General features: G+C 47.3%; 5 protein-coding genes across 6 annotated transcripts in view; all 5 read right to left on the bottom strand.

The window, feature by feature from the left end:
• Nucleotides 1–15259, bottom strand: part of LOC308475084 (uncharacterized protein) — a 65765-nt gene extending 50506 nt beyond the window's left edge. Inside the window, exons 1-2 of the mRNA XM_081001916.1 lie at nt 14499–15259; nt 10862–10943 (exon numbers count right to left, since the gene is read on the bottom strand). Coding sequence (XP_080858042.1) covers nt 10862–10943; nt 14499–14915 — 499 coding nt within the window. The 5' untranslated portion in view covers nt 14916–15259. The remainder of the gene's footprint in view (nt 1–10861; nt 10944–14498) is intronic.
• LOC308475214 (uncharacterized protein) lies at nt 964–10573 on the bottom strand. Of its 2 annotated transcripts, none has more exons than XM_081002224.1 (2): nt 10490–10573; nt 964–2629 (listed from the first exon to the last, which is right to left on the bottom strand). In XM_081002224.1, exon 2 carries the CDS (start codon nt 2469–2471, stop codon nt 1293–1295), a length of 1179 nt encoding a protein of 392 aa, XP_080858350.1. In that variant the 5' UTR covers nt 2472–2629; nt 10490–10573; the 3' UTR covers nt 964–1292. The 2 variants fall into 2 exon arrangements, with proteins under 2 accessions (XP_080858350.1, XP_080858349.1); XM_081002223.1 differs by lacking the exon at nt 10490–10573 and adding an exon at nt 4299–4632.
• A 10632-nt stretch (nt 15260–25891) lies between the features above and the next one.
• On the bottom strand, nt 25892–102399 carry LOC308476308 (uncharacterized protein; the record flags this gene model as incomplete). Its single annotated transcript, XM_081003848.1, has 6 exons — nt 101751–102399; nt 98800–98881; nt 98429–98511; nt 37755–37881; nt 26368–27108; nt 25892–25914 (listed from the first exon to the last, which is right to left on the bottom strand). The coding sequence occupies exons 1-6, from the start codon at nt 102150–102152 to the stop codon at nt 25892–25894; spliced, it is 1458 nt and encodes a 485-aa protein (XP_080859974.1). The 5' UTR covers nt 102153–102399.
• Nucleotides 74611–76844, bottom strand: LOC308475242 (uncharacterized protein). The gene is made up of 2 exons (XM_081002271.1): nt 76534–76844; nt 74611–76077 (listed from the first exon to the last, which is right to left on the bottom strand). The coding sequence occupies exons 1-2, from the start codon at nt 76565–76567 to the stop codon at nt 74936–74938; spliced, it is 1176 nt and encodes a 391-aa protein (XP_080858397.1). The 5' UTR covers nt 76568–76844; the 3' UTR covers nt 74611–74935.
• A 15798-nt stretch (nt 102400–118197) lies between the features above and the next one.
• LOC308475112 (uncharacterized protein) lies at nt 118198–133443 on the bottom strand. Its single transcript, XM_081002030.1, has 5 exons — nt 132701–133443; nt 128586–128667; nt 128213–128295; nt 120627–120753; nt 118198–120163 (listed from the first exon to the last, which is right to left on the bottom strand). Exons 1-5 carry the CDS (start codon nt 133100–133102, stop codon nt 118575–118577), a joined length of 2283 nt encoding a protein of 760 aa, XP_080858156.1. The 5' UTR covers nt 133103–133443; the 3' UTR covers nt 118198–118574.
• Nucleotides 133444–142688: the final 9245 nt, after the last annotated feature.

The following is a 142688-nucleotide window of genomic DNA, read 5'->3' as shown; positions in this document are numbered from 1 at the left end:
TGGAGCCCGGGGCCCAGTCTTTTGGAAAGGATTCCACTGGGTCACTTATTGCTCAGCAATAAATATCACTTTCTTTTTCTCCACTGCTGCGTCTGTCAATTCTGGGACACAATTTGAGTGGCTCACTGGTACCTTAAAAATCCTGGCAACAAGGGGAATTATTTTACTTAGTAAGGCATGGGGAGGGGTGCTGAGAGTGAGTTGTAGATTGTTGGGTAATGGGGAGTGTCTTTTGATGTCACCTGGACTGGTGTTGGGTGGGGATCTCTGTGGAGGTGTGAGGCTGGGGGGAATATTGATCGTGTTAGCTGTATTGATGGTTTGGGGGGAGAGGAAAAGGAGGAGGGGGTCACCAGTCCATCGGGTTGAGGTGATTTCTGGTTGCTTCATTCTGCCTTCTGCCACATTGGCCTCCGCTCCCCATTTGGTGTCCTCCGCAAATGTGATGGGCATCCCCTCAGTTCCTTCATCCAAGTCGTTCATAAAGACGTTGAACAACAACGGGCCCAGGACAGAACCCTACAGCACCCCTCTTGTCACTTTCCCCCAGGATGATGAGGAACCATGGAGGAGGACAATTTGGGTTCGGTTACTCAAATCCACCTAACAGTTTCCTCATTCAGCCCCCATTTTAGAAGCTTAAAGGCAAAAATATTATGGGGGACTTCGTCAAAAGCCTTACTGAAATCAAGATGCATTATTTCCACAGCTGTTCCCTGATCAACAAAGTTTGTAACACCATCCAGAGAAAGGGGAGGAGAGATTTCTCTGGCTTTTCTTGTTTTTGAGAAAGCCATGCTTTTATCTTGTATGTTTATGTTGTGAAATCTTCAGATGAAAGGCACATAAATATTAAAAATGATAAAAAATAAGGATATTGACAGGCTGAAACATGTGCAAAGGAAGGTGATTTATGTATTTATTTAATTTGTCTACCACCCAACTTGAATAAAATATTGGTGCCAACTTGAATAAAATATTGGAGGAAGGGGCCAGGTAAGGCCTGCCTTGCACAATCAATCACATGATGCATAAAGGGCATTGGAATGGCAATGCCTATCAACTGGGGGGGTGGCCCCCTCAAATATACTATTGGGGGGCAAAAACCCCTCAGCCTCTAAGTGTTGGCTCCTGTTCCCACATGTCTCAGGACAGTTACAATACAAAAGCACAACATAAAAACACAAAATACACATCAGTAACTCAACTCCCCACCACATTTTAAAAGGGCCTTAGATGTCAATCAGCCAAAGGCCTGGTTAAAAAGGTGCGGATTTGCCTGGCTCCTAAAGCTATAGAATGAAGGGTTTCTCCCCTGTATGAATTCTCTGATGGGAAGTGAGATGGGAGCTCTGACTGAAGCTCTTTCCACATTCCCCACACTGATAGGGTTTCTCCCTTGTATGAATTCTTTGATGGGAAGTGAGATTGGAGCTCTGACGGAAGCTCTTCCCACATTCCATGCACTGGTAGGGTTTCTCCCCTGTATGAAGTGTCTGATGCTTAGTGAGATCAGAGCTCACCCAGAAGCTCTTTTCACATTCCCCACACTGATATGGTTTCTCTCCTGTACGAATTCTCTGATGGGAAGTGAGATTGGAGCTTGTAATGAATTTCTTTCCACATTCCCCACACTGATAGGGTTTCTCCCCTGTATGAATTCTCTGATGGGAAGTGAGACTGGAGCTTGTAATGAATTTCTTTCCACATTCCCCACACTGATAGGGTTTCTCTCCTGTATGAATTCTCTGATGGGAAGTGAGACTGGAGCTTGTAATGAATTTCTTTCCACATTCCCCACACTGATAGGGTTTCTCCCCTGTATGAATTCTCTGATGGGAAGTGAGATCCGAGCTCTTCCTGAAGCTCTTTCCACATTCCCCACACTGATAGGGTTTCTCCCCTGTATGAATTCTCTGATGGGAAGTGAGATCCGAGCTCTTCCTGAAGCTCTTTCCACATTCCCCACACTGATAGGGTTTCTCTCCTGTATGAATTCTCTGATGGGAAGTGAGACTGGAGCTTGTAATGAATTTCTTTCCACATCCCCCACACTGATAGGGTTTCTCCCCTGTATGAATTCTTTGATGGGAATTCAGACTTTGGTTGTGACTGAAGCTCTTTCCACATTCCATGCACTGATAGGGTTTCTCCCCTGTATGAATTCTTTGATGGGAAGTGAGAGAGGAGCTCTGATTGAAGCTCTTTCCACATTCCCCACACTGATAGGGTTTCTCCCCTGTATGAATTCTTTGATGGGAAGTGAGATCATGGCTGTGACTGAAGCTCTTTCCACATTCCACACACTGATAGGGTTTCTCCCCTGTATGAATTCTCTGATGGTTAGTGAGATGGGAGCTCTGACTGAAGCTCTTTCCACATTCCACACACTGATAGGGTTTCTCACCTGTATGAATTCTCTGATGGTAAGTGAGATGGGAGCTCCAACTGAAGCTCTTCCCACATTCCATGCACTGATAGGGTTTGTCTCCTGTATGAATTCTCTGATGCTTAGTGAGATTGGAGCTCTGAGTGCAGCTGTCTCCACACTCCAAATTTTTGCATGGCTTCTCCTTTCTGGGGATTTTGTCGTGTTCACCTTTGTTCTCGATTTCCAATTCATCACAATCTGCAACGGAGACAAAAACGGATTAGAGCCTCAGGAACAAATGAAGAAGAACTGAAGGGAGTTGCGTGTGTGTTCATTACCTTTGTGTTTTGTCATTAACCAACATATTTCTTATTAGATTCTGATGGGTTGTTGAATGTTGCTTTTTTTGATATACTATAGTGGTAAAATTGTGAAAGCCTTTTAGAAAAAAGTGCATTTCAGATGTTTGATGGCTCATAACATCACTTCTTTTGGAGTACAGTGGATGTTCGGGTTGCAAACATGATCCGTGTGGGAGACATGTTCACAACCCGCAGCGTTCGCAACCTGCAGCGTTGCATCTGCACATGCGTGGGTCGTAATTTGGTGGTTCTGCGCATGTGCAAGCACTGAAACCTGGAAGTAACCCATTCCGGTACTTCCAGGTTCAGCTCAGTGCACAACCCAAAAACACGCAACCTTAAATGACTGTAACCCGAGGTATGACTGCAATACCATAATATTATATAGCAATGGAAAGATAATTTAATCAAGAATGTAGTGCAACAAAATTTGTTCAATTATCTGTATACTATCAAAGGTTATAGACATATGACCAGAAAAGGGAAGCACAACTTGCTTAGGTTGACTTTTGTCAGTGTATTATGTGATTGCTATCAATTTGGTTGGTAGTTACCCAGAAAGAGATGTAAAATCGTACTATTAAGTGAACAAGGCTACAGGTATGAAGAAATTAGAAGAAAGATTGGGGGAAACTTAACCAAAGCTGGTCTATATTTTTGAGGAGGTATAAGAGACTCAGTCACTCCAAAATCAGACTGGAAAAGGTGCACAACAGCAAGTGATGATCGAAGAATGGAGAGACTGTGCCTGCATGACAGAAGAAAATCATTACATTCTTCATTAAATTATATTTCTATTGATATATAGTTTTATGCTATTACTCCCAAAAAAGTGGTGTCATGAGGTATCAAAGCTCTGAAATACACTTTCTCCAAAAGGTTTCCACAATTTTGGCCACTAGTGTAAGTTGTTCATTTTAAAGTTAATGTACTTTTTATATGGGGACAGATTGTTATGATTAATGTTTCTGGTTTATATAAGTGTTGGAAGCCGCCCAGAGCAGCTGGGGCAACCCAGCCAGATGGGCAAAGTAAAAATAAAAATTACTATTATTATTATTATTATTATTATTATTATTATTATTATTACTGCTACTACTACCTGAGATTCAATAAGCCTGGCTCTTCTCTGGGATGGATTTTGTTTGGCCCAGTCATGGAATCCCCTCCATCTCCAATGTCAGTCGTCTCTCTGGTCAACCCAAGACTGACAGCAGCAAAAACAAAAACAGAAAACTTGACAGAAGCTACTTATCTTTCCGCACAACTCTGAAGCTAAATAAAAAAAATTCCTTCCAGTAGCACCTTAGAGACCAACTGAGTTTGTTATTAGTATGAGCTTTCGTTGCATGCTCACTTCTTCAGATACCAAAACAAAACAAAACGGGAATTTGCTGGAATACAGAAAAAACTGGAATTTGCTGTTCAAGGTTTATTGTGGGAGTGTTAGGTTCCCAGGTGTTGGAGGGGGCGCTGCTGAGCTCTGTGAAAATGTATGAGGTTTGTCACACAGAGGTGTTTTTTGAATTTCCAGGCAGATAGGACGATCCCACAGGGAGCCTTACCAAGAGAGGCCACGATCCCACGATTCTCCTCCATGACGTCCTCATGCAGAGCTCTCTGGTCAGGATCCAGCAATGCCCACTCCTCGTCCGTGAAACAAACAGCGACCTCTTCAAAGCACACTGGACCCTAAAAGAAAAGGGAAATGTCATAGAATCATAGAATCATAGAGTTGGAAGAGACCACAAGGGCCATCGAGTCCAACCCCCTGCCAAGCAGGAAACACCATCAGAGCACTCCTGACATATGGTTGTCAAGCCTCTGCTTAAAGACCTCCAAAGAAGGAGACTCCACCACACTCCTTGGCAGCAAATTCCACTGTCGAACAGCTCTTACTGTCAGGAAGTTCTTCCTAAGGTTTAGGTGGAATCTTCTTTCTTGTAGTTTGGATCCATTGCTCCGTGTCCGCTTCTCTGGAGCAGCAGAAAACAACCTTTCTCCCTCCTCTATGTGACATCCTTTTCTATATTTGAAAATGGCTATCATATCACCCCTTAACCTCCTCTTCTCCAGGCTAAACATGCCCAGCTCCCTTAGCCGTTCCTCAGAAGGCATCGTTTCCAGGCCTTTGACCAATTTGGTTGCCCTCCTCTGGACACGTTCCAGTTTGTCAGTGTCCTTCTTGAACTGTGGTGCCCAGAACTGGACACAATACTCCAGGTGAGGTCTGACCAGAGCAGAATACAGTGGCACTATTACTTCCCTTGATCTAGATGCTATCCTCCTATTGATGTAGCCCAGAATTGCATTGGCTTTTTTAGCTGCCGCGTCACACTGTTGGCTAATGTCAAGTTTGTGGTCAACCAGGACTCCTAGATCCTTTTCACATGTACTGCTCTCAAGCCAGGTGTCCCCCATCTTGTATTTGTGCCTCTCAATTTTTTTGCCCAAGTGCAATACTTTACATTTCTCCCTGTTAAAATTCATCTTGTTTGTTTTGGCCCAGTTCTCTAATCTGTCAAGGTCGTTTTGAAGTGTGATCCTGTCCTCTGGGGTGTTAGCCACCCCTCCCAGTTTGGTGTCATCTGCAAATTTGATCAGGATGCCCTTGAGTCCATCATCCAAGTTTTTGATAAAGATGTTGAATAAGACTGGGCCCAAGATAGAACCCTGTGGCACCCCACTAGTCACTCTTCTCCAGGATGAAGAGGAACCATTGATGAGCACCCTTTGGGTTCGGTCAGTCAGCCAGTTACAAATCCACTGAGTGGTAGCATAGTCAAGACCGCATTTTACCAGCTTCTTTACAAGAATATCATGGGGCACCTTGTCAAATGCCTTGCTGAAATCAAGGTAGGCTATATCCACTGCGTTCCCTTCATCTACCAGGCTTGTAATTCTGTCAAAAAACGAGATCAGGTTAGTCTGACATGACTTATTTTTCAGAAATCCGTGCTGACTATTGGTGATCACAGCATTCCTTTCTAGGTGCTCACAGACTGTTTGCTTAATGATCTGCTCCAGAATCTTCTCTGGTATTGATGTCAGACTGACTGGGCGGTAATTATTTGGGTCCTCTCTTTTCCTCTTTTTGAAAATAGGGACAACATTTGCCCTCCTCCAGTCTGCCGGGACTTCGCCTGTTCTCCAGAAATTCTCAAAGATGACTGCCAGTGGTTCTGAGATCACATCTGCCAGTTCTTTTAATACTCTTGGATGCAGTTCATCTGGCCCTGGAGACTTGAATACATCTAAACTAGCCAAGTATTCTTGTACTATCTCCTTAGTTATTCTGGGCTGTGTTTCCTCTGCTGAATCATTTGCTCCAAATTCTTCAGGTCGGGCATTGTTTTCTTTATCGGAGAAGACTGAGGCAAAGAAGGCATTGAGGAGTTCAGCCCTTTCTGTGTCCCCTGTTTGCATTTCACCATCTTCTCTTCTGAGTGACCCCACTGTTTCTTTGTTCTTCCTTTTGCTACGAACATACCCATAAAAGCCTTTTTTGTTGCTTTTAACCTCTCTAGCAAGCCTGACTTCATTCTGTGCTTTAGCTTTTCTGACTTTGTGTCTACACGTGCTGGCTATTTGTTTGAATTCCTCTTTGGTGGTTTCCCCCCTTTTCCATTTTTTGTACACATCCTTTTTTAATCTTAACTCAGTTAAAAGTTCTTTAGATAGCCACCCTGGCTTCTTTAGGCACCTTCCATGTTTCCGTCTCATTGGTATTGCCTGACGTTGTGCTTTTACTATCTCCCTCTTAACAAACTCCCAGCCATCATGAACTCCCTTTCCTTTTAGTATTACTGTCCATGGGATCTCACCCAGCACTTCCCTAAGTTTTATGAAGTCGGCTTTCTTAAAGTCAAGAAATTGAGTCCTAGTATGCTTGGCTGCTCCTTTCTGCTGTATCGTAAACTTCAGAAGAGCATGATCACTTGCGCCTAATGATCCTTCCACTTCTACCTCACTAACCAGGTCATCAACATTGGTTAGGACCAGATCTAAAATGGCTGTTCCTCTTGTTGCTTCTCCCACTTTCTGGACAATGAAGTTGTCTGCAAGGCCAGTGAAGAATCTGTTTGACCTTATGCTCTTGGCTGAGTTTGACATCCAACAAATATCCGGGTAATTGAAGTCCCCCATTACTACTATCTCCCTTCTTTTTGCATGCTTGGCCATCTGTTCCAGGAAGGCATCATCTATGTCCTCCGTTTGGCTTGGGGATCTATAGTAAACTCCCACAATGAGGTCACTGTTATTCTTCTCTCCCTTAACTTGGACCCAAATGTTCTCACTTTGGCTTTGAGGTTCTAAATCTTGGATCTCTTCACAGGTATACACATCCCTGACATATAACGCCACTCCTCCTCCTTTCTTGTCTGGTCTGTTTCTCTGAAATAGATTGTATCCCCCCATTATTACATTCCAATCGTGGGACTTATCCCACCAGGTTTCAGTGATGCCTATTATGTCATATTTAGTTTGCTGTACCAAGAGCTCAAGCTCATCTTGTTTATTTCCCATGCTTTGCGCATTAGTGTACAGACATTGAAGTCCATTAATCATTCCCCCGTGTCTCTTATTTAAGGATTTTTTCCTCCCACCACTAGGTCTGCGTGCTGTTTGCTCCATTTGGTCTATGACATTTGGATGATTATCTTCATCAATTGATAGACTCCTACCTTCAGGAGCACTGTCTCCCTCCCTTTCTGATGTCCTCTTCTGAGACATCAGAAATATGATCTGCTACACAATGCTCTGTTCTTTCCTTCCTCTTAATTGCTGTGTTGTTTCGATAGGATTGCTTTCAATAGGATTGACACTATGACACGCATTCTGGAAACGTATGTCTACATGCTTGGTTCTGGCCTTCAACTGCCCAGATTCTGCCAACTTCAGACAGGGTTGATTGTCTTCCCAAACAGTGATGGGCAGGCAACAATCCCCATAGATCTCTTGCACCAGGCATCTATAGAACTCCAGTTCCCTGCACAATTCCGACAGTGCAATGAACTCAGCCTCAGTAGAGGACAGCGCAATGAGACTTTGCTTCCGGGACTTCCACCCAACTAGAGATTCCCCAAACTTTATTACCATCCCAGATACAGACTTCCTGTCATCCAGATTCGCCCCGTCGCTATCTGCCCAGGAAGTAAGCGCCGTCTCACCTGCAGCTGACAGCTTGAGACTGAAGTCCTTGGTATCTTGCAGGTAACGCAGCACCCGCTTGATACCATGCCAGGCATTTACACTGGGCTTTGATGCTTCCCTACTGAGCAGATTGGTAGCAAAAGCAATGTCCGGCCTGCTCCATTGGGACAGATACAACAGACTACCCAGAGCGGACTGGAAGAGCTCAGCGTTCTCGCACTCAACGCGTTCTGCTAGCCGACTGTCTTTCACGTAGCTCGTCTCCATAGGTGCCCTAACCCCTGCACAATCAGACATTCTGAACTTCTCAAGCAACTGCTCAATCTTGCCTTTCTGCCTGAGCAAGAAGCTTCCATCTTCAGTCCTGTCTATCTGAACACCTAAGTAGATCCTTACTGCACCCAGGTTCTTGAGCTGAAACCGTTTTCCAAGCTCTTTGGCAAACTTCTGCACCTGTTTGTTTGCCCCTGAGATGTGAATGATGTCATCAACAAAGATCAACAACATTTCCTGTGACTCCTGACCCTTTAAGGTACAGGCAGCTGTCAGCAAGACTCTTCCTGAAACCTAGCTTCTCTAAGGCTTCATTCAGGTACAAGTTTCAATTTCTGGCCGATTGCTTTAAGCCATAAATGGACTTGTGAAGCTTCCATACAGTATTCGGCTCATTGCCCTCAAACCCTGGAGGAGGAAGCATGTACAGATCCTCCTGGAGGTCTGAGTTCAAATAGGCCACATCCACATCAAAGTGATACACCTGAAAACCTCTTTGTGCAGCAATGGATAAGAGCATGTGCAGAGTTTCACTTCTGGAAGTGGGAGCATATACCTCAGTATAATGCAGCCCCTTTTGCTGTGTGAACCCTCTGGCTACTGGCCTAGCCTGTTGCTGTGGGTTTAAGACGGTAAACCTAGCAGCTGCTCACGGCCTGTTTCCCCACTGGCAACGTTGTGAGGGAGAACACACCTAGAGACTCCATTGAGCTCATCTCCTTCTGCATTGCCTCATGCCATTTCCTGGCTTCTTTCTGAGGCAGTTTCTGAACATCCTCAAAACTCTCGGGTTCACACTGTGCCATGCCAACCCACACACTTGTGACTGCAAACCTGTCAGGCGGTTTACCTTTTGTTGTGCGAGCTGAACGTCTCAACCCAGTTTCAGGTACCCCCTCAGACCCACTAGGACCAGCTAGAACGTCCTTGGCCTCAGAGAGCTCCCCCTCTGACTTACTGCGCCGTTTAGACTTCTCAGCTGAACCTGTGGGTGAGGAAGGAGCACTTCTCTGTACAAGCTTCACAGCTTTAGGAGAAGTTCTTCCCTCTACCTGCTCTGGGTCAGGACTCTGTGCCTCAGCAGCAAGTTCAACCTTTACCTCTTCCTCATCAGCAGAGTCAAGCAGACTCTCTGAAAGAACATCAGGGTTCCCATGTATGCGTGTCCATCCATTCTACTCACAGAACTCAGCACTGCTGCTGAGCAGAATCCTGGACTGATTGCCTGTTGGATAGGCAAATCTCCACCCCTTGGTCCCTGGCTCATACCCACAGAAAATCATGTTTTGGGACCTAGGGCCACCCTTTCTGAGCTTGGCCTTTGGCACAAGGACCCAGGCATCGCAGCCTGAGTACAGCTGGGTTAAAGTGGTTCTGTTCTGTCTTCTGTCAAGGTCATGCTGTCTATAAGAAGAGGCCAGAAGGAGCCTGGGTTTCTCTCTCTCTCTCTCTCTCTCTCTCTCTATCTATCTCCCTCCCTCCCTTCTGGTGTTCTGTACAGAGTATGCTGAGTGTTGAGGTTTAAACTTATTATAAGTTGTGGGAAATTTCAGTTAAGTCTGCTGCAACTGGATTTTTTATGGACAGGGCCAATCCTGAATGTTTTGGATTTGGGACCATTATGCTCATTTGTCTTCAGTAGCAGTAAAGCTCTGCTGAGTGAAATACAATTGCCTCTGGTCTATTTTGGGGAATCCTGCAACGTCTTTACGTTTTCACTCTGGTAACTATACATTGGAGTTCTGCCTGGATCAATACTGAGTAGAATTCCATGACAGGGTCTTCCTCCATGAAATCAGCTGCCAAAAGAGAAGGCCCCTAGCTCCCCACAGCTTTCCAAGTCCCCTCCTGTCTGGGGTTTCTCTCTGAGAAAAGTGATCCAACAGTGTGCCAGTGTGCAGCCTGCCTTTGCTCCTCCATTCTCAGACAACTCCTGGCTCAGAGAGACAAGTAGGGAGGGTGGCTTATGGCAGAAGGAGAGGGAGCCATCGGTGGCTCCTCCTTCTCCTGACTCTCCTCTGCCTCTCGACCTTCCTCCTCCCACTCGTCTCCTTCCTCTTCTGCCTCCGATTCTGCACTGCATTCTGCCTCTGAGTCTCCCAGCTCACTAAGCCCTGTTACCCCTTCAGCTTCTGACACCTCCTCTTCCCAGACTTCTCCCTCTTCTCCCTTTCACTGCTCATCCTTCCTCCACCTCCACTCCTTGGGCTGAGACATTTTCCCTTCCTGGTTCCCCGGCTGCTTCCTCCCATCATTCCTCTGTGCCCAACCAGTCCATGACATTGCTCCATCCCTTGGCCTCTGTCCCCACAAGGCAGCTTCCCCTGACCTGATCTGGTTCCACAGCCGCTGCTTCCCTTCTGCTCCCATGAAAAGATGGATCAGGAGGTCTTGCTGGCATCATTCTGTCTCCTGAAAGAGAAAACAGGTAAGCAGGATGCCAGGCGTGCCCATGTCTCTCACAGGTGAAACAGGGCATCTCTAACTATAGATGGGCTTTTGAGAAAGCCTTACCTGCTGAGTGCATTTGGACATTTGTGCCCATTTCATATGTTAGTCATGCAGAAATACATCTCTCCTCCTCTGGACCCTTCCTCCCAACTCCCCCCCCCAAAAAAAAAACTTGATGAAAAGAACCCAGAGATTATATGGGAAACCAACAGAATGAGACCAAATGGAGAAAAACAGCCTTCCTCCTTACCCAGTGGCCTCTCTCTGGTGTCCAACGGAGGCCTCTCTGCCTCACAGGAATCCATGTCCATTTCCTCAAAACGATCCTTTTCCTGAAAGAGCAACAAGGATTCAAAACAGAAAATGAATGACAAAAAATAGCAGAACGATAATGGAAAAGTAAAAAACTTTAAGGGTGTGAGATCTCATTCCATGGATGCCTTCCCAGAAAAAGGATGGGCCATCAGCAGAGCATTATGGGATGTTCTCCATCCTCTTTGGAGCCCCTAATAATAATAATAATATTTTTTTATTTGTACCCCACCCTCCCTGGCTGAAGCCAATCTTTTGGCGGCTAACATCATGAATCTAACACAGTATACAAAGAACATAAGAACAGGCAATCGATTAATTAAAATACTTCTTAAAATTAGTTCAAAACAAATTAAAATCTGGACAGACGGCAGTCCACTGGTATAATAATAATAATAATAATAATAATTTATAATTTATACCCCGCCCATCTGGCTGGGTTTCCCCAGCCACTCTGGGCGGCTTCCAAAAGAATATTAAAATACTGTGATACATCAAACATTAAAAACTTCCCTAAACAGGGCTGCCTTCAGATGTCTTCTAAAAGTCTAGTAGTTGTTCTTCTCTTTGACATCTGGTGGGAGGGCGTTCCACAGGGCGGGTGCCACCACCAAGAAGGCCCTCTGCCTGGTTCCCTGTAACTTGGCTTCTCGCAGTGAGGGAACCGCCAGAAGGCCCTCGGCGCTGGACCTCAGTGTCCGGGTAGAACGATGGGGGTGGAGACGTTCCTTCAGATATACTGGACCGAGGCCGTTTAGGGCTTTAAAGGTCAGCACCAACACTTTGAATTGTGCTCGGAAACGTACTGGGAGCCAATGTAGGTCTTTCAAGACCGGTGTTATATGGTCTCGGCGGCCGCTCCCAGTCACCAGTCTGGCTGCTGCATTCTGGATTAGTTGTAGTTTCCGGGTCACCTTCAAAGGTAGCCCCACGTAGAGCACATTGCAGTAGTCCAAGCGGGAGATAACCAGAGCATGCACCACTCTGGCGAGACAGTCCGCAGGCAGATAGGGTCTCAGCCTGCGTACCAGATGGAGCTGGTACACAGCTGCCGTGGACATGGATTTAACCTGTGCCTCCATGGACAGCTGTGAGTCCAAAATGACTCCCAGGCTGCGCACCTGGTCCTTCAGGGGCACAGTTACCCCATTCAGGACCAGGGAATCCTCCACACCTGCCCGCCTCCTGTCCCCCAAAAACAGTACTTCTGTCTTGTCAGGATTCAATCTCAATCTGTTGGCCACCATTCATCCACCAACCAACTGCCTCCAGACACTCACACAGGACCGTCACCGCCTTCACTGGTTCTGATTTAAAAGAGAGGTAGAACTGGGTATCATCCGCATACTGATGAACACCCAGCCCAAACCCCCTGATGATCTCTCCCAGTGGCTGCATATAAATGTTGAAAAGCATGGGGGAGAGGACAGAACCCTGAGGCACCCCACAAGTGAGAGCCCAGGGGTCTGAACACTCATCCCCCACCACCACTTTCTGAACACGGCCCAGGAGGAAGGAGCGGAACCACTGTATGACAGTGCCCCCAGCTCCCAGCCCCTCAAGACGGTCCAGAAGGATGTTATGGTCGATGGTATCAAACGCCGCTGAGAGATCCAGCAGAACTAGGAAACAGCTCTCACCTTTGTCCCTAGCCCGCCGGAGATCATCAACCAGTGCGACCAAGGCAGTTTCAGTCCCATGATGAGGCCTGAATCCCGACTGGAAGGGATCCAAACGGTCCACTTCTTCCAGGCATGCCTGCAGTTGTTCAGCAACCACTCGCTCAATCACCTTGCCCAAGAATGGAAGATTTGAGACTGGGCGATAGTTGGCCATCGTGGCCGCATCTAAAGATGGTTTTTTAAGAAGCGGTTTAATAACCGCCTCTTTCAGCAGGTCTGGGAAGGCTCCCTCATGGAGGGAAGCATTCACCACCCCACGAAGCCCATCACCCAGCCCTTCTCGGCTAGCTTTTATAAGCCAGGATGGGCAAGGATCCAGGAGACAGGTGGTTGGTTTCACTCGTCCAAGCAGCCTGTCCACATCCTCGGAGGTAACAGATTGGAATTGATCCCACGCAACTTGACTAGACAGGACTCTAGCACTCTCCCGCCCCGGCCCTGCTCCCACAGTGGTGTCTGCCTCTTCCCGAATCTGAGCGACTTTATCTGCAAAAAACTTTGCAAAATTATTGCAGGAGATCATGTGGCCCGTACTGGGCCCCGATGTAGCAGGTGGTTCCGCTAAACTGCGGACCACCTGAAAAAGTCTCCTGCTGCTGTTTTCTACAGATGCAATAGAGTCGGTGAAGAAAGTCTTCTTCGCCGTCGCTACCGCCACTTGGTAGGCTCGACATTGAGCTCTAACCTGTATCCGGTCAGCTTCAGAATGGGTCATCCGCCACCGGCGCTCTAGCCGTCTGAACAATTGTTTCATTGCCCTCAGATCCGTGGAAAACCACGGGGCTGTCCGGACTCCATGCAATCGGAGAGGGCGCTTCGGAGCCAAACAGTCAATAGCCCTGGTTAACTCCACATTCCAGCGGGCCACCAGGGAATCAGCTGAAAGGCCATCAACATGGGATAAAGCATCCCCTACCACTCTCTGGAAACCATTTGGATCCATTAAGTGGCGGGGGCGGACCATCCGAATTGGTCCCACCTCCCTGCAGAGGGGAAGGGTCGCGGAGAAGTCAAGTTGCACCAGGAAGTGGTCTGACCATGGCACTTCTTTCGTTTCGCTTTTACTTAGTGTCAGATCACCAACATCCATAGAGGTAAACACCAGGTCCAAGGCATGTCCGCGGCTATGGGTTGGGCCAGACTTATTCAGGGACAGCCCCATGGAGGCCATGCTTTCCACCAAGTCCCGAGCGGCCCCTTGTAAGGTCGTGTCGGCATGGATGTTAAAATCCCCCAGGACAACCAAGCTAGGTGTCTCCAGGAGAACATCCGCCACGACCTGAAGCAGCTCCGGCAGGGAATCCTTGGTGCAGCGGGGAGGTCGGTACACCAAAAGGAATCCTGTACTGCCCCTATTGCCCAACTTCCAGAACATGCACTCAGAGAACTGGGTCTTCCCAATAGGACGCCTGGTGCAAACTAACGACTTCCTTAAAATCACTGCAACCCCCCCTCCCCGCCCACATGACCTGGGTTGCTGTGTGTAAGAGAAACCTGGTGGACAAGCAGTGGCAAGAACAGGCCCATCTGCTTCCTCCAACCAAGTCTCTGTTACACATGCCAGGTCAAATCCTCCATCCATGATCAAGTCAAGTAAAAATGAGAGTGGTTAATATTCGCTAGGGCCAACTACTGTTACCACTGGTCTTATAAAGGAGGTGTGAGCGGGCTAGGAAGCCTCTTTAGTGCTTATTCTTGTACTGAAAGAAAAGAATCAGACTGAATCCTGAACAAAGGCCTGGCGGAACAGCTCTGTCTTGCATGCTCTGAGGAAAGATGTCAAATCCCACAGTGCCCTGGTCTCTTGTGAGAGAGCGTTCCACCAGGATGGAGCCACATCCGAAAAGGCCCTGGCTCTGGTCAAGGTAGTATCCAGAGGAAAGTCTCCCTCACCTGCTTTCTCTCTGCCTGCTTCCTCTCCTCTGCCTGACTCAGGAGGAAACCTTCGGCCAGGGCCACCGCCTGGGAACTGGTCTCTGCTCCACAGTCCCTCACCCAGCTCTCCATCTCCGGAGGAAGGACAGCCAGGAACTGCTCCAAGATCACCAGGTCCAGCATCTCAGCTTTCGTGTGCCTTTCTGGCTTCAGCCACTGAAGGTCAAGGTGGTAGAATCGGCTGCAAACCTCTCGGGGTCCCTTGGCCTCCTGGCAGCAGAACTGCCTCACCTGCTGGATCTGCACCTCTGAGCGGAGGGTGTCCTCCTCACCCAGGATCTTCTGCACAGAGTTTTCCCAGAATCCCCCACTGCTCCCAGTTTGGTTGGCATGGCCTCTTCCTGCTTCAGGGCCAGCTGGGTCTTGCTCATCCATCTGTGCTCTCAGGAAGCTTCAGAGAGATCAGAAGGAACCCTTTGGTCTTCTGCCAAGTTGTGTCCGGCTTAATGAGAAGCTCTAGCAAATCCTAGAAAGCAAATACATTGTTCTGTTACAGAATTTGTAGGTCAGGAGAAGAAACAAGATCCCTGAACAAGCATGGATGAGTCTTGCCAGGAATCAGGACTGGACGGTACCAGAGCCCAAACCATGAGATACCTTTTTGAAAAGAAAGAGGAGGAGGAAGGGGAGAAGAAGTAAGTCTCCAGCCCTCTAGCAATGCAGAATGTGGAGGCAACTGGAGGGATTTCTGGGAGATGAGTCAGCCTGGTTTCTCCTGCCTTCCAGTCAATGCATGAAGTCAGAACTGACTGACAAGGGAGTCATTTGAAAAATGGATGCTTGGCTCTAGTGGGGGTCCTCATCCGGGGGTCCTCAGGAGTTGTTCTCCCCCCACCCCCACTTCAGGGCACATTTTCCCCCTGCTTCTGTCTCCTTTACTTGCACTTGGACTCTCCGCTGCTCTGAAAAACAGACTCCTGGGGTGGGGTCTCTTTTTCTTTGCTCTGAGGGCCAGGTATGTATCTAGTCAACCCCCTGAGGGCCAAGTGGGTGGGGCCAAATACATCTCCCTTGAAACTCAGAGTAAAGGATGGGTAGTTTGATGATGATGATGATGATGATGATGCTTCTATTAGATAGCTTAACACACGCACAGCCATTGATGCCCAGGTCCCTGGAGGCTCAGGGAGTAGCAGCGCCCATTTCCGGCTGCTTTGCCAGCAACAATCCCTTTGGGAGAGAGAGGATGTGGTCCTGGGATGCCCTGCTCTGGGTGCGAGGGGATTGCTGCAGTGGCCTCCGTGGGGAGCTGCCCTGGGAGACACTGGGAAACTGGTCCCCAATGCAGCAGCCAGACTCTGGGCTGGGATCCCTCTCTTTACTCCTGGCCTCTCTTTCCCACCTTTCCTTCCTCCCTCCCCGTGGGTTTTTTGGGGGTGTGGGGTGTCTAGTCCACCTCCTCGTCCAGCTTTGGAAAACCATTTGCAGATGTTTCCTCTGTTCTGCAATGACGCTGAGAGACGTCACAGAGAGGTAACGTCCCAGGGACTCCTTTGCTTAAAGAAGGGAGATTTTTTCTGAAGGGGGGGCGGAAGGCCAAATGAGTTTGGGATCCTCTGCTCTGCAGGAAGGAGAGCGTGGCAGACCTGGCCCCTCCCTGGCAGGACCCTCTCCTCCCTGACTTGGGGTCCCCCCAGCCCCCTCCCCTGCTGCAGCCCTGGGACCCCCACCAGATCCCAGAGAGAGAGGAGACTCACCAGATCCCAGAGAGAGAGGAGACTCACCAGATCCCAGGAGGGGCAGCCAGGCAGCCCTTGCAGGAGAGACCCCCAAGCAGGAAAGGACTGGGGAGGGAGGGGCCTTGGCTCTGGAGGACCTGCCCCCCCCCCCCGCTTCCTGGCCTCTCTAGGAAGGCAGCTCAGATCCCTTTAACCCTTGCCAAGCCGAGTCCCCCAGCTGAGCCCTCTCTTGCTTGGCAAAACCTCAGATTATGATTTTTCTATGGATTTAGGGGGGCAGCTGCCCCCCTGGCTCCCTCAATGCCCAGATCTCCTTTTGGGGGTGAGGCTATCGGTTGGGCTCAGAGCATCTCCTTCCCTTGGCCAGAAACCGGAGGAACAGTTTGCAGGGAAAAGGGCTTTGCAGGAAGTAAGGAAACTCATTCAGAAATGGTAGGAGAGAATGGGGGTGGTCTTGATCTACAGGGTGGCAATTTCAAAAGTCTTTCTAAGGCCTGGCACACCATTTTTCTGGGTCCCTCCCCTCTCCTGCAAGTGAGGGGAGCACCCTGTTGCAACAGATCAAGAAAGACCAAGCCCACAGGCTGCTGTTTTGCTCCGAGTTATCCTGGTTGGTGTCTTTCTTTTTGTCCAAGGGAGCCCTCGGATTTTTCCGTTAAGACCCCCAGGGCTGGACTCGAGGGGTGACTGCCGACCCCCCCCCCCGCTCCGCTGCATGGCGCCCCGGGAAGCCCAGCGCTGCTTGCCTTTCCTTGCCCCAGGTGTCACCACCCCTCACTTTCTGCGCAGACCCCATCCTATGCTGGGCTGCGCTCGGGAGTCAAAGCCCCCTCCAGGGCTGTCTTTAGCATATGCGCTACCGGGGTGCAAAGACCTGCCCATTCCCCCAAATTTAGTTAATTTCAGTGCACGGCACCGTGGAGAATTGCTAATGGAGAAATCTGAGGCTCCCCTGGACAAAAAACAAGGACACCGGGCAGGAATAGCAGAGCAAATTGGTCTTGATTGAAGACTGTTGCGACAGGACTCCCACCTGCCACCAGGTGGAACAGGATGGAAGCCCTGAACAAAAGAGAACCCAAAGTTTTATTAGCTGCTAATCCCCAGGTTACACCCCCCCAAACTACATCACTCCTACATCTGGTGGCAGTAATCTGAGCATCCTGGACCCTGCCCCATGGTTCCCCTTGCCTCCACCAAACACCCAGCGAGTGTCACAAAAGAGATCTTTACATTTCCCTGTTTCCCAGCCAAGTTCCTCACACCCTTTTGTCTTCCTCTGGGTTTGTTACTTCTGGAATGGCTACCTCTCTGGCACTCAGGTATCAGGATGCCAGGGATTATCACTCAGGCAGAGGGGCTGCTGAGTAGCTGAGCTCACAGGTCTAGATGAATTTCTGAAGTTTCCCCACTGAGCCAGTACATAGATACATTGATCAGTGAATTCTTACATTTGGTATTGTGCAGCAGAGGCCCTTTGAACAGATAGGTAGAAACTGCGATGAAGTGTTTTGTGGGGACAAGTCACAAAAGTGATGGTGCTGATTTTGGGGGTGGGCTGCATGTGCATGAGGTCTGCTGGAGGGGCAACCCCTCCCTCCCCCAACCTATACACAAATTCCTGCAACAGTTTGACAAGCGCAGCCGCTGGCGCGGCGCATCTTTGGTAAATGATCACACCCAGTCTCAAGTCCTTTAGAGATAAAGTAGGTATACATTTCAGTAATACCTGGGTATATATGTATTTTGTTTTTCTAGCTTGATCACAATTATTTATTACTTCTTAACAGGTAGATGGTTAAGAGCTTAGGCGGCTTCAGTGGCAGCCCCTGGCCCCCACCCCTTGCACCCCCCAGGTACAGACGGCCCTGGCCCTCTCCGAGGGTCCGTCCAGCTCTGGGCTGCTGCTGCTGCTGCTCACTTGCAATCATAATTAAAGCTTGCTGCGTGTCCTCTGTTTTTTCTTTTCAAGGGAGGGTAACAAAATCAGACAAATTGCATTTATTCCCTTTGAATGGCGCAGAGCCAGCCAGCCAGGCAGGGGAGAGGACAAAGCGACACATCAGCGCAGCTCCCCCTTCCCTCGAAGGCTCGGGGTACGCTTGGAGTTGCGGGCGCGGGCGGGCGGCAGGACGAATGTCAGCCCCCTCAGGATGGCACCCGGGGTGGTCCAACCCCACCGCCCCCACCTTGTTCCACCTCTGTTCCCCTGGCCTGGGGTTCCCTCCCTTGGGGGTGGGATAAACGTTTAGTTGGGGCTGGGGATTAGTTTAATTTGAGTATAAATGTAAGTTTTTCTGTGTTGTTGTTATTGTTAAAATTAGCTTCTACTGACTGATTGGGTTATTGTATAGTTTGTATTTGGTTCTTAAGGGGAGAGGGCCAGGGCTGCCGGGGAGGGGGCCCCCGCCAACAGAACGGCTGGGACAGAGCCCACCAGGCCATTCCAGCAGTGGAATATGATTATATTAACACCGCCTTTTGCACAAAGGAGTAACATGACATGGAGCTGAATCCTGTTGAATTATAAAATAAATGAATAAATAATGCTTCAGTATCTGGGAAAAGATCACACGCGGAAGGCTTCAGTTTGGGCTCACGTATTTATGTATTTGGTGGTTTTACATTCCCATTAATGAAGCAAATTCTGCCCACACCTTTTGCTGTCATGCAACCCCAGATCATCACACTAACTGGGTGCTTCAAGGTAGGTGTAATGCAAGTGGGATGTAAATCTTCTCCGATTCTTCTTCTCACATATTTTTCTTTTCTTCTATTATGTTCTTCAAACTCACAAAATGAAAGAAGACAAAAAAACCAACCAACTTGTTAGGAATCACATAACAAATCAACCTAAGCAAGTTGTGCTTCCTTTTTTTAGTTATTTGGCTATAAATTTTGATAGAATACAGGTAATTGCATTCTTGATTATATTATCTTTCCATTGATACATAATTTTATGATATTACTCCAAAAGAAGTAGTGTTATTGTCAGGAGTGCATGCCGGAGCCAGGCCCTGGGACCGGTAGGGCTTTGCAGGACTGGGGCTTTCCTAAGTTTGTTCTGAAGAGGCAAGGCAGGGCTGCACAGGTGAGGCCGATTGGTAACTCACAGCACCTGGTGGCAAGAAAGAGCTGGAAAGGGATATAAGGTCAGCATTTCCCTTTGGCTCTTTGCCACAGCAAAGCGTTTCCTTCCTTGGGCTTCTTGACTCCTGGCTTCCTGATCCTCGGACCCTTGGCTTCTTGACTCCTGGCTTCCGGATTCCCATTCCTGCTCCCACCCCACCGTCTTGCCCCCGGGTCCTGATGTCCTCCACCAGGACTTTGACCGCCCACAAACCGTAAAAGTTTGCTGTGGCCAACCTATGTCCCGGCCAGGGTGTCAGATGGACGGAGCCCAGCCTATAGATCTCACCACGGTGCAGCAGAACCTCTACACCCAGGGAGCTATGTTCTAGGGGGAGGTTCAAGCACTTTGAGCGGCCCCTGCTGCGGCCCCAGCCTGACGTGCTCCCCTGTCCCATAACCAGAGAGGTTCAGGGGGGAGCATGGTGTTGGCATTTGTCCAGCTCTGGCCCATCTGGAGCTGGTACTGGCTCGTCTTATCTTTAGCCCAGCAGAGCGTAGTCCGCAGACGAAAGGATAAAGCAGTATGTGCCACATGCTAATCTTTATTTCTCAACTATACCGAGAACACACAAACATACATCTTGCCTCTGTGAGAGCAGAGAAGAAACTTACTCTCGACACAAAGAAACCGAGAGAACACTGAAAAACAGGAAACCAGTGTATGTCACATCCAGTCTCCCATTCCCGTGGGAACCCAACAGTAACTTGGACTGTGGAATGTAAACAATGTCTTGTGACATGCAGTTGCTGCTCAGTGAGGAAAATAGAAACCAACACATGGGGCCCTTCGAGGCTTTGTCAGCCAGTGTTGGCTGATGTCCGCCACCTGTGCAGCAGACTTTCCCACCCCACGGAGCCGCGTGTGCTTTATGGTCAGCCTCTTCGTGGGCCCGGCACTTTCTCGGGTCTCTCCGTACCTTGAGGCCAGCGACCATCTGCTGGGGAATTTGGACGACTTCATTGCCACCCTGGAGGGCACGTTCGGGGAGCTGAATCTTGCCCTAGCGGCTGAGATGGCCCTGCAGAACCTCCGGCAGGGGGCTTGCCCAGTTACCGAGTCCGCCGCAGAGCTCCGTTGGTGGGCTGCAGACACCCTGCTATGCAGCTGCCTGACGGTTCCACTTCCATCAGGGCCTTCATCCCTGCCTTAAGGATCAACTGGCGTGGGTGACCCCCCCTCAGCAGCCCTGCCAGACTTTATCACGTTGCGTATTAACATTGAAATGCGCCTGTCTGAGATTCCGAGCTCCGATCAAGGGAGTCCCCGGGGTCCAGCGCTGCAGTGGGGCTGGAAGTGGAGCCCCTGCAAGTAGGTGCGGCCCACCGCTCTCTCTAGCCAAGAGAAGGGTGTGATGCGGGCCCTGGGACTGGGCTTGTATTGCGGGGGGGGGCATTTCGCAGCAGAGTGTCCGGCGAAGAGGTTGGGAAACGCCAAGCCCCAGCTGTGCTAGGAGGGGCTCAGCTGAGGCTCAATCCCTGTGCACCCCATTTCCTTCTCCCTATCCATATTCTCTTTCCCCAGGGGGGCATGCTGGCCCTGGAGGCAATGCTTGACTCTGGCGTCTGTCCCCCCTCGCATCAGGACCCATTACCCGTGAGCCCTGTCCACTGGCCAGGTTAATGGCACCCCTGCAGCAGTAGGACCCAAATAATTACCACCCAGTCAGTTTGACATCAATACCAGGGAAGATTCTGGAGCAGATCATTAAGCAAACAGTCTGTGAGCACCTAGAAAGGAATGCTGTGATCACCAATAGTCAGCATGGATTTCTGAAAAATAAGTCATGTCAGACTAACCTGATCTCGTTTTTTGACAGAATTACAAGCCTGGTAGATGAAGGGAACGCAGTGGATGTAGCCTACCTTGATTTCAGCAAGGCATTTGACAAGGTGCCCCATGATATTCTTGTAAAGAAGCTGGTAAAATGCAGTCTTGACTATGCTACCACTCAGTGGATTTGTAACTGGCTGACTGACCGAACCCAAAGGGTGCTCATCAATGGTTCCTCTTCATCCTGGAGAAGAGTGACTAGTGGGGTGCCACAGGGTTCTGTCTTGGGCCCGGTCTTATTCAACATCTTTATCAACGACTTGGATGATGGACTCAAGGGCATCCTGATCAAATTTGCAGATGACACCAAACTGGGAGGGGTGGCTAACACCCCAGAGGACAGGATCACACTTCAAAATGACCTTGACAGATTAGAGAACTGGGCCAAAACAAACAAGATGAATTTTAACAGGGAGAAATGTAAAGTATTGCACTTGGGCAAAAAAAAGGAGAGGCACAAATACAAGATGGGGGACACCTGGCTTGAGAGCAGTACATGTGAAAAGGATCTAGGAGTCTTGGTTGACCACAAACTTGACATGAGCCAACAGTGTGACACGGCAGCTAAAAAAGCCAATGCAATTCTGGGCTGCATCAATAGGAGTATAGCATCTAGATCAAGGGAAGTAATAGTGCCACTGTATTCTGCTCTGGTCAGACCTCACCTGGAGTACTGTGTCCAGTTCTGGGCACCACAGTTCAAGAAGGACACTGACAAACTGGAACGTGTCCAGAGGAGGGCAACCAAAATGGTCAAAGGCCTGGAAACGATGCCTTCTGAGGAACGGCTAAGGGAGCTGGGCATGTTTAGCCTGGAGAAGAGGAGGTTAAGGGGTGATATGATAGCCATGTTCAAATATATAAAAGGATGTCACATAGAGGAGGGAGAAAGGTTGTTTTCTGCTGCTCCAGAGAAGCGGACACGGAGCAATGGATCCAAACTACAAGAAAGAAGATTCCACCTAAACATTAGGAAGAACTTCCTGACAGTAAGAGCTGTTCGACAGTGGAATTTGCTGCCAAGGAGTGTGGTGGAGTCTCCTTCTTTGGAGGTCTTTAAGCAGAGGCTTGACAACCATATGTCAGGAGTGCTCTGATGGTGTTTCCTGCTTGGCAGGGGGTTGGACTCGATGGCCCTTGTGGTCTCTTCCAACTCTATGATTCTATGATTCTATGAACAGATGGAAAGAAAGCTCTTCAATCTGAGCAGGCTGAAAGCAGGGAGTAAGGTTACCGTAACTTCCGTCATAGAGCTTCAGTATGCTGATGACAACATAGCGTGCGCACGCTCAGAGGATGACCTCCAAACCATCCTAAATATCTTCACAGAAGCTTACGAGAAGCTTGGCCTATCACTCAACATCCAAAAAAACAAAGTGCTGCACCAAGTACAAAATAACCCCTCTGCAGTGCCACAAATCCAACTCAATGGTGTAACTGTGGAAAATGTTGATCACTTCTCCTCAGGCAGTTATCTTTCCACAAGGGTCAACATTGATGCCGACATCCAGCATCGCCTGAGCTCAGTGGCGTAGCGTGGGTTGTCAGCACCCGGGGCAAGGCAAGTAATTTGTGCCCCCTAACCCGTGGATTTTAGCACTCGAGTCTCTTCCACTAGATTGGTGCGCGCCGCTCCCCCAGATGTTGCGCCCGGTGCGGCCGCCCCCCCCTGCACCCCCCACGCTACTCCACTGCCTGAGCTCTGGGAGTGTGGCTTTCTCCCAATTGAAGTGCAGAGTGAGGACCGGGAGATTGGCAGGGACACCAAAATGTTTGTTTGCAAATGGCCTTAAGAAGTGTGACATGCAAGTCCCTTTCCGATTTACTAAAACCCATGCATTTGGGAGGGGAATAGCAGGTTATTATTTAGTGCACATCTATATAACATACAGGACCAAAGGGGGGTGGGAAATATGTCTGTGTGTGAACTGTAGTTAAATGTGGAGAGGAAGAGGGCCCCCCAGGGCTGGATGGAGCTCGGATGCGGCCCTCAGCTCCGGAAGGGAATGGGGCCCTTTCTGTCTCCAGCTCTCCTTTGTCAACTACAAATTGCCACTGTTTTATGTGTTGAATATGGACCTAATCTATGTGTTAATCTATGGACCTAATAACTATCTGAGGGACGCGGGTGGAGCTGTGGGTTAAACCACAGGGCCTAGGACTTGCCGATCAGAAGGTCGGCCGTTAGAATCCCCGGGACAGGGTGAGCTCAGTCCCAGCTCCTGCCAACCTAGCAGTTCTAAAGCATGTCAAAGTGCAAGTAGATAAATAGGTACTGCTCTGGAGGGAAGGTAAACGGCGTTTCCGTGCGCTCCTCTGGTTCGCCAGAAGCGGCTTAGTCCTGCTGGCCACATGGCCCGGAAGCTATCTGTGGACAAACGCCGGCTCCCTCAGCCAGTAAAAGCGAGATGAGCGCCAGTTTCCTCCATTCCAATGCTATTTTGCCCTTGGAAAAGGGACTCCAGGAAGTGCCCAGAGGTGACAATTGCTGAGCTGGTTATTGGAAAGCCTCATCCCATCCCCAGACTTGCCAAGGGGTCCAGACATGCAAAGGAAGTTCTGTTGTACTTTTGGGTGGTGGATACTTGAGACTTGTTTGCCTATGCTAATCCTATCCTTGGGTCTTGCACTGACTCATTTTCCTTAGGTTAATCTTGTGTAACCCTCCCCTTTCTGACGTTTTAGTGGTGTAGCAATGACGTATTGATGATGCTGTACGAACTGCATTCTGGGATATGGTGGGAAGTTTTAAAAGTCAATGTCGCCCCATTGCTCTGGGTTCTCTCGCTGCTGTTGAACCTGTTGCGCAACAAGAAAGGATCTCAGTCTACTGGCTGCTGTTTTGCTCCAAATTGCTTGGCGGGAATTTCCTTCTTTTACTGACCGCACGGACCCACGGGGGACTTGTGCCCTGACGAGCTGGGATCTTTTTGGTGATGCAATGTATTCCTTTTTTCCTACACCTCTTTGCTAATAATCTGGAGCTTTCCCCTCCATACTCACAGAAGAGTTGTTTAGAGTATGGAATGCTGATCATTGTTTTGTTGATTTCTAGGGAATCTAGTTCTCTCCGTTTTTGTTCTATAGCTTTAAGGACTTTTTTAGATCCTGTTTGTAGCATGATGAGAGGGCCGTGATGTCTTGTTCTGTCTTGCTAACTTTTAAGGAGGTTTGTTTTTTAAGGGATGCTTTTAGCAACTTGTAAGACATAAGGGGGAAGCAATAAATCTGCTGTGCTGGCACTTCCCCCCCGTCCAGACAGGGTCCCGAGTAGCTCAAACAGGAAGATGCTAACCGCAGAATGTCCCGGTATAGCAGATGGCCGCGTAGGAGCGTAAGGGCCGAAGTTCCTTTTCTTCCTTCTTACCATAAATCAGGGGAAAGGTTAAATGCATGTTCAGACTGAAAAAGCAGACGTTGGGAGGGAACTCTTTACATGATCAGGGGGCAAGGCTTGAATGCGCTCATTGGTTTTCTTTTTGCTGCTGTGTGCGATTGTATCGATTATTTCATGTATGTACTCAGGTATAAAGCCTCAGGGCGCTGGAGCCCGGGGCCCAGTCTTTGGGAAAGGATTCCACTGGGTGTCTTATTGCTCAGCAATAAATATCACTTTCTTTTTCTCCACTGCTGCGTCTGTCAATTCTGGGACACAATTTGAGTGGCTCACTGGTACCTTAAAAATCCTGGCAACAAGGGGAATTATTTTACTTAGTAAGGCGTGGGGAGGGGTGCTGAGAGTGAGTTGTAGACTGTTGGGTAATGGGGAGTGTCTTTTTATGTCACCTGGACTGGTGTTGGGTGGGGATCTCTGTGGAGGTGTGAGGCTGGGGGGAATATTGATCGTGTTAGCTGTATTGATGGCTTGGGGGGAGAGGAAAAGGAGGAGGGGGGTCACCAGTCCATTGGGTTGAGGTGACTTCTGGTTGCTTCATTCTGCCTTCTGCCACATTGGCCTCCCCTCCCCGTTCCGTGTCATTGGCAAATGGGATGAGCACCCCCTCAGTTCCTTCATCCAAGTCGTTCATAAAGACGTTGAACAACAACGGGCCCAGGACAGAACCCTGCAGCACCCCTCTTGTCACTTTTCCCCAGGATGATGAGGAACCATGGAGGCGGACTGTGTGGGCTCGGTTAGTCAAATCCACCTAAGAGTTTCCTCATTCAGCCCACATTTTAGAAGCTTAAAGGCAAAAATATTATGGGGGACCAACAAAGTTTGTAACTCCATCCAGAGAAAGGGGAGGAGAGATTTCTCTGGCTTTTCCTGTTTTTGAGAAATCCATGCTTTTATCTTGTATGTTTATGTTGTGAAATCTTCAGATGAAAGCACATAAATATTAAAAATGATAAAAAATAAGGATATTGACAGGCAGAAACGTGCAAAGGAAGGTGATTTATGTATTTATTTAATTTGTCTACCACCCGACCCAGTGGTGCCAACTTGAATAAAATATTGGAGGAAGGGGCCAGGTAAGGCCTGCCTTGCACAATCAAACACATGATGCATAAAGGGCATTGGAATGGCAATGCCTATCAACTGGGGGGGTGGCCCCCTCAAATATACTATTGGGGGGCAAAAACCCCTTGGCCTCTAAGTGTTGACTCCTGTTCCCACATGTCTCAGAACGATTACAACATAAAAACACAACATAAAAACACAAAATACACATCAGTAACTCAACTCCCCACCACATGTTAAAAGGGCCTTAGATGTTAATCAGCCAAAGGCCTGGTTAAAAAGGTGCGTATTAACAAGGCTCCTAAAGCTATAGAATGAAGGGTTTATCCCCTGTATGAATTCTCTGATGCTTAGTGACAGCAGAGCTGTGACTGAAGCTCTTTCCACATTCCCCACACTGATAGGGTTTCTCCCCTGTATGAATTCTCTGATGGGAAGTGAGATTGGAGCTCTGTTTGAAGCTCTTTCCACATTCCATGCACCGATAGGGTTTCTCCCCTGTATGAATTCTCTGATGCTTAGTGAGATGGGAGCTCGTCCTGAAGCTCTTTCCACATTGCCCACACTGATAGGGTTTCTCCCCTGTATGAATTCTCTGATGGGAATTGAGATTGGAGCTCTGAGTGAAGCTCTTCCCACATTCCATGCACTGATAGGGTTTCTCCCCTGTATGAAGTTTCTGATGCTTAGTGACAGCAGAGCTGTGACTGAAGCTCTTTTCACATTCCCCACACTGATAGGGTTTCTCCCCTGTATGAATTCTTTGATGAGAAGTGAGATGGCAGCTCTTTTCACATTCCACACACTGATAGGGTTTCTCCCCTGTATGAATTCTCTGATGGGAAGTGAGATGGGAGCTCTGATTGAAGCTCTTTCCACATTCCCCACACTGATAGCGTTTCTCCCCTGTATGACTTCTCTGATGCTTAGTGAGATGAGAGCTCGTCCTGACGCTCTTTCCACATTCCCCACACTGATAGGGTTTCTCCCCTGTATGAATTCTCTGATGGGAAGTGAGATCCGAGCTCTGCCTGAAGCTCTTTCCACATTCCCCACACTGATAGGGTTTCTCCCCTGTATGAATTCTCTGATGGGAAGTGAGATGGCAGCTCATACTGAAGCTCTTTCCACATTCCCCACACTGATAGGGTTTCTCCCCTGTATGAATTCTCTGATGCTTAGTGAGATGGGAGCTCCAACTAAAGCTCTTCCCACATTCCATGCACTGATAGGGTTTGTCTCCTGTATGAATTCTCTGATGCTTAGTGAGATGGCAGCTCATACTGAAGCTCTTTCCACATTCCACACACTGATAGGGTTTGTCTCCTGTATGAATTCTCTGATGCTTAGTGAGATTGGAGCTCTGAGTGCAGCTGTCTCCACACTCCAAATTTTTGCATGGCTTCTCCTCTCTGGGGATTTTGTCGTGTTCACCTTTGTTCTCGATTTCCAATTCATCACAATCTGCAATGGAGACAAAAAGGGATTAGAGCCTCAGGAACAAATGAAGAAGAACTGAAGGGAGTTGCGTGTGTGCTCGTTACCTTTGTGGTTTGTCATTAACCGACATATTTCTTACTAGATTCTGATGGGTTGTTGAATGTTGCTTTTTTTATATACTGTATGTCCAGAGACCTGTTGCCGCCAAGAGGGCCATATGGAGTCCTGCAGGCTTCCGTTGTGCACCCCTGCTCCATGCCTCTCTGCCCTCCTTGGCTGGCTTAGCAGAGTAATCGCAGCGGCGAGAAGCGAATGCAGTGTGGGGTAATAAACGTCAGACTTGACTCAGCCTGTTTTGCTTATCTCCAAGTCTTTATTCGTGTAGTAAGACAGCTCATAAAATTCCTGGTGAGAGAGCGCACATTTTCTCTCTCGCCTTCCGTCCGAGCAAACAACAGACTAACACACTCAGAGTAAAACCCTCCCGAATGTGTCTGTAACCACGCCTCAAGAAAGAGACGTCATTTAGAACGTCACTCAGAACTCTTTAACCCTGTAAGTTCTGAATCCCTTAACACCCCCTCTCGTCTTGCATCTTGAGGGAAACTGAGGACACCTATTTACAGACCTCTTTGAGTTCAACTCACCTCCCATTGCCTTTTGCCTCCCACTGGCATCTGTCCCAGGCAACTGTTGAACCCCTTCCACACTCCCAGAATCACACTGTGCGAAACCAACCCACGCACTGGTGACCTGAAACCTCTCAGGTGGAATCCCCTTTGTGGTGCGAGTTGACTGCCTGAGCACAATCTCAGGTGCTCCTCCTGACCCACTGGGATCAGCAAGTGTGTCTCCTAGCACAGAAGACTCCCCCTCTGATTTGCTGCGTCTTCGGGCCTTCTGCACTTGGCTAACAGGAGATGAAGGCTCACTCTTGGGTTCTCTCTTAACAGCCTGTGGAGAAACCCACCCCTGTGCTTGACCCTCTTCAGCAACCTGGTCTTCAGCAACAGGCTCCGCCTCTGTCTCTCCTTCCTCCCTTTCCTCCCCCTCAAAATCAGACAGACATTCTGAGAGAACATCAGGACCATCCCTAGGTTTTTGACCAACCACCCTGCTCACAGAACTCAGCATGCTTGCTGACCAGCAGCTTGGTCTGATCACCCTCTGGGTATGCAAACTTCCACCCATTTGTTGCAGGATCATACCCACAGAAGATCATTTCCTGGTACCTTGGACCACCTTCCTTCCATTGAGCTGTTGGTATTGGCACTGACGCCCTGGAACCAAACGCATGGAAGAAATGCACCTGTGGCTTTTTCTTGTGCAACAGAAAAAACGGTGTGTCACCTACAGCGTGATTGTAGGACCTGTTAAAAACAAAGCTGGCAAATTTCCAAGCTTCACTCCAAAAGCTCTGAGGCAGCCCAGAGTCACACAGTAAAACCCTGACAGCTTCAGCCAGTGTTTCACTCCTGTGCTCTGCCACGCCTCTCTCTTGAGGAGACTTAGCATCCGTCACCTGGTGACGAATTCCCTTTTGCTTGAAAAACTCCTTCAGAGCAGACCCAGTGAACTGTGACCCACGGTCGCTCTTGAACCCTTGCACTTTGGTGGAGAACCTTAGTTCCACCTCCGCAACCCAATCCTGGATCAGTTGCGCCGCCTCCCCCTGTGTTCTGAGAGAGAAAGACCATCCGTTCTGAGAAAAATCATCTGTCACTGTCAGCACATACCTGGCCCCACCCAGACTCTTACACTCCATGGGACCTGCAAGGTCTGTGTGAACAAGTTCAAAAGGTTTTGTGGTTACCCTCTCCACCCCGGGATAACTGCACCTTTGTACCTTTCTGCATGCCCTGCACTCTAGGGATCTCTCACATGGTGTGATTCTGCAACCCTTAGTGCAGCTGGGCAACCTCTGAACATCTTCCAAACAAGCATGAGACATTCTCCTGTGCCATACATGAACACATGAATCATGGCTGGGAACACTAGCACACTGCGCCTGTGCTTTTCCGGCATTCCCCCCACCCTCCAGAGGTGTTTCCAGAACAAAGAGATTGTTCTTGCATTCCACGTTGACAAGTTGTTTCCCCCCTCTGAAAATGGAACAGGCATCATTTTCAAAGCAAACTTTGTACCCTTGCTTTACAAGAGCAGGTACAGATAACAGGCAACAATGCATCTCTGGCACAACGTAGCACTCCAGCTCCGCCTGCAAAAAGGAAACATAAACATTTGCAACGTTAGAAACTGGCTTTTGTGTCCCATTAGCAAATGTAACAGTTGTCCCAGCTGAAACAGCCCTGCAGTTCCGCAGCCCCCCAGCAGGTGGCGTTCCAATCAGGTGATGACTCGCTCCGGAATCCACCACCCACTGCACAGCTGTGTCCCTGCTGGAATTGTTTTTCAAAGTTGCCAGAGAAGCCGTGAGATGATAACAGTCTCCCTTCTCTGAGTCACGTCCTTCCTTCGCGTTCCCACGCTGGCCTCCTCTCCGAGACTGGTTCCCATGGGAAACGACCTTGGAGACATCCTGCCCGGCCTCTCTGCTCCTCTGTGGACAAGCCCTTTTCAAATGGCTGTTGGACCCACAGAGATAACACCGGCGAGTGGAAAAAGCCTGAACAGAGCTCTCATCTGGCTTGGCCCCCCCTCTGCAACCGGTGGAGCTCCCTGCGCCAGACCTGCCCTCTCTGACACGCCTTTCCTGTTCGTCCGATTAGCGTCCTGTCACGTACTGAAGAGTCAAATCCTGTGGACTCATCGATTCCAAAGACAGACACAAATTGTCATAGCTTTTGTCCAGAGAGCTGAGCAAAATATAAACCTTCAGCTCCTCTGAAAAGTTGACATGCAACAGCCTCAACTCATTGAAAACAGAGAGCATCTCAGTAACATGCTGTCTGATGTTCCCACCGGGACGCAGCTTCATCTCAAACAAGCGCCTGGTGGTGTGGATCTTTGCACCAGCCGTGGTTCTGTGGTGCACCCTCTCAAGAGCTGTATAAGCCTCCTGAGCAGTGTCAAGCCCTTCAACCAAGGGTAGCTGGGAACCCTCCAAACTGAGCACTATAGCTCCCAGGGCCTTCTGGTTCTTCCTCTGCGATGCGTGAGCAGCCGCTATGTCTGCAGCCGATGCGCCTGCTGCAGCCGGTGGTAGTGGGGGCCCTTGGACCGCCTCCCACAGCCCCTTGGCTACCAGCTAGGCCTTCAGCTTCCTGCTCCATTCTTGCCAATTTTGTCCATTTAATTTTTCGAAGGGGACGGAATATGATTCATGACTGTCTGCCATCTCCTCCCCCGGGGTTAAGCGTACTCACGTCTGGCAGCAGCTTCCTCCGGCTTCCGGCAGATCAGCCCCTTCTCCCAGCGAGCTCCTTTCAGCCTCAGAAAGCTCTAGCTGGCCCCAGCGTCTTCACAGCTGGCTCTCCCCCACACCTGGGACGTTGCTTCTGCAAAGGCTTCAAAGCGTTACAAAAGCTCCATAACCTGTCCAGAGACCTGTTGCCGCCAAGAGGGCCATAAGGAGTCCTGCAGGCTTCCGTTGTGCACCCCTGCTCCATGCCTCTCTGCCCTCCTTGGCTGGCTTAGCAGAGTAATCGCAGCGGCGAGAAGCGAATGCAGTGTGGGGTAATAAACGTCAGACTTGACTCAGCCTGTTTTGCTTATCTCCAAGTCTTTATTCGTGTAGTAAGACAGCTCATAAAATTCCTGGTGAGAGAGCGCACATTTTCTCTCTCGCCTTCCGTCCGAGCAAACAACAGACTAACACACTCAGAGTAAAACCCTCCCGAATGTGTCTGTAACCACGCCTCAAGAAAGAGACGTCATTCAGAACGTCACTCAGAACTCTTTAACCCTGTAAGTTCTGAATCCCTTAACACTGTAGTGGTAAAATTGTGACCAAGCTGCGGGAGGCAGTGGTAGACAGGGGTGCCTGGCGTGCTCTGGTCCATGGGGTCACGAAGAGTCGGACACGACTAAACGACTAAACTGTTGGGATACTGCCAGGGAGATAGCGTCCATCTGAGCCCCAAGCCGGCTGCCGGACGTCCATTGATCTCTGTAGCCACGCAGATCCAGCAATTAGCGACACGAAGCCTTAGAAATAGACTGCCACATTCCAGGCTCGTGCACATCCTTTATCAGCAGAAACACAGCCAGAAAGCTTGCACCGCAGAAGAGCAGAAGAGCATATTTACAGACTTTATTTAGCGTTGAACAGAACAAAGAAAAACATGACCGTTCTGCGTCAGCGTCTCTGCCCGACTGAAATCGAAAGGAATAGCAAACATAAACATCCTGTGAACAGGAAATGCGCAGACTCTGTGACTCTCAAAGCCTGCTCCCTTTTAAGGTGGAACGGAAATATCCTAACATCCTCCCCCTTTCCGTGTAACCTGTAGTACCTGTGGTTCAACCCAATTGCAACCTTTGTACATAAACCTTAAGTTGTTCTTTGTTAACAACTTTAGACAACAGATCAGCAGGAATTTCATTTCCTGGCATGTAGGACACCTGAATCAGTCCTTTCTGAATACACTCCCTTGCACGATGTAGCTTAATCTGCAAGTACTTGGTTCTTTGCTTGCAACTCTCGGAGTTCAGCAAAGCCAAACAAGATCTATTGTCTTGATACACTTGTACAGGACATTTCACAGAAACCCCGATGTCCTTAAACAGTTGCATCAACCATTCACAATCCATGAGTGAAAATGACAGGGCATTGAGTTCTGCTTCACAGGAACTTAGGCTCACTGTCGTCTGCTTCCTGCACAACCAGTCAAACAGGCAGTGGTTGTACATGTAGCATACTCCAGAAGTGCTTGTACCATCTGTGGTGTCACTTCCAAAACTTGCATCAGCAAAGATTTCAAGACCTCCAGTCTTCTGACTGGTGAACCTCAGCCTGTAGTGCATAGTCCCTTTCAATTAGCGGGCTATGCGCTTCAGAGCTTTCCAATCCTGAATCGTAGGATTGTTGGCATGTCTGCTAAGCAGATTACAGCTTACAGCTATGTCAGGTCTTGAACATCTGGCAATGAAATTCAGCTTGCCTAGAATGCATCTGTACAGCGTTGTGTCAGAAAACGCTTCAGCAGTACTGTCTACCTGGTAACCTGTCACCATCGGTGTGTCTGCTGGGTTTGCATCAACCAAATTCAACCTGGTTAACACATCAGCAATTTTCTGTGTTTGGTGTACCAGAAAATTACCTGCTTGGTCCTTCTCCACCTGCAGAGAAAGATAGTTGGATACCTCACCAAGATCCTTCATGTCAAAGTGCTCCTTCAGCTGAGCTAGGGTGCTTTGGTAAAAAGCCTGATTCTTCCAAAACATCAGAAGATCATCAACAAAACATAAACAATACAGTTTGTTTTGCCCCTCCTCCTTGACAAACACACATGGATCAGCTTTGCCCTGGTGAAAACCTAGAGAAAGCAACGTCTCAGTGAGTTTTGTGTTCCAACACCTGGCACTCTGCTTAAGACCATATAAGGATTTCCGCAGTTTACAGACCATTCCCTTCTGTATCTCCATCCCATCAGGTGGAAGCATAAACAGCTCCTCGTTCAAAATCCCGTACAAAAAAGCTGTATTAATGTCGTGGTGGGAAACATGCAGTTTCTCCTCCGCAGCAATCTTGAGCATCAGCCGAATGCTCTCATATTTGACGGTGGGAGGGTAGGTCTCATGGTAATCCTGTCCTGGTACCTGTGAAAAACCTCTGGCAACCAATCTGGCTTTGTGTCTGACTACCTTGCCATTCTGGTCTGTCTTGGCCTTGAAGACCCATTTGCTGCCAACCAGTCTCATTCCTGGGACTACCGGTACCAGTTCCCAAGTTTGGTTCCTGTTCAAGGAATCAACTTCAGCCTTCATGGCATTAAGCCAAGGCTCAGCATCTTTAGAGGTTAACTCCTGAACCTCTTTGAAGCTTGAAGGTTCCCACACCTTCTCTGAGCTACTAAGAACAGCAGTTGCTGTCTTAGCAAACTCATCAGCATACCTCTTTGGAGGTCTGCCTTTGGTCGCCCTTTCAGACCTACGTACTAGACGCAAGTCTTCTGGACTCATCTCCTCCTTCTTAGGAGAAAATTGACCAATGGTGAACAGTGGTTCTTCCAGTTCATTGTCAGACGCATCAGATGGTCTGACTGAGGCCTTTGCGCTCTGGTAGTCTGCTGTGTCATCACTGTCACTGACACCAGCAGCAGCACCGCCCACTGAACTGGAATCCGAACTCTGATAATCATCATCCTCATCATCCTCCTCATCCTCAGCAGCTTCCTCAGCTTTAGCATGCTTGCTTGACATCACCTTCATCCTCCTCTGGGTAACTCTGGAAAATTCCCACATTTTCCCCCCACTTTGGATTGTACTCAACACTCCTTGTGAATTTTATGGACTTAGAGTTAGTCATCCACACCCTGTATGCACCTTTTTCGTATCCCATGAACAAACCATGTGCCCCACGCTTCCCAAGCTTGTTGGTTTGTGGGGTGTGTACCCACATGTCAGATCCGAAGATTTTCATGTGCTTGATGTTGGGCTTTTTGCCAAACATCTTCTCATAGGGGGTACAGCCAATGGGTGATGACAATCTGCGGTTAAAGGTGTAAACCAAATTCCCCAAAGCTTCCCCCCAAAACTTATCAGGGAGATTGGCATCATGCAACAAGGTTTTCATTCCTTGCAGCAATGTCTGATTTGCTCGCTCCGCAAGCCCATTCATCCATGGCGATCTGGGCGTTGACATGTCATGCTGGATTCCCTTCTCAGTCAGGAAAGCTTCAAACTGCTGAGAAGTGAACTCCCCGCCTCGATCGGTAAACAAACAGGCGATACGTTTACCGTGCACATTCTCCAACCAAGCACAGAATGCCTTAAACTTCGGAAACGCTTGCGATTTCTGTTCGAGCAAAAACACATGAATGTACCTGGAAAAAGAATCAATTAGAACCATGAAGTACCTTGCTCCTCCTAAAGAGGGCGTAAGTGGACCAACCAGGTCCGCATGCACTAGCTGGTAGGGCTTGGAGGCCTGCCTGCTAGATTCCTTGCCTTTTGGAGCAACCTTCACCTTGTTCTCTGCACAAGATACACATTTCATGTGAAATTTACAGGGTTTGATGTTCAAACCCTCAACCACCTCTGGCATCTTGGCCAGTGCCTTCCAAGAGAGATGACCAAACTTTCGATGCGCATCGTGAATGCAACCTGCATGAAGAACTTTGTTAGTTTGTGCAACACAACAAGAATCAGCATTAGACACAACAGCAGTGTCCTCATAAGTTATATGGAACAAACCATCCATAAACTTTGCATGCAAATAGTCCTCTTTGCCTTTACTGATGACACAGACGCTCCTCTTGAAGGAAATCTGAAAACCACGCCCAGTAAGCTGTGGGACACTTAGCAAATTGCTTGCAGCGCCTGGAACATAAAGTACACCACTGATGGTTGTGTGCAAACTTGCAAGTTTCACAGTCCCTTCTCCTGCGATTTGCAACGTCCTTCCGTCAGCCAGGTGGATCTCACCTTCCTGAGGCTTGAAGGAGATAAAGAGATGGCGGTCCTTCGAAACGTGGCGGCTCGCACCTGAATCGATAATAAATCTGCCTTTGGCTGTTGGAGCAGTCTTTTCAGCAAGCAAACCCTTGTATTCCTTCGGCGTGGGCTTTTGCAGCTTGCCCCCCTGCTGCTCCTGGCCACCAGACGTGCCTTTAGCCTTTGGTGAAGCTGTGCCAGCAAACATAGCCTTGCTTTCCACTGGCGTGGGCTTTTGCAGCTTGCCCCCCTGCTTCTGGTCAGCAGACGTGCCTTTAGCCTTTGGTGAAGCTGTGCCAGCAAACAACGCTTTGTTTTTCCCTGGCGCGGGCTCTTCACCCTCCCTCTGCTTCTGGCAATCTGCAGGCATCTGTCTTTGTTTACCTCTGGCCTTCCGGCCTCTGCAAAGACGATGACCTTGGTTCCCACGAGAAACAGAGCTCTCAGCTGCCGACTCCTTGGCTCCCCCTGGAGGCTGGAATGCTGCCTGGGATGACGTGACGGTCAGCTCCCCCTGCAGCTTGCAACCGGTGCCCTCAGCATCCCTGCATTCACTCGCATTCTGGGAAACAGCTAGGACCTCCGATGCAGTCAAATTCTGGGCTGGGATGACTGGCTTGTGAGCTTTCATCAAAGCATTCCACATGCCACGTGCAGTCAGATTGCCAGCTAGCGTCTTTATTTCCTCCAGAGAGACGGACAAGACGATTACGTCAACGGCCTTCGAATTAGCGGCCCTCCATCTATCTGTCAGAGGAACTGGAGGGGCTTCAGACACAGTATGCCACACTCCAAACTGACGCAGCAAAGATTCACACCATTTTGCCCAGGTTTCATAATTGTGCCGATTTAACTTTGGGCACTCCTCAGCCTCAGAAGCTTGGAAAAACTCCATTTCAGCTTTTCCTTTGAGCCGGGAGTCTCTTTATGCCTTCAAAGACTTCTTATCTTGGCAGCTCATTAATCACGAACTCTCTGGCTTGGCTACCAGAGCCATTAATCTGCCGGAGTTCCAAAAGCTCCTTCCGAGGTAAACAGAGAAAAACCTCTCTTTCGCTTTTGACATACCTCTCAGACGCAGTCTGTTGCAGCTTTACTCTCCTGTAGGTGCTGTGAATCTGGGCCCGAAACCTTGTTGTTGGGATACTGCCAGGGAGATAGCGTCCATCTGAGCCCCAAGCCGGCTGCCGGACGTCCATTGATCTCTGTAGCCACGCAGATCCAGCAATTAGCGACACGAAGCCTTAGAAATAGACTGCCACATTCCAGGCTCGTGCACATCCTTTATCAGCAGAAACACAGCCAGAAAGCTTGCACCGCAGAAGAGCAGAAGAGCATATTTACAGACTTTATTTAGCGTTGAACAGAACAAAGAAAAACATGACCGTTCTGCGTCAGCGTCTCTGCCCGACTGAAATCGAAAGGAATAGCAAACATAAACATCCTGTGAACAGGACATGCGCAGACTCTGTGACTCTCAAAGCCTGCTCCCTTTTAAGGTGGAACGGAAATATCCTAACATAAACAACAACAACAAAATTGTGAAAGCCTTTTAGAAAAAAGTGCATTTCAGATGTTTGATGGCTCATAACACTACTTCTTTTGGAGTACAGTGGATGCTCGGGTTGCAAACATGATCTGTGTGGGAGACATGTTCACAACTCGCAGCATTCGCCACCAGCAGCGTTGCATCTGCGCATGCGTGGGTCGTAATTTGGTGGTTCTGCGCATGTGCGAGCACTGAAACCTGGAAGTAACCCATTCCGGTACTTCCAGGTTCGGCTCAGTGCGCAACCCGAAAACACGCAACCTTAAGTGACTGTAACCCGAGGTATGACTGTCATACCATAATATTATATAGCAATGGAAAGATAATTTAATCAAGAATGTAGCACAACAAAGTTTGTTCAATTATCTGTATTCTATCAAAGGTTATAGACATATGACCAGAAAAGGGAAGCACAACTTGCTTAGGTTGACTTTTGTCAGTGTATTATGGGAATGCTATCAATTTGGTTGGTAGTTACCCAGAAAGAGATGTAAAATCGTACTATTAAGTGAACAAGGCTACAGGTATGAAGAAATTAGAAGGAAGATTGGGGGAAACTTAACCAAAGCTGGTCTATATTTTTGAAGAGGTATAAGAGACTCAGTCACTCCAAAATCAGACTGGTAAAGGCAGGAAAAGGTGCACAACAGCAAGTGATGATCGAAGAATAGAGAGGCTGTGCCTGCATGACAGAAGAAAATCATTACATTCTTCATTAAATTATTTTTCCATTGATATATAGTTTTATGCTATTACTCCCCAAAAAAGTGGTGTTATGAGGTATCAAAGCTCTGAAATACACTTTCTCCAAAAGGTTTCCACAATTTTGGCCACTAGTGTAAGTTGTTAATTTTAAAGTTAATGTACTTTTTATATGGGGACAGATTGTTATGATTAATGTTTCTGGTTTATATAAGTGTTGGAAGCCGCCCAGAGCAGCTGGGGCAACCCAGCCAGATGGGCAGAGTAAAAATAAAAATTACTATTATTATTATTATTATTATTATTATTATTATTATTATCATCATCATCACTGCTACTACTACCTGAGATTCAATAAGCCTGGCTCTTCTCTGGGATGGATTTTGTTTGGCCCAGTCATGGCATCCCCTCCATCTCCCATGTCAGTCGTCTCTCTGGTCAACCCAAGACTGACAGTAGCAAAATCCAAAACAGAAAACTTGACAGAAGCTACTTATCTTTCCACACAACTCTGAAGCTAAATAAAAAAAAATCCTTCCAGTAGCACCTTAGAGACCAACTGAGTTTGTTATTAGTATGAGCTTTCGTGTGCATGCACACTTCTTCAGATACCAACACTGAAGCTGACATTTAAGATGCCTGGGCAGTTCAGACACCCAACCGTGGTATAAAACGGCAGAACTGGAGGAAGATGGTTCACAGAAAAAACTGGAATTTGCTGTTCAAGGTTTATTGTGGGGGTGTTAGGTTCCCAGGTGTTGTATTGGGCGCTGCTGAGCTCTGTGAAAATGTATGAGGTTTGTCACACAGAGGTGTTTTTTGAATTTCCAGGCAGATAGGACGATCCCACAGGGAGCCTTACCAAGAGAGGCCACGATCCCACGATTCTCCTCCATGACGTCCTTATGCAGAGCTCTCTGGTCAGGATCCAGCAATGCCCACTCCTCGTCCGTGAAACAAACAGCGACCTCTTCAAAGCACACTGGACCCTAAAAGAAAAAGGAAATGTCCTCTTCTGAGACAGCAGAAATATGATCTGCTACACAATGCTCTGTTCTTTCCTTCCTCTTAATTGCTGTGTTGTTTCGATAGGATTGCTTTCAATAGGATTGACACTTTGACACGCATTCTGTAAACGTATGTCTACATGCTTGGTTCTGGCCCTAAACTGCCCAGATTCTGCCAACTTCAGACAGGGTTGATTGTCTTCCCAAACAGTGATGGGCAGGCAACAATCCCCATAGATCTCTTGCACCAGGCATCTATAGAACTCCAGTTCCCTACACAATTCCGACAGTGCAATGAACTCAGCCTCAGTAGAGGACAGCGCAATGAGACTTTGCTTCCGGGACTTCCACCCAACTAGAGATTCCCCAAACTTTATTACCATCCCAGATACGGACTTCCTGTCATCCAGATTCGCCCCGTCGCTATCTGCCCAGCAAGTAAGCGCCGTCTCACCTGCAGCTGACAGCTTGAGACTGAAGTCCTTGGTATCCTGCAGGTAACGCAACACCCGCTTGATACCATGCCAGGCATTTACACTGGGCTTTGATGCTTCCCTACTGAGCAGATTGGTAGCAAAAGCAATGTCCGGCCTGCTCCATTGGGACGGATACAACAGACTACCCAGAGCTGACTGGAAGAGCTCAGCGTTCTCAAACTCAACGCGTTCTGCTAGCCAACTGTCTTTCACGTAGCTTCTCTCCATAGGTGCCCTAACCCCTGCTCAATGTTGCCTTTCTGACTGAGCAAGAAGCTTCCATCTTCAGTCTTGTCTATCTGAACACCTAAGTAGATCCTAAGTAGACTCTTCTTGAAACCTAGCTTCTCTAAGGCTTCATTCAGACTCTTCTTGAAACCTAGCTTCTCTAAGGCTTTAAGCCATAAATGGACTTGTGAAACTTCCATACAGTATTCGGCTCATTGCCCTCAAATGCTGGAGGAGGAAGCATGTACAGATCCTCCTGGAGCTCTGAATTCAAATAGGTCACTTCCACATCAAAGTGATACACCTGAAAACTTCTTTGTGCAGCAATCACTAAGAGCCTGTGCAGAGTTTCACTTCTGGAAGGAGGAGCATATACCTCAGTATAATGCAGCCCCTTTTGCTGCGTGAACCCTCTGGCTACTAGCCTAGCCTTGTACTGTGGTTCCCTGCTGCTGTGGGTTTAAGACGGTAAACCCAGCGGCTGCTCTCGGCCTCTTTGCCCACTGGCAACGTTGTGAGGGCGAACACACCTTGAGACTCCATTGAGCTCATCTCCTTCTGCATTGCCTCATGCCCTTTCCTGGCTTCTTCCTGAGGCAGTTTCTGAACACCCTCAAAACTCTCGGGTTCACACTGTGCCATGCCAACCCACACACTTGTGACTGCAAACCTGTCAGGAGGTTTACCTTTCGTTGTGCGAGCTGAACGTCTCAACCCAGTTTCAGGTACCCCCTCAGACCCACTAGGACCAGCTAGAACGTCCTTGGCCTCAGAGAGCTCCCCCTCTGACTTACTGCGCCGTTTAGACTTCTCAGCTGAACCTGTGGGTGAGGAAGGAGCACTTCTCTGTACAAGCTTCAGTTTTAGGAGAAGTTCTTCCCTCCACCTGCTCTGGGTCAGGACTCTGTGCCTCAGCAGCAGGTTCAACCTCTACCTCTTCCTCATCAGCAGAGTCTGGCAGACTCTCTGAAAGAACATCAGGGTTCCCATGTATGAGTGTCCATCCATTCTACTCACAGAACTCAGCACTGCTGCTGAGCAGAATCCTGGACTGATTGCCTGTTGGATAGGCAAATCTCCAACCCTTGGTCCCTGGCTCATACCCACAGAAAATCATCTCTTGGGACCTAAGGCCACCCTTTCTGAGCTTGGCCTTTGGCACAAGGACCCAGGCCTCGCAGCCTGAGTACAGCTGGGTTAAAGTGGTTCTGTTATGTCTTCTGTCAAGGTCATGCTGACTATAAGAAGAGGCCAGAAGGAGCCTGGGTTTCTCTCTCTCTTTCTTTCTCTCTCTCTCTCTCTCCCCCCCCCCTTCTGGTGTTCTGTACATAGTATGCTGAGTGTTGAGGTTTAAATTTATTATAAGTTGTGGGAAATTTCAGTTAAGTTTGCTGCAACTGGATTTCTTATGGACAGGGCCAATCCTGAATGTTTTGGATTTGGGACCATTATGCTCATTTGTCTTCAGTAGCAGTAAAGCTCTGCTGGGTGAAATACAATTGCCTCTGGTCTATTTTGGGGAATCCTGCAACGTCTTTACGTTTTCACTCTGGTAACTATACATTGGAGTTCTGCCTGGATCAATACTGAGTAGAATTCCATGACAGGGTCTTCCTCCATGAAATCAGCTGCCAAAAGAGAAGGCCCCTAGCTCCCCACAGCTTTCCAAGTCCCCTCCTCTCTGGGGTTTCTGGCAAGTGATCCAACAGTGCGCCAGTGTGCAGCCTGCCTTTGCTCCTCCATTGTCAGACAACTCCTGGCTCAGAGAGACAAGCAGGGAGTGTGGCTTATGGCAGAAGGAGAGGGAGCCCCCGGTGGCTCCTCCTTCTCCTGACTCACCTCAGCCTCTTGACCTCCCTCCTCCCACTCGCCTCCTTCCTCTTCTGCCTCCGATTCTGCACTGCATTCTGCCACAGAGTCTCCCAGCTCACTAAGCCCTGTTATCCCTTCAGCTTCTGACACCTCCTCTTCCCAGTCTTCTCCCTCTTCTCCCTTTCACTGCTCATCCTTCCTCCACCTCCACTCCTTGGGCTGAGACCTCTTCCCTTCCTGGTTCCCTGGCTGCTTCCTCCCACCATTCCTCTGTGCCCAACCAGTCCATGACATTGCTCCATCCCTCGGCCTCTGTCCCCACAAGGCAGCTTCCCCTGACCTGATCTGGTTCCACAGCCGCTGCTTCCCTTCTGCTCCCATGAAAAGATGGATCAGGAGGTCTTGCCGGCATCATTCTGTCTCCTGAAAGAGAAAACAGGTAAGCAGGATGCCAGGCGTGCCCATGTCTCTCACAGGGGAAACAGGGCATCTCTAACTATAGATGGGCCTTTCAGAAAGCCTTACCTGCTGAGTGCATTTGGACATTTGTGCCCATTTCATATGTTAGTCATGCAGAAATACATCTCTCCTCCTCTGGACCCTTCCTCCCAACTCCCCCTCCCAAAAAAAAAACTTGATGAAAAGAACCCAGAGATTATATGGGAAACCAACAGAATGAGACCAAATGGAGAAAAACCGCCTTCCTCCTTACCCAGTGGCCTCTCTCTGGTGTCCAACGGAGGCCTCTCTGCCTCACAGGAATCCAGGTCCATTTCCTCAAAACAATCCTTTTCCTGAAAAAGCAACAAGGATTCAAAACAGAAAATGAATGACAAGAAGTAGCAGAAAGATAATGGAAAAGTAAAAAACTTTAAGGGTGTGAGATCTCATTCCATGGATGCCTTCCCAGAAAAAGGATGGGCCATCAGCAGAGCATTATGGGATGTTCTCCATCCTCTTTGGAGCCCCTAATAATAATAATAATAATAATTTTTTATTTTTACCCCACCTTCCCTGGCCGGAGCCAATCTTTTGGCGGCTAACATCATAAATCTAACACAGTATACAAAGAACATAAGAACAGACAATTGATTAATTAAAATACTTCTTAAAATTAGTTCAAAACAAATTAAAATCTGGACAGACGGCAGTCCACTGGTATAATAATAATAATTATTATTATTATTATTATTTATTATTTATACCCCGCCCATCTGGCTGGGTTTCCCCAGCCAATCTGGGCAGCTTCCAAAAGAATATTAAAATACTGTGATACATCAAACATTAAAAACTTCCCTAAACAGGGCTGCCTTCAGATGTCTTCTAAAAGTCTGGTAGTTGTCCTTCTCTTTGACATCTGGTGGGAGGGCGTTCCACAGGGCGGGTGCCACCACTGAGAAGGCCCTCTGCCTGGTTCCCTGTAACTTGGCTTCTCGCAGTGAGGGAACCGTCAGAAGGCCATCGGTGCTGGACCTCAGTGTCCGGGTAGAACGATGGGGGTGGAGACGCACCTTCAGGTATACTGGACCGAGGCCGTTTAGGGCTTTAAAGGTCAGCACCAACACTTTGAATTGTGCTCGGAAACGTACTGGGAGCCAATGTAGGTCTTTCAAGACCGGTGTTATATGGTCTTGGCGGCCGCTCCCAGTCACCAGTCTGGCTGCTGCATTCTGGATTAGTTGTAGTTTCCGGGTCACCTTCAAAGGTAGCCCCACATAAAGCACATTGCAGTAGTCCAAGCAGGAGATAACCAGAGGATGCACCACTCTGGCGAGACAGTCCGCAGGCAGATAGGGTCTCAGCCTGCGTACCAGATGGAGCTGGTACACAGCTGCCCTGGACACGGATTTAACCTGTGCCTCCATGGACAGCTGTGAGTCCAAAATTTCCGTTCTAATTCAACAGAACGGTTTCTAATTCAACAGAACGTAGTAAAGAAGAGAACCCAAAATGAGAAAAAAGAATTTTTTTTGGGGGGGGGAATAAAAAAAAATTGGAAAAAATAAAAGAGGGTGAGAAGAAACTGAGAGTGAAACCAAAGTCACAAGAGATTCTGAGAGAAATAAAGTTATACCAAGTTCAATATATGAAGATGATGAATCAGGAAATAGAATGGAAAATTAAACAGATGAGACAAAGGACATTTGAATCGGCTAATAAATGTGGAAAACTGCTAGCTTGGCCAATGAAAAAAAGACAAAAACTTAACACTATTACTAACTTGGAAGTGGGAGGAAAGAACATTCAGAATCCAGTGGAAATTAGAAAATGCTTCTAGAGGTACTTTAAACAGCTATACACACAAGGGCCACAGAAAGAGTTTGATTTAGACCAATTCTTAAAAACAAATGGATTACAAAAAATCTCTCAAGAAAACAAGTTAATGTTGAACTATAAAATAACAGAACAGGAGGTGGAAGGTTCCATTCATTATTATTTTTTTAATAAATATTTTTATTCAATTTTCAGGCATAAGAAAGAAAATCACAAACCATATACCAAACATATACAATCCCTTCACCAAACAAATAACAAATAACAAACAAAGAAAAGACATATACTTACACCAACATACAATACAAAAAAGAAAAAAGATAACTATTTATAACTCTTTTTATATGACTAGTTGGACTTCCTCACATCTCCCTTCCCTGCGTTCTCTGTAGTAAAACTAAAAACAGCAATTTATTACCTTATTTCAAATCTTATTTTATACCTCTCAAATATTATGTCTCTAGACTTCAAGTAATTCTTCTCGACAAGTTATAACTTAAATTTAAACATAATATTACTTTAAATTTCAACCTTTTCTTACACATCACTTAGTTTCCCATATCTTTCAACTAAATTGCTGGAGCCATGTTTTTTCCAATCGTGCAATTTCTTAACATTCATACAATTTGTACTGTTTTTGTAAATAGTCCTTAAACTTTTTCCAGTCCTCTTCCATTGTTTCTTCTCCCAAATCACGGATTCTGCCAGTCATTTCGGCCAGCTTCATATAGTCCATCAGTTGCATCTGCCATTCTTCCAGAGTGGGCAAATCTTGTGTCTTCCAATATTTTGCGATAAGTATTCTTGCTGCTGTAACTGCATACATAAAAAAAGTTCTGTCCTTCTTTAACACTTTCTGGTCAACAATGCCCAAAAGGAAGGCCTCTGGTTTCTTAGTGAAGGTATACTTAAATACCATTTTTAACTCATTGTAAATCATTTCCCAGAAGACCTTCACTCTTGGACAGGTCCACCAGAGGTGAAAGAATGTTCCTTCAGCCTCCTTACATTTCCAACATTTATTATCAGACAAATGATATATTTTTGCAAGCTTGACTGGGGTCATGTACCACCTATATATCATTTTCATAATATTTTCCTTCAAGGCATTACATGCCGTGAACTTCACACCGGTGGTCCATAACCTTTCCCAGTCATCAAACATAATGTTGTACCCAATATCTTGAGCCCATTTTATCATGGCTGATTTAACTGTCTCATCCTGAGTGTTCCATTTAAGCAGCAAGTTATACATTCTTGAAAGTACCTTAGTCTTTGGTTCTAACAATTCTGTTTCTAATTTCGATTTTTCCACCTGAAATCCTATCTTTTTGTCCGAATTAAAAACCTCTTTAATTTGAGCATAGTGTAACCAGTCTCGCACTTTATCCTTTATTTTCTCCAAACTCTGCAACCTCCAGGTATCTCCAACTTTTTCTATTATTTCCCAATATTTCGGCCATACGGCCTCCATATTGAGTCTTTTCCGGGCCTTAGCCTCCATTGGTGATAACCATCTTGGGGTCTTATTTTCTAATAAGTCTTTGTACTTTGTCCAGACATTAAATATTGCTTTCCTGACAATATGGTTCTTGAACACTTTGTGAACTTTTACCTTGTCGTACCACAAGTATGCATGCCATCCAAAAGCATTATTGAACCCTTCCAGATCTAGGACATCAGTGTTCTCTAAAAGTAACCAATCTTTCATCCAGCAGAAAGCTGCAGCTTCATAATATAACCTTAAGTCCGGCAGGGCAAATCCCCCTCTTTCCTTTGCGTCAGTTAGTATTTTAAACTTTATTCTGGGCTTTTTGCCCTGCCAGACAAACTTGGAAATATCTCTCTGCCACTTTCCAAAACATTCCACTCTGTCCACAATCTGTAGGGTTTGAAACAAAAACAACATCTTTGGCAACACATTCATCTTTATAGCAGCAATTCGACCCAACAAGGAAAGTTTCAATCTTGACCAAATTTCTAAATCCTTTTTAATTTCTGACCAACATTTTTCATAATTATCTTTAAATAAATTCAGATTTTTAGCAGTCAAGTTAACCCCTAGGTATTTCACTTTTTTAACCACATTTAAATCTGTCTCCTTCTGAAACCTCTCTGATTCTGAAGGTGTCAAATTTTTCTCCAAAACCTTAGTTTTTTGCTTGTTCAATTTAAATCCCGCCACCCGACCAAACTCATGAATCAATTCTAAAACTCTTTTTGTACTAGGTTCTGGCTCCTGTAATGTTAAGACCAAATCATCTGCAAAAGCTTTGAGTTTATACTGTTTCGCTCCGACCTGTATTCCTTCAACCAACCGGTCCTCTCTAATCATGTTCAAAAGCACCTCCAGGATGGAAGGTGCCATTCAGAACATGCAGCTGGGCAAATCTCCAGGGCCAGATGGCTTAACCTCCAAATACTATAGATCCTTGAAGGACTGGATAATTCAACCACTAAAGGAGGTTTGTAATGAAATCTTGGAGGGGGGAAAAGCGCCAGAGTCGTGGAAGGAAGCTTATATTACACTAATACCGAAAAATGAGTCTGAAAAGACGCAACTTAAGAACTACCGACCCATATCCCTGCTTAATGTGGATTATAAAATTTTTGCAGACATTTTGGCTAAAAGGTTAAAGAAAGTGTTAGTAGAAGAGATTCACAAAGACCAAGCTGGCTTTCTCCCAGGTAGACACTTGTCTGACAACACGAGGAATATAATTGACATTTTGGAGAAGTTGCAAGTGAATATCAACACTAAAGCAGTTTTAATTTTTGTAGATGCGGAGAAAGCCTTTGATAATATTTCTTGGAGCTTCATGAAGAAAAATCTTCAGGGGATGGGGGTTGGTCAAGGGTTTGAAAATGGTATAAGTGCAATATATTCAGAACAAAAAGCCAAACTAATAGTTTACAATGTGGTAACAGAGGAATTTAAGATAGAGAAAGGGACACGACAAGGCTGCCCAATTCCCCCATTGCTTTTTATTTCGGTCCTGGAGGTTTTGCTAAACATGATCAGAAGGGATCGTCTGATTAAAGGTATACAGGTCGGGGCCAAACAGTTCAAATTGAAAGCTTTTGCAGATGACTTAGTATTGACGTTACAGGAACCAAAATCTAGTACCAAAAGAGTTTTAGAATTGATCCAAGAATTTGGATACGTGGCAGGATTTAAGTTGAACAAGTTAAAAACTAAGGTGCTCGAGAAAAATTTAACACCGATTGAGAAAGAAAGGTTTCAGAAGGAGACAGGTTTAACATTGGTTAAGAAATTAAAATACCTGGGGGTTAATATGACCGCTAAGAACTTAAACCTATTTAAGTTCTATGAGAAATGTTGGTCAGAAGTCAAAAAGGATCTAGAGATATGGTCAAATTTGAAGCTTTCCTTGTTAGGTAGAATTGCTGCTATAAAGATGAATGTACTGCCAAGAATGTTATTTTTGTTTCAATCATTGCAAATTCTGGACAAAATGGACTGTTTCAAGAAGTGGCAGAGAGACATTTCTAGATTTGTTTGGCAGGGCAAGAAGCCTAGAATAAAATTTAAAATTTTAACCGATGTAAAGGAAAGAGGTGGATTTGCCCTGCCAGACCTTAAACTTTATTACGAATCAGCAGCATTTTGCTGGTTGAAAGAATGGCTACTTCTTGAGAACACAGACCTTCTTGGATTTAGAAGGTTTTAATAATGTCTTTGGGTGGCATGCATATTTGTGGTATGACAAGGTTAAAGCACATAAAGCATTTAAAAACCATATTGTCAGAAAAGCATTGTTAAATGTCTGGATAAGGTATAAGGACTTACTTGAAAATAATACCCCAAGGTGGTTGTCACCGATGGAAGCAAAGGCTCAGAAAAAGCTCAATATGGAGGTCAAATGGCCGAAATATTGGGAAATTTTGGAACAAGAAGGAGACAAATTGAAATTGCAGAGCTTTGAGAAATTAAAAGACAAAGTGCAAGACTGGCTTCACTATTATCAAATAAGGGAGGCCTACAATTTGGACAAAAAAATTGGTTTCCAGGTGGAAAAATCAAAATTAGAAACAGAACTGTTAGAACCCAAAACTAAGATTTTGTCAAAGATGTATAACTTGCTGTTGAAATGGAATACTCAGGATGAAACGGTGAAATCTGCTATGATTAAATGGGCACAAGATGTTGGACATAACATTATGTTTGCTGACTGGGAACAGTTGTTGACCACTGGTATGAAATTTACGGCATGTAATGCCCTAAGAGAGAATATTATGAAAATGATATACAGGTGGTACATGACACCAGTCAAGCTTGCAAAAATCTATCACTTGCCCGATAATAAATGTTGGAAATGTAAAGAAAACGAAGGTACATTCTTTCACCTTCGGTTGACATGCCCAAGGATTAAGGCTTTCTGGGAGATGATCTATAATGAAATGAAAAAGGTATTTAAATATACCTTTCTAAAGAAACCAGAGGCCTTTCTGCTGGGCATGGTCGGCCAATTGGTGCCAAAGAAGGACAGAACTTTCTTTATGTATGCCACAACAGCAGCAAGAATACTTATTGCAAAGTACTGGAAGACACAAGATCTACCCACTCTGGAAGAATGGCAGATGAAGATGATGGACTATATGGAACTGGTGGAAATGACTGGCAGAATCCGAGACAAGGGAGAAGAGTCGATGGAAGAAGATTGGAAAAAGTTTAAAGACTATTTCCAGAAATAGTGCAAAATTAATGAATGTTAGAACGATGTTGGTTAGAAACTAAGTGGTTTTTAGCAGTAATGTTATGAACATGAAAAAATGGATCATTAATAGGTAAAAATTTAAGGTTACAATAAACTATGATTAAAGACTAGGATATACAAAGAGGGGAGGGATTTGCTGAATTAACAAACTGAACTGGAATACAAAAAAGGGAGGCGTGAGGAAGTCCGGGAAATAAGCAAATGAAAGACAAGTAATGGAAAGAATGAATTGTTTTTAACCATTTTTATTTTGTATTTTTCTTTTTTCACTTTGTAATATCTGGAAAATCTTAATAAATATCTTATATATATATAAAAAAATGACTCCCAGGCTGTGCACCTGGTCCTTCAGGGGCACAGTTACCCCATTCAGGACCAGGGAATCCTCCACACCTGCCCGCCTCCTGTCCCCCAGAAACAGTACTTCTGTCTTGTCAGGATTCAATCTCAATCTGTTAGCCACCATCCATCCACCAACCAACTGCCTCCAGACACTCACACAGGACCGTCACCGCCTTCACTGGTTCTGATTTGAGAGGTAGAGCTGGGTATCATCCGCATACTGATGAACACCCAGCCCAAACCGCCTGATGATCTCTCCCACCGGCTGCATGTAGATGTTGAAAAGCATGGGGGAGAGGACAGAACCCTGAGGCACCCCACAAGTGAGAGCCCAGGGGTCTGAACACTCATCCGCCACCACCACTTTCTGAACACGGCCCAGGAGGAAGGAGCGGAACCACTGTATGACAGTGCCCCCAGCTCCCAGCCCCTCAAGACGGCCCAGAAGGATGTTATGGTCGATGGTATCAAACGCCGCTGAGAGATCCAGCAGAACTAGGAAACAGCTCTCACCTTTGTCCCTAGCCCGCCGGAGATCATCAACCAGTGCGACCAAGCAGTTTCAGTCCCATGATGAGGCCTGAATCCCGACTGGAAGGGATCCAAATGGTCCGCTTCCTCCAGGCGTGCCTGAAGTTGTTCAGCAACCACTCGCTCAATCACCTTGCCCAAGAATGGAAGATTTGAGACTGGGCGATAGTTGGCCATCGTGGCCGCAATAAAGATGGTTTTTAAAGAAGCAGTTTAATAACCGCCTCTTTCAGCAGGTCTGGGAAGGCTCCCTCATGGAGGGAAACATTCACCACCCCACGAAGCCCATCGCCCAGCCCTTCCGGGCCAGCTTTTATAAGCCAGGATGGGCAAGGATCCAGGAGACAGGTGGTTGGTTTCACTCGTCCAAGCAGCCTGGCCACATCCTCGGAGGTAACAGATTGGAATTGATCCCACGCAATTTCACTAGACAGGACTCTAGCACTCTCCCGCCCCGGCCCTGTTCCCACGGTGGCGTCTACCTCTTCCCGAACCTGAGCGACTTTATCTGCAAAAAACTTTGCAAAATCATTGCAGGAGATCACGTGGCCCGTACTGGGCCTAAATTGCGGACCACCTGAAAAAGTCTCCTGCTGCTGTTTTCTACATGCAATCGGAGAGGGGCTCCATGCAATCGGAGAGGGCGCTTCAGAGCCAAACAGTCAATAGCCCTGGTTAACTCCACATTCCAGTGGGACACCAGGGAATCAGCTGAAAGGCCATCAACATGGGATAAAGCATCCCCTACCACTCTCTGGAAACCATTTGGATCCATTAAGTGGCGAGGGCGGACCATCCGAATCGGTCCCACCTCCCTGCAGAGGGGAAGGGTCGCAGAGAAGTCAAGTTGCACCAGGAAGTGATCTGACCATGGCACTTCTTTCGTTTCACTTTTACTTCGTGTCAGATCACCAACATCCATAGAGGTAAACACCAGGTCCAAGGCATGTCCGCAACTATGGGTTGGGCCAGACTTATTCAGGGACAGCCCCATGGAGGCCATGCTTTCCACCAAGTCCCGAGCGGCCCCTTGTAAGGTCGTGTCGGCATGGATGTTAAAATCCCCCAGGACAACCAAGCTAGGTGTCTCCAGGAGAACATCCGCCAAGACCTGAAGCAGCTCAGACAGGGAATCATTGGTGCAGCGGGGAGGTCGGTACACCAAAAGGAATCCTGTACTGCCCCTATTGCCCAACTTCCAGAACATGCACTCAGAGAACTGGGTCTTCCCAATAGGACGCCTGGTGCAAACTAATGACTTCCTAAAAATCACTGCAACCCCCAGTCCCCGCCCACATGACCTGGGTTGCTGTGCGTAAGAGAAACCTGGTGGACAAGCAGCGGCAAGAACAGGCCCATCTGCTTCATCCAACCAAGTCTCTGTTACACATGCCAGGTCAAATCCTCCATCCATGATCAAGTCAAGTAAAAATGAGAGTGGTTAATATTCGCTAGGGCCAACTACTGTTACCACTGGTCTTATAAAGGAGGTGTGAGCGGGCTAGGAAGCCTCTTTAATGCTTATTCTTGTACTGAAAGAAAAGAATCAGACTGAACCCTCAACAAAGGCCTGGCGGAACAGCTCTGTCTTGCATGCTCTGAGGAAAGATGTCAAATCCCACAGTGCCCTGGTCTCTTGTGAGAGAGCGTTCCACCAGGACGGAGCCACATCCGAAAAGGCCCTGGCTCTGGTCAAGGTAGTATCCGGAGGAAAGTCTCCCTCACCTGCTTTCTCTCTGCCTGCTTCCTCTCCTCTGCCTGACTCAGGAGGAAACCTTCGGCCAGGGCCACCGCCTGGGAACTGGTCTCTGCTCCGCATTCCCTCACCCAGCTCTCCATCTCTGGTGGAAGGACAGCCAGGAACTGCTCCAAGATCACCAGGTCCAGCATCTCAGCTTTCGTGTGCCTTTCTGGCTTCAGCCACTGAAGGTCAAGGTGGTAGAATCGGCTGCAAACCTCTCGGGGTCCTTTGGCCTCCTGGCAGCAGAACTGCTTCAACAGTTGGCTCTGCACCTCTGAGGGGAGGGTGCCCTCCTCACCCAGGATCTTCTGCCCAGAGTTTTCCCAGAATCCCCCACTGCTCCCAGTTTGGATGGCATGGCCTCTTCCTGCTTCAGGGCCAGCTGGGTCTTGCTCATCCATCTGTGCTCTCAGGAAGCCTCGGAGAGATCGGAAGGAACCCTTTGGTCTTCTGCCAAGTTGTGTCCGTCTTAATGAGAAGCTCTAGCAAATCCTAGAAAGCAAATACATTGTTCTGTTACAGAATTTGTAGGTCAGGAGAAGAAACAGGATCCCTGAACAAGCATGGATGAGTCTTGCCAGGAATCAGGACTGGACGGTACCAGAGCCCAAACCATGAGATACCTTTTTGAAAAGAAAGAGGAGGAGGAAGGGGAGAAGAAGTAAGTCTCCAGCCCTCTAGCAATGCAGAATGTGGAGGCAACTGTAGGGATTTCTGGGAGATGAGTCAGCCTGCTTTCTCCTGCCTTCCAGTCAATGCATGAAGTCAGAACTGACTGACAAGGGAGTCATTTGAAAAATGGATGCTTGGCTCTAGTGGGGGTCCTCATCCGGGGGTCCTCAGGAGTTGTTCTCCCCCCCACCCCCACTTCAGGGCACATTTCCCCCCTGCTTTAGTCTCCCTTTCTTGCACTTGGACTCTCTGCCGCTCTCAAGACAGACTCCTGAGGTGGGGTCCCTTTTTCTTTCTCTTGAGGGCCAGGTATGTATCTAGTCAACACCCTGACGGCCAAGTGGGTGGGGCCAAATACATCTCCTTTGGAATTTAGGCAGGTAATTTATTATTATTATTCTCTTAGATGGCTGAACACAAGCACAGCCATTGAAGCCAAAGTCCCTGGAGGCTCAGGGAGTAGCAGCGCCCATTTCCGGCTGCTTTGCCAGCAACAATCCCTTTGGGACAGAGAGGATGTGGTCCAGGGATGCCCTGCTCTGGGTGCGAGGGGATTGCTGCAGTGGCCTCCGTGGGGAGCTGCCCTGGGAGACACTGGGAAACTGGTCCCCAATGCAGCAGCCAGACTCTGGGCTGGGATCCCTCTCTTTATTCCTCTCCTTTCTCTCCCACCTTTCCTTCCTCCCTCCCTGTGGTTTTTTTTGGGGGTGTGGGGTGTCTAGTCCACCTCCTTGTCCAGCTTTCGAAAACCATTTGCAGATGTTTCCTCTGTTCTGCAATGCCGCTGAGCGACGTCACACCGAGTTAAAGTCCCAGGGACTCCTTTGTTTAAAGAAGGGAGATTTCGTGGGAGTCGTTTTTTTCTGAGGGGGGGGCGGAAGGCCAACTGAGTTTGGGACCCTCTGATCTGCAGGAAGGGGAGCGTGGCAGACCTGGCCCCTCCCTGGCAGATCCCTCTCCTCCCTGACTTGGGGTCCCCCCCCTCTCCTTCCCTGACCTTCCTCCTGGGGAGTCTGGCAAAAAGCTCTGGCTCTCAGCCCCGGGGCTCCTTCCTCCTCTGGGTAGCAGGAGCATATGGGGGGGTCTTTGCACCCCTGACCCTCTCCTCCCTGACTTGGGGTCCCCCCAGCCCCCTCCCCTGCTGCAGCCCTGGGACCCCCACCAGATCCCAGAGAGAGAGGAGACTCACCAGATCCCAGAGAGAGAGGAGACTCACCAGATCCCAGGAGGGGGCAGCGAGGCAGCCCTTGCAGGAGAGACACCCAAGCAGGAAAGGACTGGGGAGGGAGGGGCCTTGGCTCTGGAGGACCTGCCCCCCCTTGCTTCCTGTCCTCTCTAGGAAGGCAGCTCAGATCCCTTTAACCCTTGCCAAGCCGAGTCCCCCAGCTCAGCCCTCTCTCGCTTGGCAAAACCTCAGATTATTCTTTTTCTATGGATTTGGGGGGGCAGCTGCCCCCCTGGCTCCCTCAATGCCCAGATGTCCTTTTGGGGGCGAGGCTATCGGTTGGGCTCAGAGCATCTCCTTCCCTTGGCCAGAAACCAGAGGAACAGTTTGCAGGGAAAAGGGCTTTGCAGGAAGGAAGGAAACTCATCCTAGAATTCAGGAATGGGAGGATAGAATGGGGTCCCAGGGTCATCTAGTCCAACCCCAGCAAGGCAGGAATCTCAGCTAAAGCATCCATGGCAGATGGCCCTCCGATCTCTGCTGAGAAATCTCCAAGGAAGGAGAGTCCCCCACCGCCCGAGGGAGACCTTTCCCCTGCAGAGGCGTAGCAAGGTCAGGTGGCACCTGGTGCGGATTTATTTCTGTCCCCCCCCCCACACACATATTGATTGCTCGGGTTCTGCTGGGTTGGCATTCAGCCTGGTGTTCCTGCTGTTACGGAAAAATCTAGGTGTGAGGCTGCTCAGTCCCCCAGCTGGTCGGGCAGAGCCCACGGGTCCCTGCGGAATAAAGGAAGGAGTCCTGCCACCAACCGGAGGAAATAGCTGTAGACCAAAGTTTATTGCGCAACAGGTTCAAAGAGGAATATTGAACCCCGAGGATGGGGCGACAAGGACTTTTAAAACTTTCCCACCATATTCCAGAATACAGTTCGTACAGCATCGTTGCTACATCACTGACATGTCACCAAAGGGGAGGGGTTAGCCTTGGCAAAGATGTCCGGACAAGTCCTTGGTACCAGATTAGCATAAACAGACATGGCAGGGCAGGACTCAGGTATAAGATTAGCATAGGCATGGCCAAAATACTGGGAAATTCTAGAACAGGAGGGTGACAAACTGAAATTGCAGAGTTATGACAAGCTTAAGGAGAAGGTGCGGGACTGGCTACATTACTTTCAAATAAGAGAGGTTTATAACTTGGATAAAAAAATCGGTTTCCAGGTGGAAAAATCAAAGTTGGAAACAGAACTGTTAGAACCCAATGTAAAGGTACTTTCGAGAATGTATAATCTGCTGTTGAAATGGAATACTGAGGAAGAAACAGTAAAATCGGCAATGATAAAATGGGCACAAGACATAGGCCATAACATTATGTTCGCTGACTGGGAGAAGTTGTGGACCACCGGAATTAAATTTACGGCATGTAATGCCTTAAGAGAGAATATTATGAAAATGATGTATAGGTGGTACATGACCCCAGTCAAGCTTGCAAAAATATATCATTTGCCCGATAACAAATGTTGGAAATGTAAAGAGATTGAAGGTACATTCTTTCACCTTTGGTGGACGTGCCCAAGGATCAAGGTCTTCTGGGAAATGATATATAATGAACTGAAAAAGGTATTTAAATATACTTTCCCGAAGAAACCAGAGGCCTTCCTCCTGGGCATAGTGGACCAATCGGTGTTAAAGAAGGATAGAACTTTTTTTATGTATGCTACAGCAGCAGCAAGAATTCTCATCGCAAAGCATTGGAAGACACAAGATCTACCCACCTTGGAAGATTGGCAGATGCAACTAATAGATTATATGGAGATGGCGGAAATGACTGGCAGAATCCCAGACCAGGGAGAGGAGACGGTGGAGGAAGATTGGAAGAAATTTAAAACTTATTTGCAGAAATACTGTAAAATTTATGAATGTTAAGGATATTGAAATGAATTGCAGGGGCTCTAGCAACAAAGTAAAATGTAAGATTGGATTAACAACAGATAAATTAATACGATATGAATTTGCTGAATTAATTTTTTTAAAAAGGGATATAAGAACGGGAGATGTGAGGAAGTCCGGAAAATAAGCTAATTGAAGATGAGAAATTAAGAAAGAGGGAATTTTTGGGGTTTTTTTTTTGTTATTATATGTGTTTTTATCTCTTTTTTCTTTTTCTCTTTTTTTGAGGTGTTTAATGTTTGTATTTTTGTATTGTATTGTTTTTTTGTGATTTTGTATTTTCTTTGTCTTTTATTGTAGAAACTTAATAAAATATTTATTTTAACAAAAGCATAGGCAAACACCTCTGAAGTCCCAGCACCCAAAGTACAATAGAACTTCCTTTGCGTGTCTGGACCCCTTGGCAAGTCTGGGGATGGGATGAGGCTTTCCTTGGCCAACAATCAGCTCAGCACTTGTCACCTCTGGGCACTTCCTGGGGTAGGAGGTGTGTCTACATGTCTTCACGCTTGGGGAGGTGGCAGAGAAAAGAGTCCTTTTTCCAAAGGCAAAATAGTGTTGAAGTGGAGGAAACTGGGAAAGGAGATGATTTTATATGATTGTAAAAGCTAGGTAACTTCCCTGAGCTGTCAAGTCGAAAGGATACATTTATGCGTGATATTTGTAACATTTTAACAACTTTAAAGATGTGCCCCCCCCGTAATTTCCGTAACAGTGCTAAGCAAAGGGCACCCCAAAGGACACGTGTGAAGGCGACAGAGCAGCCTCCCCCTCCCCCCCTCCTCCTCCGACTGCCCCCTGTGATAGGAATTTTATGGTCTTGGATATATGGTAATGTTCATAAGTGTACCAACCAAGCACATACATAGATCAGCACAGGAAGGCCAACCTGGAACCATTTTGATTCCTAAACTGACCAAATCTTTTCTCTACAAGGTCAAAATGGAAAAGCCTCCCCATCGTCTTTTCCTTCACAAATCCTGTCTTAAGGGTATGTCTGTGTTTGAATAGGGTGTGAGCCTGTGACCTGGCCCAGGAACTAAGTATATATCATTACAAAAGACTGGCCAGGCTTCCCAGGCAATCTGTTATGTACTGAGTTGAATAGGATCCAAACTGTAGCAGTCTGATTGGTCCTAGAACAATAGGATCCAAAAGGCAGCAGTCTGATTGGTCCTAGAACAATAGGATTCAGAATGCAGCAGTCTGATTGGTCCTAGAACAATGCAGCAGTATGATTGGTTGGCAGGAACCACCCAATCCTGCTCCAGATAGAAGTGAATCCACAACCTGATTGGCTTACAGTAGAATTCCAGAATTAGCCAATCATGTGCAGCCCATTGTGTAAATAATGTATATAAAGCAGATACTGTGAGGGGACATTTATTCATTCCTCCTCACCACTATGAGCTGAATAAAGAGCATGAAATCACTTTGCGACTCTGAGTATATTTCACTGGCGACGAAGGTGGGATCCTGCTGAGCTGACTGCCACACACAGCACCGCAGCACCGCCAACTGCCGCACCGCTGCCTCGCACCGTGTATCCAGGCTTCAGCTCCGGGGCACAAGGAACTCAGAATGGCAGCCAACAGCAGCTTCTCGCCATTCAACCCAGCATCTGGAGACTGGGAAGCGTACGCCTCCCGTTTCACCTTCCTCCTAGAAGCCAAAGGGGTCACCGACGAAGAAGACGCCAAGAAGAGGGCGATATTCTTCAGCGTCTGCGGAGAGGAGACGTTTGAAATCGCCCGGGCTCTCCTTGCGCCTGAAGACGTCGCTACTGTTCCATACAAAACAATAATGGAACAGCTGAAGGGGCACTTTTCGCCGCAGCCCTCAGTGGTGGCTCGTCGAAATGCCTTCTACGCAAAGCGGCAAGCCCCTGGGGAAACCATAACTGGGTTTGTGACCTCTCTCCGCCAAGCCGCCCGGTTCTGCAACTTCTCAGAGCTGGAGAACATGCTTCGTGACCGCCTCGTCGGTGGCCTGAAGGATGAGAAGCTGCAACGACGCCTCTACGCTAAGAAGGACCTAACGTTCCAGGTCGCTCTGGAGGAGGCCCTGGCAACAGAAGCTGCCGAGAGGTCGACCCAAGAGGCACGGCCGAGCCTGCCATCCCAACCAAGGGTCCACCATGAAGACCTCACCGACGACTCAGGATCCGACAGGGAGGAGGTGCACCGAGTACAGCAGCGCACTCAAGCAGCGCACAGACCACAGCTGCCTCGACGAGAAGGAGGGAACTGCGCAAGCTGCGGGGAGAGTCACGAGAGGAGGACCTGCCGTTTCCGCAACGCAGAGTGCAGGCAGTGCAGAAAATCGGGACACATCGCCCGGGTGTGTCGGGCTCGGCCCACCCGACACCAGGCATCAGATGACCAATCCAAGAGCCCCAGGTCCCGGGGCCCAACGCACCAAGGCAACTCGACGGAGCTCACGGGCTTCCAGGTATACCAGTTGCCCCACCCCAACGTAGAGAAAATTTATGTAGAGGTACAGATAGAGGGGGCCCCATGCCGCATGGAGCTTGACACGGGTTCAACTCTATCCATAATCTCGGCAAGGACCTTAAGGAAACTGTGTCCCACTGGGGGTCCCAAACTCAGGCCGGCCCCATTCACCCTCCGGGACTTCCAGAAACGTAAGGTCCCCACAATGGGGGTGGGGACCTTCAGGGTGCAATACCGAGGGCGGACGCGGCAACTGGACTTGCTTGTGGTCAAGGGCCCCTACATTAGCTTACTGGGATTGGCATGGTTTGGACCACTGGGGCTAGCTGTCACCGGGGTGAACCACACTAGCTTACAAGTGGACGTGGACGCCATATGCAAGGAATTTCCAGGGGTTTTCGATGGGAAATTGGGACAGTATACGGGCCCCCCCATTGCGCTACAGCTTGACCCCGCAGTACGACCGGTCAGGCTCAAGGCCCGCCGGGTCCCGTTCGCCTTGAAACCCCGTATAGACGAGGAATTGGACCGACTCGTAGAGCAAGGAGTGCTGGAGCCGGTGCCTAATGCTCCCTGGGAAACCCCAATCGTCACACCCGTCAAGCCTAATGGTTCGGTCCGCATCTGCGCAGACTACAAATGTACCATAAACAAGGCCCTCACGGCCCACGCATACCCAGTGCCAGTGGTCAGCCATGTCCTTGCCACCCTGGCTGGGTCGAAAATTTTTGGCAAGCTGGACTTGGCCCAAGCATATCAACAGCTGCCAGTAGATGAGGCCACAGCAGAGGCACAGACGATTGTGACGCACAGAGGAGCGTTCAGGGTAAAGCGGCTGCAATTCGGTGTCAGCGTGGCACCAGGCATATTCCAGAATATAATGGACTCTCTCCTTAAAGGGATTCCTGGCGTCACCCCCTTCTTCGATGATGTGTTGATTGCCGGCCCCACACCAGAGGAGTTTGAGGACCGCCTCCGCACCGTTCTGCACCGTTTCCAGACGGCGGGTCTCAAGGTGAAGCGGGAAAAATGTCTACTAGGAGTGCCTCAGGTGGACTTTCTGGGATTTATGGTGGACGCAGAAGGGGTCCACCCGACTGGGGACAAGGTACGGGCCATTTGTGATGCCCCAGCGCCCAAGAGCAAGACTGAACTTCAGGCCTTCTTGGGACTATTGAACTTTTACCATTCCTTCCTTCCCCACAAGGCGGCGGTAGCGGAGCCCCTACACAGACTCCTGGACAAGCGGGCCCCTTGGGTGTGGGGCCAGCGCCAGGAGGCCGCATTCCAGGCAGTCAAGGACTTGCTTGTCTCAAACTCGGTCTTGGCACACTTCGACGAGAGGCTGCCGGTGGTGCTAGCATGCGACGCCTCACCCTATGGCATTGGAGCTGTCCTGGGGCACCAACTCCCGGATGGAAGAGAGGTACCGGTGGCGTACTTTTCCCAGACACTCAACACAACCGAGCGGAACTACTCGCAAATCGACAAGGAGGGTCTGGCAATCGTAAAGGGAGTAAAAAAATTCCATGATTTCTTGTACGGGCGGCCCTTCACCGTGGTGACTGACCACAAGCCGTTGCTTGGCTTGTTTGCCCCGGAAAAGCAGACCCCCCAAGTGCTGTCTCCTCGCGTACTCAGGTGGTCAATTTTCCTTGCCAGCTACCAGTATGCACTGATTCACCGACCTGGGAAGGCGATGGGCCATGCGGACGCCCTCAGCAGGCTACCACTACCGGAAACAGGCCCTGACCCAGCACCTGCACAAGAGGTTATGAGCCTGGAGCTGCTTCCCGACCGCCCCATTCAGGCACAAGAAGTTGCACACCATTCCAAGAAAGATAGGGTCATCTCCCGGGTCCTGGACTGGGTGTGGAGGGGATGGCCCAGCAGCAGCCCCGGGCCAGAATTCGCCGGCTACACAACCCGCAAACATGAACTGTCGGCCCACAAGGGGTGCCTGTTATGGGGAAGCAGAGTCGTTGTTCCCCAGCCCCTCTGCAAAAGGGTCCTCACAGCCCTACACGAGACACATCCAGGGGTAGTAAGAATGAAGGCCCTTGCCAGGAGTTATGTGTGGTGGCCGGGGATCGATGGAGAGATAGAGGCCTGGGTCAAACACTGCCAGGCCTGCCAAGAATCCCGCCCAGATCCCCCAAGGGCCCCAGTCCAGTCCTGGGAGTCCGCCCGAGCACCATGGTCACGCCTGCATGTGGATTTCGCTGGCCCCTTTCAGGGGAAAACATTCTTCATAGTGGTGGACTCCTACACCAAATGGCTGGAAGTCGCACTGGTACCGTCCACTTCCACGTCCGCAGCCATCCGGGTACTACGCAGGCTGTTTGCAACCCACGGGCTCCCTGACACTCTCGTCTCAGACAACGGGACTGCATTTACGTCAGGAGAATTCCAAACCTTCACAGCGCAGAACGCCATCCGCCACATCCGTTCGGCGCCGTTCCACCCTGCCACCAATGGCCAAGCAGAACGCATGGTGCGGACCACCAAGGACACCCTTCGCCGCATGACGCAAGGGGACTGGGAGTACCGCCTTGCCACATTCCTTCTAGCACAGCACAGCACCCCCAGCTCAACGACTGGCCGGAGCCCCGCTGAACTACTAATGGGTCGGCGCCTTGCAATCAGATTGGACCGCCTTCACCCCGATAGAGCTCAGGATGAGGTAGTGGTGGGGGAAGGCAGGAACCCCCGGACCTTCGAGGCCCAGGACCCAGTGTACGCAAAGAATTTTGGGGCAGGCCCAGCATGGGTACCCGCCACAATCACCAGGGTCACTAGCCCCGTGTCGTACGAGGTGCTAACGGATGGGGGGCAATGCTGGCGCCGCCACTGCGACCAGATACGGCGACGATTCCCGGGAGAAAACCAGGAGGAGGACAGGTCAGAGGAGTCCCAAGGGAACAGCGGGGCAGTGAGGCCCATAGAGCAGGAGGGGCCAGCAGGAGAGGCAGAATCAGTAAATACAGAGAGGACCCGTGAGGCCGAAAGGACACCGGAACCAGAACCACGACTGAGCGAGCCGGTTGCACCAGACCAAACAGCCGCATCACAGCCAGCATCCTTGGAACACGAGCCAGAACCCGGAGCCCGGACCAGGGAACACCCCAGGCCACAACGCACACGTAGGCCGCCGGCATACCTTGAGGACTATGAATGCGACCTCCCGGGCAGGACTGGAACTTAGAGGGGAGGGGTGTTATGTACTGAGTTGAATAGGATCCAAACTGTAGCAGTCTGATTGGTCCTAGAACAATAGGATCCAAAAGGCAGCAGTCTGATTGGTCCTAGAACAATAGGATTCAGAATGCAGCAGTCTGATTGGTCCTAGAACAATGCAGCAGTATGATTGGTTGGCAGGAACCACCCAATCCTGCTCCAGATAGAAGTGAATCCACAACCTGATTGGCTTACAGTAGAATTCCAGAATTAGCCAATCATGTGCAGCCCATTGTGTAAATAATGTATATAAAGCAGATACTGTGAGGGGACATTTATTCATTCCTCCTCACCACTATGAGCTGAATAAAGAGCATGAAATCACTTTGCGACTCTGAGTATATTTCACAATCCAATCAAGTAACCTGCCAGACAGGAGATAAACAAGGACAGGAGAAAAACAATATTAAAATTTCTGTTTTAAGACCGCCTTTTTTGTGATGTAGGTGTGATGTATCTCAGGGGTGGTCTTAGGTTACACCCCTTCTGTGAGGTATGTATGATGTTTCTGGGGGTGGTCTTGATCTACAGGGTGGGAATTTCAAAAGTCTTTATAAGGCCTTGCACACCATTTTTCTGGGTCCCTCCTCTCTCCTGCAAGTGAGGGGAGCACCCTGTTGCAACAGTTCAATAAAGGCCAAGCCTGCAGGCTGCCATTTTGCTCCAAGTTATCCTGGTTGGTGTCTTTCTTTTTGTCCAAGGGAGCCCTCGGATTTTTCCGTTAACACCCCCAGGGCTGGACTCGAGGGGTGACTGCCGACCCCCCCCCGCTCCGCTGCATGGCGCCCCTCCCGCCCCTCCTCCCGGGGAGAGGCCTCGTCCCAGGCGCTTGTCAAGGGGACGTTGCCTCGCTGCTGCCGGGAAGCCCAGGGAAGCCCAGCGCTGGTTGCCTTTCCTTGCCCGCAGGTGTCTCCACCCCTCACTTTCTGCGCAGACCCCATCCTATGCTTGGCTGCGCTCGGGAGTCAAAGCCCCCTCCAGGGCTGTCTTTAGCATATGCGCTACCGAAGTGCAAAGATCTGCCCATTGCCCCCAAATTTAGTTAATTTCAGTGCACGGCACCGTGGAGAATTGTTAACGGAGAAATCTGAGGCTCCCTTGGACAAAAAACAAGGACACCAGGCAGGAATAGCAGAGCGAATTGGTCTGGATTGAAGACTGTCGCGACAGGACTCCCACCTGCCACCAATTGGAACAGGATGGAAGCCCGGAACAAAAGAGAACCCAAAGTTTTATTAGCTGCTAATCCCCAGGTTACACCCCCCCAAAACTACATCACTCCTACATCTGGTGGCAGTAATCTGAGCATCCTGGACCCTGCCCCATGGTTCCCCTTGCCCTCCACCAAACACCCAGCGAGTGTCACAAAAGAGATTTTACATTTCCCGGTTTCCCAGCCAATTTCATCACACCCTTTTGTCTTCCTCTGGGTTTGTTATTTCTGGAATGGCTACCTGTCTGGCACTCAGGTATCAGGAGGCCAGGGATTATCGCTCAGGCAGAGGGGCTGCTGAGTAGCTGAGCTCACAGGTCTAGATGAATTTCAGAAGTTTCTCCACTGAGCCAGTACATAGAGACATTGATCAGTGAATTCTTATATTTGGTATCGTGCAGCAGAGGCCCTTTGAACAGATAGGTAGAAACTGCGATGAAGTGTTTTGTGGGGACAAGTCACAAAAGTGATGGTGCTGATTTTGGGGGTGGGCTGCATGTGCATGATGTCTGCTGGAGGGGCAACCCCTCCCTCCCCCAACCTATACACAAATTCCTGCAACCGTTTGACAAGCGCAGCCGCTGGCGCGGCGCATCTTTGGTAAATGAGCACACCCAGTCTCAAGTCCTTTAGAGATAAAGTAGGTATACATTTCAGTAATACCTGGGTATATATGTATTTTGTTTTTCTAGCTTGATCACAATTATTTATTACTTCTTAACAGGTAGATGGTTAAGAGCTTAGGCGGCTTCAGTGGCAGCCCCCAGCCCCCACCCCTTGCCCCCCCAGGTAAAGACGGCCCTGGCCCTCTCCGAGGGTCCGTCCAGCTCTCGGCTGCTGCTGCTGCTACTCACTTGCAATCATAATTAAAGCTTGCTGCGTCTCCTCTGTTTTTTCTTTTCAAGGGAGGGTAACAAAATCAGACAAATTGCATTTATTCCCTTTGAATGGCGCAGAGCCAGCCTGGCAGGCAGGGGAGAGGGCAAAGCGACACATCAGCGCAGCTCCCCCTTCCCTCGAAGGCTCGGGGTACGCTTGGAGTTGCGGGCGCGGGCGCGGGCGGGCGGCAGGACGAATGTCACCCCCCTCAGGATTCTGCTAAGAATAACAGTTTGAAGCTAGTAGTAGATTTAAACACAACGTATAAGTATGATAGTTTTAAAGTAATGGTAAGTTTGGATACAACGTTTAAGTGCAGAAATAATGTCGTTTCAAATATACAATGATATAGTACAAAGGTACATGAAATACCAGTGCACAACAATTGTTTTATACAAATCTCAATAGCAGTCAAAACGAGTCCACATTATATAAAATTAGAATAAAGAATAAAGAATGAAGGATCAAATGGGGCCAAAAAGGAGTATCCGGAGTGTGAATCAGATGTACGGTTCAGTGGTGGTAACCAGGACAGGGCCCTGTTTCGGAGTACACGCCTTCTTCAGCTCGGTTTTTTGACGACTATAAATCTGTTGGAAGTCTGTATCATTTAGTTCTTTTATGTTTCTATTTCGACATGCGTCTTAGATAATTGCATCCAAGTTTTCTTGCGTTTCTCTGTGCGTACTCCGAAACAGGGCCCTGGTATTTCATGTACCTTTGTACTATATCATTGTATATTTGAAACGACATTATTTCTGCACTTAAACGTTGTATCCAAACTTACCATTACTTTAAAACTATCATACTTATACGTTGTGTTTAAATCTACTACTAGCTTCAAACTGTTATTCTTAGCAGAATACACACGTTTTTCATTTCAACTCTTGAGTAGGAATTATTCCTTATATTGAAACTATTGGCCAGAGTTCTTGATATATCCTTTTCAGTGTAGTTTCAACAAGAACTCCAATTTCTTTAACCCCCCTCAGGATGGCACCCGGGGCGGTCCGACCCCACCGCCCCCACCTTGTTCCACCTCTGTTCCCCTGGCCTGGGGTTGCCTCCCTTGGGGGTGGGATAAACGTTTAGTTGGGACTGGGGATTAGTTTAATTTGTGTATAAATGTAAGTTTTTCTGTGTTGTTGATATTGTTAAAATTAGCTTCTACTGACTCTTTGGGTTATTGTATAGTTTGTATTTGGTTCTTAAGGGGAGAGGGCCAGGGCTGCCGGTGAGGGGGCCCCCGCCAACAGAACGGCTGGGACAGAACCCACCAGGCCATTCCAGCAGTGGAATATGATTATATTAACACCGCCTTTTGCACAAAGGAGTAACATGACATGGAGCTGAATCCTGTTGAAATATAAAATAAATGAATAAATAATGCTTCAGTATCTGGGAAAAGATCACACGCGGAAGGCTTCAGTTTGGGCTCACGTATTTATGTATTTGGTGGTTTTACATTCCCATTAATGAAGCAAATTCTGCCCACACCTTTTGCTGTCATGCAACCCCAGATCATCACACTAACTGGGTGCTTCAAGGTAGGTGTAAGGCAAGTGGGATGTAAATCTTCTCCGATTCTTCTTCTCACATATTTTTCTTTTCTTCTATTATGTTCTTCAAACTCACGAAATGAAAGAAGACAAAAAAACCAACCAACTTGTTAGGAATCACATAACAAGTCAACCTAAGCAAGTTGTGCTTCCTTTTTTTAGTTATTTGGCTATAAATTTTGATAGAATACAGGTAATTGCATTCTTGATTATATTATCTTTCCATTGATACATCATTTTATGATATTACTCCAAAAGAAGTAGTGTCATTGTCAGGAGTGCATGCCGGAGCCAGGCCCTGGGACCGGTAGGGCTTTGCAGGACTAGGGCTTTCCTAAGTTTGTTCTGAAGAGGCAAGGCACGGCTGCACAGGTGAGGCCGATTGGTAACTCACAGCACCTGGTGGCAAGAAAGAGCCAGAAAGGGATATAAGGTCAGCATTTCCCTTTGGCTCTTTGCCACAGCAAAGCGTTTCCTTCCTTGGGCTTCTTGACTCCTGGCTTCCTGATCCTCGGACCCTTGGCTTCTTGACTCCTGGCTTCCGGATTCCCATTCCTGCTCCCACCCCACCGTCTTGCCCCCGGGTCCTGATGTCCTCCACTAGGACTTTGACCGCCCATAAACCGTAAAAGTTTGCTGTGGCCAACCTATGTCCCGGCCAGGGTGTCAGATGGACGGAGCCCAGCCTATAGATCTCCCCACGGTGCTGCGGAACCTCTACACCCAGGGAGCTATGTTCTAGGGGGAGGTTCAAGCACTTTGAGCGGCCCCAGCCTGACCTGCTCCCCTGTCCCATAACCAGAGAGGTTCAGGGCGGAGCATGGTGTTGGAATTTGTCCAGCTCTGGCCCATCTGGAGCCGGTACTGGCTCGTCTTCTCTTTAGCCCAGCAGAGCGTAGTCCGCAGACGAAAGGATAAAGCAGTATGTGCCACATGCTAATCTTTATTTCTCAACTATACCGAGAACACGCAAACATACATCTTGCCTCTGTGAGAGCAGAGAAGAAACTTACTCTCGACACAAAGAAACCGAGAGAACACTGAAAAACAGGAAACCAGTGTATGTCACATCCAGTCTCCCATTCCCGTGGGACTGTGGAATGTAAACAATGTCTTGTGACATGCAGTTGCTGCTCAGTGAGGGAAATAGAAACCAACAATGGGGCCCTTCGAGGCTTTGTCAGCTAGTGTTGGCTGATGTCCGCCACCTGTGCAGCAGGCTTTCCCACCCCACGGAGCAGCGTGTGCTTTATGGTCAGCCTCTTCGTGGGCCCGGCACTTTCTTGGGTCTCTCCGTACCTTGAGGCCAGCGACCATCTGCTGGGGAATTTGGACGACTTCATTGCCACCCTGGAGGGCACGTTCGGGGAGCTGAATCGCGCCCTGGCGGCTGAGATGGCCCTGCAGAACCTCCGGCAGGGGGCTTGCCCAGTTACCGAGTCCACCGCAGAGCTCCGTTGGTGGGCTGTGGACACCCTGCTATGTAGCTGCCTGACGGTTCCACTTCCATCAGGGCCTTCATCCCTGCCTTAAGGACCAACTGGCGTGGGTGACCCCCCCTCACCATTTCAGGGGTGGGTCTGGAGGGGACCGCCCTCGCATCAGGACCCATTACCCGTGAGCCCTGTCCCCTGGCCAGGTGAGTGGCCCCCCTGCACCAGGAACTGTTAACGTTTCAACTAGTCCAGACGCCACATTTCCCTGTGGTCCATGGAAGCCTCTGCTTGGTCCGACATGACCCCGCCATTTCCTGTGTGCAGCGGATGTTGTGTTTCTCATCGTCTTTCTGCCACGACGTCTGTGCCGAACCCCCGTGTTGCCGCCGGCACCTGGGAAGCCTCACCAGCTGGCCCTCAGTTCTCCCACTTTGCAGGGGGCTGCCCCAGACGGGGCAGGGTTACCGGATGTCGGCCTAATCCTGGAGCCCTACCAGGATTTGGTGGACGTGTCTGAGAAAAAGGGGGCTGAGGCTTTGCCACCCCATCGGACTTACGATTGTCCTATTGACTTGCAGCCAGGAGCAGAGATTCCTTTCGGCCGCATTTATGCCTTGTCAGCCCCTGTACTTGGGGCCCTCCGAGAGTACTTAGATGACAACCTTGCCAGGGGGTTCATTCGCCCCTCTACTTCCCCTGCTGGCCCCCTCCCCCACCTGCATGTTTTCCGGCAGCCCGCGCATCCCTAGAATGCTTCCCTAGAATGCTTCCCTGGACGCAGCAGCACCGGAGCACGGAGAGGAGGCGGCGGCGGCTGTCGGTTGCGCTCCTAGCTGCCGGAAGCTGAGCTGGGTGGGCTGGAGCCTGCGCGCAGTGTGACTAGGAAGGAATTAGCAGGAATTCCTCTCGGCTTGCCACGAGGGCAGGGGATTTCCCTGCTCTTTCTTGCGTTCGTCTGCCACCAATCTCCTTGCTTAGCGTGTCTGCTTGCTGCGAGGTGACGCTGCTGCAGCCTGCGCTGAGCAACGGAAGGGGAAAGGATCGTGTCTGCCTGCTGATTCCTTCCTAGCTGCGTCACCTCGCACCAAGCAGACACGCTGAGCAAGGGAAATGGGCCATTGCTGGCCCGATCCGAGCAAACACAGCAACCGAAAATAGAAGTGGGTGGGCAGTAAGACCCTGAGGCAGAGGGCAGGAAAGGAATTCACTGCGGCTGTGTACTCCCTGCCAGAAAGGGACCAGAACAAGAAGAGGGGAGCAGCAGCTGACTTTAACTACCCAGTTAAAACCATACGCAGCAGGAGTCACAACTGTATCCTTAGGAAGGCGCTACAATAATTAGGCAAGGGGAACAGGGCTGATGAACAGACGGTAGTCTTGGGATGCCATACAGATCGAGAGACTCCACACACAAGGTCACTCCAACGCCCCCTTTAACCACGCGCTCTCCCGTGCAGGAGATACCCAGAGTATGCACCACTCTGGCGAGACAGTCCGTGGGCAGGTAGGGTCTCAGGCTGCATACTAGATGGAGCTGGTAAACAGCTGCCCTGGACACAGAATTGACCTGTGCCTCCATGGACAGCTGAGAGTCCAAAATGACTCCCAGGCTGCGCACCTGGTCTTTCAGGGGCACAGTTACCCCATTCAGGACCAGGGAGTCCTCCACACCCGCCCGCCTCCTGTCCCCCCAAAACAGTACTTCTGTCTTGACAGGATTCAACCTCAATCTGTTGGCCGCCATCCATCCTCCAACCGTCTTTGTGACGCCTATGTTGGATATAAGGTCCATAAGCAATGTTGCTCATGTTATTAACATCACTGGTATGTTGGAGTAGGGATGAGGGTGTTGATATGCTCTGGCAGCCCCAATGTGCTGCTTGTTTGTCAGATTTTAGCCTGTTTGTGGATTGTTTTATTGAGGTTAGGGTGAAGCAGGACCACCTGGAGGAATTTTACCCTTATGCTTTTCATATAATCAGTTAGCCATATAACCAAATATCCTTATAATGATTTTTATATAATCCATGTTTGAATCATGACGGCTTCTGCAAAAGCTTATAGCAAATTGCTTAGATTGGAAGAATCCGAAATGAACTCTGCCCCAGTTTGCTTCCCTTGTTCTTCTCAATGTCTCGCTAACATTAGGGGGAAGCAATAAATCTGCTGTGCTGGCACTTTCCCCCCTGTCCAGACAGGGTCCCGAGTAGCTCAAACAGGAAGATGCTAACTGCAAAATGTCCTGGTATAGCAGATGGCCGCGTAGGAGCGTAAGGGCCAAAGTTCCTTTTTCTTCCTTCTTACCATAAATCAGGGGAAAGGTTAAATGCATGTTCAGACTGAAAAAGCAGAAGTTGGGAGGGAACTCTTTACTGTGAAGAGAACCTGAGCTTACAGGGTTAAACAGCTCAGAATGTACGCCCTGCCTACAGTTGGGAGGGGGGAGGTACGTCAGTTCCGAGAGACTCAAGTCTTTGTTCTGTCTCTCTACTTTCGCTTTTGAGGAGAGAGGACGTGTTTTCGCGATGCTGTTCGCTGTGATAGATAATGGATAGCCTGCTGTAAATAAAACTGCTTTTAGCTGCTAAGATCCTGTGTGGACTTTATTTAAGCACACTGAAGAAGGCACTGGAGTTTTTTTTTGGTTTCCTCTTACCGCTGTTGAAACTCTGCTATGCTCAGATGAGTCGGACTCTTGGAATGCAGAGGCCTGCGATGGGGGAAGATGGGGGAAGCGTGCCGGACCTCACGCTTATCTGAGCAATAAATCAATTTATCTAACATTTACATGATCAGGGGGCAAGGCTTGAATGCTCTCATTGGTTTTCTTTTTGCTGCTGTGTGCGATTGTATCGATTATGTCATGTATGTACTCAGGTATAAAGCCTCAGGGCGCTGGAGCCCGGGGCCCAGTTTTTGGGAAAGGATTCCACTGGGTCACTTATTGCTCAGCAATAAATATCACTTTCTTTTTCTCCACTGCTGCGTCTGTCAATTCTGGGACACAATTTGAGTGGCTCACTGGTACCTTAAAAATCCTTGCAACGACTTCCGGAGGCAGCGCGAAACGGCAATGGCGGTCCCCTTTGCGCTGTGAAGGGGAAGCTCTGCAGAAACGGGTCGTCCGCTACGGCGAAGCGGAGACCCACACCGGAAAACCACAGGTAGAGTGAGCCTGTGGCCGTGGGACTCGGCGGGCACCAGAAGCGCCCCCCGAAACGAAGAAGGAACCCCGCAAGGGGCTCCGGAACGTGGAAGGGCTGGCGCGGTGCTGTGAGTCGATCGCTCTTTCTGCGGAAGTGAAGCCGCTTAGCTGCTGCCGATGAGCGCCGACCTTTTTTCCTGGAACATTTGATCTGAAACTACTAACCCGTGAGTAAGAGGGACATAAGAATTTGGGGACTAAATTATCTTAAAATTCGGCTAAAGCGGGAGATGCAACCAGGAAGTCCGTCTCCCGGCTATGCTTAAGGATTTAAAGCAAAAGACTTTGACAAGCTGGAAACCTTTGAAGCGACATCAGAAGTTTCTCATTCGCGCAATATTTGAGCGGCTTTAAAGAGACTAAGAGAGATAAACTTGCTTTTTTTTCGGTTTTGGACTTGGTTTTATCTCTTTTCTGTGGATTTACAAAGACTTGAGAAGCCCAAATACTCGGGCTGCCAGATTAAATAGAACTGTCAAATTGCGGACTTTGCTCAGCTATTGGAATTGCTACATTGGAGCGCTATTGGATTGGATACAATTGAGACACTGTTTCTCGCACCTTTTTTAAAGACTTTGTTTCACTTTAAGGACTAGCTCTGTTTGCTAAAAGAGAGCCGAAGGTCTTTTTTAAAGGCTGTTTGGACATTAATGGAGGAACATTCCTATTCTTCCCCTTGAGACACTTTTACACTCCCCCTAGAGGATTTTGGATTTACAGCTGTCTGGGACTTGCTTTTTGTTTTTATTCTCTCCTGCCTTGTTGTTTACTCTCTGGACTTGTGGATTCCCATGGGAACACATACGGCTCGACCTTGACACGTAGACAGGAGTGGAATGAGTGGCTTTGGGAAAACAAGATCGGCTAAAGCGAAAGCTAAACAATTAATGCAATCAACCTTGACTTCTCAGCTACGCAGATCATCTGTCCCTGCTGTTTTAGGGACTCAAGAGGAAGAAACTGAGCAGATTTCGTTAGAAGGCATGGCTGCAGGAGGATCCGCTGCAGTATTAGAACAAATTTTGGGAAAACTGGAAAGTCTAGATAAAAAGGCAGATGAGCATTCGGCCAAAATTGATCAAGCTACAGCCAGTGTTAATAAACTGACTGAACAAGTAGCTCAGCATGCACAAGCAATTGGGAATCTGCAGGAAGCTACTGTAGAAAATCGTAAACTAGCTGAGGAAGCCAACCAAAAAGCTGAAGCACTTAAGGTAGAAGTAAAGCCACTGCGCAAGCAGATTGGAGAACAGCAGGCCTACCTGTCTATGATTGAACTACGAAGTAGGGAAAATAATCTCAGATTGAGGGCGATTCCAGAACTTGAACAAGGGGACTTAATTGACTATTTGACAAAAGAATTTTCAAAGTTCTGGTCTATTGAGGAAGATAAGGATTTTAAAATTGTAAGTGCCTTCAGACTGGGAAAAGTGATAAGGAAAGATAGATCCAGAGACTGTTTGATCATATTGAGATCCAAGCAAGAAAGAGACAAAATATTAAGTCTACATTTTGAAAAGTCACTTGTAATTCAAGGCAACAGAGCAGAAATTTACAAAGACATTCCGAAACAACTTTTGGACCTTAGATCTACGTATATAGAACTAACAAGATTGTTGAGAAGCAACTCAATCCCTTTTAGGTGGGAATTTCCTCAAGGACTATCTTTCAATTTCAGAGGGAAGAAAGTTAAAATTAAAACAGCTGAGGATCAAGAAAAGTTTGTGAACGACCACGGAGAAGACCTTCAGAAAGGAATCATAGGACCCGGGTCTTGGCCACCACCACCGCCTATACCTACACCTTCGGGACCAGAGGACCAAAAGAAAGAGACGCCACTACCAAAGGAATAGCAGATTTCTCCAGGATGTCTCTGCAGCTCTTCAGTTGGAACATTAATGGCGGAAATTCCCCGGAAAAAAGAAGAAGAATATTTCATATATTGAAAAAAGAACAATTGGACATTATTTGCTTGCAGGAAACGCATGTGACTAGGCTCCACAGAAAAGTGTTAATCAATAAAAGATTAGGCCAAGAATTTATTTCATCGGATAGAGTTAAGAAAAGAGGAGTGGTGATTTATGCAAAGGAGAGCCTATCTCCAAAACTTCTATTTAAAGATGAGCAAGGAAGAATTTTGGCAATTGAGATACAAACTCAAGGCGAAAAGTTTCTGATATTAGGAATTTATGCACCGAATGAGGGGAAATCAGAATTTTATAAGAAGCTGCATGAGACAATGCTGGACTATCTGGACTATAGCAACATCATTATGATGGGCGATATGAATGGGGTAGTCTCTACAAACATGGATAAGTCACAAAATCAAAATTTGACAAAAGACGGCAGACTACCTAAAACTTTCTTTGAGCTAACTGACAATATGGACATGATTGACATTTGGAGGACAAAGAACCCCCTAGGTAGAGAAGGAACATTCTTTTCTGAAGCCCATCTGACATGGACAAGAATCGACCAAATATGGATAACTAGAGGACTGGCGCCTAAGACTAGAAAAGTGGAAATCTGCCCAAAAACCTGCTCCGACCATAACGCAATGAAAATGGAAATGAGACTAATGCCAACCGGCTCCTTCAGATGGAAGATGAATGACACCCTATTAAGAGATCAGGAGATCATCAAGAAGGCCCAAAAGACCTTAAGAGACTATTTTGAAATAAACCTGAACACTACAGTGGAAAAAAGAGTAATCTGGGATGCAAGTAAAGCTGCTTGAGGGGGTTTCTGATACAACAGAATACGATAAAGAAAAGAGTACAGAATGAGAAAAAGGATAAGATCTTGGAGAAAATAAGAGAAGGTGAGAAAAAGTTAAGATTGAAACCCAAATCACAGGAGATCCTGAGAGAAATTAAATTTCACCAAGCACAATATGCTAAACTGATAAACCAAGAAGTTGAATGGAAAATTAAGTTAATGAAGCAAAGGGCTTTTGAATCAGCAAATAAATGTGGGAAACTGCTTGCGTGGCAGTTGAAAAAGAGACAAAAATTGAACACGGTCACAAATTTAGAGATTGAAGGGAGAAACATCCAGAACCCCGAGGAGATTGGAAAGTGCTTCCAGAGATATTTCAAACAACTTTATATGCAAGGGCCGCAAAAAGAGTCTGAGATAGACCAATTTTTTTAAAAAAATGGACTACCAAAATTATCTCAGGAAAAGAGGACAATCCTGAATTATAAAATAACACAACAAGAAATTGAAGGTGCCATTCAGAACATGCAACTAGGCAAATCTCCAGGGCCAGATGGACTCACCTCCAAGTACTATAAGGTATTGAAAGACTATTTGATACAACCATTAATGGAGGTTTGCAATGAGATCTTGGAGGGGAAGAAGGCACCGGAATCGTGGAAAGAAGCTTTCATCACATTGATACCCAAATTGGAAACTGAAAAGACTCAACTTAAGAACTACCGTCCCATCTCACTCCTGAACGTGGATTACAAAATTTTGGCAGATATTTTGGCAAGTAGACTTAAAAAAGTGTTAAATGAAGTAATTCATAAAGATCAGGCAGGTTTTCTCCCAGGTAGGCATTTATTTGAAAACACTAGGAATATTATTGACATTTTGGAACTTTTGCAAACGAACATTAATACAAAAGCAGTGTTAATTTTCATAGATGCGGAGAAGGCCTTTGACAATATTTCTTGGAAGTTCATGAAGAAAAATCTTGAAGGGATGGGAGTGGGACGGGGGTTTGAAAATGGGATAGAGGCAATTTATTCAGAGCAAAAAGCTAAATTGATAGTTAACAATGTGGTGACGGAAGAGTTTAAAATTGAAAAAGGAACACGACAAGGTTGCCCTATCTCCCCTCTGTTATTTATCTCGGTCCTGGAGGTGCTTTTGAATATGATTAGAGGGGATCGGTTGGTAGAAGGGATACAGGTCAGAGCTAAACAGTACAAACTTAAAGCTTTTGCAGATGACTTGGTTTTAACACTACAGGAGCCGGAATCTAGTACGAAAAGAGTTTTAGAATTAATTCATGAGTTTGGTCGGGTGGCGGGATTTAAATTAAACAAACAAAAAACTAAGGTTTTGGGAAAAAACTTGACATCTTTGGAATCAGAAAGGTTTCAGAAAGAGACAGATTTAAATGTGGTTAAAAAGGTGAAATACCTAGGGGTTAACTTGACTGCCAAAAACCTGAATTTATTTAAGGACAATTATGAAAAGTGTTGGTCAGAAATTAAAAAGGATTTGGAAACTTGGTCAAGATTGAAGCTTTCCTTGTTGGGCCGAATTGCTGCTATTAAGATGAATGTATTGCCTAAGATGTTATTTTTGTTTCAGACCCTACAGATTGTGGACAGAGTGGAATGTTTTGGAAAGTGGCAGAGAGATATTTCTAAGTTTGTCTGGCAGGGCAAAAAGCCCAGAATAAAATTTAAAATATTAACTGATGCAAAGGAAAGAGGGGGGTTTGCCCTGCCAGATTTAAGGTTATACTATGAAGCTGCAGCTTTCTGCTGGATGAAAGATTGGCTACTTATTGAGAACACTGATGTCCTAGATCTGGAAGGGTTTAACAATGCTTTTGGATGGCATGCCTATTTGTGGTACGACAAGGTAAAGGTTCACAAAGCCTTTAAGAACCATATTGTCAGGAAAGCAATATTTAATGTCTGGACAAAATACAAAGACTTATTAGAAAATAAGACCCCAAGGTGGTTGTCACCAATGGAGGCTAAGGCCCGGAAAAGACTCAATATGGAGGCCGTATGGCCGAAATATTGGGAAATAATAGAAAAGGTAGGAGACACTTGGAGGTTGCAGAGTTTGGAGAAACTAAAGGATAAGGTGCGAGATTGGCTACACTATGCTCAAATTAAAGAGGTTTTTAATTCGGACAAAAAGATAGGATTCCAGGTGGAAAAATCGAAATTAGAAACAGAACTGTTAGAACCAAAAACTAAAGTAGTTTCAAAAATGTATAACTTGCTGTTAAAATGGAATACTCAAGATGAAACAGATAAATCAGCCATGATAAAATGGGCTCAGGATATTGGGTACAACATTATGTTTGATGACTGGGAAAGGTTATGGACCACCGGTGTGAAGTTCACGGCATGTAATGCCTTGAAAGAAAATATTATGAAAATGATATACAGGTGGTACATGACCCCAGTCAAGCTCGCAAAAATATACCATTTGCATGATAATAAATGTTGGAAATGTAAGGAGACTGAAGGGACATTCTTTCACCTCTGGTGGACCTGTCCAAGAGTGAAGGCCTTCTGGGAAATGATTTACAATGAGTTAAAAAAGGTATTTAGGTATACCTTTCCCAAGAAACCAGAGGCCTGCCTTTTGGGCATTGTCGGCCAGAAGGTGTTAAAGAAGGACCGAATATTCTTCATGTATGCTACAACAGCAGCAAGAATACTCATCGCAAAACATTGGAAGACCCAAGATTTGCCCACATTGGAAGAATGGCAGACGCAACTGATGGACTATATGGAGTTGGCCGAAATGACTGGCAGAATCCGAGACCTGGGAGAAGAGACAACAGAGGAGGATTGGAAAAAATTTAAGGACTATTTACAAAAACAGTACAAATTGTATGAATGTTAAGAAATTGCACGATTGAAAATAACATGGTACCAGCAATGTAGTTGAAGGATATATGAGACTAAGTGTTGTTTAAGAAAAGGATGAAATTTGAGGTAATATTATGTTTAAATTAAGCTGACAAGTATTTGATAAAAAGTATTTGAAGTTTGTGACATAATATTTGAGAGGTACAAAATAAGAATTGAAACAAGGTAATAAATTGCTGTTTATAACATTATTATTGAGAACGCACGGAAGGTAGATGTGAGGAAGTGCAGTTAGTTATGAAAAAATGATGTATGAAAAGGAATGATCTTTTTTATGTTATGTTTATGTTTTCGTTTATCTATATTTCTTTTGTCTGTTATTTTTTGGTGAAGGTATTATATATGTCTGGTGATTTTCTTTTGTTTAAAATTTGCAATAAAATATTATTTAAAAAAAATCCTTGCAACAAGGGGAATTATTTTACTTAGTAAGGCGTGGGGAGTGGTGCTGAGAGTGAGTTGTAGATTGTTGGGTAATGGGGAGTGTCTTTTGATGTCACCTGGACTGGTGTTGGGTGGGGATCTCTGTGGAGGTGTGAGGCTGGGGGGGAATATTGATCGTGTTAGCTGTATTGATGGCTTGGGGGGAGAGGAAAAGGAGGAGGGGGTCACCAGTCCATTGGGTTGAGGTGACTTCTGGTTGCTTCATTCTGCCTTCTGCCACATTGGCCTCCGCTCCCCGTTTGGTGTCGTCTGCAAATGGGATGAGCACCCCCTCAGTTCCTTCATCCAAGTCGTTCATAAAGACGTTGAACAACAACGGGCCCAGGACAGAACCCTGCAGCACCCCTCTTGTCACTTTTCCCCAGGATGATGAGGAACCATGGAGGAGGACTGTGTGGGTTCGGTTAGTCAAATCCACCTAAGAGTTTCCTCATTCAGCCCACATTTTAGAAGCTTAATCACAAAAATATTATGGTGGACATCGTCAAAAGCCTTACTGAAATCAAGATCCACTATTTCCACAGCTATTCCCTGGTCAACAAAGTTTGTAACTCCATCCAGAAAAAGGGGAGGAGAGATTTCTCTGGCTTTTCTTGTTTTTGGGAAAGCCATGCTTTCATCTTGTATGTTTATGTTGTGAAATCTTCAGATGAAAGGCACATAAATATTAAAAATGATAATAAATAAGGATATTGACAGGCTGGAACATGTGCAAAGGAAGGAGATTTATGTATTTATTTAATTTGTATACCACTCTACCCAGTGGTGCCAACTTGAATAAAATATTGGAGGAAGGGGCCAGGTAAGGCCTGCCTTGCACAATCAATCACATGACGCATAAAGGGCATTGGAATGGCAATGCCTATCAACTGGGGGGGTGGCCCCCTAAAATATATAATTGGGGGTCAAAAACCCCTCAGCCTCTAAGTGTTGACTCCTGTTCCCACATGTCTCAGGACGGTTACAACATAAAAACACAACATAAAAACACAAAATACACATCAGTAACTCAACTCCCCACCACATTTTAAAAGGGCCTTAGATGTCAATCAGCCAAAGGCCTGGTTAACAAGGTGCGGATTTGCCTGGCTCCTAAAGCTACAGAATGAAATATTTTTCCGACCTTTGTATGAATTATTTGATGGGAAGTGAGAGAGGAGTTGTGACTGAATATCTTTCCACATTCCACACACTGATAGGGTTTCTCTCCTGTATGAATTCTTCGATGGGAAGTGAGAGAGGAGTCATCATTGAAGCTCTTTCCACATTCCCCACACTGATAGGGTTTCTCCCCTGTATGAATTCTTTGATGTTTAGTGAGATTGGAGCTCTGACTGAAGCTCATTCCACATTCCACACACTGATAGGGTTTCTCCCCTGTCTGAATTCTTCGATGGGAAGTGAGAGAGGAGTCATCAGTGAAGCTCTTTCCACATTCCCCACACTGATAGGGTTTCTCCCCTGTATGAATTCTCTGATGCTTATTGAGACTGGAGCTCTGACTGAAGCTCTTTCCACATTCCATGCACTGATAGGGTTTCTCCCCTGTATGAATTCTCTGATGCTTATTGAGACTGGAGCTCTGACTGAAGCTCTTCCCACATTCCATGCACTGATAGGGTTTCTCCCCTGTATGAAGTTTCTGATGCTTAGTGACATCAGAGCTGTGACTGAAGCTCTTTTCACATTCCCCACACTGATAGGGTTTCTCTCCTGTATGAATTCTCTGATGGGAAGTGAGACTGGAGCTTGTAATGAATTTCTTTCCACATTCCCCACACTGATAGGGTTTCTCCCCTGTATGAATTCTCTGATGGGAAGTGAGATTGGAGTTCTTATTGAAGCTCTTTCCACATTCCCCACACTGATAGGGTTTCTCCCCTGTATGAATTCTTTGATGAGAAGTGAGATGGCAGCTCATACTGAAGCTCTTTCCACATTCCCCACACTGAAAGGGTTTCTCCCCTGTATGAATTCTCTGATGCTTAGTGAGATGGGAGCTCCAACTAAAGCTCTTCCCACATTCCATGCACTGATAGGGTTTGTGTCCTGTATGAATTCTCTGATGCTTAGTGAGATTGGAGCTCTGAGTGCAGCTGTCTCCACACTCCAAATTTTTGCATGGCTTCTCCTCTCTGGGGATTTTGTCATGTTCACCTTTGTTCTCGATTTCCAATTCATCACAATCTGCAATGCAGACAAAAAGGGATTAGAGCCTCAGGAACAAATGAAGAAGAACTAAAGGTGCGTGTGTGTTCATTACCTTTGTTGTTTGTCATTAACCAACATATTTATTAGATTCTGATGGGTTGTTGAATGTTGCTTTTTTTGATATACTGTAGTGGTAAAATTGTGACCAAGCTGCGGGAGGCAGTGGAAGATAGGGGTGCCTGGCATGCTCTGGTCCATGGTGTCTGGGCCTGGGCAGTTCAGAGACCCAACCGTGGTATAAAAGGGCAGAACTGGAGGAAGATGGTTCACAGAAAAAACTGGAATTTGCTGTTCAAGGTTTATTGTGGGAGTGTTAGGTTCCCAGGTGTTGTATGGGGCGCTGTTGAGCTGTGTGGAAATGTATGAGGTTTGTTACATAGAGGTATTTTTTGAATATCCAGGCAGATAGGACGATCCCACAGGGAGCCTTACCAAGAGAGGCCACGATCCCACGATTCTCCTCCATGACGTCCTTATGCAGAGCTCTCTGGTCAGGATCCAGCAATGCCCACTCCTCGTCCGTGAAACAAACAGCGACCTCTTCAAAGCACACTAAACCCTAAAAGAAAAAGGAAATGTCCTCTTCTGAGACAGCAGAAATATGATCTGCTACACAATGTTCTGTTCTTTCCTTCCTCTTAATTGCTGTGTTGTTTCGATAGGATTGCTTTCAATAGGATTGACACTTTGACACGCATTCTGGAAACGTATGTCTAGATGCTTGGTTCTGGCCTTAAACTGCCCGGATTCTGCCAACTTCAGACAGGGTTGATTGTTTCCCCAAACAGTGATGGGCAGGCAACAATCCCCATAGATCTATTGCACCAGGCATCTATAGAACTCCAGTTCCCTGCACAATTCCGACAGTGCAATGAACTCAGCCTCAGTAGAGGACAGCGCAATGAAACTTTGCTTCCGGGACTTCCACCCAACTAGAGATTCCCCAAGGTTTATTACCATCCCAAATACGGACTTCCTGTCATCCAGATTCACCCCGTCGCTATCAGCCCAGCGAAAGTAAGCGCCGTCTCACCTGCAGCTGACAGCTTGAGACTGAAGTCCTTGGTATCCTGCAGGTAACGCAGCACCCGCTTGATACCATGCCAGGCATTTACACTGGGCTTTGATGCTTCCCTACTGAGCAGATTGGTAGCAAAAGCAATGTCCGGCCTGCTCCATTGGGAGAGATACAACAGACTACCCAGAGCGGACTGGAAGAGCTCAGCGTTCTCGCACTCAATGCGTTCTGCTAGCCGACTGTCTTTCACGTAGCTCGTCTCCATAGGTGTCCTAACCCCTGCACAATCAGACATTCTGAACTTCTCAATCAACTGCTCAATCTTGCCTTTCTGACTGAGCAAGAAGCTTCCATCTTCAGTCCTGTCTATCTGAACACCTAAGTAGATCCTTACTGCACCCAGGTTCTTGAGCTGAAACCGTTTTCCAAGCTCTTTGGCAAACTTCTGCACCTGTTTGTTTGACCCTGAGGTGTGAATGATGTCATCAACAAAGATCAACACCATTTCCTGTGACTCTCCTGACCCTTTAAGGTACAGGCAGCTGTCAGCAAGACTCTTCTTGAAACCTAGCTTCTCTAAGGCTTCATTCAGACTCTTCTTGTTGTTGTTTTTTTTAATAAAGTATTTATTAGGGTTTAAAATAGAAATAGATATAATAAACAATATAACATATGTCTTAACATAATTTCACATTTTCTTTGGACTTCCTCACATCTCCCGCTCCCACTTTCATCGTTGTAACTTTTTGCCAGCAATTTATCATCTTATTTGCATTCTTATGTCCCCTCTGTGTATTTATAACCTTGTAATTCTCAAAAAAGTTTATATTTTCTCAATCTCACTTATTATCTTAAATCATCTAATTTAGTGGTGCTCAATTGTTTATGATCTAGCATCCTGCTTAACATTCACTCAAATTACAGTATTTTTGTAAATAAATCTTGAATTTCTTCCAGTCCTCCTCCATCTTCTCCTCTCCCAGGTCACGGATTCTGCCGGTCATCTCAGCCAGTTCCATATAGTCTATCAGTTGCATCTGCCATTCTTCCAGTGTGGGTAGATCTTGAGCTTTCCAGTGCTTTGCAAGAAGTATCCTTGCTGCTGTTGTTGCATACATAAAAAATGTCAAGTCCTTCTTTACCACCCCTTGGCCGACAATACCCAAAAGAAAGGCCTCTGGTTTCTTAGTGAAGGTATATTTAAATACCTTTTTCAGTTCATTATAAATCATTTCCCAGAACGCCTTCACTTTAGGGCAGGTCCACCAGAGGTGGAAGAATGTTCCTTCACTCTCTTTACATTTCCAACACTTATTATCAGACAGGTGGTAAATTTTTGCAAGTTTGACTGGGGTCATATACCATCTATATATCATTTTCATTACATTTTCTTTCAAAGCATTGCATGCAGTAAAGTTCAACCCAATACTCCACAACCTTTCCCAGTCCTCAAACATGATATTATACCCAATGTCCTGCGCCCACCTTATCATAGCCGATTTAACCATTTCATCTTGTGTATTCCATTTTAACAGCAAGTTATACATCCTTGAAAGTACCTTAGACTTTGGTTCTAACAGTTCTGTTTCTAGTTTCGATTTCTCCACCTGGAACCCTAGTTTCTTGTCATTTTTAAAGACTTCTTTAATCTGAGCATAATGTAACCAGTCTCGCACTTTATCCTTCATTTTCTCCAAACTCTGCAATTTCCAGTTGTCTCCATCTTTTTCTAATATTTCCCAATATTTTGGCCATTTAGCCTCCATATTGGGTCTTTTTCGGGCCTTAGCTTCCAAAGGTGAAAGCCACCTTGGAGTTTTATTTTCCAACAAGTCTTTATATTTTGTCCAGACATTAAACAGTGATTTTCTGACAATATGGTTCTTAAAGGCCTTATTGGCTTTAACCTTGTCGTACCATAAATATGCATGCCATCCAAAAGTATTGTTAAACCCTTCCAAATCCAACACGTCAGTGTCTTCAAGAAGTAGCCAGTCTTTTAGCCAGCAGAACGCTGCGGCCTCATAGTACAACTTTAGATCTGGCAGGGCAAAGCCCCCTCTTTCTTTCGCATCAGTTAATATCTTAAACTTAATTCTGGGCTTTTTGCCCTGCCAGACAAACTTAGAAATATCTCTCTGCCACTTCTGAAAGCACTCCTTTTTGTCCAAAACCTGAAGTGTTTGAAACAAAAACAACATCTTTGGCAATACATTCATCTTGATAGCAGCAATTCGGCCTAACAAAGAAAGTTTCAATTTTGTCCAACTGTCTAAATCTCTCTTAATTTCTGCCCAACACTTTTCATAATTATCCTTAAATAGGCTTAGATTTTTTGCTGTTATGTTTACCCCTAGGTACTTTACTTTTTTAACCACATTTAGTTCTGTCTCTTTCTGAAACCGTTCTGACTCTGTGTCTGTCAAATTTTTCCCCAAAACCTTAGTTTTCTGTTTATTTAATTTGAATCCCGCCACCCGACCAAAATCATGAATCAGTTGTAATACTCTTTTCGTACTAGACTCTGGCTCCTGCAGGGTCAGAACCAGGTCATCTGCAAAAGCTTTTAGTTTATATTGTTTCTGTCCGACCTGAATTCCTTCCACCAACCGGTCCCCTCTGATCATATTCAATAGCACTTCCAGAACCGAAATAAATAACAAAGGGGAAATAGGGCAGCCTTGTCGTGTTCCTTTTTCAATTTTAAACTCTTCTGTAACCACATTGTTAACTATCAGTTTAGCTTTCTGCTCTGAATATATCGCCTCAATCCCATTCTCAAAACCCCGTCCCACTCCCATTTCTTTTAGATTTCCCTTCATAAATTTCCAGGAAATGTTGTCAAAGGCCTTCTCCGCGTCTATAAAAATTAAGACTGCTTTTGTGTTTATATCTGTTTGCAAAAGTTCCAGAATGTCAATAATGTTCCTTGTATTAGCAAACAAGTGTCTGCCTGGGAGAAAGCCTGCCTGGCCCTTGTGAATTACTTCATTTAAAACTTTTTTAAGTCTACTTGCCAAGATGTCTGCAAATATTTTGTAATCCACATTTAAAAGAGAGATGGGACGATAGTTCTTAAGTTGTGTCTTTTCAGCTTCCGACTTTGGTATCAATGTGATAAACGCTTCCTTCCACGACTCCGGCGCCCTCTTCCCCTCCATAATTTCGTTGCTGACCTCCATCAAAGGTTGTATCAAGTAATCTTTTAGTGTCTTATAGTACTTGGAGGTCAGCCCATCTGGCCCTGGAGATTTGCCCAATTGCATATTCTGAATGGCCTGTTCAATCTCTTGTCGTGTTATTTTGCAATTCAGGATTGTCCTATTTTCTTGTGACAATTTTGGTAATCCATTTTTTGCCAAAAATTGTTTAATCTCAGCCTCGTCTTGCGGCCCTTGAGTGTATAATTTTTTAAAAAATCTCTGGAAACACTTTCTAATGTCCACAGGATTCTGGATATTTCTTCCTTCAATCTCTAAACTTGTAACCGTATTTAATCTTTGTCTTCTCTTCAACTGCCAAGCTAGCAGTTTTCCACATTTATTCGCCGACTCGAACGTTTTTTGTTTCATTAATTTGACCTTCCACTCTATTTCCTGGTTTATCAATTTGGAATATTGTGCTTGATAGAGTTTAATTTCTCTCAAAGTTGGCTGTGACTTCGGGTTTAATCTTAACTTCTTCTCTAATTCTTTTATTTTGTCCAGAATCTTGTCTTTTCTCTCATTTTATGTCCTTTTCTTTACTGCATTCTGTTGTATCAAGAATCCCCTCATAACGGCTTTGCTTGCGTCCCAGACGATTCTTTTTTCCACCATGGTGTTCATATTTATCTCAAAATAGTCTTTCAAAGCTTTTTGGGCCTTCTTGGTAATCTCCTGATCTCTAAGCAAGTTGTCATTCATCTTCCATCTAAAAGAGCCGGTTGGTAACAGTGTCATATCCATCTTTACTGCATTGTGGTCGGAGCAGGTCTTTGGGCAGATTTCCACTTTTCTAGCCTTAGGTGCCAGACCTCTAGATATCCATATTTGGTCGATTCTTGTCCAGGTCAGTTGGGCTTCAGAAAAGAATGTTCCCTCTCTTCCCAGGGGGTTCTTTGTCCTCCAGATGTCAATCAAATCCATATTGTCTGTCATTTCAAAAAAAGTTTTAGGTAGTCTGCCGTCTTTTGTAACATTTTGACTTTGTGACTTGTCCATGTTGGTTGATACGACCCCATTCATGTCTCCCATCATAATGATGTTGTTATAGTCCAGATAATCCAGCATAGTCTCATGCAACTTCCTGTAGAATTCCGATTTCCCTTCGTTTGGTGCGTAGATTCCTAATATCAAAAGTTTCTCTCCTTGGTGTTGTATCTCAATTGCCAAAATTCTTCCATGTTCATCTTTAAATAAGAATTTGGGTGACAGGCTCTCTTTCGCATATATCACCACACCTCTCTTCTTTACTTTGTCCGAAGATATAAATTCCTGGCCCAGTCTTTTGTTTATTAACACTTTTCTGTGGAGCCTTGTCACATGTGTTTCCTGTAAACAAATAATGTCCAATTGTTCTTTTTTTAATATATGAAATATTTTCTTCCTTTTTTCCGGAATGTTACAGCCATTTATATTCCAGCTCAAAAGTTGCAGAGACATCCTGAATAAATCTGGTTATTTTTCTAGGGGTGGTATCTTATTCACAGGATCTTCAGGTTCCACAGGTGCCGGTACTGCCGATGCTCCAGGCCCAGGGGGTAGTTAAATTCCTTTTTGGAGGTCCTCTCCGTATGTAGACAGAAATTTGTCTCTATCTTCCGGTGTTCTAATTTTAACCTTCTTCCCTCTAAAGGTAAAGGATATTCCTTGGGGGAATTCCCACCTGAAAGCAATTGAGTTGCTCCTTAATAGTTTGACAAGTTCAAAGTAGGCGGATCTAAGGTCCAGCAGTTGTCTAGGAATATCTTTGTAGATTTCAATTCTTCTGTCCAGAATGTCCAGTGACTTTCCGTAGTGTATGCCCAAAATCTTATCCCTTTCCTCCTTTGATCTCAATGTTATCAAACAATCTCTGGGCCTCTCCTTCTTTGTGAATCTTCCAAGCCTGAAAGCTGACACAATTTTAAAGTCCTTTTCCTCTAAATTCCAAAACTTGGAGAATTCTTTAGTTAAGAACTCAGCTAGGTTGCCTCCTTCTGCTTCTTGTACCGACCTAATCCTTAGATTATTCTCACGGTTTCGCAGTTCTATCATAGAAAGATAAATCTGATGTTCCCCTACTTGTTTGCAGAGTGGTCTTACCTCTTGTTCTAAATTTTCAAGTTTTTGACTAGTGTCCTCAGCCAATTTCCGATTTTCTGCTGTGGCCTCCGTCAACTGTCCAATTGCCTGTGTGTTCTGTGCAACTTGTCCAGTTAATTTATTTAAACATTCTGTATTTTGATCAATCTTACCTGTTTGCTCATCTGCTTTCTTATCCAAAGCTTCCACTTTCTTATCCAAAGATTCCAATTTTTCATAGATTTTCTCTAGAATAGAAGCAGATGATCCTGAGGCCATATCTTCCAATTGTAACTGCTCTGTTTCTCCCTCCCTTGCCTGTGGCAGAACGGCTTCTTCTACTTCTGAAGGCAGAGTAGGTACAGATGATCTACGTATCTGCGAGGCTGAGGTTAGGGTTGTCAAAGTTGTTTGTCTAGTTCTTCCTCTTCTTCTTGTGCCACTCATTCCAACGTTATCTAACAGTCAAGGTCACGCTGAGTTATTCCCATGGGAAAACAGAGGCCCAGAGAGAACAGGCGGCTGGGAAATAGAAAGTAAATGTAAAGTCACTGTTGTGAATCTCAGATCCTCTAGAGGGAGCTTAAGATGTCTTTAGGGAAGAATTCTAATGTAATTAGAGTCTAATTTAATGTCCAAGAACCTTCAAATACAAATATTTAGCAGAGTTGATGTTAACAGTCACTTTGTTTCAACCAGTGCTTACTGGTATTTCAAACTGTGTTTCAAAATAGCAAGTCCAAATACCCTCAGATTGTTGCAGGTTCAGATACACAATAGCCAAAACTACAGAACTGACAGCTCAGTCTCTCATGCAGCTCAGGCAGCTCCAAACCCTGGGTTTCTCTTTCCAATTGTAATTCCAATAGAAGACAGGTAAAACGATGCAAATAAGAAATGCAAAATCATAAACTTAAAGTCCTTACTTTACTTGAAAGAAAGTTCAGTGGGTGCTCAGATCAGTAGAGTTAAAAGTTCTTTTAACGCCTCCACTCCTCCAGCTCCTTGCTTTAAGGTTCAATGACAGCGGAAGACGGACTTCCTGTTTCCACGTCTCTCCGCTTTCAGCCAAGTTCAAATATTTAGTCTCAATTTTTAATCTCAAGTTCAGAATATTCAGTCTTTACTCACAAGTTGTTGCCTTCTTCCAAATCGAAAATTTACAGGAAAAGGGATCAGCGCTCACCGGCAGCAGCCGCGCGGCTTCGCTCCGCAGATCGCGAAATGGCTCACAGCGCCGCTACCCCCCTCCACGTTCCGGAGCCCCTTACGGGGTTCCTTTTACGTTTGGGAGGTCGCTTCTGGCGCCCACCGAGCCTCAAGACCACAGGCTCTTGCTGCCTGTGGGTTTCCAGAGTGGGTCTCCGCTTCGCCGTAGCGGACGACCCAGTTTCTGCGGAGCCTCCTCCTCACAAATGGAAGAGGACCGCCATTGCCGTTCGCGCCGCCCCCGGAAGTCATTCAGACTCTTCTTGAAACCTAGCTTCTCTAAGGCTTTAAGCCATAAATGGACTTGTGAAACTTCCATACAGTATTCGGCTCACTGCCCTCAAATGCTGAAGGAGGAAGCATGTACAGATCCTCCTGGAGGTCTGAGTTCAAATAGGCCACATCCACATCGAAGTGATACACCTGAAAACCTCTTTGTGCAGCAATGGCTAAGAGCATGTGCAGAGTTTCACTTCTGGAAGTGGGAGCATATACCTCAGTATAATGCAGCCCCTTTTGCTGCGTGAACCCTCTGGCTACTAGCCTAGCCTTGTACTGCGGTTCCTCTGTTGCTGTGGGTTTAAGACGGTAAACCCAGCGGCTGCTCACGGCCTGTTTGCCCACTGGCAACGTTGTGAGGGAGAACACACCTAGAGACTCCATTGAGCTCATCTCCTTCTGCATTGCCTCATGCCATTTCCTGGTTTCTTCCTGAGGCAGTTTCTGAACACCCTCAAAACTCTCGGGTTCACACTGTGCCATGCCAACCCACACACTTGTGACTGCAAACCTGTCAGGAGGTTTACCTTTCGTTGTGCGAGCTGAACATCTCAACCCAGTTTCAGGTACCCCCTCAGACCCACTAGGACCAGCTAGAACGTCCTTGGCCTCCGAGAGCTCCCCCTCTGACTTACTGCGCTGTTTAGACTTGTCAGCTTAACCTGTGGGTGAGGAAGGAGCACTTATCTGTAAAAGCTTCACAACTTTAGGATAAGTTCTTCCCTCTACCTGCTCTGGGTCAGGACTCTGTGCCTCAGCAGCAGGTTCAACCTCTACCTCTTCCTCATCAGCGGAGTCAAGCAGACTCTCTGAAAGAACATCAGGGTTCCCATGTATGCGTGTCCATCCATTCTACTCACAGAACTCAGCACTGCTGCTGAGCAGAATCCTGGACTGATTGCCTGTTGGATAGGCAAATCTCCACCCCTTGGTCCCTGGCTCATACACAAAGAAAATCATCTTTTGGGACCCAGGGGCACCCTTTCTGTGCTTGGCCTTTGGCACAAGGACCCAGCCCCCGCAGCCTGAGTACAGCTGGGTTAAAGTGGTTCTGTTCTGTCTTCTGTCAAGGTCATGCTGAGTATAAGAAGAGGCCAGAAGGCCTATCACCGAAATTCTTATTTAAAGATGATCAAGGAAGATTTGTAGCAATTGAAATTCAATCACAAGGAGAGAAATTCTTGATTGTAGGTATTTATGCACCAAACGAAGGAAAATCGGAATTCTTTAAGAAGTTACATGAGACTCTGATGGATTACGTGGACTATGATATGATCTCGATAATGGACTATAATATGATCTCGAGAATGTACAACTTGCTGCTTAAATGGAACACTCAGGATGAGACAGTCAAATCAGCAATGATAAAATGGGCTCAGGACATTGGGTACAACATTATGTTTGAAGACTGGGAAAGGTTATGGACCACTGGTATGAAATTCACGGCATGTAATGCCTTGAAAGAGAATATTATGAAAATGATATACAGGTGGTACATGACCCCAGTCAAGCTTGCTAAGATATATCATTTGTCTGACAATAAATGTTGGAAATATAAGGAGGCTGAAGGGACATTCTTTCACCTCTGGTGGACTTGCCCAAAAGTGAAGGTCTTCTGGGAAATGATTCATAATGAGTTAAAAAAGGTGTTTAAATACACCTTTCCCAAGAAACCAGAGGCCTTTCTCCTGGGCATTGTCGGCCAGAAGGTGTTACAGAAGGACAGAACTTTTTATATGTATGCAACAACAGCAGCAAGAATACTTATTGCAAAATATTGGAAGACACAAGATTTGCCCACACTGGAAGAGTGGCAGACGCAGTTGATGGACTACATGGAATTGGCCGAAATGACTGGCAGAATCCGAGATTTGGGAGAAGAAACAATGGAAGAGGATTGGAAAAAATTCAAAGACTATTTACAAAAATATTATAAGTTATATGAATGTTAAGAGTTTGCATGACTTAGAAAATTTAGCTTCAGCAATAAGATTCAGTGATATGGAAAATTAAGTTATAATTATGAAAGGACTAATGTTTAAAGTAACATCATATTTATTTTAAGGTAAAGTAATCAGATAATAAGTATCTTAAACATAAAATATAACTATTTGAAAGTACAAAGGAATGCATGAAACAAGGTAATAATTTGCTGATATCTTTATTGTAAAGAATGCAGGGTGAGGGAGATGTGGGGAAGTCCAGTTGGTTATGAGAAAACATTCTGGAAAGATGGTTTTCTTTTGTTTTTCTTTCTTTTTTTTCTTTTCTTTTTCTATCACTGTTATTTCCTTATGCTGACTTTACACTTGTATCTGAAAAAAGCAATAAAAATATATAAAAATATATATATATAATATGATCTCGATGGGAGATATGAATGGAGTGGTGTTTACAAATATGGATAACGCACAAAGACAGGTAGTCACCAATGATAGTAGACTACCAAAAACTTTTTTTGACATGACTGAAAATATGGACTTAGTTGACATTTGGAGAATGAAGAACCCTCTGGGAAGAGAGGGAACTTTCTTCTCTGAGGCTAAAATGACATGGACAAGAATTGACCAAATCTGGGTAACCAGGGGATTGGCTCCGAAGATCAGCAAAGTGGAGATTTGCCCCAAAACTTGTTCTGACCATAATGCGGTGAAGATGGAAATGAAATTGACGCCAATTGGTTCCTTTAGATGGAGGATGAACGACACTCTGTTTAGGAATGAAGAGGTGACCAAGAAGGCCCAAAAAACTCTAAGAGACTATTTTGAGATAAACATGAATACCACAGTGGAAAAAAGAGCAATTTGGGACGCAAGCAAAGCGGTTATGAGAGGATTCCTAATACAACAGAATGCAATTAAGAAAAGAACTCAGAATGAAAAAAAGGATAAAATCCTGGGAAAGATAAAGGAGAGAAGAAACTGAGAGCAAAACCAAAGTCACAGGAGATTCTGAAAGAGATAAAGTTATATCAAGTACAATATGCGAAGCTGATGAATCAGGAAATAGAATGGAAGATTAAACAGATGAGGAAAAAGACATTTGAATCGGCAAATAAGTGTGGAAAATTGTTGGCCTGGCAAATGAAAAAAAGACAAAAACTCAATACTATTACGAATTTGGAAGTGGAAAGAAAGAATATACAGAACCCAGTGGAGATCAGGAAGTGTTTTCAGAGGTATTTCGAACAACTTTATACACAGGAGAAGCAGAAAGAAATGGACATTGATCGATTTTTGAAAATAAATGGATTACACAAAATCTCTCAGGAAAAACAGCTAATGTTGAATTGTAAAATAACGGATCAGGAGGTGGAAGGGGCCATCCAGAATACGCAATTAGGTAAATCTCCAGGACCAGATGGTTTGACTTCAAGATGTTACAGATCCTTGAAAGAATGCTTAATACAACCATTGAAGGAAGTCTGCAATGAAATATTGGAAGGGAGAAAGGCACCAGAGTCGTGGAAAGAGGCTTACCGTATTTTTCGCTCCATAGGGTGCACCTGACCATAGGGCGCACCTAGTTTTTAGAGGAGGAAAACATGAAAAAAATATTCTGAATCAAATGTTGTACTAAACTATTTAAAGCAGCAAAGCGGGTGGCTCCTGTCCGCTTTAAAGCGAGCCTCAGAGGAGGGAAGGAAGGGGAACCATGGCTTATCTAAGTCCAGTTAATAATGCTGAGCCTGATTTTATATGCATCTCAAAGCCCTTGACATATATACATTATAATGACAGGCCGAGATAAGCCTCCTGCAGAGGAGGAGGGCAGGAGAAGAGAGGGAGCCATCACAGATCAATGGGGAGAGCATGGAGAAGATCCCAAGTTCAGTCCTTGAAAGCTTCTCCGGGTAGGGGGGACTTCCGGTCAGCGCCAGCGATAAATGGCGGACTCCCTCTGAGCTCCGGAGGGAATCGGCTCCGTGGGACTGGGTCTTGCCGCTGCGGTGAAGCGGGGACCCCGAAAAATCACAGGCGGTGAAGCCTGTGAGCGTGGAGACTCGGCGGGCACCATTTGCGCCCCCCCAAGCTGCGAAGGAGCCTTTTTAAAGGCTCCGGAACGGGACGCGGTGAGCGGTGCAGGGGCTGAGAGTCGACTACCTTTTCCGTGGAGTGAAGCCGCACGGCCATTGTCGGAGAGCGCTGATTTCTTTCTGGACATTTGGACTCTAAAAGCAACTACCCATGAGTAGGTTTATCTGATTTATGGAGGAAATTTAAAAATTTGGCACCGAAACGGGAAAGGTATAAACAGGAAGTCTGCCTTTCCGGATTGTGGACAGAACAAAGCAAAGAGACTGTAAAGCTGTAACTTTGAAAGACGTATTTAAAGGCTTAAACCCCAACATCAAAAAAAGTGGTTCCCCTCCTGTTTGCAGGAGAGGAGGGGAGAAGACTGAGCATTAGTTACCTGCAAGAAAAGGGGAAAGTAAAGATACATCCACTGTCTCAAAACCCTGGGAACGGACTGCCTTTGACAGGGAAGCTGATTAATGGGAGGACTGTCAGTTCGTGAAAAATAGAGACTCTTGAAAAAAGACTGTGAAAGATACATTGTTTTAAGAACGTTCCTGATTATAAAGTAACTTTTAAGAACACTGAAACTGTGGCTTTTAAGAGACAAGGGGGACATATATGGACTATATTTGTTTAAAAAGTTACAAAGTGAAGTTGGAAGTGTGTCCCCCTAGAGGAGACTTGGTTGTAACAACAATTAAGCCACTAAGTAACTAAGCCACTGGAAAATTCCTTTTCAAAACAAATCTACCAGGCGTGAGACTGACCTTGAGTTTGTATGAGAGTGTTATGGCAAGTGAGAAAGGGAAGATAGAGTGGGCACAAACCAGGTCTGGCAGACAATACAAGGCTAACATTACACATCACCGAAGGGCTTCAGTATCTGGAGCAGCAGGCACAGTAGGAGCAGCTGCTTTGCAAGCAAAACCAAAAGTTATGTCATCTGAAGACGTATTGGCTCAGGCACTTGGCAAAATTAATGACGCCTTGGAAAATCTAACCAAACAGGTAGCAGAGACGAACAAACAGGTGGCTGAGACAAACAAAAGACATTTGAATCAGCAAATAAATGTGGGAAATTATTGGCTTGGACAACTTGGCAGACTTTCTTACAAAGGAATTTACAGATTTTTGGCAACAAGGCCTGGGGGAGGAAGAATTCAAGATAGTGAGTGCTTTTAGACTTGGAAGACAGAAAAAGAACAAGGTAAGAGACTGTTTGATTACTCTAAGAACAAAAGAAGAAAGAGATAAAATTCTGAACCTGCACTACCAAAGAACTTTGGAAATTGAAGAGTCGTTTGTGGAGATTTTTAAGGACATACCTAAGCATATTTTGGATGCAAGGATCTACTACAGAGACCTGGTTGTTTTATTGAGAAGAAACAGAATACTCTTCAGGTGGGAATTCCCCCAAGGCCTATCTTTTAAATACAGAGGAAGGAAAATAAGAATAAGGACTGTGAATGATAAAGACAAGTTCTTGAAAGATCACGGTGAGGACTTACTGAAAGAAGTGGAATCAGGAGAGGCGCCAGCTGCACCAGGAAAAGGAATCTTGGATATAGCAAACCTATCATTTGGACTTCCTGGCCCAGGGAAAGACACACCACCGACAGAAGAAGAGCAACTACTAGGTGCAGTTGGAGGGGAAACTAAGTAATCACATCATGTCTCTGCAACGTCTAAGCTGGAACTGTAATGGACTTAACCCTCGGAAGAGAAAAGGTGTTTTCCATATATTAAGAAAAGAACAATTGGACTTGATTTGTTTACAGGAAACACATGTAATGAGGTTACACAGGAAAATACTTATTAACAAGAGATTGGGTCAAGAGTTTATTTCGTCGGATAAGGTCAAAAAGAGAGGAGTAGTGATATATGCAAAGGAGAAACTTTCGCCGAAATTAATTTTTAAAGATGAACAAGGAAAATATCTGGCAATTGAAATTCAATTTCAAGGAGAGAAATTTTTGATCGTAGGGGTGTATGCACCGAACGAGGGGAAATCTGAATTCTTTAAGAAGTTGCACGAGACCTTACTGGATTATCTAGACTACAACTTGATTATGATGGAAGACATGAACGGAGTAGTTTCGACAAACATGGATAAAGCACAGAGACAGGTAGTCACAAAAGATGGTAGACTACCAAAAACCTTCTTTGAGATGACAGACAATATGGATTTAGTGGATATTTGGAGAACAAAGAATCCTCTTGGGAGAGAAGGAACATTCTTTTCTGAAGCCAAGATGACATGGACCAGAATTGACCAAATTTGGGTAACTAGAGGAATGGCACCAAAGATAAAGAAAGTGGAAATATGTACGAAAACCTGCTCTGACCATAATGCTGTAAAGATGGAAATGAAACAAATATCAACTGGCTCCTTTAGATGGAGGATGAATGACACCTTATTTAGAGATGAAGATGTGTACCAAAAGGCCCAAAAAACTTTGAAAGATTATTTTGAAATAAATATGAACACTGGTGTGGAGAAAAGAGTAATCTGGGACGCAAGTAAAGCTGTTATGAGAGGGTTCTTGATACAACAGAATGCAATAAAGAAGAGAAGCCAAAATGAGAAGAAAGATAAAATTTTGGAGAAGATAAAAGAAGGGGAAAAGAAATTGAGAGTGAAACCAAAGTCTCAAGAGATTCTGAGAGAAATAAAATTATATCAAACACAATATATGGAATTGATTAATCAAGATATAGAATGGAAAATTAAACAAATGAGACAAAAGACATTTGAATCAGCAAATAAATGTGGGAAATTATTGGCTTGGCAAATGAGGAAAAGACAAAAACTAAATACGGTTACAAATTTAGAAGTGGAAGGAAAGAACATATATAATCCAACTGAGATTAGGGATTGCTTCCAGAGGTATTTTAAACAATTATATTCACAAGGGCCACAGAAAGAAATGGACATAGACCGATTCTTGGATACAAATGGATTACGAAAAATCTCTCAAGAAAGTAAAATAGCCCTGAATCAAAAAATTTTTGAACAAGAAATAGAAGGTGCCATTCAAAATATGCAACTGGGCAAGTCTCCGGAACCGGATGGGCTGACTTCCAGATACTATAAATCTTTGAAGGAGTGGCTTCTACAACCTCTGAAGGAAGTCTGCAATGAAATTTTGGAGGGGAAAAGGGCACCAGATTCGTGGAAAGAAGCATACATCACACTTATACCGAAAACAGAGACTGAAAAGACCCAATTTAAGAATTACCGCCCTATATCGTTATTAAATGTGGATTACAAAATTTTTGCTGACATCTTGGCCAAGAGATTGAAAAAAGTGTTGAGGGACGAGATTCATGGTGACCAAGCGGGCTTTCTCCCGGGAAGACACTTGTCAGATAACGTAAGGAATATAATTGACATTTTGGAAAAATTAGAAGTGAACATAAATACCAAAGCAGTTTTGATATTTGTGAACGCGGAGAAAGCCTTTGACAATATTTCTTGGAGCTTTATGAAAAAGAATCTTCAAGGGATGGGGGTAGGCCAAGGTTTTGAAAATGGTATAGGTGCAATATATTCTGAACAAAAAGCTAAGTTAATTGTAAATAGTGTGGTGACGGAGGAATTTAAAATAGAAAAAGGGACACGTCAAGGGTGCCCAATTTCCCCATTGCTTTTTATTTCAGTCCTGGAGGTCCTGCTGAACATGATTAGAAAGGACCAGTTGGTTAAAGGTATACAAGTCAGAGCTAAACAGTATAAATTGAGAGCATATGCAGATGATCTAGTGCTAACATTACAAGAGCCAGAATCCAGCACCAAAAGGGTCTTAGATCTAATTCAAGAATTTGGTCAGGTAGCAGGATTTAAACTGAATAAATCAAAAACTAAGGTTTTGGAGAAAAATTTAACCGTAATTGAAAAAGAGAGGTTTCAGAATGAGACAGGTTTGACGGTGGTGAAGAAAGTAAAATATTTGGGGATTAACATGACAGCCAAAAATGTGAATTTATTTAAAGACAAATATGAGAAATGTTGGACAGAAGTTAAAAAAGATTTAGAAATCTGGTCAAATTTGAAGCTATCGTTGTTAGGCCGTATTGCTGCGATAAAAATGAATGTATTGCCTAGAATGTTGTTTCTGTTTCAAACATTGCAAATTGTGGACAAGATGGACTGTTTCAAGAAGTGGCAGAGAGATATTTCTAGATTTGTCTGGCAGGGCAAGAAGCCCAGAATAAAATTTAAGATATTAACTGACGCAAAGGAAAGAGGCGGATTTGCCCTGCCAGACTTTAAGCTTTATTATGAATCAGCAGCTTTCTGCTGGTTGAAAGAGTGGCTACTTCTTGAAAACTCAGACATTTTGGATTTAGAAGGTTTTAACAATGTATTTGGATGGCATGCATACTTGTGGTATGATAAGGTCAAAGCACATAGAGCATTTAAAAGTCATTTGTCAGGAAAGCTCTATTTAATGTTTGGATAAGATACAAGGATTTACTGGAAAATAAAACCCCAAGGTGGCTGTCACCGATGGAAGCAAAGGCTCAGAAAAAGCTCAATATGGAGGTCAAATGGCCGAAATATTGGGAAATTTTGGAACAAGAAGGAGATAGACTGAAATTGCAGAATTTTGAAAAACTAAAAAATCAAGTGAGAGATTGGTTTCATTATTACCAGATAGTGGAGACATACAATTTGGATAAGAAAATTGGCTTCCAGGTGGAAAAGTCAAAGTTAGAAACAGAACTGTTAGAACCCAAAACTAAGAATTTGTCAAGAATGTATAATTTGCTGTTGAAATGGGATACTCAGGACGAAACGGTAAAATCTGCTATGATTAAATGGGCACAAGATGTGGGACATAACATTATGTTTGCTGACTGGGAACAGTTGTGGACCACCGGTTTGAAATTTATGGCATGCAATGCCTTAAGGGAGAATATTATGAAAATGATTTATAGGTGGTACACGACCCCAGTCAAGCTTGCAAAAACTTATCATTTGCCCGATAATAAATGTTGGAAATGTAAAAAAACTGAAGGTACATTCTTTCACCTTTGGTGGACGTGCCCAAAGATTAAGGCTTTCTGGGAAATGATATACAATGAACTGAAAAAGGTATTTAAATATACCTTTCTGAAGAAACCAGAGGCTTTTCTCTTGGGCATGGTCGGCCAATTGGTGCCAAAGAAAGACAGAACATTTTTTATGTACGCAACAACAGCAGCAAGAATACTTATTGCAAAGTATTGGAAGACACAAGATCTACCCACCTTGGAAGAATGGCAGATGAAGGTGATAGACTACATGGGACTGGCAGAAATGACTGGCAGAATCCGAAACCAGGGAAGAGAGACGGCGGAAGAAGATTGGAAGAAATTTAAGGACTATCTTGGGAAATACTACAAAATTAGTGAATGTTAAATTGATGTTGGCTAGAATTTAAGTGGTTATCAGCTGAAATGATTAAGATAATTGGGGGGAAATAAAAAGAAAGAAAGGTGTAAAATTAAGTGAAAATTAAGGGTGACGATTTGCTAAATGAATAATTTGAATTGGAATACAAAAAGGGGAGGTATGAGGAGGTCCGAGAAATAAGTTAAAAGAAAATAAGTGAATGAAATTATACGTGTTGTTAATTTTTTGTATTTTTGGTTTTTTGTCTTTGTTGTATAATTTTCAAAAATTTAATAAATATATTTTTTAAAAAAAGAAAGCTTCTCCGGGTAGGGCTGAGGGTGGGTCTCCTGAAACCCAGGTGAGCCTCTGCCCATCAGTGAAGACAAAACTGAGCTCAATGGTCTCAGGGGTCCTGACGTGGTACAGGGAAGGTCCCTCTGTTCCTCTTTAAATTAGCCCTTTCTTCAGAACCTTGGGGACTACAATCTTAGTTTGTTTTTAAAGGGAACAGCTGTAACCTCAGTGGCTTTGCACGCAGAACACCACACGTTCAATCCCCGGCTTCTCCAGGCCTGAAACTCTGGCAAACTGCTACCAGTCAGTGTTGACGTTACTAAGCTAGATGGAGTAGTGGATCCAACTCCTTATAAGGCAGCTTCCTAGGTTCCCATTTATGCTTCAGATCTGGGCGTGAGGCCTGCTGTCACTTTTCGTGTCAAGAGGGTGGTTCTTTGCACATCTGGAAGATGACTGTGTCACCTCCCATCACCCTCTTGAAGGTGCTTTTACAGCTCAGGGGAAAGGGCAGGCAGACACAGCATCTGTAAACTGTAGCATCCTGAATTAAGGGAGGGAGGGGAAAGAGCGGATCTTCAGCTTGAAACCAGGACTTGCTCTTTAACCATGCTGCTCCTCCAGCTGCCAATGCCATCCATGTAACTGTGTGAATATCAAGTGTGGGTTGTGTCCAGGAACCTGGGAGGATTTCTTTCACATGAGTGCATGTTTTTGTCTTTAAATAAACAGCCCATGCAAGTTTCCAGCTCTTATGGCCATGCCTGGCTGTCTCAGTGGAAATCTGAGGAGGCTGAGGTGGACTTTCCAGTGGTCAAAGTCTTCCTGCCCGGCATCTATTTCCTGCCCTCTTTCCCCACTGAACTCCCGCACCCTGCTTCAAAGCAAGCTACGGAGGGGATTCCCTCTGCTTTGAAGCAGGAAAGTGGAAGAGGAGCTGCTTACACGAGTGTAAGCTGCTCCCCTCCCACTTTCCTGCTTCAAAGGGAGCCCAGGAGGAGGGAATCCGCTGCAGCCTCGAGCAGCGAGGAGGACCTCTTCCATGGTTGCTCTGAAGCAGGAAAGTGGGAGAGGAGCTGCTCACACGAGTGTAAGCTGCTCCCCTCCCACTTTCCTGCTTCAAAGCGAGCCACGGAGGAGGGAGGGACCAACGGAATCCCCTTCCCTCCCTCCTCCCCGGCTCAGCTCAGCAGCCGCGGCTCTTGCTGGCTTTACAATGAGCCGGAAGGAGGGACAGACGGCAGTCCCTCCTCCCGCCTCCCTGTAAACCCAGCCAGAGCCGCAGACACACTCTACGCAGCTCTTGCTTTAAAGGGAGAGCTGCGCAGAGCTTGTCGGCAGCAGCGGCTGTTGCTGGCTTCGCTCCATAAGACGCACAGACATTTCCCCTTACTTTTTAAGTGGGGAAAAGTGCGTCCAATGGAGCAAAAAATACGGTACATAACACTTATACCGAAAACAGAGACTGAAAAGACACAGCTCAAGAACTACCGCCCCATATCGTTGCTTAATGTGGATTACAAATTTTTTGCAGATATTTTGGCTAAAAGATTAAAAAAGGTGTTAGTAGAAGAAATCCATAAAGACCAAGCGGGCTTTCTCCCGGGCAGACATCTGTCTGATAACATGAGGAATATAATTAACATTCTAGAAAAACTACAAGTGAATATCAACACTAAGGCAGTTTTGATATTTGTGGATACAGAGAAAGCCTTTGACAATATTTCTTGGAGTTTTATGAAGAAGAATCTACAGGGGATGGGGGTAGGTCAAGGGTTTGAAAATGGTATAGGTGCAATTTATTCAGAACAAAAGGCAAAATTAATTGTGAACAATGTAGTGACAGAAGAGTTTAAGATTGAGAAAGGGACACGGCAAGGCTGCCCAATTTCTCCATTGCTTTTTATATTGGTCCTTGAGGTTTTGTTAAACATGATAAGAAAGGACCAAGAGGTTAAAGGTATACAAGTGGGAGCTAAACAGTACAAACTGAAAGCATTTGCTGATGATTTAGTATTGACCTTACAGGAGCCAGAATCCAGTACTAAAAGTTCCGGGTTGGCGCGATCAGCTAATGGCGGATTCCCTCCGAGCTCCGGAGGGAATCGGCTCTGTGGAAGAGGGGTCCTGCCGCCGCGGCGACGCAGGGACCCTCAGAAACCACAGGCGCTGAAGCCTGTGGACTTGGTGACTCGGCGGCACGACTGGGGGAGGTGCCAAAAGGAAGTCCGCCTCCCCCCCCTTGCAGGCATCTTAAAGCAAGAATTCAGATAACTAAGGTCGAGAGACTGTCTTTCTCTCGTTGAGATAAAAACTTTTAATTTCACGATTCGACTATATAAGTTTGGTGCTGGAGGATTAGAATCGACTGGGAGAGCTGAAGTTTAACCCCCCGGATCCGGGAGCAACCCGAGAGAGAGCCTGTGGAGGATTTAAATAGAGTTTTACAGCTGTCAAGAAGAAATAAGAACAAAATAACCTGATTGTTGGAGAAAGAACATTGTAACCAGAATCCCTCTAGAGGGGGTTCTGAGATACTACAATGGCTGTAGATGGAAAAGTACAGGCAGAGTTGGATAGAGTGTTTCATTTCCTGGGAATACTGCAAGAGCTGAGTGATGTTATGGCTACAAATCTTACAACCTTGAACTCTAAAGTAAACAAATCTGTTGAAACTGTTGAGGATTTGATTCAAGAAGAATCTGCAGCTGGAGAAGAAGAAATTTGTGTTGTTTTAGAGGAGTCGAAAGGAGGAGCTGAAATGCGGCAGGTGGAAAAGGACAACCAGAGGCCTGTCAGGATGGAATATAAGGAAAGCAAGGTTCGGATGATGAAAACTTGGTATGAAATGGAGAATGAAGATTGGGGACTCTTCCCTATGGGGAGTTCGGAAGACCCTTGGATTACAAATTTGATAAAGGTGAAAATTGAAGTATTTGGGACATTTGGGACATTGGTATCTGAAAAGACTAAGAAACAGGATCTGGACTTTTTCTTTGAATATGGAGGTCTGGTTGGAAAAAATATAGATCCTAGCGGGTCAAAGCTGCTCCGAGACTTGATGTTCAACATGAAGGACTGTCAACAAAACCGGCTGAGAGGGACTGAAAGAGACTTAAGGGCCTCGGACGTGATAGACCCAGGCTGAGAATTGATAGACTGAAGGACAATTTCTGGGGATCAAAACCGGGGAAGGGGGGGGAAATTTTGGAATCCAAAGGGGTATAATTATATGTTTTTATTGGATAGGTTGTTTGGTAATAATTATAAAAATTGGGAAACTCGTGAAAAGGAACTTGGGTCGACCTTAGAAAAAGGGGTAAATGTTATGTATTAAAATGAGGTTTAGAAGTTTAAATTCGGTTAATTAAGGCGATTTAAGTAAAATGTTAATAAGGGATAATTTGGGGATAAGAACTTGCTGAGTAAATTATTGGAATAGGGATGCAAGAAGGGGAGGTGGGGGAAGTCTGGGAAAGTGGTTAAGAAATTAAGGATTTAAAATTATACTTGTTATTTGTGTGTTGTGTCTGTATGCGGTTGTTTATGTTTTTGTGTTTGTCTAAATTTTTTTTTCGAAAACCCCAATAAAAATTTTATTTAAAAAAAAAAACAGAATCCAGTACTAAAAGGGTATTGGAACTGATTCAAGAATTCGGACAGGTAGCAGGTTTTAAGCTGAATAAGACGAAAACTAAGGTTTTAGAGAAAAACTTAACTGTGAATGAGAGAGAGAAGTTTCAGGAGGAGACAGGACTAACACTGGTTAAGAAAGTGAAATATTTAGGGGTTAACATGACTGCCAAAAATGTGAATTTATTGAAGGATAATTATGAAAAATGTTGGATTGAAGTGAAAAAGGATTTAGAAATATGGACAAATTTGAAGTTATCATTGTTAGGCCGAATTGCTGTGATAAAAATGAATGTGCTGCCAAGGATGTTGTTTTTGTTTCAAACATTACAAATTTTGGATAAGATGGATTGTTTCAAGAAGTGGCAGAAAGATATTTCCAGATTTGTTTGGCAGGGCAAGAAGCCTCGAATAAAATTTAAGATATTAACTGATGCTAAAGAAAGAGGTGGATTTGCCAGACCTTAAATTTTATTATGAATCAGCTGCTTTTTGTTGGCTGAGAGAATGGCTGCTTCTTGAAAACACTGACGTGTTGGATCTAGAAGGTTTCAATAATGTATTTGGCTGGCATGCATACTTGTGGTACGATAAGGTAAAAGTACATAAAGCGTTTAAAAATCATATTGTTAGAAAAGCATTGTTTAATATTTGGATAAGATATAAAGATTTGCTAGAAAAGAAAACCCCAAGATGGTTGTCACCAATGGAAGCGAAGGCACAGAAAAACTCAATATGGAGGCCAAGTCCCCTCATCTCTGGGGTTTCTGGCAAGCGATTGAACAGTGTGCCAGTGTGCAGCCTGCCTTTACTCCTCCATTGTAAGCCATCTCCTGGCTCTGAGAGACAAGCAGGGAGGGTGGATTCTGGCAGAAGGAGAGGGAGCCCCCAGTGGCTCCTCCTTCTCCTGACTCACCTCTGCCTCTCGACCTTCCTCCTCCCACTCGCCTCCTTCCTCTTCTGCCTCCGATTCTGGACTGCATTCTGCCTCAGTGTCTCCCAGCTCACTAAGCCCTGTTACCCCTTCAGCTTCTGACACCTCCTCTTCCCAGGCGTCTCCCTCTTCTCCATCTGACCGCTCATCCTTCCTCCACCTTCACTCCTTGGGCTCTGAGACGTCTTTCCTTCCTGGCTCCCCAGCTGCTTCCTCCCACCATTCCTCTGTGCCCAACCAGTCCATGACATTGCTCCATCCCTCAGCCTCTGTCCCCACAAGGCAGCTTCCCCTGACCTGATCTGGTTCCACAGCCGCTGCTTCCCTTCTGCTCCCATGAAAAGGTGGATCAGGAGGTCTTGCTGGCATCATTCTGTCTCCTGAAAGAGAAAACAGGTAAGCAGGATGCCAGGCGTGCCCATGTCTCTCACAGAGGAAGCAGGACATCTCTATCTACAGATGGGCCTTTCAGAAAACCTTACCTGCTGAGTGCATTTGGACATTTGTGCCCATTTCATATGTTAGTCATGCAGAAATACATCTCTCCTCCTCTGGACCCTTCCTCCCAACTCCCCCCCCCAAAAAAAAACTTGATGAAAAGAACCCAGAGATTATATGGGAAACCAACAGAATGAGACCAAATGGAGAAAAACCGCCTTCCTCCTTACCCAGTGGCCTCTCTCTGGTGTCCAACGGAGGCCTCTCTGCCTCACAGGAATCCAGGTCCATTTCCTCAAAACAATCCTTTTCCTGAAAAAGCAACAAGGATTCAAAACAGAGAATGAATGACAAGAAATAGCAGAAAGATAATGGAAAAGTAAAAAACTTTAAGGGTGTGAGATCTCATTCCATGGATGCCTTCCCAGAAAAAGGATGGGCCATCAGCAGAGCATTATGGGATGTTCTCCATCCTCTTTGGAGCCAATAATAATAATAATAATAATAATAATAATTTTTCATTTGTCCCCCACCCTCCCTGGCCGGAGCCAATCTTTTGGCGGCTAACATCATAAATCTAACACAGTATACAAAGAACATAAGAACAGGCAATCGATTAATTAAAATACTTCTTAAAATTAGTTCAAAACAAATTAAAATCTGGACAGACGGCAGTCCACTGGTATAATAATAATAATAATAATAATAATAATAATAATAATAATAATTTATTATTTATACCCCGCCCATCTGGCTGGGTTTCCCCAGCCACTCTGGGCGGCTTCCAAAAGAATATTAAAATACTGTGATACATCAAACATTAAAAACTTCCCTAAACAGGGCTGCCTTCAGATGTCTTCTAAAAGTCTGGTAGTTGTTCTTCTCTTTGACACCTGGTGGGAGGGCGTTCCACAGGATGGGCGCCACTACCGAGAAGGCCCTCTGCCTGATTCCCTGTAAATTGGCTTCTCGCAGTGAGGGAACCGCTAGAAGGTCCTCGGTGCTGGACCTCAGTGTCCAGGTAGAACGATGGGGGTGGAGACGCTCCTTCAGATATATTGGACTGAGGCCGTTTAGGGCTTTAAAGGTCAGCACCAACACTTTGAATTGTGCTCGGAAACGTACTGGGAGCCAATGTAGTTCTTTCAAGACTGGTGTTATTTGGTCTTGGCGGCCGCCCCCAGTCACCAGTCTGGTTGCTGCATTCTGGATTAGTTGTAGTTTCCGGGTCACCTTCAAAGGTAGCCCCACGTAGAGCACATTGCAGTAGTCCAAGCGGGAGATAACCAGAGCATGCACCACTCTGGGGAGGCAGTCCGCAGGCAGATAGGGTCTCAGCCTGCGTACCAGATGGAGCTGGTAAACAGCTGCCCTGGACACGGATTTAACCTGTGCCTCCCTGGACAGCTGTGAGTCCAAAATGACTCCCAGGCTGCGCACCTGGTGCTTCAGGGGCACAGTTACCCCATTCAGGACCAGGGAATCCTCCACACCTGCCCGCCTCCTGTCCCCCAGAAACAGTACTTCTGTCTTGTCAAGATTCAACCTCAATCTGTTAGCCGCCATCCAACCTCCAACCGCCTCCAGGCACTCACACAGGACCTTCACTGCCTTCACTGGTTCTGATTTAAAAGAGAGGTAGAGCTGGGTATCATCCGCATACTGATGAACACCCAGCCCAAACCTCCTGATGATCTCTCCCAGCGGCTGCATGTAGATGTTGAAAAGCATGGGGGAGAGGACAGAACCCTGAGGCACCCCACAAGTGAGAGCCAAGGGGTCTGAACACTCATCCCCCCCCACTTTCTGAACACGGCCCAGGAGGAAGGAGCGGAACCACTGTATGACAGTGCCCCCAGCTCCCAGCCCCTCAAGACGGTCCAGAAGGATGTTATGGCCGAAGGTATCAAACGCCGCTGAGAGATCCAGCAGAACTAGGAAACAGCTCTCACCTTTGTCCCTAGCCCGCCGGAGATCATCCACCAGTGCGACCAAGGCAGTTTCAGTCCCATGATGAGGCCTGAATCCCGACTGGAAGGGATCCAAATGGTCCGCTTCTTCCAGGCGTGCCTGGAGTTGTTCGGCAACCACTCGCTCAATCACCTTGCCCAGGAATGGAAGATTTGAGAGTGGGCGATAGTTGGCCATCGTGGCCGCATCTAAAGATGGTTTTTAAAGAAGCGGTTTAAAGCATCCCCTACAACTCTCTGGAAACCATTTGGATCCATTAAGTGGCGGGGGCGGACCATCTGAATCGGTCCCACCTCCCAGCAGAGGGGAAGGGTCGCGGAGAAGTCAAGTTGCACCAGGAAGTGATCTGACCATGGCACTTCTTTCGTTTCGCTTTTACTTAGTGTCAGATCACCAACATCCATAGAGGTAAACACCAGGTCCAAGGCATGTCCGCGGCTATGGGTTGGGCCAGACTTATTCAGGGACAGCCCCATGGAGGCCATGCTTTCCACAAAGTCCCGAGCGGCCCCTTGTAAGGTCGTGTCGGCATGGATGTTAAAATCCCCCAGGACGACCAATCTAGGTGTCTCCAGGAGAACATCCGCCACGACCTGAAGCAGCTCCGGCAGGGAATCCTTGGTGCAGCGGGGAGGTCGGTACACCAAAAGGAATCCTGTACTGCCCCTATTGCCCAACTTCCAGAACATGCACTCAGAGAACTGGGTCTTCCCAATAGGACGCCTGGTGCAAACTAATGACTTCCTAAAAATCACTGCAACCCCCCCTCCCCGCCCACATGACCTGGGTTGCTGTGCGTAAGAGAAACCTGGTGGACAAGCAGCGGCAAGAACAGGCCCATCTGCTTCATCCAACCAATTCTCTGTTACACATGCCAGGTCAAGTCCTCCATCCATGATCAAGTCAAGTAAAAATGAGAGTGGTTAATATTCGCTAGGGCCAACTACTGTTACCACTGGTCTTATAAAGGAGGTGTGAGCGGGCTAGGAAGCCTCTTTAATGCTTATTCTTGTACTGAAAGAAAAGAATCAGACTGAACCCTGAACCCTGAAGGCCTGGCGGAACAGCTCTGTCTTGCATGCTCTGAGGAAAGATGTCAAATCCCACAGTGCCCTGGTCTCTTGTGAGAGAGCGTTCCACCAGGACGGAGCCACATCCGGAAAGGCCTTGGCTCTGGTCAAGGTAGTATCCAGAGGAAAGTCTCTCTCACCTGCTTCCTCTCCTCTGCCTGACTCAGGAGGAAACCTTCGGCCAGGGCCACCGCCTGGGAACTGGTCTCTGCTCCACAGTCCCTCACCCAGCTCTCCATCTCCGGGGGAAGGACAGCCAGGAACTGCTCCAAGATCACCAGGTCCAGCATCTCAGCTTTCGTGTGCCTTTCTGGCTTCAGCCATTGGTGGCAAAAGTGGTAGAGTCGGCTGCAAACCTCTCGGGGTCCTTTGGCCTCCTGGCAGCAGAACTGCCTCACCTGCTGGCTCTGCACCTCTGAGCGGAGGGTGCCCTCCTCTCTCAGGATCTTCTGCCCAGAGTTTTCCCAGAATCCCCCACTGCTCCGAGTTTGGTTGGCATGGCCTCTTCCTGCTTCAGGGCCAGCTGGGTCTTGCTCATCCATCTGTGCTCTCAGGAAGCCTCTGAGAGATCGGAAGGAACCCTTTGGTCTTCTGCCAAGTTCTGTCCGTCTTAATGAGAAGCTCTAGCAAATCCTAGAAAGCAAATACATTGTTCTGTTACAGAATTTGTAGGTCAGGAGAAGAAACAGATCCCTGAACAAGCATGGATGAGTCTTGCCAGGAATCAGGACTGGACGGTACCAGAGCCCAAACCATGAGATACCTTTTTGAAAAGAAAGAGGAGGAGGAAGGGGAGAAGAAGTGAGTCTCCAGCCCTCTAGCAATGCAGAATGTGGAGGCAACTGGAGGGATTTCTGGGAGATGAGTCAGCCTGGTTTCTCCTGCCTTCCAGTCAATGCATGAAGTCAGAACTGACTGACAAGGGAGTCATTTGAAAAATGGATGCTTGGCTCTAGTGGGGGTCCTCATCCGGGGGTCCTCAGGAGTTGTTCTCCCCCCCACCCCCACTTCAGGGCACATTTCCCCCCTGCTTCTATCTCCTTTTCTTGCACTTGGACTCTCTGCCGCTCTCAAGACAGACTCCTGGGGTGGGGTCCCTTTTTCTTTCTCTGGAGGGCCAGGTATGTATCTAGTCAACCCCCTGAGGGCCAAGTGGGCGGGGCCAAAGACATCTCCCTTGAAACTCAGAGTAAAGGATGGGTAGTTTGATGATGATGATGATTCTATTAGATAGCTTAACACACACACAGCCATTGATGCCAAGGTCCCTGGAGGCTCAGGGAGTAGCAGCGCCCATTTCCGGCTGCTTTGCCAGCAAGAATCCCTTTGGGAGAGAGAGGATGTGGTCCTGGGATGCCCTGCTCTGGGTGCGGGATTGCTGCAGTGACCTCCGTGGGGAGCTGCCCTGGGAGACACTGGGAAACTGGTCCCCAATGCAGCAGCCAGACTCTGGGCTGGGATCCCTCTCTTTACTCCTATCCTTTCTCTCCCACCTTTCCTTCCTCCCTCCCCGTGGGTTTTATTGGGGGGTGGGGTGTCTAGTCCACCTCCTTGTCCAGCTTTCGAAAACCATTTGCAGATGTTTCCTCTGTTCTGCAATGCCGCTGAGCGACGTCACACTGACTTAAATTCCTAGGGACTCCTTTGTTTAAAGAAGGGAGATTTTTTCTGAAGGGGGGGCGGAGGGTCAAATGAGTTTGGGATCCTCTGATCTGCAGGAAGGAGAGCGTGGCAGACCTGGCCCCTCCCTGGCAGGACCCTCTCCTCCCTGACTTGGGGTCCCCCCCCCTCTCCTTCCCTGACCTTCCTCCTGGGGAGTCTGGCAAAAAGCTCTGGCTCTCAGCCCCGGGGCTCCTTCCTCCTCTGGGTAGCAGGAGCATATGGGGGGGTCTTTGCACCCCTGACCCTCTCCTCCCTGACTTGGGGTCCCCCCCGGAGGAGCAGATCAGGCCCCCCAGGTCTCCTCCCCTGCTGCAGCCCTGGGACCCCCACCAGATCCCAGAGAGGAGACTCACCAGATCCCAGAGAGAGAGGAGACTCACCAGATCCCAGAGAGAGAGGAGACTCACCAGATCCCAGGAGGGACAGCGAGGCAGCCCTTGCAGGAGAGACACCCAAGCAGGAAAGGACTGGGGAGGGAGGGGCCTTGGCTCTGGAGGACCTGCCCCCCCCTTCCTGGCCTCTCTAGGAAGGCAGCTCAGATCCCTTTAACCCTTGCCAAGCCGAGTCCCCCAGCTGAGCCCTCTCTTGCTTGGCAAAACCTCAGATTATTATTTTTCTATGGCTTTAGGGGGGCAGCTGCCCCCCTGGCTACCTCAATGCCCAGATCTCCTTTTGGGGGTGAGGCTATCGGTTGGGCTCAGAGCATCTCCTTCCCTGGCCAGAAACCGGAGGAACAGTTTGCAGGGAAAAGGGCTTTGCAGGAAGGAAGGAAACTCATCCGAGAATTCAGGAAGGGGAGGAGAGAATGGGGGTGGTCTTGATCTACAGGGTGGCAATTTCAAAAGTCTTTCTAAGGCCTGGCACACCATTTTTCTGGGTCCCTCCCCTCTCCTGCAAGTGAGGGGAGCACCCTGTTGCAACAGATCAAGAAAGACCAAGCCCACAGGCTGCTGTTTTGCTCCAAGTTATCCTGGTTGGTGTCTTTCTTTTTGTCCAAGGGAGCCCTCGGATTTTTCCGTTAAGACCCCCAGGGCTGGACCCCCCTCCTCCCGGGGAGAGGCCTCGTCCCAGGCGCTTGTCAAGGGGAAGCCCAGGGAAGCCCAGCGCTGGTTGCCTTTCCTTGCCCGCAGGGGTCTCCACCCCTCACTTTCTGCGCAGACCCCATCCTATGCTTGGCTGCGCTCGGGAGTCCAAGCCCCCTCCAGGGTGCAAAGATCTGCCCATTCCCCCAAATTTAGTTAATTTCAGTGCACGGCATCGTGGAGAATTGTTAACGGAGAAATCTGAGGCTCCCCCCCCCCCGGACAAAAAACAAGGACACCGGCCAGGAATAGCAGAGCAAATTGGTCTGGATTGAAGACTGTCGCGACAGGACTCCCACCTGCCACCAGGTGGAACAGGATGGAAGCCCGGAACAAAAGAGAACCCAAAGTTTTATTAGCTGCTAATCCCCAGGTTACACCCCCCCCAAACTACATCACTCCTACATCTGGTGGCAGTAATCTGAGCATCCTGGACCCTGCCCCATGGTTCCCCTTGCCCTCCACCAAACACCCATCAAGTGTCACAAAAGAGATTTTACATTTCCCTGTTTCCCAGCCAAGTTCATCACCCCCTTTTGTCTTCCTCTGGGTTTGTTATTTCTGGAATGGCTACCTCTCTGGCACTCAGGTATCAGGAGGCCAGGGATTATCGCTCAGGCGGAGGGGCTGCTGAGGAGCTGAGCTCACAGGTCTAGATGAATTTCTGAAGTTTCCCCACTGAGCCAGTACATAGATGCATTGATCAGTGAATTCTTATATTTGGTATTGTGCAGCAGAGGCCCTTTGAACAGATAGGTAGAAACTGCGATGAAGTGTTTTGTGGGGACAAGTCACAAAAGTGATGGTGCTGATTTTGGGGGTGGGCTGCATGTGCATGAGGTCTGCTGGAGGGGCAACCCCTCCCTCCCCCAACCTATACACAAATTCCTGCAACCGTTTGACAAGCGCAGCCGCTGGCGCGGCGCATCTTTGGTAAATGAGCACACCCAGTCTCAAGTCCTTTAGAGATAAAGTAGGTATACATTTCAGTAATACCTGGGTATATATGTATTTTGTTTTTCTAGCTTGATCAAAATTATTTATTATTTCTTAACAGGTAGATGGCTAAGAGCTTAGGCGGCTTCAGTGGCAGCCCCTGGCCCCCACCCCTTGCACCCCCCAGGTAAAGACGGCCCTGGCCCTCTCTGAGGGTCCGTCCAGCTCTGGGCTGCTGCTGCTGCTGCTGCTACTCACTTGTAATCATCATTAAAGCTTGCTGCGTGTCCTCCCCAGCGTGGGAAGAGCACACCCACTCTTTCCTGCCCCCCCCCCCGGTAGGGGAAAGAGATGGTCAGAAACGTCTATTTACATTGCTTTATTTCTGACTCTTCAGCATAACAGAAATCATGTCTGCTCTCTTCAAGCATCGGCAAACAAGTGACAAAGACTTCCTGTACTTCCTGTACAAGAGCAAGAGGAAGAGCTCATATTACACTCTGAGCTTATTCCGGTGCATTGCTCTGTGAACTGACTGTCCCTCTGTTTCCCACGGACAGTCCCAACATTCCCATCATGTTTTGTTTTCAAGCTAGCAGTTTGCAGCTGCATTGCATCCATATCACAACATTAAGGACTTTTTTAGATCCTGTTTGTTTGTAGCATAATGAGAGGGCCGTGATGTCTTGTTCTATCTTGCTAACTTTTAAGGAGGTTTGTTTTTTAAGGGATGCTTTCTCTTTTATACAAGCTCCTCTGGTGACCGCTTGCATTGCATCCCATAGGAGCGGGGTTGTTTGTGCCTACATTGTTTTCCTTGAAGTAGTTTTGGAGAGTTTTGTGAGACTCTCTCTGTTTATTTGTGGTTAGGATGGGACTGAAGGACCATGATGGGGTGGCTTGTGTCCCCCCTCCTATTTTGAGGGTAACTTCTACTGGGGCGTGATCTGTGATTTTAATGTTACCTACGTTGATTGATTCTACTGAGGGGATCCGACCTTGTGTGAGCAGAATGCTGTCCAGGTGGACACTGTGCCATAGCGCCCAGACAAGAATGTGTGGCTGGTGTCTCCTGGGTTTTCTTCACTTCAAATGTCAGAGACCCCTGTTTTGGGCATTTTTAGCAAATGGTAAGAGTCCCTAATTGTTGGGGTTTCCTTCGGAGGAAGGTTGCCCATGGGGTTGTAGGGGGGGTGTCTTTCAGGGATATGCTTTTCATATTTAGGTTGAGGTCACCCCCCGGAATTGCTTCCCCTTCGGAGGAGAGGAACTTGTTTAATGTTTTTTGGATGAACTCTAGCTGTTTCAAGTCTGGGGCATATATGGAGCCAATTGTCAGTTTAGTTTTGCCATCTAGTGTCCTTTTAGCAAAAATGAGTCTGCCTCTTTTGTCTTTGAGGACTGTTGCGGCTTTGAAGTTCAGGACTCTACTGAGTATTATGGCTACTCCACAGGACTTCGCTGAGCCAGGTGACTGAAGCAGGGATCGCTCAGGAGTTTGGGAGGGTTGTGTATTTATTGTAGGAAGGCGATGTGTGGTTTCATGGTGTTTACATACAAGGTGATGCATTTTCTTTTGATGGGGTTTCCCAACCCCCTCACATTTAATGTAATTGCTTTTAAGCTAGCCATCTTGCTTATCTACTATATAGGGTGATTCCATGCCAGCCCGTTCGGGTTGCCCTGTGTCTCTCACCTTGTATCGTCTGTTAATGGTTTCAGAACTCACAGAGTTAAAGAGTTCTGGTGACGTCTCTTTCCTGAGGCGTGGTTAGAAACACTTAAGGGAGGGGTTTGACTCCGAGTGTTTTCAGTCTGACTCTGGGACGCTATGCGAGAGGGAGAATGTGTCAGTTCTCGCCAGGTCTGAATTTATGGTGTTATTCTACATGATTAAAGACAAGAGAAGATAAGGAATGCCTTGTGTCTGTTCTGAATTATTACACACGTGCTGCACTTTGCTTCTCACCGCTGTGTTCGCTCTGCTACCGGCAAGAGAGAGAGAGGCAGGAAGGATCGATGGATCGGCAGGACAGTTTGCAAGGTGCGACTGGGAAGTGTGCCAGGCTCCATGTTTTAGCCTCTGTTTACACTCTTGTCCGGCATAATCCAAGAGGTTATGGATGCTTGCCAACGCTTTGAAGCATTGCAGGAACGTCCCACGTGTGGGGGAAGCCAGCAAGCTAGCTGAAAAGTTGCTGGGGCCAGCTGGAGCTCTGGAGCTGTGTCTTTGAAGCTGGAAGGAGCTCGCTGGGAGGAGAAGCCGATCTGCCGGAGCCGGGAGGCGGAGGAAGCTACTGCCGAGACGTGAGTAAGCTTAGCCCCCGGGGGAGGAGATGGCTCAGTCCCAGGAACATGGCTTTGAGCTTAAGCTGCCATGTGCGAAGTTAACCATTCAAACGTGAGTGCTGATTTGAGGCCTATTGTTCTGGATGCAAGGAAGCCTGAGGTCGCTTGGGTAGCTCTCCAGGAAGCGTGTAAAGCTGGGGGCGGAAGCAAGGGCCGGGAGATGGCTGCATCAGGACAGGAAAGACAAGAGAGCACTGACCACCTTCGTGAAAGCCGGTGCACAGCTGGGAAAGGCTGTGGGACCCCTGAGGGGGGCGAAGGGACTATTGCCACTGCTGCTGTTGCTGCTGGTTTAGCAGAGTCTAAAAGCTGCGTGGGTGATGCAACATGTCTGCGTGAGGAGCTTGGAGAGAGGCAAGCTGCTGGGGGCCCTTTACCCATCACTGGGGGTGCAGGAAAGCGTCCTGGGAGCCCTGGGAGCAGTGGGGGGGCGGTGAGCAGTAAAAGCTCAGAGAAGCCTTTTTTTCCAAAGGCTGCCAAGAGTTGTTTGCGTCGTGAGTCGAAGCCTGGGAAACAGGACAAAGCTAAAGGCTTCAAGGCCAGCCATCTGCTGCAGAGGGAGATACGTGCTGCAGAGCTGTCTGGGAACTCTGAGATAAGTCCAGTCTTCAGAGCAACGCCGGATGCTGCGGTTACGGACGCTGCCAAGGACAGGTGCAGCCAGACGTTTGTTGGCATGGCAACGCTACAGAGCAATGCCAGCAGGGACACAGCTGTGAAGTGGGTGTTGGATTCAGGAGCGAGTCATCACCTGATAACGCCATCTGCTGGGGAGCTGCGGAATTGCAGAGCTGTTTTAGCTGGAATGACTTTTACATTAGCTGACGGGACAAAAAGGATTGTTTCTAAAGCAGCAAATGTCTATGTTTCTGTTTTGCAGGCGGAGCTGGAGTGCTTCATTGTACCAGGGATGAAGTGTTGCCTATTATCGATTTCTGCTCTGGTGAAGCAGGGATACAAAATTTGTTTTGAAAATGATACCTGTTCCATTTTCAGAGGGGGGAGGCAACTTGTCAACGTGGAAAGCAAGAACAATCTCTTTGTTCTGGAAACACCTCTGAAGGGTGGGGGGAATGCAGGGAAAGCACAGGCGCAGTGTGCTAGTGTTCCCAGCCATGATTCATGTGTTCATGTATGGCACAAGAGAATGTCTCATGCTTGTCTGGAAGATGTTAAGAAGCTGCCAGGCTGCACCAAAGGTTGTAAAATCACGCCATGTGAGGGATCCCTAGTGTGCAGGGCATGCAGCAAGGTTCAAAGGTGCAGGTTTCCCGGGGTAAAGAGGGTAACCACAAAACCTTTTGAGTTGGTTCACACAGACCTTACAGGGCCAATGAAGTGTGAGAGTCTGGGTGGGGCCAGGTATCTGCTAACAGTGGCAGATGATTTTTCTCAGAATTCATGGTCTTTCTCTCTCAGGTCGCAGAGGGAAGCGGCGCAACTCATCCAGGATTGGGTTGCGGAGGTGGAACTAAGGTTCTCCACCAAGGTGCAAGAGTTCAGGAGCGACCGTGGGTCACAATTCACTGGGTCTGCTCTGAAGGAGTTCTTCAAGGAAAAGGGAATTCGTCACCAGGTGACGGGTGCAAAGTCTCCTCAAGAGAGAGGCGTGGCAGAGCACAGGAGTGAAACACTGGCTGAAGCTGTCAGGGTTTTGCTGTGTGACTCTGGGCTGCCTCAGAGCTTTTGGAGTGAGGCTTGGAAGTTTGCCATCTTTGTTTTTAACAGGTCCTACAATCACGATGTAGGTGACACACCGTATTTTCTGTTGCACAAGAGAAAGCCACAGGTGCATTTCTTCCGTTCGTTTGGTTCCAGGGCTTCAGTGCCAATACCAACAGCGCAACGGAAGGAGGGTGGTCCTAGGTACCAGGACATGATCTTCTGTGGGTATGATCCTGCAACAAATGGGTGGAAGTTTGCATACCCAGAGGGTGATCAGACCAAGCTGCTGGTCAGCAAGCATGCTGAGTTCTTTGAGCAGGGTGGTTGGTCACAGCCTAGGGTTGGTTCTGATTTTCTCTCAGAATGTCTGTCCGATTCTGAGGGGGAGGAAAGGGAGGAAGAAAGGGAGGAAGGAGAGGCAAAGGCGGAGCCTGTTGCTGAAGACCAGGTTGCTGATGATGGTCAAGCACAGGGGTGGGTTTCTCCACAGGTTAAGAAGGAACCCAAGAGTGAGCCTTCATCTCCTGTTAGCCAAGTGCAGGAGGCCCGAAGACGCAGCAAGTCAGAGGGGGAGTCTTCTGAGCTTGCTGGAGACACACTTGCTGACCCCAGTGGGTCAGGAGGAGCGCCCGAGGTTGTGCTCCGGCGGTCAACTCGGACCACAAAGGGGATTCCACCTGAGAGGTTTCAGGTCACCAGTGCGTGGGTTGGTTTCGCACAGTGTGATTCTGGGAGTGTGGAAGGGATTCAACAATTGCCTGGGATAGATGCCAGTGGGAGGCAAAAGGCAATGGGAGGTGAGTTGAACTCAAAGAGGTCTGTAAATAGGGGTTCACAGTTTCCCTCAGGATTCGTGACGAGAGGGGGTGTTAATGGTTTCAGAACTCACAGAGTTAAAGAGTTCTGGTGACGTCTCTTTCCTGAGGTGTGGTTAGAAACACTTAAGGGAGGGGTTTGACTCCGAGTGTTTTCAGTCTGACTCTGGGACGCTATGCGAGAGGGAGAATGTGTCAGTTCTCGCCAGGTCTGAATTTATGGTGTTATTCTACATGATTAAAGGCAAGAGAAGATAAGGAATGCCTTGTGTCTGTTCTGAATTATTACACACGTGCTGCACTTTGCTTCTCACCGCTGTGTTCGCTCTGCTACCGGCAAGAGAGAGAGAGGCAGGAAGGATCGATGGATCGGCAGGACAGTTTGCAAGGTGCGACTGGGAAGTGTGCCAGGCTCCATGTTTTAGCCTCTGTTTACACTCTTGTCCGGCATAATCCAAGATTGTCCATCAAACCAGTGAAATTGCGCTGACCACGATGTTAAGTGTCTTAATAATAATAATAATTTATTATTTATACCCCGCCCATCTGGCTGGGCTTCCCCAGCCACTTTGGGCGGCTTCCAACAAAATATTAAAATATCATAATGCATCAAACATTAAAAGCTTCCCTAAACAGGGCTGCCTTCAGATGTCTTCTAAAAGTCTGGTAGTTGTTCTTCTCTTTGACATTTGGTGGGAGGGCATTCCACAGGGCGGGCGCCACTACCGAGAAGGCCCTCTGCCTGGTTCCCTGTAACTGGGCTTCTCGCAGTGAGGGAACCACCAGAAGGCCCTCGGTGCTGGACCTCAGTGTCCAGGCAGAACAACGGGGGTGGAGACGTTCCTTCAGATATACTAGACCGAGGCAGTTTAGAGCTTTAAAGGTCAGCACCAACACTTTGAATTGTGCTCGGAAACGCACTGGGAGCCAATTTAGGTCTTTCAAGACCGGTGTTACGTGGTCTTGGCGGCCGCTCCCAGTCACCAGTCTAGCTGCCGCATTCTGGATTAGTTGTCGTTTCCGGGTCAGCTTCAAAGATAGCCCCACCTAGAGCGCATTGCAGTATTCCAAGCAGGAGATACCCAGAGCATGCACCACTCTGGCGAGACAGTCCGTGGGCAGGTAGGGTCTCAGGCTGCGTACTAGATGGAGCTGGTACACAGCTGCCCTGGACACAGAATTGACCTGTGCCTCCATGGACAGCTGAGAGTCCAAAATGACTCCCAGGCTGCGCACCTGGTCCTTCAGGGCACAGTTACCCCATTCAGGACCAGGGAGTCCTCCACACCCGCCCGCCTCCTGTCCCCCCAAACAGTACTTCTGTCTTGACAGGATTCAACCTCAATCTGTTGGCCGCCATCCATCCTCCAACCGTCTTTGTGACGCCTATGTTGGATATAGGGTCCATAAGCAATGTTGCTCATGTTATTAACATCACTGGTAAGTTGGGGTAGGGATAAGGGTGTTGATATGCTCTGGCAGCCCCAATGTGCTGCTTGTTTGTCACATTTTAGCCTGTTTGTGGATTGTTTTATTGAGGTTAGGGTGAAGCAGGACCACCTGGAGGAATTTTACCCTTATGCTTTTCATATAATCAGTTAGCCATATAACCGTATATCCTTATAATGATTTTTATATAATCCATGTTTGAATCATGACGGCTTTTGCAAAAGCTTATAGCAAATTGCTTAGATTGGAAGAATCCGAAATGAACTCTGCCCCAGTTCGCTTCCCTTGTTCTTCTCAATGTCTCACTAACATAAGGGGGAAGCAATAAATCTGCTGTGCTGGCACTTTCCCCCCTGTCTAGACAGGATCCCGAGTAGCTCAAACAGGAAGATGCTAACCGCAGAATGTCCCGGTATAGCAGATGGCCGCGTAGGAGCGTAAGGGCCGAAGTTCCGTGTAGGAGCGTAAGGGCCGAAGTGCCACTGTATTCTGCTCTGGTCAGACCTCACCTGGAGTACTGTGTCCAGTTCTGGGCACCACAATTCAAGAAGGACACTAACAAACTGGAACGTGTCCAGAGGAGGGCAACCAAAATGGTCAAAGGCCTGGAAACGATGCCTTATGAGGAACGGCTAAGGGAGCTGGGCATGTTTAGCCTGGAGAAGAGGAGGTTAAGGGGTGATTTGATAGCCATGTTCAAATATATAAAAGGATGTCACATAGAGGAGGGAGAAAGGTTGTCTTCTGCTGCTCCAGAGAAGCGGACACGGAGCAATGGATCCAAACTACAAGAAAGAAGATTCCACCTAAACATTAGGAAGAACTTCCTGACAGTAAGAGCTGTTTAACAGTGGAATTTGCTGCCAAGGAGTGTGGTGGAGTCTCCTTCTTTGGAGGTCTTTAAGCAGAGGCTTGACAACCATATGTCAGGAGTGCTCTGATGGTGTTTCCTGCTTGGCAGGGGGTTGGACTCGATGGCCCTTGTGGTCTCTTCCAACTCTATGATTCTATGATTCTATGATTCCTTTTTCTTCCTCCTTACCATAAATCAGGGGAAAGGAAAAAGCACCAAGGCAAAAGCCAGCTCCAGATGGCTGGAATGCAAAACAGGTTTGCAGATGTACTGTTGGAGAAAAGGTGGAGCCTATTCTCTGTACTGAGCACCGGATGTTAGCTCAGTGTGTCATATGACCTGTACTGGAAGTACAGGGGAGGAGTGTGAGACTCTTCTGATGGAGTCTGAAGGGTGCAGTCACATTTCTATGTACTGTTGAGTGACAGGAATAAAACATGTAGAAAGGACTCCTGTCTGTCTCATTTCTCCTCCCTGGGAGAATGCAGGGAGGGAGAGAGAAGCAGAGAGAAGCAGAGGGTGTGTTCTTCTCACGACTAATGAGAAGAATCGCCAGGTTTGTTTACCTAGCCTGCCGGGGTCGCAGACGGACGGTAAACACACAGTATCTCGCTCAATTGCCTCGGGGGAGGCCAGGTACCTCTGCCTGTGAGCTAAAGATACCAACATATGGCAGCCTTCGGATGGTTGCGATTCATTGGACATCTGCATGAGAGGCTGGTGGATTGTCCTCCTCTGTTCCAAGGAGGAAGAGAAGCGTCTGAAAGAAGCCAGAGGCTCAACAGACAGCTGGTGGAAAGAAGAGGTGTTTTCCAGAGCAACAAAGTTCAAGGTATGCTGCATTTCGGGCTAAAAGAGTGAACGCAGTCTGATAAATTCACTGGTTCACAGAGCTGCGTTTTGGAAAAACAAAAGCTCCGGGAGGAAGAGGCCTGCAGCTTGAAGGCTGAAGCCTGCATTCCACAAATTCTTGTGGTTGATAAACTGTCCCATTGAAATGCATTGTTGCTAAGTAACAGAAAGTTGGAAAGTTACTGGCAAAGGGGCTGGACTGTGATTATGAAGCTTGAGAAAAGCGAAACAAAACCAGAGAATGTTTTGGCTACAAGTTCACGTGCCCTTGGAAGGGACTTTTCAATAGCAGCCTGTGTTTAGCTGCCAGGTGCAAAAGACCGTAAACAACTTGCAGTTTGCTGCGTGAGAAAGGAAAAAACAACTGTTGGATTTTACAGTTTGTTTGACAGTGTGAGCTGGAGGCTTGGCTTCAAGATGGATGCCAAGAAGGGGGGGAGACTTGCCTAACTCATCTCCCCTGACCAGAGACAGTTATTCATCAGGGTCTGGATGGATAACTACCCCAGAAGGGGTGAGCCAAGATGATGCTGGCCAAGTTCCTAAGAGCTCAACGAAAGCTGAGGAGAGCTTTGACCCCAGAGGGGAGAGTGCAGGAACTGTGGCTGTTGGAACTGTTGGTGTTCCTGAACAAGGTGCAATGGGTGTTGCTGACAGGGGGAGGGAAGAACAGAGTTCTAATTCCCCCACTGCTGATGCTACTAGGGAGCATGGTGTAGCATTGAGTGCTGTCCGATGCTACAATTGTGGACAGACTGGGCATCTACAGCGAAACTGTAAGAAGCCGCGCCAGTCAAGAAGAGCAAAGAGCAGCTCTACGAAGCCTGAGGCGTCAGGCAAAAGCCGTACCAAGTGCCAGGTGAAACCTGCAAAGGCTATGATGGCGAAAGGAACCACGCCGGATGTTGGGAACTCGTTCATATTTGACACGGGCACAACGGTACATTTGTGTCCGCACAGAGGACTATTTTCGACGTTGAGGAAGCAAAGCTTTGCTGTGAAACAGGCCAACGGTCAAGAGTTGGAAGCGACCGGAATTGGAACTGTGTATCTTGAGAGTCTGAACTTGACTATAAGCGATGTTTACCTGGTTCCAGAACTGAGATTTAATCTGGTGAGTGTGTCGCAGATTGCAAAGAAAGGACTGAAACTGTCCTATGATGCTAAAAGCTGCAAGATCTACAAAGATGGAGAACTGTTTCTTACTGCCAAAGAGAAAGATGGACTGTATTTGTTGACTTTTGATCAAAGTGATTACATGAAATGTAATTCTTCTGTTTCTAACGAAATCTCTCTTGCAGGTGTGACCAGTGTGAGCACCAGGAAGGTGACCAAGACCAAGAAGGTCGACAGAGCATTTCAGCGGGTATATGCTGATGTGATTGGTCCTCTAGAACCATCTAGAGGCGGTGCAAAATATTACCTTGTGTGTGTGGATTGTTTCACTAATTATTCTTGGGTTTATATGATGGAGAAACCGCAAGAAACTTTAGAAAAGTTTCAGGAGTTTTGTGACAAGGTTAAAAGTATGCATGATGCTAACATTGATTGTCTTTTCACAGATGACAAACAAGTTTTTCTGTTACAGAAGTTTCAGAAGTTCCTGGATGGAAAAGGGATAGACCACAAAGTTGCAGTTTCGCAAGAAGCGTGGAACAGGGGGGTCTGTGTGAGAGTGAACAAAGAATTGCAAAAGGGGATGAATGCGCAATTGCTGAGTTCACATTTGCCACATGAATATTGGGCCGAATCGCTAGCGTCCTATCTTCATGTGTGGTTGAGAAAAGTCTCAACAGAGTTGGGATGTTCTCCTTTTGAGAAGCTGTTCAATAGAAAACCTTCTGTTGCCTATTTTAAGGTTTTCGGGTCTCATGTGAGAACAGAAGCTCCAGGTGGAGTAAAGAATGCCAGAGGCATTTTTGTGGGATATGAAAAGGGTCTCTACAGAGTAATTTTGTCTGAATCTGGTCAGGTGATTCTCACAAAGTTTCTAGAGAGTGCTCCAGAGCAAGAGCGGGTTGTAGAACAAACATTTCCCACAGGTGGCAATTCAGATGATGTTGATGATTTTTCTGATGTCACAGATTACAGTGGTACTGACGATGACAGTGATAGCTCAGAGAGTTCAGTTGTAACAGTCATTGAGAGGAAATCTCACACAATGGATAGACCTTCACAGGTGAAGGAAGAACCACTGATTGCTACTGGTTCTCAACAGAGTCCAAAGGTTGAACCAGTGAGCAGAGAGGATCAGCACCTCATACGCAGGTCTGAGAGAGTTACAAAGGGTGTACCACCGAAGAGGTACTCAAAAGAGTTTGCTAACTTAGCTGTTGCATGTGTTGCTATTGTTAACAACTCAAAGCAGGTTGAAGCAGTGTCTAAGTCAGAGACAAAGACACAACAGAGAGTAGCTAGTCAAGGTAATGCAGAAGCACTCATTCCTTGGAAGCCAGACAACCAGAGAGGTACACTGGTGAAACCAGTGGTGGGGAGTTCCAAGGGTGGAACTGAAACAACAGGGGACTGTTATATGTATAACAACTGTTTGTTCTCTTCTCTGGATCATGTTTTGCCAATTGATGCTTTTGGGGGAGGATGTCAGGAAAAAGCACCAAGGCAAAAGCCAGCTCCAGATGGCTGGAATGCAAAACAGGTTTGCAGATGTACTGTTGGAGAAAAGGTGGAGCCTATTCTCTGTACTGAGCACCGGATGCTAGCTCAGTGTGTCATATGACCTGTACTGGAAGTACAGGGGAGGAGTGTGAGACTCTTCTGATGGAGTCTGAAGGGTGCAGTCACATTTCTATGTACTGTTGAGTGACAGGAATAAAACATGTAGAAAGGACTCCTGTCTGTCTCATTTCTCCTCCCTGGGAGAATGCAGGGAGGGAGAGAGAAGCAGAGAGAAGCAGAGGGTGTGTTCTTCTCACGACTAATGAGAAGAATCGCCAGGTTTGTTTACCTAGCCTGCCGGGGTCGCAGACGGACGGTAAACACACAGTATCTCGCTCAATTGCCTCGGGGGAGGCCAGGTACCTCTGCCTGTGAGCTGAAGATACCAACAAAATGCATGTTCAGACTGAAAAAGCAGAAGTTGGGAGGGAACTCTTTACATGATCAGGGGGCAAGGCTTGAATGCTCTCATTGGTTTTCTTTTTGCTGCTGTGTGCGATTGTATCAATTATGTCATGAACTATGATGTATGTACTCAGGTTTAAAGCCTCTGGGCGCTGGAGCCCGGGGCCCAGTCTTTGGGAAACGATTCCACTGGGCCACTTATTGCTCAGCAATAAATATCACTTTCTTTTTCTCCACTGCTGCGTCTGTCGATTCTGGGACACAATTTGAGTGACTCACTGGTACCTTAAAAATCCTTACAACAAGGGGAATTATTTTACTTAGTAAGGCATGGGGAGGGGTGCTGAGAGTGAGTTGTAGATTGTTGGGTAATGGGGAGTGTCTTTTTATGTCACCTGGACTGGTGTTGGGTGGGGATCTCTGTGGAGGTGTGAGGCTGGGGGGAATATTGATCGTGTTAGCTGTATTGATGGCTTGGGGGGAGAGGAAAAGGAGGAGGGGGTCACCAGTCCATCGGGTTGAGGTGATTTCTGGTTGCTTCATTCTGCCTTCTGCCACATTGGCCTCCGCTCCCCGTTTGGTGTCCTCCGCAAATGGGATGAGCACCCCCTCAGTTCCTTCATCCAAGTCGTTCATAAAGAGGTTGAACAACAACGGGCCTAGGACAGAACCCTGCAGCACCCCTCTTGTCACTTTTCCCCAGGATGATGAGGAACCATGGAGGACTACTTTTTGGGTTCATTACTCAAATCCACCTAACAGTTTCCTCATTCAGCCCACATTTTAGAAGCTTAAAGGCAAAAATATTATGGGGGACTTCGTCAAAAGCCTTACTGAAATCAAGATGCATTATTTCCACAGCTATTCCCTGGTCAACAAAGTTTGTAACTCCATCCAGAAAAAGGGGAGGAGAGATTTCTCTGGCTTTTCTTGTCTTTGAGAAAGCCATGTGTCAGGGGTTCAGGGACAGAGGCACAGGGTAGGCAGGAGATGGAGAGCGATGGGGATGAATCCCAGGACAGCGAGGAAGAGGATGACAATGACTCAAGAGATTCCATGAGTCTTTCCAGCGAATCAGAGGATTCCCAGAAGGGGGCGCCGGTGGTCAAGGCCAGGGGAGCCCCAGGGGGGACGTGTCAGGAGCAGGGGGCCAGCGGGGGATCCCAAAGTGGCAGCTGGGCGTCAGGACCAGCCTCCCCGCCAGAGTGCAGCGAAGGGGGTGGAGGTTTCAGTGTATCAGGGGAAGCGGCTCCGGCAGCAGAGAAAGGAGGGAGGTCGGAGCAAGCCACCCTCCCGGAAGGGGAGGGGAGTAGTGAAGGGAGTAGTGTAGCTGTTAAAAGGAAGGTTAGAGGTTGGGCACGCGCGCCAAGTTCAAATGTAGAGGCGCACGGAAGTACAGGGAGCCCGGAGGAGGGGCCAGGTCCCAAAGCCCGCAGGAGGGGGCAAGAGCAGTCTGATTCCGCGTCAGAGGAATCCAGGAGGGGCGAAACCCCAGCGGGCAGAAAGACCCTGCGGAAAAGGAAAGAGAGAAAGAGGTGGAGCAGCGCAAGCCTCTTAAACTGGTGCAGGGGAGGGACGGATTCAGAGGGGACTTCAGCGGTCTAAGCCTAGCAGACGTAGGGCTGCGCGCCTCGGATGTGAAGCAAACAATGAACTGCAATAAACACTTTTGTATATAAGAAGAGATAGGCGTTGGTCTTTTGTGAGCTGAGACTTGAGGCAGCCTTGACACCATGCTTTTATCCTGTATGTTTCTGTTGTGAAATCTTCAGATGAAAGGCACATAAATATTAAAAATGGTAAAAAATAAGGATATTGACAGGCTGAAACATGTGCAAAGGAAGGTGATTTATGTATTTATTTAATTTGTCTACCACCCGACCCAGTGGTGCCAACTTGAATAAAATATTGGTGGGGGGCCAGGTAAGGCCTGCCTTGCACAATCAATCACAGGATGCATAAAGAGAATTGGAATGGCAATGCCTATCAACTGGGGGGTGGTGGCCCCTCAAATATACTATTGGGGGGCAAAAACCCCTTGGCCTCTAAGTGTTGACTCCTGTTCCCACATGTCTCAGGAAGGTTACAATATAAAAGCACAACATAAAAACACAAAATACACATCAGTAACTCAACTCCCCACCACATTTTAAAAGGCCGTTAGATGTCAATCAGCCAAAGGCCTGGTTAAAAAGGTGCGTATTAGCCTGGCTCCTAAAGCTATAGAATGAAGGGTTTCTCCCTTGTATGACGTTTCTGATGCTTAGTGACAGCAGAGCTGTGACTGAAGCTCTTTCCACATTCCCCACACTGATAGGGTTTCTCCCCTGTATGAATTCTCTGATGGGAATTGAGATTGGAGCTCTGACTGAAGCTCTTTCCACATTCCATGCACTGATAGGGTTTCTCCCCTGTATGAATTCTCTGATGCTTAGTGAGATGGGAGCTCGTCCTGAAGCTCTTTCCACATTCCCCACACTGATAGGGTTTCTCCCCTGTATGAATTCTCTGATGGGAATTGAGATTGGAGCTCTGACTGAAGCTCTTCCCACATTCCATGCACTGATAGCGTTTCTCCCCTGTATGAAGTTTCTGATGCTTAGTGACAGCAGAGCAGAGACTGAAGCTCTTTTCACATTCCCCACACTGATAGGGTTTCTCTGCTGTATGAATTCTCTGATGGGAAGTGAGACTGGAGCTTGTAATGAATTTCTTTCCACATTCCCCACACTGATAGGGTTTCTCCCCTGTATGAATTCTCTGATGCTTAGAGAGATGGGCGCTCCAACTAAAGCTCTTCCCACATTCCACACACTGATAGGGTTTCTCCCCTGTATGACTTCTCTGATGCTTAGTGACATCAGAACTGTGACGGAAGCTCTTTCCACATTCCCCACACTGATAGGGTTTCTCACCTGTATGAATTCTTTGATGGGAAATGAGAGAGGAGCTATCAGTGAAGCTCTTTCCACATTCCATGCACTGATAGGGTTTCTCCCCTGTATGAAGTTTCTGATGCTTAGTGACAGCAGAGCTGTGACTGAAGCTCTTTTCACATTCCCCACACTGATAGGGTTTCTCCCCTGTATGAATTCTTTGATGGGAAGAGAGAGAGGAGCTCTGACTGAAGCTCTTTCCACATTCCCCACACTGATAGGGTTTCTCCCCTGTATGACTTCTCTGATGGTAAGTGAGATGGGAGCTCTGAATGAAGCTCTTCCCACATTCCATGCACTGATAGGGTTTCTCCCCTGTATGAAGTTTCTGATGCTTAGTGACAGCAGAGCTGTGACTGAAGCTCTTTTCACATTCCCCACACTGATAGGGTTTCTCTCCTGTATGAATTCTCTGATGGGAAGTGAGCCTGGAGCTTGTAATGAATTTCTTTCCACATTCCCCACACTGATAGGGTTTCTCCCCTGTATGAATTCTCTGATGGGAAGTGAGATTGGAGTTCTTATTGAAGCTCTTTCCACATTCCCCACACTGATAGGGTTTCTCCCCTGTATGAATTCTTTGATGAGAAGTGAGATGGCAGCTCATACTGAAGCTCTTTCCACATTCCACACACTGATAGGGTTTCTCCCCTGTATGAATTCTCTGATGCTTAGTGAGATGGGAGCTCCAATTAAAGCTCTTCCCACATTCCATGCACTGATAGGGTTTGTCTCCTGTATGAATTCTCTGATGCTTAGTGAGATTGGAGCTCTGAGTGCAGCTGTCTCCACACTCCAAATTTTTGCATGGCTTCTCCTCTCTGGGGATTTTGTCATGTTCACCTTTGTTCTCGATTTCCAATTCATCACAATCTGCAATGGAGACAAAAAGGGATTAGAGCCTCAGGAACAAATGAAGAAGAACTGAAGGGAGTTGGGTGTGTGTTCATTACCTTTGTGGTTTGTCATTAACCAATATATTTCTTATTAGATTCTGATGGGTTGTTGAATGTTGCTTTTTTTGATATACTGTAGTGGTAAAATTGTGACCAAGCTGCGGGAGGCAGTGGAAGATAGGGGTGCCTGGCATGCTCTGGTCCATGGTGTCTGGGCCTGGGTAGTTCAGAGACCCAACCGTGGTATAAAAGGGCAGAACTGGAGGAAGATGGTTCACAGAAAAAACTGGAATTTGCTGTTCAAGGTTTATTGTGGGAGTGTTAGGTTCCCAGGTGTTGTATTGGGCGCTGCTGAGCTGTGTGGAAATGTATGAGGTTTGTTACATAGAGGCATTTTTTGAATTTCCAGGCAGATAGGACGATCCCACAGGGAGCCTTACCAAGAGAGGCCACGATCCCACGATTCTCCTCCATGACGTCCTTATGCAGAGCTCTCTGGTCAGGATCCAGCAATGCCCACTCCTCGTCCGTGAAACAAACAGCAACATCTTCAAAGCACACTGGACCCTAAAAGAAAAAGGAAATGTACTCTTCCGAGACAGCAGAAATATGATCTGCTACACAATGCTCTGTTCTTTCCTTCCTCTTAATTGCTGTGTTGTTTTGATAGGATTGCTTTCAATAGGATTGACACTTTGACACACATTCTGGAAACGTATGTCTAGATGCTTGGTTCTCGCCTTAAACTGCCCAGATTCTGCCAACTTCAGACAGGGTTGATTGTTTTCCCAAACAGTGATGGGCAGGCAACAATCCCCATAGATCTCTTGCACCAGGCATCTATAGAACTCCAGTTCCCTGCACAATTCCGACAGTGCAATGAACTCAGCCTCAGTAGAGGACAGCGCAATGAGACTTTGCTTCCGGGACTTCCACCCAACTAGAGATTCCCCAAGGTTTATTACCATCCCAGATACGGACTTCCTGTCATCCAGATTCACCCCGTCGCTATCTGGCCAGCAAGTAAGCGCCGTCTCACCTGCAGCTGACAGCTTGAGACTGAAGTCCTTGGTATCCTGCAGGTAACGCAGCACCCGCTTGATACCATGCCAGGCATTTACACTGGGCTTTGATGCTTCCCTACTGAGCAGATTGGTAGCAAAAGCAATGTCCGGCCTGCTCCATTGGGACAGATACAACAGACTACCCAAAGCGGACTGGAAGAGCTCAGCGTTCTCAAACTCAACGCGTTCTGCTAGCCGACTGTCTTTCACATAGCTTGTCTCCATGGGTGCCCTAACCCCTGCACAATCAGGCATTCTGAACTTCTCAAGCAACTGCTCAATCTTGCCTTTCTGACTGAGCAAGAAGCTTCCATCTTCAGTCCTGTCTATCTGAACACCTAAGTAGATCCTTACTGCACTCAGGTTCTTGAGCTGAAACCGTTTTCCAAGCTCTTTGGCAAACTTCTGCATCTGTTTGTCTGCCCTTGAGGTATAAATGATATCATCAACAAAGACTAAAACCATTTCCTGTGACTCTCCTGACCCTTTAAGGTGCAGGCAGCTGTCAGCAAGACTCTTCTTGAAACCTAGCTTCTCTAAGGCTTCATCCAGGTACAAGTTTCAATTTCTGGCCGATTGCTTCAAACCATAAATAGACTTGTGAAGCCTCCATACAGTATTTAGCTCATTGCCCTCAAACGCTGAAGGAGGAAGCATGTACAGATCCTCCTGGAGCTCTGAGTTCAAATAGGCCACATCCACATCAAAGTGATTCACCTGAAAAACTCTTTGTGTAGCAATTGCTAAGAGCATGTGCAGAGTTTCACTTCTGGAAGTAGGAGCATATACCTCAGTATAATGCAGCCCCTTTTGCTGCGTGAACCCTCTGGCTACTGGCCTAGCCTTGTACTGTGGTTCCCCTGTTGCTGTGGGTTTAAGACGGTAAACCCAGCGGCTGCTCTCGGCCTGTTTGCCCACTGGCAACGTTGTGAGGGAGAACACACCTAGAGACTCCATTGAGCTCATCTCCTTCTGCATTGCCTCATGCCATTTCCTGGCTTCTTCCTGAGGCAGTTTCTGAACACCCTCAAAACTCTCGGGTTCACACTGTGCCATGCCAACCCACACACTTGTGACTGCAAACCTGTCAGGAGGTTTACCTTTTGTTGTGCGAGCTGAACGTCTCAACCCAGTTTCAGGTACCCCCTCAGACCCACTAGGACCAGCTAGAACGTCCTTGGCCTCAGAGAGCTCCCCCTCTGACTTACTGCGCCGTTTAGACTTCTCAGCTGAACCTGTGGGTGAGGAAGGAGCACTTCTCTGTTCAAGCTTCACAGCTTTAGAAGTTCTTCCCTCTACCTGCTCTGGGTCAGGACTCTGTGCCTCAGCAGCGGGTTCAGCCTCTACCTCTTCCTCATCAGCAGAGTCAAGCAGACTCTGAAAGAAAATCAGGGTTCCCATGTATGCGTGTCCATCCATTCTACTCACAGAACTCAGCACTGCTGCTGAGCAGAATCCTGGACTGATTGCCTGTTGGATAGGCAAATCTCCACCCCTTGGTCCCTGGCTCATACCCACAGAAAAGCATCTTTTGGGACCTAGGGCCACCCTTTCTGAGCTTGGCCTTTGGCACAAGGACCCAGGCCTCGCAGCCTGAGTACAGCTGGGTTAAAGTGGTTCTATTATGTCTTCTATCAAGGTCATGCTGACTATAAGAAGAGGCCAGAAGGAGCCTGGGTTTCTCTCTCTCTCTCTCCTTTCTGGTGTTCTGTACATAGTATGCTGAGTGTTGAAGTTTAAACTTATTATAAGTTGTGGGAAATTTCAGTTAAGTTTGCTCCAACTGGATTTCTTATGGACAGGGCCAATCCTGAATGTTTTGGATTTGGGACCATTATGCTCATTTGTCTTCAGTAGCAGTAAAGCTCTGCTGGGTGCAATACAATTGCCTCTGGTCTATTTTGGGGAATCCTGCAACATCTTTACATTTTCACTCTGGTAACTATACATTGGAGTTCTGCCTGGATCAATACTGAGTAGAATTCCGACTTCCGGGTTGGCGCCATCGCCGAATGGCGGATTCCCTCCGAGCTCCGGAGGGAGTCTGCTCGACAGGGGTCGGGTTCTGCCGCGCCGGCGACGCGGGGACCCTCAAAAACCACGGGCGTGGATGCCCGTGGACCTGGTGACTCGGCGGGCACTGTTAGCACCCTCCCGACCCGCGAATGAGCCTTTTTAAAGGCTACGGAACGGGGGACGGGGAGCGGCGCGGTGCTGTGAGTCTACTGCTTCCCCTGCCGAGCGAAGCCGCATGCCATTCGTCGGAGAGCGCTGACTTCTTCCTTTGAAAATTTGGACTAAAAACAAAGAACAACAACCCGTGAGTAATTTGGAAACTGGATTAAAAATTTTCCTTTTTTGTGGATTCAGCACGAGTGGGGGAGGTGCAAAGAGGAAGTCCGTCTCCCCCCCATTGTAAAGCAAGGATTTGACAGCTAAGGTCGAGAGAAGAGTCTTTTTTTCCCTTTTTGGATAAAAGTTATTAATTCCACGGATTTAAAAGTATAAGTTACTGTGCTGGAGGATAAGAGCTTATTTTCCGATCAAGTGCTGATCAAAATTACTCTGTAGAGACCCTTTTCATATCCCACAAAAATGCCTCTGGCATTCTTTACTCCACCTGGAGCTTCTGTTCTCACATGAGACCCGAAAACCTTAAAGTAGGCAACAGAAGGTTTTCTATTGAACAGCTTCTCAAAAGGAGAACATCCCAACTCTGTTGAGACTTTTCTCAACCACACATGAAGATAGGACGCTAGCGATTCGGCCCAATATTCATGTGGCAAATGTGAACTCAGCAATTGCGCATTCATCCCCTTTTGCAATTCTTTGTTCACTCTCACACAGACCCCCCTGTTCCACGCTTCTTGCGAAACTGCAACTTTGTGGTCTATCCCTTTTCCATCCAGGAACTTCTGAAACTTCTGTAACAGAAAAACTTGTTTCTCATCTGTGAAAAGACAATCAATGTTAGCATCATGCATACTTTTAACCTTGTCACAAAACTCCTGAAACTTTTCTAAAGTTTCTTGCGGTTTCTCCATCATATAAACCCAAGAATAATTAGTGAAACAATCCACACACAAAAGGTAAAATTTTGCACTGCCCCTAGATGGCTCTAGAGGACCAATCACATCAGCATACACCCGCTGAAATGCTCTGTCGACCTTCTTCGTCACCTTCCTGGTGCTCACACTGGTCACACCTGCAAGAGAGATTTCGTTAGAAACAGAAGAATTACATTTCATGTAATCACTTTGATCAAAAGTCAACAAATACAGTCCATCTTTCTCTTTGGCAGTAAGAAACAGTTCTCCATCTTTGTAGATCTTGCAGCTTTTAGCATCATAGGTCAGTTTCAGTCCTTTCTTTGCAATCTGCGACACGCTCAGCAGATTAAATCTCAGTTCTGGAACCAGGTAAACATCGCTTATAGTCAAGTTCAGACTTTCAAGATACACAGTCCCAATTCTGGTCGCTTCCAACTCCTGACCGTTGGCCTGTTTCACAGTGAAGCTTTGCTTCCTCAACGTCGAAAACAGTTGTCTGTGCGGGCATATATGAACCGTTGCGCCCGTGTCAATTATGAACGAGTTCCCAACATCTGGCGTGGTTCCTTTCGCCATCATAGCCTTTGCAGGTTTCACCTGGCACTTGGTACGGCTTTTGCCTGACGCCTCAGGCTTCGTAGAGCTGCTCTTTGCTCCTCTTGACTGGCGCGGCTTCTTACAGTTTCGCTGTAGATGCCCAGTCTGTCCACAATTGTAGCATCGGACAGCACTCAATGCTACTCCATGCTTCCCAGTAGCATCATCAGTGGGGGAATTAGAACTCTGTTCTTCCCTCCCCCTGTCTGCAACACCCATTGCACCTTGTTCAGAAACACCAACAGTTCCAACAGCCACAGTTCCTGCACTCTCCCCTCTGGGGTCAAAGCTCTCCTCAGCTTTCGTTGAGCTCTTAGGAACTTGGCCAGCATCATCTTGGCTCACCCCTTCTGGGGTAGTTATCCATCCAGACCCTGATGAATAACTGTCTCTGGTCAGGGAGGTGGGTTAGGCAAGTCTCCCCCTTCTTGGCATCCATTTTGAATCCAAGCCTCTCTCACTTTCAAACAAGCTGTAAAATCCAACAGTTGTTTTTTCCTTTCTCACGCAGCAAACTGCAAGTTGTTTACGGTCTTTTGCACCTGGCAGCTAAACTCTGGCTGCTATGAAAAGTCCCTTCCAAGGGCACGTGAACTTGTAGCCAAAACATTCTCTGGTTTTGTTTCGCTTTCCCAGGCTCACACTCACAGTCCAGCCCCTTTGCCAGTAACTTTCCAACTTTCCGTTACCTAGCAACAATGCATTTCAATAGGACAGTTTATCAACCACAAGAATTTGTGGAATGCAGGCTTCAGCCTTCAAGCTGCAGGCCTCTTCCTCCCGGAGCTTTTGTTTTTCCAAAACGCAGCTCCGTCGTGAACCAGAGAATCAATCAATCTGCGTTCGCACTTTTAGCCCGAAATGCAGCAGCATACCTTGAACTTTGTTGCTCTGGAAAACACCTCTTCTTTCCACCAGCTGGCTGTTGAGCCTCTGGCTTCTTTCAGACGCTTCTCTTCCTCCTTGGAACAGAGGAGGACAATCCACCAGCCTCTCATGCAGAGGTCGATGGATCGAAACCATCCTCTGCTACCATATGTTAGTATCTCAGCTCACAGGCAGAGGTACCTGGCCTCCCCCGAGGCAATTGAGCGAGATACTGTGTCTACCGTCCGTCTGCGATCCCGGCAGGCTAGGTAAACAAACCCGGCGATTCTTCTCATTAGTCGTGAGAAGAACACACCCTCTGCTTCTCTGCTTCTCTCTCCCTCCCTGCATTCTCCCAGGGAGGGGAAATGAGACAGACAGGAGTCCTATTTACATGTTTTATTCCTGTCACTCAACAGTACATAGAAATGTGACTGCACCCTTCAGTCTCCATCAGAAGAGACACACACTCCTCCCCTGTACTTCCAGTACAGGTCATATGACACACTGAGCTAACATCCGGTGCTCAGTACAGAGAATAGGCTCCACCTTTTCTCCAACAGTACATCTGCAAACCTGTTTTGCATTCCAGCCATCTGGAGCTGGCTTTTGCCTTGGTGCTTTTTCCCAACAGTGCCACCCTTCCCGGGACCGGGAGTGATCCGCGAGAGGAGCCTGCTGAGGAGATATAGAAGATTTTGACAGCTGTCAAATTAGCTGTCAAAGTCGAAAAAAATAGAAAGCTTTGGTTTAGCCGGTTATATTGTTACAAGTTGTTGAAAATAAAGAAGGACTGAAACAAATTAACTTGACTTTTGGATTGGAAGTGAAAGGAATACTAAATAACCAGAATCCCTCTAGAGGGGGTTCAGGGACATTACAAGAATGGAAATAGGTCGGAAAATACTGGCTGACTTGGATGAGGTTGTTTTTCTCATGGGAAAGCTGCGAAAGATGTACGAGCAAGGTCATGTTTTGTCTACAAGTGCTACAAATTTGAAGTCAACAGCAAATATATCTATTGAGCTGGAAAAGGACTTGATGTACAAAACCCAGGCAGCTGGACAAGAAAAGAAACTAGAGACTGAGGAAGAGGCGGAAGAGATATACGCCGAACAGGAGGAGCAGAAAGGAGGGGCTGAAATGTTACAGAAGGCAAATGAGAGCCGGAGGCCTGTCAAGATGGATATTAATTTGATCAAGGTGGAAGCTGGAGCTCTTGGGACATTTGGATCTAAGAAACAGGATTTGAGCTCCACCTTTAAACAAGGAGGCCTGGCTGGAAGGAACATGGATATTATAGAGAGAGTGCCCCTTCGAGACTGGGTGTTAAATACAAGGGACTTTCAAAGAAGCCGGCAGAAAGGGACTGAGAGACATTTAAGGGCCTCGGACGTGAGGTCGCCAGGCTGATAATAGATGGACTAATGGACTATGGTTTTGGGATTGAAACCGGGGAAGGGAGGGTGGGGTTTGGAAATCCAAAGGGGGCTTGATCTTTTCTATTCTGTGTTTAATTCTGTGTTGCTATTAGTATAAGAATGGGGAATTCGTGGAAGGGAAACAGGGTCGACCTTAGAAAAAGTTTTTTATAAAGGATTGAGGTATATAAGTTAAAAGTTGATATATAAATTGAACTAAATATAATAATGAATTAAGGTTAAAAATTTAATATAAATAAATATAATAACAACTTAAGGTTAAGAAATTAGAGATAAGAACTTGTTGGATAAATATTTGGACTTGGAATACAAGAAGGGGAGGTGAGGGGAAGTCGCGGAAAAAAGTTATTGAAAATGGGATTGTAAAGGATGAATTTTTTTTCTTTTTTTGTTTTGTTTTTTGTATTATTCGAAACTCTAATAAATATTATTTAAAAAAAAATACTGAGTAGAATTCCATGACAGGGTCTTCCTCCATAAAATCAGCTGCCAAAAGAGAAGGCCCCTAGCTCCCCACAGCTTTCCAAGTCCCCTCTCTCTGGGGTTTCTGGCAAGTGATCCAACAGTGCGCCAGTGTGCAGCCTGCCTTTGCTCCTCCATTGTCAGAAGTCTCCGGGCTCTGAGAGACAAGCAGGGAGGGTGGCTTCTGGCAGTAGGAGAGGGAGCCCCCGGTGGCTCCTCCTTCTCCTGACTCTCCTCTCGACCTTTACTCCTCCCACTCGCCTCCTTCCTCTTCTGCCTCCGATTCTGGACTGCATTCTGCCTCAGAGTCTCCCAGCTCACTAAGCCCTGTTACCCCTTCAGCTTCTGACACCTCCTCTTCCCAGACTTCTCCCTCTTCTCCCTTTCACTGCTCATCCTTCCTCCACCTTCACTCCTTGCGCTCTGAGCAATCTTCCCTTCCTGGTTCCCTGGCTGCTTCCTCCCACCATTCCTCTGTGCCCAACCAGTCCATGACATTGCTCCATCCCTCAGCCTCTGTCCCCACAAGGCAGCTCCCCCTGACCTGATCTGGTTCCACAGCCGCTGCTTCCCTTCTGCCCCCATGAAAAGGCAGATCAGGAGGTCTGGCCGGCATCATTCTGTCTCCTGAAAGAGAAAACAGGTAAGCAGGATGCCAGGCGTGCCCATGTCTCTCACAGGTGAAACAGGGCATCTCTAACTATAGATGGGCCTTTCAGAAAGCCTTACCTGCTGAATGCATTTGGACATTTGTGCCCATTTCATATGTTAGTCATGCAGAAATACATCTCTCCTTCTCTAGACCCTTCCTCCCAACTCCCCCCCCCCAAAAAAAAAACTTGATGAAAAGAACCCAGAGATTATATGGGAAACCAACAGAATGAGACCAAATGGAGAAAAACCGCCTTCCTCCTTACCCGGTGGCCTCTCTCTGGTGTCCAACGGAGGCCTCTCTGCCTCACAGGAATCCAGGTCCATTTCCTCAAAACAATCCTTTTCCTGAAAAAGCAACAAGGATTCAAAACAGAGAATGAATGACATGAAATAGCAGAAAGATAATGGAAAAGTAAAAAACTTTAAGGGTGTGAGATCTCATTCCATGGATGCCTTCCCAGAAAAAGCATGGGCCATCAGCAGAGCATTATGGGATGTTCTCCATCCTCTTTGGAGCCCCCAATAATAATAATAATAATAATTTTTTATTTCTACCCCACCCTCCCTAGCCGGAGCCAATCTTTTGGCGGCTAACATCATAAAGCTAACACAGTATACATAGAACATAAGAACAGGCAATCGATTAATTAAAATACTTCTTAAAATTAGTTGAAAACAAATTAAAATCTGGACAGATGGCAGTCCACTGGTATAATAATAATAATAATTTATTATTTATACCCCGCACATCTGGCTGGATTTCCCCAGCCACTCTGGGCGGCTTCCAAAAGAATATTAAAATACTGTGATACATCAAACATTAAAAACTTCCCTAAACAGGGCTGCCTTCAGATGTCTTCTAAAAGTCTGGTAGTTGTTGTTCTCTTTGACATCTGGTGGGAGGGTGTTCCACAGGGAGGGCGCCACTACCGAGAAGGCCCTCTGCCAGGTTCCCTGTAACTTGGCCTATCGCAGTGAGGGAACCACCAGAAGGCCCTCAGTGCTGGACCTCAGTGTCCGGGTAGAACGATGGAGGTGGAGACGCTCCTTCAGGTATACTGGACCGAGGCCATTTAGGGCTTTAAAGGTCAGCACCAACACTTTGAATTGTGCTCGGAAACGTATTGGGAGCCAATGTAGGTCTTTCAAGACCGGTGTTATGTGGTTTCGGCGGCCGCTCCCAGTCACCAGTCTGGCTGCTGCATTCTGGATTAGTTTTAGTTTCCGGGTCACCTTCAAAGGTAGTCCCACGTAGAGCACATTGCAGTAGTCCAAGCGGGAGATAACCAGAGCATGCACCACTCTGGCAAGGCAGTCCGCAGGCAGATAGGGTCTCAGCCTGCGTACCAGATGGAACTGGTACAGTGGTGCCCCGCAAGACGAACGCCTCGCAAGACGGAAAACCCGCTAGACGAAAGGGTTTTCCGTTTTGGAGGCGCTTCGCAAAACGAATTTCCCTATGGGCTTGCTTCGCAAGACGAAAGCCCATAGGGAAATCTCCGGGACAGCGGGGAAGCGCAGCGCGTCTTCCCCACTGTCCTCGGACCTCCTCCCCCCGCCCGGCATCGGAACGAAGCTCCGATGCCGGGGGGGAACGCCTCCTCCCCCCCGCCCAGCATCGGAACGAAGCTCCGATGCCGGGCGGCGGGGGGGAACGCCTCCTCCCCCCCGCCCGGCATCGGAACAAAGCTCCGATGCCGGGCGGGGGGGGACGCCTCCTGCCCCCGCCCGGCATCGGAACAAAGCTCCGATGCCGGGCGGGGGGGGGAATGCCTCCTCCCGCCGCCCGGCATCGGAACGAAGCTCCGATGCCGGGCGGCGGGGGGGAACGCCTCCTCCCCCCCCGCCCGGCATCGGAACGAAGCTCCGATGCCGGGCGGCGGGGGGGAACGCCTCCTCCCCCCCGCCCGGCATCGGAACGAAGCTCCGATGCCGGGCGGGGGGGGGAATGCCTCCTCCCGCCGCCCGGCATCGGAACAAAGCTCCGATGCCGGGCGGGGGGGGGACGCCTCCTCCCCCCGCCCGGCATCGGAACAAAGCTCCGATGCCGGGCGGGGGGGGAAATGCCTCCTCCTGCCGCCCGGCATCGGAACGAAGCTCCGATGCCGGGCAGCGGGGGGGAACGCCTCCTCCCCCCCCGCCCGGCATCGGAACAAAGCTCCGATGCCGGGCGGGGGGGGACACCTTCTCCCGCCGCCCGGCATCGGATGGCTTTCCTGAAGACTTGGGGTGGGAGGAGGGTTTTCCTTCCCACCGCCAACATTCAGAATGCTGTTCTGAATGTTGGCGGTGGGGAGGAAAAACCCTCCTCCCACGCAAGCCCCGGGAACAGAGGGAAAGCGCTGCGCGCCTTCCCCTCTGTTCCCGTACCTGTCCTGAAGGCTTGCGGTGGGGAGAAAAGCCCTTCTCCGCACCGCCAGCCTGGCAAGCGGTTTCCCTAGGAACGCATTAATTGATTTTCAATGCATTCCTATGGGAAACTGTGCATCGCAAGACGAAAAACTCGCAAGAAGAAAAAACTTGCGGAACGAATTAATTTCGTCTTGCGAGGCACCACTGTACACAGCTGCCCTGGACACGGATTTAACCTGTGCCTCCATGGACAGCTGTGAGTCCAAAATGACTCCCAGGCTGTGCACCTGGTCCTTCAGGGGCACAGTTACCTCATTCAGGACCAGGGAATCCCCCACACCTGCCCGCCTCCTGTCCCCCAAAAACAGTACTTCTGTCTTGTCAGGATTCAATCTCAATCTGTTAGCCACCATCCATCCACCAACCGCCTCCAGACACTCACACAGGACCGTCACCGCCTTCACTGGTTCTGATTTAAAAGAGAGGTAGAGCTGGGTATCATCTGCATACTGATGAACACCCAGCCCAAACCCCCTGATGATCTCTCCCAGCCGCTGCATGTAGATGTTGAAAAGCATGGGGGAGAGGACAGAAAACTGAGGCACCCCACAAGTGAGAGCCCAGGGGTCTGAACACTCATCCCCCACCACCACTTTCTGAACACGGCCCAGGAGGAAGGAGCTGAACCACTGTATGACAGTACCCCCAGCTCCCAGCCCCTCTAGACGGTCCAGAAGGATGTTATGGTCGATGGTATCAAACGCCGCTGAGAGATCCAGCAGAACTAGGAAACAGCTCTCACCTTTGTCCCTAGCCCGCCGGAGATCATCAACCAGTGCGACCAAGGCAGTTTCAGTCCCGTGATGAGGCCTGAATCCCGACTGGAAGGGATCCAAATGGTCCGCTTCTTCCAGGCGTGCCTGGAGTTGTTCAGCAACCACGCGCTCAATCACCTTGCCCAAGAATGGAAGATTTGAGACTGGGCGATAGTTGGCCATCGTGGCTGCATCTAAAGATGGTTTTTTAAGAAGCGGTTTAAAGCATCCCCTACAACTCTCTGGAAACCATTTGGATCCATTAAGTGGCGGGGGCGGACCATCCGAATTGGTCCCACCTCCCTGCAGAGGGGAAGGGTCGCAGAGAAGTCAAGTTGCACCAGGAAATGATCTGACCATGGCACTTCTTTCGTTTCACTTTTACTTAGTGTCAGATCACCAACATCCATAGAGGTAAACACCAGGTCCAAGGCAGGTCCGCAACTATAGGTTGGGCCAGACTTATTCAGGGACAGCCCCATGGAGGCCATGCTTTCCACAAAGTCCTGAGCGGCCCCTTGTAAGGTCGTGTCGGCATGGATGTTAAAATCCCCCAGGACAACCAAGCTAGGTATCTCCAGGAGAACATCCGCCACGACCTGAAGCAGCTCCGGCAGGGATTCCTTGGTGCAGCGGGGAGGTCAGTACACCAAAAGGAATCCTGTACTCTATTGCCCAACTTCCAGAACATGCACTCAGAGAACTGGGTCTTCCCAATAGGACGCCTGGTGCAAACTAAAGACTTCCTAAAAATCACTGCAACCCCCCTCCCCGCCCACATGACCTGGGTTGCTGTGCGTAAGAGAAACCTGGTGGACAAGCAGCGGCAAGAACAGGCCCATCTGCTTCATCCAACCAAGTCTCTGTTACACATGCCAGGTCAAGTCCTCCATCCACGATCAAGTCAAGTAAAAATGAGAGTGGTTAATATTCGCTAGGGCCAACTACTGTTACCACTGGTCTTATAAAGGAGGTGTGAGCGGGCTAGGAAGCCTCCTTAATGCTTATTCTTGTACTGAAAGAAAAGAATCAGACTGAACCCTGAACCCTGAAGGCCTGGCAGAACAGCTCTGTCTTGCATGCTCTGAGGAAAGATGTCAAATCCCACAGTGCCCTGGTCTCTTGTGAGAGAGCGTTCCACCAGGATGGAGCCACATCCGAAAAGGCCCTGGCTCTGGTCAAGGTAGTATCCAGAGGAAAGTCTCTCTCACCTGCTTCCTCTCCTCTGCCTGACTCAGGAGGAAACCTTCGGCCAGGGCCACCGCCTGGGAACTGGTCTCTGCTCCACAGTCCCTCACCCAGCTCTCCATCTCTGGTGGAAGGACAGCCAGGAACTGCTCCAAGATCACCAGGTCCAGCATCTCAGCTTTCGTGTGCCTTTCTGGCTTCAGCCACTGAAGGTCAAGGTGGTAAAATCGGCTGCAAACCTCTCGGGGTCCTTTGGCCTCCTGGCAGCAGAACTGCCTCACCTGCTGGCTCTGCACCTCTGAGTGGAGGGTGCCCTCCTCACCCAGGATCTTCTGCTCAGAGTTTTCCCAGAATCCCCCACTGCTCCGAGTTTGGTTGGCATGGCCTCTTCCTTCTTCAGGGCCAGCTGGGTCTTGCTCATCCATCTGTGCTCTCAGGAAGCCTCGGAGAGATCAGAAGGAACCCTTTGGTCTTCTGCCAAGTTGTGTCCGTCTTAATGAGAAGCTCTAGCAAATCCTAGAAAGCAAATACATTGTTCTGTTACAGAATTTGTAGGTCAGGAGAAGAAACAGATCCCTGAACAAGCATGGATGAGTCTTGCCAGGAATCAGGACTGGACGGTACCAGAGCCCAAACCATGAGATACCTTTTTGAAAAGAAAGAGGAGGAGGAAGGGGAGAAGAAGTGAGTCTCCAGCCCTCTAGCAATGCAGAATGTGGAGGCAACTGAAGGGATTTCTGGGAGATGAGTCAGCCTGGTTGCTCCTGCCATCCAGTCAATGCATGAAGTCAGAACTGACTGACAAGGGAGTCATTTGAAAAATGGATGCTTGGCTCTAGTGGGGGTCCTCATCCGGGGTCCTCAGGAGTTGCTCCCCACCCCCACTCCCCTGCTTTAGTCTCCTTTTCTTGCACTTGGACTCTCTGCCGCTCTCAAGACAGACTCCTGGGGTGGGGTCCTTTTTCTTTGCTCTGAGGGCCAGGTATACATCTGTTCAACCCCCTGAGGGCCAAGTGGGTGGGGCCAAATACATCTCCTTTGGAATTTAGGCAGCTAATTTATTATTATTATTCTATTAGATATCTTAACACACGCACAGCCACTGATGCCAAGGTCCCTGGAGGCCCAGGGAGTAGCAGCGCCCATTTCCGGCTGCTTTGCCAGCAACAGCCCCTTTGGGAGAGAGAGGATGTGGTCCTGGGATGCCCTGCTCTGGGTGCGAGGGGATTGCTGCAGTGGCCTCCGTGGGGAGCTGCCCTGGGAGACACTGGGAAACTGGTCCCCAATGCAGCAGCCAGACTCTGGGCTGGGATCCCTCTCTTTATTCCTGGCCTCTCTTTCCCAACTTTTCTTCCTTCCTCCACCTCCTCGTCCAGCTTTCGAAAACCATTTGCACATGTTTCCTCTGTTCTGCAATGCCGCTGAGCAACGTCACACCAAGTTAAAATCCCAGGGACTCCTTTGTTTAAAGAAGGGAGATTTCGTGGGAGTCGTTTTTTTCTGAGGGGGGGGCGGAAGGCCAAATGAGTTTGGGATCCTCTGATCTGCAGGAAGGGGAGCGTGGCAGACCTGGCCCCTCCCTGGCAGATCCCTCTCCTCCCTGACTTGGGGTCCCCCCAGCCCCCTCCCCTGCTGCAGCCCTGGGACCCCCACCAGATCCCAGAGAGAGAGGAGACTCACCAGATCCCAGAGAGAGAGGAGACTCACCAGATCCCAGGAGGGACAGCCAGGCAGCCCTTGCAGGAGAGACACCCAAGCAGGAAAGGACTGGGGAGGGAGGGGCCTTGGCTCTGGAGGACCTGCCCCCCCCCCCGTCCGCTTCCTGGCCTCTCTAGGAAGGCAGCTCAGATCCCTTTAACCCTTGCCAAGCCGAGTCCCCCAGCTGAGCCCTCTCTTGCTTGACAAAACCTCAGATTATTCTTTTTCTATGGCTTTAGGGGGGCAGCTGCCCCCCTGGCTACCTCAATGCCCAGATATCCTTTGGGGGTGAGGCTATCGGTTGGGCTCAGAGCATCTCCTTCCCTGGCCAGAAACCGGAGGAACAGTTTGCAGGGGAAAGGGCTTTGCAGGAAGGAAGGAAACTCATCCTAGAATTCAGGAAGGGGAGGAGAGAATGGGGGTGGTCTTGATCTACAGGGTGGCAATTTCAAAAGTCTTGATAAGGCCTGGCACACCATTTTTCTGGGTCCCTCCCCTCTCCTGCAAGTGAGGGGAGCACCCTGTTGCAACAGTTCAATAAAGACCAAGCCTGCAGGCTGCTGTTTTGCTCCAAGTTATCCTGGTTGGTGTCTTTGTTTTTGTCCAAGGGAGCCCTCAGATTTTTCCGTTAAGACCCCCAGGGCTGGACTTGAGGGGTGACTGCCGACCCCCCCCCCCCGCTCTGCTGCATGGCGCCCCGGGAAGCCCAGCGCTGGTTGCCTTTCCTTGCCCGCAGGGGTCACCACCCCTCACTTTCTGCGCAGACCCCATCCTATGCTTGGCTGCGCTCGGGAGTCCAAGCCCCCTCCAGGGTGCAAAGATCTGCCCATTCCCCCAAATTTAGTTAATTTCAGTGCACGGCATCGTGGAGAATTGTTAACGGAGAAATCTGAGGCTCCCCCCCCGGACAAAAAACAAGGACACCGGCCGGGAATAGCAGAGCAAATTGGTCTGGATTGAAGACTGTCGCGACAGGACTCCCACCTGCCACCAGGTGGAACAGGATGGAAGCCCTGAACAAAAGAGAACCCAAAGTTTTATTAGCTGCTAATCCCCAGGTTACACCCCCCCCAAACTACATCACTCCTACATCTGGTGGCAGTAATCTGAGCATCCTGGACCCTGCCCCATGGTTCCCCTTGCCCTCCACCAAACACCCATCAAGTGTCACAAAAGAGATTTTACATTTCCCTGTTTCCCAGCCAAGTTCATCACCCCCTTTTGTCTTCCTCTGGGTTTGTTATTTCTGGAATGGCTACCTCTCTGGCACTCAGGTATCAGGAGGCCAGGGATTATCGCTCAGGCAGAGGGGCTGCTGAGGAGCTGAGCTCACAGGTCTAGATGAATTTCTGAAGTTTCCCCACTGAGCCAGTACATAGAGACATTGATCAGTGAATTCTTACATTTGGTATCGTGCAGCAGAGGCCCTTTGAACAGATAGGTAGAAACTGCGATGAAGTGTTTTGTGGGGACAAGTCACAAAAGTGATGGTGCTGATTTTGGGGGTGGGCTGCTTGTGCATGATGTCTGCTGGAGGGGCAACCCCTCCCTCCCCCAACCTATACACAAATTCCTGCAACCGTTTGACAAGCGCAGCCGCTGGCGCGGCGCATCTTTGGTAAATGAGCACACCCAGTCTCAAGTCCTTTAGAGATAAAGTAGGTATACATTTCAGTAATACCTGGGTATATATGTATTTTGTTTTTCTAGCTTGATCACAATTATTTATTATTTCTTAACAGGTAGATGGTTAAGAGCTTAGGCGGCTTCAGTGGCAGCCCCTGGCCCCCACCCCTTGCACCCCCCAGGTACAGACGGCCCTGGCCCTCTCCGAGGGTCCGTCCAGCTCTGGGCTGCTGCTGCTGCTGCTGCTGCTCACTTGCAATCATAATTAAAGCTTGCTGCGTGTTCTCTGTTTTTTCTTTTCAAGGGAGGGTAACAAAATCAGGCAAATTGCATTTCTTCCCTTTGAATGGCGCAGAGCCAGCCAGGCAGGCAGGGGAGAGGGCAAAGCGACACATCAGCGCAGCTCCCCCTTCCCTCGAAGGCTCGGGGTACGCTTGGAGTTGCGGGCGCGGGCGGGCGGCAGGACGAATGTCACCCCCCTCAGGATGGCACCCGGGGTGGTCCAACCCCACCGCCCCCACCTTGTTCCCCCTCTGTTCCCCTGGCCTGGGGTTCCCTCCCTTGGGGGTGGGATAAACGTTTAGTTGGGGCTGGGGATTAGTTTAATTTGAGTATAAATGTAAGTTTTTCTGTGTTGTTGTTATTGTTAAAATTAGCTTCTACTGACTTATTGGGTTATTGTATAGTTTGTATTTGGTTCTTAAGGGGAGAGGGCCAGGGCTGCCGGGGAGGGGGCCCCCGCCAACAGAACGGCTGGGACAGAGCCCACCAGGCCATTCCAGCAGTGGAATGTGATTACTATATTGAAACCGCCTTTTGCACAAAGGAGTAACATGACATGGAGCTGAATCCTGTTGAAATATAAAATAAATGAATAAATAATGCTTCAGTATCTGGGAAAAGATCACATGCGGAAGGCTTCAGTTTGGGCTCACGTATTTATGTATTTGGTGGTTTTACATTCCCATTAATGAAGCAAATTCTGCCCACACCTTTTGCTGTCATACAACCCCAGATCATCACGCTAACTGGGTGCTTCAAGGTAGGTGTAATGCAAGTGGGATGTAAATCTTCTCCGATTCTTCTTCTCACATATTTTTCTTTTCTTCTATTATGTTCTTCAAACTCACAAAATGAAAGAAGACAAAAAAACCAACCAACTTGTTAGGAATCACATAACAAGTCAACCTAAGCAAGTTGTGCTTCCTTTTTTTAGTTATTTGGCTATAAATTTTGATAGAATACAGGTAATTGCATTCTTGATTATATTATCTTTCCATTGATACATAATTTTATGATATTACTCCAAAAGAAGTAGTGTTATTGTCAGGAGTGCATGCCGGAGCCAGGCCCTGGGACCGGTGGGGCTTTGCAGGACTAGGGCTTTCCTAAGTTTGTTCTGAAGAGGCAAGGCAGGGCTGCACAGGTGAGGCCGATAGGTAACTCACAGCACCTGGTGGCAAGAGCCGGAAAGGGATATAAGGTCAGCATTTCCCTTTGGCTCTTTGCCACAGCAAAGCGTTTCCTTCCTTGGGCTTCTTGACTCCTGGCTTCCTGATCCTCGGACCCTTGGCTTCTTGACTCCTGGCTTCCAGATTCCCATTCCTGCTCCCACCCCACCGTCTTGCCCCCGGGTCCTGATGTCCTCCACCAGGACTTTGACCGCCCATAAACCGTAAAAGTTTGCTGTGGCCAACCTATGTCCCGGCCAGGGTGTCAGATGGACGGAGCCCAGCCTATAGATCTCCCCACGGTGCTGCGGAACCTCTACACCCAGGGAGCTATGTTCTAGGGGGAGGTTCAAGCACTTTGAGCGGCCCCAGCCTGACCTGCTCCCCTGTCCCATAACCAGAGAGGTTCAGGGGGGAGCATGGTGTTGGAATTTGTCCAGCTCTGGCCCATCTGGAGCTGGTACTGGCTCGTCTTCTCTTTAGCCCAGCACAGCGTAGTCCGCAGACGAAAGGATAAAGCAGTATGTGCCACATGCTAATCTTTATTTCTCAACTATACCGAGAACACGCAAACATACATCTTGCCTCTCTGAGAGCAGAGAAGAAACTTACTCTCGACACAAAGAAACCGAGAGAACACTGAAAAACAGGAAACCAGTGTATGTCACATCCAGTCTCCCATTCCCGTGGGAACCCAACAGTAACTTGGACTGTGGAATGTAAGCAATGTCTTGTGACATGCAGTTGCTGCTCAGTGAGGGAAATAGAAACCAACACATGGGGCCCTTCGAGTTGAAGAAGCAAAAAGGGTTTTCTTGTGTGTGTGTTTCTTTGTGGCTGATTAGCTGCTCTCCCTGTGCAAAGGTCAGAGGGGGCAGGGTTTCTGTTGAGGCAGGTGATTAGCTGTGGGAGGAGCTTATCAGAGCTTGCAGGGCAGCAGCGCACGCCTGGTGGCGCGCGCCGTTTGATCCATCTTTTAGATTTAGGGGAGCTAGTCTCAAACGTTTGTTGGGGGAGACCTAGGTGTTTTTTGGGGGGGGGGAGTTATTTGTCCTGTCTTCATGCTTTTTATGATGGAGGACTGCTGTAGCCACCCCCAACGACACGTTCTCAAGATGGAGGGGGAGGGAACAGCTGCAGTCGCCTGCGGTTCCTGCGCAATGTTTGCCATCTTGCCAAAGGTTGCAGGCAGCTTTACCTGCAGCAATTGCATGTTGATTGCCCTCTTAGAAGACAAAGTCCAGCAACTGGAGGAACGTGTAGCTACGCTCCAAAGAATTAGAGAGCTGGAGCTCTTCTTGGAAGCAACAGAGCACACCGTCTCCACCAAGGAGGAGACAGGGGACTCCCCTGAGAAGGAGGCTAGTTCACCAACACAGGAGCCAGATATATGGAGAAACGTGACCCAAAGAAGTAGGAGGCCCAGGGTTCGCTCTGATTGTTTAGAAATACACAATCGCTTTGAGGTCCTCTCCCCTAGCATGGAAGACGAAGAGCAGACTCCATTTGAGGATCTCTCCCTCATTAGAGTCGATCAGGTATATGAAGACGAGCAGCAAAGTCAGTCCTCAGGGAATGTGCAGGCGACCTTGGAATGGACAGCTCACGGAAGAACCCCGACCAAACCTAAGAGGAGGCGTGTAGTGGTGATAGGGGATTCCCTACTGAGGGGAACAGAAGCAGTGATCTGTGGGCCTGACAAGATGTCTCGGGAAGTGTGCTGTCTCCCCGGGGCTAAGATCCAAGATGTAACTGAACGACTGCAAGGAATCATAAAACCCACTGACAAATACCCCTTCCTCTTGGTTCATGTGGGAACCAATGACACTGCAAGCAATAGCCTCCAGAAGATCAAAAGAGACTACGAGGCTCTCGGCAAGAAATTGAAGCAACTAAAAGCACAAATTGTCATCTCATCTGTCCTCCCAGTTGAACGACGTGGCCCAGGGAGAGAGGGAAAAATAGTGGAAGTGAACAGCTGGCTTCGCAAATGGTGTAAACAGGAACGGTTTGGATTCTTAGATCACGGACTGCAGTTTCTTGAAGATGGACTTCTGGCAAGCGATGGGCTGCACCTCACAACGGTTGGGAGAAATGTTTTTGCCAAAAATCTCAGAAACCTCATCAGGAGGGCTTTAAACTGACTAATGTGGGGGAGGGAGACAGTGCTCCTGAAGGTAGGAGTCTATCAATTGATGAAGATGATCATCCAAATGTCATAGACCAAATGGAGCAAACAGCACGCAGACCTAGTGGTGGGAGGAAAAAATCCTTAAATAAGAGACACGGGGGAATGATTAATGGACTTCAATGTCTGTACACTAATGCGCAAAGCATGGGAAATAAACAAGATGAGCTTGAGCTCTTGGTACAGCAAACTAAATATGACATAATAAAAAAATAAAAAAATTCCTTCCAGTAGCACCTTAAAGACCAACTAAGTTAGTTCTAGGTATGAGCTTTCGTGTGCATGCACACTTCTTCAGATACCTGATATCTGAAGAAGTGTGCATGCACACGAAAGCTCATACCTAGAACTAACTTAGTTGGTCTTTAAGGTGCTACTGGAAGGAATTTTTTTATTTTTTTATTTTGACTATGGCAGACCAACACGGCTACCTATCTGTAACTATGACATAATAGGCATCACTGAAACCTGGTGGGATAAGTCCCACGATTGGAATGTAAAAATGGGGGGATACAATCTATTTCAGAGAAACAGTCCAGACAAGAAAGGAGGAGGAGTGGCGTTATATGTCAGGGATGTTTATACCTGTGAAGAGATCCAAGATTTAGAACCTCAAAGCCAAAGTGAGAGCATTTGGGTCAAAATTAAGGGAGAGAAGAATAACAGAGACCTCATTCTGGGAGTTGACTATAGATCCCCAAGCCAAACAGAGGACATAGATGATGCCTTCCTGGAACAGATGGCCAAGCATGCAAAAGGAAGGGAGATGGTAGTAATGGGGGATTTCAATTACCCGGATATTTGTTGGATGTCAAACTCAGCCAAGAGCATAAGGTCAAACAGATTCCTCACTGGCCTTGCAGACAACTTCATTGTCCAGAAAGTGGGAGAAGCAACAAGAGGAACAGACATTTTAGATCTGGTCCTAACCAATGTTGATGACCTGGTTAGTGGGGTAGAAGTGGAAGGATCATTAGGCGCAAGTGATCATGCTCTTCTGAAGTTTACTATACAGCGGAAAGGAGCAGCCAAGCATACTAGGACTCAATTTCTTGACTTTAAGAAAGCCGACTTCATAAAACTTAGGGAAGTGCTGGGTGAGATCCCATGGACAGTAATACTAAAAGGAAAGAGAGTTCATGATGGCTGGGAGTTTGTTAAGAGCGAGATAGTAAAAGCACAACGTCAGGCAATACCAATGAGACGGAAACATGGAAGGTGCCTAAAGAAGCCAGGGTGGCTATCTAAAGAACTTTTAACTGAGTTAAGATTTAAAAAGGATGTGTACAAAAAATGGAAAAGGGGGGAAACCACCAAAGAGGAATTCAAACAAATAGCCAGCACGTGTAGACACAAAGTCAGAAAAGCTAAAGCACAGAATGAACTCAGGCTTGCTAGAGAGGTTAAAAGCAACAAAAAAGGCTTTTATGGGTATGTCCGTAGCAAAAGGAAGAACAAAGAAACAGTGGGGTCACTCAGAGGAGAAGATGGTGAAATGCAAACAGGGGACACAGAAAGGGCTGAACTCCTCAATGCCTTCTTTGCCTCAGTCTTCTCTGATAAAGAAAACAATGCCCGACCTGAAGAATTTGGAGCAAATGATTCAGCAAAGGAAACACAGCCCAGAATAACTAAGGAGATAGTACAAGAATACTTGGCTAGTTTAGATGTATTCAAGTCTCCAGGGCCAGATGAACTGCATCCAAGAGTATTAAAAGAACTGGCAGATGTGATCTCTGAACCACTGGCAGTCATCTTTGAGAATTCCTGGAGAACAGGCGAAGTCCCGGCAGACTGGAGGAGGGCAAATGTTGTCCCTATTTTCAAAAAGGGGGAAAGAGAGGACCCAAATAATTACCGCCCAGTCAGTCTGACATCAATACCAGGGAAGATTCTGGAGCAGATCATTCAGCAAACAGTCTGTGAGCACCTAGAAAGGAATGTTGTGATCACCAATAGTCAGCATGGATTTCTGAAAAATAAGTCATGTCAGACTAACCTGATCTCGTTTTTTGACAGAATTACAAGCCTGGTAGATGAAGGGAACGCAGTGGATGTAGCCTACCTTGATTTCAGCAAGGCATTTGACAAGGTGCCCCATGATATTCCTGTAAAGAAGCTGGTAAAATGCGGTCTTGACTATGCTACCACTCAGTGGATTTGTAACTGGCTGACTGACCGAACCCAAAGGGTGCTCATCAATGGTTCCTCTTCATCCTGGAGAAGAGTGACTAGGGTGCCACAGGGTTCTGTCTTGGGCCCGGTCTTATTCAACATCTTTATCAACGACTTGGATGATGGACTCAAGGGCATCCTGATCAAATTTGCAGATGACACCAAACTGGGAGGGGTGGCTAACACCCCAGAGGACAGGATCACACTTCAAAACGACCTTGACAGATTAGAGAACTGGGCAAAAACAAACAAGATGAATTTTAACAGGGAGAAATGTAAAGTATTGCACCTGGGCAAAAAAAATGAGAGGCACAAATACAAGATGGGTGACACCTGGCTTGAGAGCAGTACATGTGAAAAGGATCTAGGAGTCTTGGTTGACCACAAACTTGACATGAGCCAACAGTGTGACACGGCAGCTAAAAAAGCCAATGCAATTCTGGGCTGCATCAATAGGAGTATAGCATCTAGATCAAGGGAAGTAATAGTGCCACTGTATTCTGCTCTGGTCAGACCTCACCTGGAGTACTGTGTCCAGTTTTGGGCACCACAGTTCAAGAAGGACACTGACAAACTGGAACGACTTGGAGAAGCGGACACGGAGCAATGGATCCAAACTAGAAGAAAGAAGATTCCACCTAAACATTAGGAAGAACTTCCTGACTGTAAGAGCTGTTCGACAGTGGAATTTGCTGCCAAGGAGTGTGGTGGAGTCTCCTTCTTTGGAGGTCTTTAAGCAGAGGCTTGACAACCATATGTCAGGAGTGCTCTGATGGTGTTTCCTGCTTGGCAAGGGGTTGGACTCGATGGCCCTTGTGGTCTCTTCCAACTCTATGATTCTATTCTATGATTCTGTGTCCAGAGGAGGGCAAC

This window comes from Podarcis pityusensis, assembly GCF_964106645.2.
Source record: "Podarcis pityusensis genome assembly, chromosome: 4".
In the NCBI taxonomy this organism is placed as follows: domain Eukaryota; kingdom Metazoa; phylum Chordata; class Lepidosauria; order Squamata; family Lacertidae; genus Podarcis; species Podarcis pityusensis.
Note: the sequence above shows the minus strand (reverse complement) of the source record. Positions and strands in the feature narration are given on the sequence as shown.

Bases quoted from the DNA above. Each gene is read 5' to 3' on its own strand.
- LOC308475214 (XM_081002223.1), bottom strand. From the start codon at position 4,332: ATGGAGGAGAATCGTGGGATCGTGGCCTCTCTTG. The intron at 2,630-4,298 runs GTAAGGCTCCCT...TCTCCGTTGCAG, and splicing joins TGGGATCGTGGCCTCTCTTG to ATTGTGATGAATTGGAAATC.
- LOC308475112 (XM_081002030.1), bottom strand. From the start codon at position 133,102: ATGGATGAGCAAGACCCAGCTGGCCCTGAAGAAGGAAGAGGCCATGCC. The intron at 128,668-132,700 runs GTGAGAGAGACT...TTGCTTTTTCAG, and splicing joins AGGCAGAGGAGAGGAAGCAG to GAAAAGGATTGTTTTGAGGA. The intron at 120,754-128,212 runs GTCAGGGGGAGC...TTTTTCTTTTAG, and splicing joins CGGCTGTGGAACCAGATCAG to GGTCCAGTGTGCTTTGAAGA.
- LOC308475242 (XM_081002271.1), bottom strand. From the start codon at position 76,567: ATGGAGGAGAATCGTGGGATCGTGGCCTCTCTTG. The intron at 76,078-76,533 runs GTAAGGCTCCCT...TCTGCATTGCAG, and splicing joins TGGGATCGTGGCCTCTCTTG to ATTGTGATGAATTGGAAATC.